General features: G+C 44.8%; 1 protein-coding gene across 1 annotated transcript; it reads left to right on the top strand.

The window, feature by feature from the left end:
• The first annotated feature begins 54452 nt into the window (after window positions 1–54452).
• LOC144828286 (uncharacterized) lies at window positions 54453–110362 on the top strand. Its single transcript, XM_078686368.1, has 5 exons — window positions 54453–54519; window positions 64846–64965; window positions 65747–65902; window positions 85115–85264; window positions 109838–110362. Exons 1-5 carry the CDS (start codon window positions 54468–54470, stop codon window positions 109960–109962), a joined length of 603 nt encoding a protein of 200 aa, XP_078542494.1. The 5' UTR covers window positions 54453–54467; the 3' UTR covers window positions 109963–110362.
• The last annotated feature ends 33591 nt before the right edge of the window (window positions 110363–143953 follow it).

Raw genomic sequence — 143953 nt, 5'->3', positions numbered from 1 at the left:
ATCCTCTCCTGATCTACTGAATTACTAACCCATTGGGAACTCTTCTCCTTATCTGTGGACCCCATGTGTGCAGTACCTAACCTTAACTTCCTCACAGATGTGTCCAAGTAGAAAGTCAATACCACCATGGGCAACACAGTGATGTGGTCCATTCCACCCCTTGGGTTTGAATTCAGTTTCCAACCCAAGGAAACTGTTCTGTACACAATGCCAGCAACCAACAAAGGCCACTGATAGCTGTCAGCATCCAGAGTCATGCCATCTAAGGGTCTCTGTCCTCTGTGGTTGATCAAAGTGGTGGGCAGTAGCCCTGGTTCCTTCCACCCTTCTTCCACTTCATCTACCACCAATTCTGGAGTGGTAATGATCCTTCAACCCTGGGTCTGTACCCTTAGACAAAACATGTGCCTGCCAAGCCAGGACATCCAGGGGAGTGTGCCTACCCCCTCAAGGGAGACACACTCTGGATGTGTCATGCAAGAGTCTGTCTGGTGCTGGTCTGTAGTCCTCTGTACCTGTGGAGCACATACCAGTGAATGACTACTCAGTACAGACCTGGTTGTTCTGCATTTGCCCCCACTAGGGACAATCCAAGCTCTAGGGCTGAGAATAGGGCACCCTTGGCCTTTGCCCATCAAAACCTTCTCTCCTATTCTTAGAAGGGAGAGGGAACCCCTTTCCCCTCTACACTATACGGGTACCTGTCTGGATCACTGGGCACCTCCCCTTACCCTTATGGGGAAAACAGGAGCCATTCCCCAATGGCTTTCCAGACATTCTGATTCTCAGCCAGAGGTCTGCCTCATTTGCACGCTCCCAGGGGTCAGTGAACTTGTAATCAACCCGTTCTTGGATTAGTGCTGGAAAACAGTGACTGAACATGTGGTCTCTAGCAACCAACAGCCCCTCAAAAGTGTTTACCTCACTACCCTTCACCCAACCATCAAGAGCCTTGCAAAGTAAACCACAAAATCCCCCAAGGACTGGCGTGGCAGTTTTTGACTACCCCTGAATCTCAACCTGCACTCTTCTGGGGTGAATTCATATATTCTGACAAAGTCTCTTTCATGGTGGAATATCTCAGCCTTGGCCCCTTCTCTGGGGCAAGTAGGGCACCTCTACCATTACCAGGTACATGCCTCCATAGGACAGCTGTCAAGCCCTCATCAGGTGTCCTGTTCAATTCTAGAGTGACATCATATGCCTCCAACCACCTATCTATGTTATCCCCCTCTTATAAGTCAGACACCGTGTCTCTGGGTGTGTGGGCCCTTCCCTCAGCACTAGACATGGGACTTTCGCTGGAAACATTCCCACCAGACAATACTAGCTGTTGGTTGGAGCTCCACGTGGCGCTGCAGAGCATTTTTTGCACTTCGCCTCGTTCTGGTACGTGGAATTCTGCAAACTCCGCCCAGGCTTAAATACAACAAGTAGAATTTGAGTTATGAATTTTGTAAGCATATCTTGAAACATAGGGGCAGATTTACAAGCCCCTTGCGCCCCTTTTGCGTCACTTTTAATACGGAAAAAATTATGCAAAAGTGGCTCAAGGGGCTTGTAAATCTGCCCCATAGTGCTTTAAATTGTAATTAGCTAACAAAGGATATCTGGTTGTGTAACACTGGGTGAAAATCAAAAGTTCAATCTGACCACGATAGAGTAGGGTCAGATATATGGACCATTCTTGGCCTGCTGAAACAGTACCTTGATTCAGTGTTGCGTAGATGCATTGTTGTTGAGCACCTCTGATCTAGCCGATGCATTGTCATCGAGCCACACAGACGGCGATGCAATGTCTTCATCGCACAGATGCTGATGCATGTTTTATTTTGCAGTAGCAGCACTTTAAACTGACTTCCAAGGGCCCAGAACTGGATTGGCACCACTTGGCAGGACAGGTCCAGGTGCTGGTGAAGATTGGAAATGAAACCTTTGATGTCCCTGAGAATTCCAACCCGAGACAATCAGACAAGCTCTTAGATTTGCACTGGTTCTGGGCTATAGAGATGCAGTTCTAGTCCTTCTCACTCTACTCCGCTTGCGAAGTTTGCAGAGTTTTCCGCATTCTGCTTTACACGGAGCTCACTGAGGTCTGGAAAACTCAGCTCCAGCACGCTATGCGGAGCAACGATTTTTTCTTCGCTCAGGCACGTCAACATCAAATTGGCGAGAACAAGTGAGGAAAATCCACCTCGCAGTGTTCCTCTGTTTCTCCTGGATGGCACATATGTGAAGGAAGGTACCCATTTGTGGGGGGCTCTACCTCATCAGGCGGGCAGGGACATCTCTTGTGGTTCCTCTTTTTCTCCTGGATGATACATCTCTAATGTTCGGGTAGAGTCTCAACTGCTGCCGCCCTGCACAGTCCTTTGATAGAGTAGGAACTTAGGCAGGTGCAGCTGGGACTATGATGCTGCAATGTAGGGTCCATGGGATAGAGCAGTGTGAGAATCAGGAAGTAGACGTGGCATCACAGTTCCAAGCCAGTGGCAACGTCCTGCACAACATGCTACTAACCCTGCATATGGGTAGTGAAGGGTGCAGCAATAGTGAATTATTTAACTGTTTTTCACCTTGGTGTTCAGAGTGACATCACTGAGAACTCGAGCTTTACTTGCCTATGACCTTAATCAGAACCGTTTGGTGAAACACATCCCCTTAATTCACTGTTGTTCAACTGTAATTTCATATTTTCGAGGGTTGGAAGGGGCCCTTTTCTGTTCTGAAGAGTTGAGTGATAGAACAGGATGCCCTGTGAGTGCCTCTAACTCCTAACTTAAGACTGAGCTATAATTATTGTTATATTTAAATATGCTTGACCTGACCCTGCAACCTGCAGACCCGGGTGACATGGTTAATTGTAAAAAAACGCATTTAATGTGAAAACTGCCTACAAGTTGTGCTGTCCAGTAATGATACAAAACTGTGTTAGTAGTAGAGAAAAGTGAAAAATTAGAACTTTTGGGTTTATTGTAGTGGCAAAGAGCTCCCCCTTTTCTGCTTACTCTGCATGCATATCCATTTCAATTGATCAAATTGTTTATTTCAAGTAAAATGGCACTCTTAAATTACTCCATTATAATTACACAGGACTCCTGGTTCCTTCCGTCATGGCAGGGACACCCCTGGCACAGGATGTACCTGGCTTCCATTTATTTATAGGCTTCCATCGCCACACTGCAGAACTTCAGTCTGTCCCTTTGAGCGAGTAATGTCCTTATAATGTACAGCAGGGGGTACTTTATTCCTTATAGAATTACTCAGGACTCTTGGTTTCTCCTTTCAGGGAAAGGGACCCCTGGCCCAGGATGTACCTGGCTTCCATCTATTGATGGGCTTCCATCTCTACACTGCATACCTTTCACCTTCTCCCTCTAGACAAGCAATGTCCAAGCCTGAAGCTTCTGGAAAGACACAGTGAACCATGCAAAGTGCCTCTGTCATTGCTTTAATTCCAACAAAGCCAAAATATGAGCGAGTCTGAACAGGATAACGGTCAGCAGTTTGAGAGGGATGGACAGGGACCACATTTTGAAATGGGGAGACACTGTTGCAGGGATTCTGCGGAGTCACAGAACTGTGCTTGGGATTATGGGACCTTAGTAGGCAGGAACTGAGTCATTCTACCACCTGAGTACCCATGAGTCCGGAACCCACTAGCTACAGTGTCTAACTTGCCATCCTACGAACTCACAGAGGAACACATGATTAGACGACCCAGAACACAACACTCCCGACTCTCTCAGGAATTGCGGTTGCAGGACACACAACTTTTCGCTCACACACTCGTACTAGTCTAAAAAATGTTCTCATGGAGTCACAAGGAAAGTTTAAATATATTTATTTCAACTATTGTGCTCTATTATGCTGTATACTTGCCACAACAAGCAGGAAAATGCCTTACACAAATACAATTAGCATAGCAAGAAGTCAATAAATCATAAATGGAGTTATCATTTTATATGACAGTTCAGCCTAACCTTCCTGCCCTTCTACAAAAGCAAAATGCATATATATCAGAAGATCTATAGGTGTAAGCAGCAGATCGCTTGCCTCAGCATACACAGATAAAAGATCTACATCTCAGACATCGTCATGATCTTTTCCCTAGAAAGGTCCCACTCCAAGTGTCCGTTACCTGTCTGTGTATACCTATATGACCAACATTATGGATTCCCAAACAACTGATGCATGTTTGTGTTTTGTCTAGGTGCAATGGCCTGACCAGAACAGAATAACAAGGTGCATTGATGTTCAACCTTGTATACGTGTTCGGACTAAATATCAGGAAAAAAACAGAGCTCAAAACAACAGCATGTTTTGTGTGAAAGTACAGTGTGGCAAACAGCAAAATATATCAGTAAGGTAACGTGTGCAAAGCAGAGGACAGTCTGCATTGTGCTCATGCTAACATAGGAAAAATGACAATGGGCTGCACGGTACTGACGACTGGGCTGAGAAAAATATTGAATAGACTAATAAAATCCAATGCATTCATGGACTGCCTCCAAAGGTGTTCACATCCGCAAAATATCATGGCTGATAGCAGCGCTGGCAGACAGCCCTGTTAGCCAATGCCAGAAGGAGGATGAAGGTCAGTAGGCAGTGGCTAAAAGGTGGCTGTCCAAAAGCTCCTTTCTGTATAAGGAGGGAGAGATTAAAGAAGGAAGGAAGGGAGAGCAGAAGATTGCTTTAGGGTAGAATTAAGGAAAGAAGATAGGAATGTAGAGAGGAAGGGAGAAGAGCTACTAAGAAAAAAAAATTCTGGTAGAAAGAAAAAAGACAAATATAATGAAAAATAGGCAGACTAAGCTGGAGATTTCACTGCGATGTAACTAAACTGCTGCCGCTGTTGCCACCTTACTCTCTTAGGGGCATATTATCAAGGACAGAGTTAAATTATCGCCGGTTTAGCGGCAGAAATCTGACGCTAAAGCGGCCCTATCTCCCTTTTGAGAGGAGGTCTGCCACTTTGTCACAAGGATGATGTCATTTGACATGTCATCAGTGATGTCATGAGTGATGTCACTGACCATGTCATGAGTGACGTAATATGTGACATCATCAGCAGTGCATTGCGGTCGCGCGAGTTATAGTTAGCTGAACTAACTATAACGGGGGAATTTCAAAGGTTTTTTATGAGTGAAATGTCCAGCTAACTATAAAATCTGTGAAACCTATGGTTTTTTCAGTGAATTTGCAAGGTTTTTTAAATGCTAATTCCTAACTATAACGTGTGTGAAACCTATGGTTTTTTCAGTGAATTTGCAAGGTTTTTTAAATGCTAATTCCTAACTATAACGTGTGTGAAACCTATGGTTTTTTCACTGAATTTGCAAGGTTTGTTACATGGGCAGTACTCATGGTGTTATAACGTGATCCACTCATAGAACCCTTGTGGTTGTGGAATTACACAGGTTTCATTTGTGTAATAGTCTGTTGGTTTATATTTGGTAGGTGCACTGCACAATTACAAATGTTTTCCCTCATAACCTCCTATAAACAGGCGATTTTCCCAATAAACTGCAGACAAATGTTGTGAGAAAAAGAAGACATATACACTCACAAATTTATTGGAAAAAAATAACCTTTATTAAAACAACACAAAAAATGGAAAAGCAAGTTCATTAGAACAAACAACAGTATAACATGAAATAAGTGGGTGGGACTCCTCTGGGAGCAGCGTACAAAACCTGCAAGACAAAAATGGAACATAAGTATGTGTGCCATGTGGAAGAGGAAAAGAAAGGTAGTCCGAATGAAAAGAAGATAGTGAGAATGGGAGGAAGAGGAAGTGGGTGGAAGGGAGAAGTGGAGGGAGAGTCAAAAGAACAGAGGGAGGATGAGACAGAGCGTCGGCCTACTGCACCCAGCCCTCAGTGTTTACCTCCCATCACCCGTTTGTCTAGGACACTGAGGTTCGCGAGAAAGAGTGTGGTCCAGTGCAAGTCCTTAACCACATCAATGCTGATGGTATTCCCCTCCTGTGCTGAGATTTGATGATTCCCATTATTCATGACGAGCTGGGCTCGTCATGAGCGTGCGAGGAGGCTACCTCATGACGAGCCCAGCTCGTCATCAGCGTCGAAGGGGTTAAAATGAAACATATGAATGAGGCTAGAGATCACATTATTGGCTGCGGGAACATCGCTTGCCTGCACCTGTGCGCCCTGATATAAACTTTGATACACACACTCTAAAATACAGACTATTATTTTTGAAACCATACACACTGCAATGCCAGATAGTATATATCACCCACTATTTCTTAGGTCTATACAATCATCCAGTCACCTATACATGCAGTTACTCATCAATATAGTACTATAATATGCACTCGTACACCTATGCATCCAGTCACACTCCACCGCTCATCCATAGAGTTACTCACACACCTAGTCAGTCATGCAAATAATTAGGCCTGTGCATCAAATTCCGTTCCGCTTGCGGAAATTGCGATAATTTGAAATGTTCGCGTTCCGCGGAGAGCGCGAAAATGCCCAAATTTCCGCGTCCGCAGTGTACAGGAATTTTTTTTCATGCCTGCGCTGTAAAAATATGTTTTCGCGCGCGCGATTGCCTTACCTGGATCCCCGCGTTCGCCAATTTTACCGATCCGGTCGCGTGCTCCACGAGATGTTGGATTGTTGGTAGCCATTTTGCGCTATCTCGCGAGAGTTCGCACCCGCGATCACGTTATTCATCTCGCGGTCATGCACCGTGAAAGTATGAGATCTCGAACCCGTCATTCTCCACCGTGAGCGAGAGCGTGAGGACGCGATCACGTCATATCGAATGCGACGAGGAGCGAGAGACCCCAAACATGTCATATACAACGCAAGCGAGAGCATGAGGACGTGAACACGTCATATCCAACGCGACAGGGAGCGAGAGAACACGAACACGTCATTTTAGACACGCCATCAACTTCCGACGGAAGTAATGTGAAGCTCATGTACAATTTTCAATTTGGAGAAGAATATCAGCTCTAGCAGCATGAACCTGTAATGATGAAATGTCCACAAGTGATGATGTAGTTCAGAGATGCTTTATTCCAAGTAACATAGAGAGACCCCACCAGGAGCATCCAGCAAGGTGCTCAGCCCAGCCAACTGTAATCTACCAGGCAGATCACCAACATTCTGATAGATACATCACATGAACATTCCATTGGTGGTAGAGAAGGATTGCATTGAGAATATCAGGATACAACATATCCTCTTTTCTTATACAGAAAACAAAAAGCTAAAAACAGCAACGGAGAACAGGAGAAAATGAAAGCAAGTAAATTGATCAAAAGCGGAGAAAGGAACAGCAAAGAGAAAACACCCATATAAAACAACAAAGAAAGAAGAATGGAAAACATATAAACCATCCTCCCTTCTTACAGAACTTTGAAAAGGAAGCAACATTGCAAGGCACTAAGAAAAGAGAAAGCACAAAAGATACCTTCAAAGCACACCCACTGGACAGAACAGGAGAGCATCGAAGTGAAAAAAAGTAAACAGAAAGACAGAGGACAGGACTATCAGTTCGATGAACAGAGAGAACGTAAACGCCACAGAACACCTGAAACCAGAAAAGAAAACTAGAGCAGTAGACTCATAGCACAAAAATTAGACAACGTTGAAAGATAGAAGCAAGAAGACGAAAGAACAAGGAAGATGAGGAACAATAAAGGTGAAACCTCATCTAAACACTATTATCTCTAAGCAAAATACAAATACGTAATGCAAAGGTAACAGTGCAAAGGTAGCAATAAAAATACAATATAACGGAACATATTTAGCAAAGAAGGCATAAAAGCACTTAAATAGAGAAAAAGCGTAAGCTAAATATGTGAATGTAAAAGCTTTACCTCTTGAGAAAGAGATGCGTTGTGCACTAAACTGGGAACAGCACCTACAGACGTTGTAAGTGTTGAGACATAAATTGTGTGAAAAAACAAACACACTGTGCACACTAGATAAGTAACTGGGTAACCAGCACATGAGTAGAAACACATGTTCCAAACATTAAACAGAATGATTGAGTAAAGACACATGCAAATGCAAAAGGACTCAGCCTATGCATAAAATCCCTGTAAAAAGGGTTGAAAAGACAGAGTATGGGTGGGAACCCATAATGATAATGCAAAGGGACTATAACCCTAGCATAACTCTTCAGAGGGAGACAAAATGCGCACACCCTACAGGGCAAAAAAACAAAAATTGGCGAGGTCCGTGTGGACAACTTATGTGGTGCTACCACATTGTGCGCTGTTGAAAGCAAATGGGACTAGGAACCATTGCAAAAACTGAGAAATAGAGCAGGTGGGACTAAAACCCACTGCAAGCAAATGGGACTGGAAACCCACCGCAAAAACTGTGAAATAGAGCAGGTGGGACGAAAACCCACTGCAAGCAAATGGGACTGGGACCCATCGCAAAACATAGAAAATAAGCAGGTGGGGCTAAAACCCACTGCAAGCAAATGGGACAAAGGAGCCATTGCAAAAACCTTGACATAGACCATATGGGACTAAAACCCACAGTGGTCAAATGAGCTAGAAACTACACACTGATGGATTATAACTAAAATTTTAAAATACCAAAATCCAACATGGCCCTGAAGATGGCAGCATGACTCCAATAATGAAAATGTCACACTAGATTTGAAAATCCATAAACAACTTCACCCGTACGATGCTTCATTATATGAAACACTGAGTCACTAGATAAAAATGTTGAAATCATTGCAGGTCTGACAAGCGTCTCCATCTAAATGTGACTAGTAGATACAAACGTGCTTGGCAGAGATGAGAGAAAACATGCAGCCAGCGATAAAATTCCAAATGCCACCGGGAAAAAAAAAAATAGTCAGATAAGTAAAAGGGAACATCCTCTCACCTCCGGTGTTAAAACAACATCCTCTGTGTTTTCCAAACGGAAATATGAAGTGGAATCATGTTCTTTCGACGTTGAAATCAAAACATGAAGACAAACTCCGGTGATAACAGAATGCACTAGCTGCAAACACACAGAACACCGTAGCTTCGGTCACAGCACAACCAAAGATGGCGGCACGTACAGTGGCGCAAAGCTGGATGGTTCACGGCACTTCCCCACACCAACAGCATCGGAAGATCCGGCAGGGAAGGCAGCACATCATAGAAACTCCATGAAAGGCAGCAGGTGAGTGCGCACAGCGAAAGGCACGCGCTACATTTTTTAATATTAAGAGGCAGTTGAAGTGACACAGTCTTAAGTGGCACGAAATTCCCTCAAAAACATTAAAAGTATTGGACATACTGAGGAAAATGAAATTTTGCCTGACCAAGATGCCCCCTGCGTATACCCTATGTTACATGTATGTGCATGTCATCCATGCATTTCCTTGTAGTGGCCTGAATCACTAGGCCTCTGCACTCATGTCCTGCATTAAAATGCCAGTCATCAAAGTCTCCCAAACGTTAAGCTAACATGAAGGCCCATGTATTTGCATTTTGCATTTTGCATTGTGCACTTTTAAATAAATATCGTACTGAACCCTTTTTTTGTGGTTGAGCCTGAAACCACTTTCTGAATTAATGTTTTCATGACTCTTGGCATACTGAGCTGCAGTTACGTCAGCAAGAAGCCTGCCAAGACAGTATTATGAATAACCGTTATCTGTTGGCTGTACAGAGTGGCCTCCCTGCCCGGTGAGGAAAAGTAAACAGAACCCGTCCGCGACAGATAGGGCCTAGCTCTCTGTCTCAGCCCCCATGCAATGAACGGAGAAATATATGCTTTTTCTCTATTTCTAGTGATGAACAACCTTTGCTTCAGATAATACATCCCCTGACTCCAGATATCAGTTGTACCAGACGTGCTTTTCGCCCTGACACAAGAGATTTCTCCGCTAGGCTGAAAGTCAGCTCTCCTCCCAGTTACACGTCAATTGCACGTCATGCTCAAATTGCACAATTAGGGCATAGTTCCAGCTGGTCATGCAAACTCCTCCTCTGTCTACCACCCACCTATGACACCTACCTATCACCTACCTATGACTCATCAAAGTACACACCCTCATGCATGCCTACATGCTCTTATCTCATTTTCTGTCTTGCTCTGCCTCAGCTCCCTATGTACAAGGAGTAAAAAGTATATAATATAATGTTTTGTTATTAAATGTTAGAAGACTCTTCCTGAACCTCAGTGGTGATGGAACATATTCTCCCATGACTCGAGTTATTGGAATAAAGCCCATTTTAACTCAGATACCACGGACTCTGCTTCTCACTTGATGCATGATAATTATTAATACCTAGAAATTATGCCAGGGTAATATTTTATTTACCACATTAATTTGGCGCCCGAATCCAGGGACAATCCCTTTCCCCACGCGCCGGAGGTGTAGGTCCAGCTTTGCCCCCTTCTACAGCCGTGACGGACTCAAAGTGCACACGTGATCGGGATTTCCCGCTACTCCCTCAGGCCCAGGAGGAGGACGGACTGCGACCAGGCATCCATGCGAGGCGGTGAAGAATGCGGATCGTCTCAACCAGAGCCCAACCCGTGAGAGAGCAAGGTCCGAGGTCTCCAGAGGTCCACCTGTTCCAAGGCGCATGCTAGAAGTCCGAGGCCTTCAAGTTTCAAGATTCTGCTTCCCGGTGAGTACCACTATGGGGAATGCATCAAGTTTCAAGACGGGTCCACTGTAAAAGGTGGAAACGGTCAAGACGGGTCCACGGTAAAACGTGGGCACGGTCAAGACGTCTCTCATTTTTTGGGACCGGTATGGTTGCACTGTATTTTCAGTGCACAAAATTGTTTTTCAAGTACATGTTTAACTCTCTGTAATGGTATCTGTTTTAGTGTTTTAATGTTACAATGTTTCTTGTGTGAATGATTGTTGATCGTTTCAGTTTTTTCTCGTGTATTGTGTTTTCATTGAGGTGAAACCACCGCAATAAGTTTCAACATGCCACTGTTTTCAAAGTTACGTCAGATAGGGACTAGAAAAGGTATACTAGAAGAGTCAGTTAACATCCCGCCTAGAGACACACCTGGTCATTACATGTATAATAAGCATGGGTTAGACGCCATTTTGTTTTTAGATTTATGGGTAGAGTACACAAAAAACCTGGAGGAAAAGTATAGATGGCCAATCTCGGGAACATGGGATCCTGAATGCATTATGAGGGTGGAGGAAGCGCTATGGAAAAGGAAGTCAAGACCCTCTCAGAAAGATGCCATTGAATTGTGGCGCAAAGAGTCACATAGGAGAACAGAGAAAGAATTGAATAAAGCAGATAGAACTAGACAAGCAGGGGAAAAAGCCAAAGAAAAGGAACTGCGGGAGGAGGGGGAACGGGTCAAAACAGAACAGACTGATAGGGAAAGAAATGCTGTCATTACTGGTATTTATCCCGTCCTGTCAGAAGAACTAGCTAAAGTGGACACTTTAGTAAGTCCCAGTAGGTCGCGAACGCCACCACCTGTACCATATAGAGTACGTAGATTAAAGCCGACAGCATCAGAAGCTTGCATTTCCTCGTATTTAGATGAGTCGGCACCGGACTACGTGAATGCAGGTTTCCCTCCGCCCCCACCGGCAGATCAGCTCCAGCAACTTCAGCAGCAGCTAGTAAAAGATGACGTAGGTCCCGGGGCAGTGGGAGGAGTGCCTACTGTAGATGTAGCCATTCCATTTTGTGTATATGATCCAGAACCAGGAAAGGGTTCAATGGTCGTAATTTCTTGTAGGCTAAGACAAGCCGTTGCATATCTAGAGACATTACCAGACATGAAAGAACACCTAGATAAAATGTACCGATTCATTAGAACGGGGGAGGGACCAGATAGTATAGCACAAGCCATGGCACAAAGAAAGGTAGGGGTTAAGAACCATATCCTACGTTTTATTATTAACTGCCTGATCAGGGAACAAGACGAAGGAGACGGAGATGTAGAACAAGGTTTGATAGAATGGAGCGAGCACATAGATGCCGGTAGACATGATAAACAGGGACAGATAGATGCCATGTACAAGAAAATACGAAAGGAAATAATAGAAAGACACAGAAAAGAGTCTGACGAGAAGGGCGAGTCATCAACGGAAGAGGTAGAGGATCATCAGGATCCGAAAGGCAAGATTAATTATGTAGGAAAAGCGCGACAGTTTGACAGACCCAAGTGCCTTGATTACCGTAAACAAGGGCCAGCTATAAAAGAAAGGTATTCCCTTGAAGCTCTATTCCAGGCTACTGAAAAAGCACTGAAACAATGGATAGGGAGTGAGCGACCTCCCACACAACACGAAATAGAGTTGGCCCGGTCAGCCACCCAGTGGGTGTCCAATTCCAATATATATAGCACTGATATAGTGGCTCAGACTTTCTTAAGCCTTCCACCGAACGAACAGCGTTTGGCTGGTATTTACATGGTCCAACACTTGATAACGTTGTATGAGAGTCAATATTCTGATCCTGGTCACTTGCATAAATTACTAGACGACATTTTACTAGACAGATGGACAGGTTTAGGTACTGAATTAATTAATGTTATCCTGGATCAACGACATAAGTACATAGATTCTCTGACTACATGCATGCCTCCAGTCTCACACCATGACAGACATAACGTACACATAGACAGACAGAACCCCCTACGAGAGGTTCATCCCGTCAAGAATGCGGCCAATGAGTTACAACGGGTGTATGTGTACACGCCCTTAACGAAACTAGAGATCTTAGAAATGAAGAAAATGTTGCCCTGTCATGATAAAGACCCTGGGGGGTTTCACCGTGAATTAAAAGACATCCTCCGCATAGGAGATTATACGTACGCTGACATTCTGAAGTTATTAAAAGTACTGTTACCTGCAGGGATTTATGAAAAGCTCAAGGAAAAAGACTGGGAAGTGGGTGAGAAAAAGTTAAGTTGGGATGCATTGGAAACAGAAGAGAAGGGCAGGCTCCCAGGAGTTGGTCTTGGAGAAAGAGCTAGAGAACTGCCTGAATTTCTGATACAAGTTTTGCCAAGATTATTGATTACTAAAAAGGAAGACTGGGATGCTATTTCAGCCTGTAAACAAAAGCAAGACGAGGACACAAGTGATTTTTATTCTAGATTTGAGAAATGTTTTACTATTAATAGTGGCCTTAAGCCTGGTAGCGAATCATATCCACATCTTTTTGTGAGCAAATAAGTTGAGAATTCCTTGCCCCAGATCAAGAATAGAGTACTGAAGGTTGAGAGTACTTGGCAAGCAAACAGCCCTTCACAAATGTTACAGATGCTACAGTGTATTGTAGTGTAGGCATGGTTATGCAGCTACATCCCCAATGGAGGCACAACGATAAAGTTCAAAACAATGATTCAGGAGTTTCGGTTGCACATTTGAAATGTTTATTTTAGATATTTTTCATTTTGTCCGTAGATATTAAGTTCATATCTAGTGCCGACTTAATGATGCATGGTAGAAAGCGGGGAACGCCTCCGATGCATTTCGGGCGGGTAGCCCTTTGTCAAGGAGCGCTGTAAGGAAGACGAAAGAGCGCTGTGAGCTCAAAAGTATATGGCAGCTTGTGGTCTAAAATGCTTAATGGTGCCGATCAATAGGGTGAACTATTAAAACGAGTGGAAGAAGGTGGGGGAGGTGAAACGTCTAGCGTCAGCGCGTGACCGGTCCGGTAGGTGGTGAAGGGTAGGGTTGTGCTGGGTTACCAGTATCGACGGTACTTACTTCGTGGGTGGGTTCGAAAACCTCTAGCGCTTCCGGTGTGGGTTCGGGCGAAATGTCTAGTTGGAATGAGGACGCGGGAAGCTTTAAAGGGATGCAGGGTGACGGGAGTAAAAGAAGGACTAAGGTTGTGATTCGAATACAGTGTGGGGGCCATCTTGGAAAGGTGTCAGAGTTTGGGCAAAGGTGAAACGCAAGCGCGAACAATGCAATAACATATGTATGAAAAACGGTACAACAATGCAAGTAAGGTATAAACATAGTAAATTACAGATGACAACTAAATTCAATCCGGTCGTTAAGACCGTGAGGCTTAAGAGTGTGCAAACGATATATCTAGTACAATTCTCTCTGGAGTAGGAATTTACGTGTGTCTGTCCCTTCTTTCTTCGAGGCTGTTTCCAAAACGATGAATCGCTATTGAGCGATAGAATGTCTGGCTTCTGCAAAATGCATGGCAACATTAGATTTCTCATATTTCAATCGAATGTTCGATTTGTGTTCATTTAGGCGTATTTTGATTTTGCGTTCAGTCTTGCCTATATATAGTTTGCCACAAGGGCATTTGAGGGCATAGATAAGGTTCGAGGTGTCACATGTGGCGTTGACTTGAAGTTTTATAGGATTACCTTGCATGGGATGTCTGATGGTGTTTCCTTTTATGATGGAATTACAATGACTGCAATTCAAGCACGGTAATGTGCCTTTGTTTACAGTGAGTTTGGGAGTCGGTTTATTTAGTATGTCTACACTTCTTGCTACTGTTATAAACAACCCTAGCTGTGCCCCGCCTAATCCCACATCTTCACAGATGCTACAGTATCATCAGAATAGGATAAGAGAAGAGCAGGATCATGAAAAGAGACGCATGAAAGAGACCAAAATGAAGGTGCTGGTTGCCCAAACGGTACCGGCAAATACAAACAAACATAACACGACACCTGTCAAAGGGAACTGTAATTACTGCAAACAACCAGGTCACTTTGTAAAGGACTGCACTATTCTGAAACACAACATAGCTACAGGCAAGACAAAAGAGCGACAGTACACTCCTAGACAGAATAACACGCCACAGAACACACAACAAACAGTAGCGAATTTTCCTCCACCACCGCCTGTTAATGCCACACCACAAATGTATCAGTACACGCAGTCTGACTATCCAGAATATCAACAGTTCTCATGAAACAGCCTCGAGAGGGAAGTAGGCTTGCCCCTTATTGAGGTTCCTGTAGATCAAGAGGGTCCATATGTACATAGTCGTGTTCTAGGTCAGGATCGAAAGTTCCTGATTGACACAGGGGCGAGCAGAACTACCATCAGTCATGACGAGGTTCCAGGGGCACCTCTCTCGGGCTCACAGAATGTATCCCTGGGATTTTCAGGAAAGCCTATTGTTAATGCAGTATCTAAACCAGTTTCCCTAGGGGTTGGTCCACTGTCACGTACCACTGACTTACTACTTACTAAGTCATGTCCAGAAAACTTACTTGGTATGAAGACATTAAAAGATCTAGGAGCAGTTATCTGCTGCTCTCCAGAAGGAGTACGCCTGTTCTTACGTGATTTTAAGGGACATTATGTACTGACTGATTTTGACCACAGACTCAAGAATGTGCCACAGATCCTATGGGCACAAGGACCGACTGACGTAGGTTACATGGACATAACGCCACACCATGTCACTCTCAAGGCAGGAGTAGTACTTCCACGTATCAGACAATACAAGTTACCACCTGATGCAGAAACAGCATTACTGAAAATAGTAGATGAACTCATTGCACGAGGAGTAGTGGTAGAGACTGACTCGAATGTATGTAACTCACCTGTCATTCCTATCCTTAAACGATCTGACCCTAGTGTACTGCCAGTGTACCGACTAATTATTGACCTACGAGAATTGAACAAATGTGTAGTACCACAATATACAGTGGTGCCAGACATTTCTTCATTATTGACTGCTATTGATTCAGAGGCTACTTACTTTACTGTTATCGACTTGAAGAACGCTTTCTTTAGTGTTCCCATCCATCCCGACAGCCAGTACCTGTTCGGATTTTCATTAAACGGTCGTAGCTTTGTATTTACAAGAGCTCCTCAAGGCTTTACAGAAAGCCCTAGTATTTACAGTCAGGCACTGAAAAGACAGCTAGACAGTATTCACATGCCTGCCAACACTACGCTACTTCAGTACGTAGACGACATCCTGATTACAGCACATTCAGAAAAAGAATGCGAAAATGCATCACTGACAGTTTTACATTTTCTGGCTGACAAAGGACACAAGGTGTCCCCTTCGAAGTTACAATTCTGTGAAAAGCAAGTGGTGTATCTTGGACACTTGCTTTCCAAGGATGGGAGACAGCTAACACAAGACCGTATACAGCTCATTGCTAACCTTTCACAGCCCAAGACACAAAAGGAAGTACGTGCCTTTATTGGCCTCACTTCATACTGTAGGCAATGGATTCTCCAGTATGCCTTTCTAGCCAAACCACTCATACAGTTAACTACACAGGAGGCAGGGGGGACTGTCCTCCCTTGGACACAAGAACACACCTTGGCATTTGAGGAATTAAAAAGAGCATTATGTCAAGCGCCAGTTTTAGCGACTCCATGTTACAGCAAACCTTTTATGCTTTTTGTAACTGAAAGAGAAGGAACAGCGTTATCTGTCCTCACACAAGATCAAGCAGGAAAACACAAGCCTTGCGCTTATTTTTCCAGTACACTGGATCCAGTGGCCCAGGCTCTGCCTGCGTGCCTGAAATCAGTTGCAGCAACAGCCCTAGCCATAAGACAAAGTGACTCTATAGTGCTGGGACACCCTCTGACAGTACAAGTACCCCATGCAGTGGAGGTTCTCTTAAACAGGACACATACACAACATTTGACTGTAGCAAGACTGACAGGATATGAACTGACATTGTTTCAACCACACATAGAGATCAGACGTTGTAATATTCTGAATCCTGCAACACTTTTGCCCTCAAGTACAGTAAATGCACCACCACATGACTGTGTGGAAGTTATGAATATAGTGACGAAACCAAGACAAGACCTGACAGATATTGCACTTCCAGACCCAGACCTAACGCTCTATGTAGATGGATCATGCATGAGAACGAGTGCAGGAGAGTTAGTAGCAGCCTATGCCGTGACCACTGCTACAGAAGTCATAGAGACACAGAAAATAGACACTCTGTCAGCACAAGCAGCAGAGCTCATCGCTCTGACACAAGCCTGCATAAGAACTAAGCACTTGAAAGTAAACATTTACACTGACTCACAATACGCTTTTGGCGTTGTTCATGATTTCGGGGTACTATGGAGGGAGAGAGGTTTCTTGACCTCCCATGGGACCAAGATTCAGCACGGCCAGCTTATCCAAGCCCTGTTAGAAGCCATACATTTACCTACAGCCATTTCTATCCTGAAATGTAAAGCTCACACCAAACTTACAGACACCATTTCCCAGGGTAATGACCTGGCAGACCGAACAGCTAAACTTACAGCCCAGACACCAACAGACACGACAAAGACAGAGGTACCATTACTGACAACATGTATGACAGTCAGGGATCCTACACATGATGTACTCGACATACAGACACATGCCACTACAGATGAGATAAAGAAGTGGACTGAACAAGGAGGGGTCCAGACTGACCAAGGTTGGATGACTAAGGGAAAAAGTACATGGTTTCTGCCTGATTCTATGGTACAAGTAATAATCAACACAGCACATAGTCCAGCACACTTGGGAGAGAAGGCAATGCTAGACAGCTTACAGAACATTTGGTTTAACAAGCACATGCGTGCAGCAGCGAAGCAGAAAGTACGAACATGTATGATATGTTGCCAGTTCAATCCAGGTAAAGGCATTCCGGTGGAACAAGGCGGATTTCATCCTCCTGACCACCCTTTTGAGGTTCTCCAGATGGATTATATCCAAATGGACAGATGTAGAGGTTACAAGTATGTCTTGGTCGTTGTGTGTGCACTATCTAGATGGACAGAAGCATATCCAGTTCCAGATTATACTGCTGTGACAACAGCCAGGCAATTAGTGCGCGAGTACTTCCCCAGGTATGGATTACCTCGGGTGGTCTATTCTGATAACGGTCAGCCATTCTCCTCTGAATTAATGAAACAAGTGTCTCTTCTGTTAGGATATACCTGGAAGTTCCATTGTGTCCGACACCCAGAAGAAGCAGGCCTTGTAGAAAGACATAATCAGACACTTAAGACAAAAATTGCCAAAATATGTGCAGAAAAAGGCGTGGATTGGATGGTGGCCTTGCCGGTTGCCCTCTTTTACATGCGAATGGTAGCTCATTCCAGAACAGGCCTATCTCCTTATGAAGTAGTCTTCGGTAGACCGCCAAATATGTGGGGTACGCCTATGCCCAGGAAGATAACTGATGTTGACAGTAACATGCTGACAGATTACCTGGCTTCCTTGATGTCTGCACTACTCTCTTGTCGTTCACAGGTTGCTGCCACCTTCCCTGACAACACCCAGGTCAAGGAACACGCCATAGTCCCAGGGGATTTTGTATGCATCCGGAATTTTGATCGTTCCAGCCCCCTCGAGCCTCGCTGGAAGACGCCGAAATTGGTACTTCTGACCACGAGGACAGCGTTGAAAGTGGAAGGACGTAAGGGGTGGATTCACCTCCACCATTGTAAACGGTTCTTTGGACAGTCTGGTACCTTTGCAAAGACTATTGACACTAAAGAAACTAAGAACAATACAGACTCTGCGCCGCCTTTGCCAGAAAAGACCCCTCAGCAAGAGTATAGGTCTAAATTAAGATCTAGTAAGTCAGACGTAGTTTAATTGTTTAAGTCCACTAGGTGGTGAATCGGTTAGACTAGATTTCTGACATGTATAAGATCACATACGAGAATAGCAAGAAGAGAGATAAGAAAGCAAAGTACTGCAAGATATTACGCAGTAGATGTATAGTTACCTTGATCATTCTTTTTGTTCTGTGCATTGTTATAATCTGTGTCAGTTTATTGCTACATGTTTTTTTCCCTATTTCCTCACATATACACTCTTCCAGTAATAGCACCGCAGAGCATACATTTAGTGACCTGCCACCTCATAAATTGTCATATCGACTTGCACTACGTAACAATACTTTTATTCGAATGTTACACCATTCTCACCAGACCAGCAATGCGACTGATTGCTGGGTATGTGGCCAACTGCCTCCTTATCAAGAAACAAAGGGAGTTCTGCCATTCTATTCTCTGCCATTTTCACACAATGGTTCATGTGGAGCATGGTTTGCTTTAATGACCTAAATAGATAGAAAGTACATTGCTTATCCAGGTGGCTGGATATACGGAAACCTGAATAAAGTAATGAATGAAGCATGTTTTCCAGACAAAGAAGGATTCCCCCAAAGGAAGGGAACTGATCTAGAAAATGAAGAGTATGAGCAGGGAAATGCATCCGTTAACTTTATAATGTTAAATGTTCAGCCCAAGCAAAATACAGGTCCACCGTTTATTTGAGTTCTACCAGCAAAAGGTGATTTATGTGTTAGTAAGAAAGGCTAAGTACATATGGGACACAGCGAGTGTAAAGTTGTAGTAGAGTTTAATGAAAAAGGACTTTCTTCTTTCAAAACATCACGCCATACCTATTTCATTTGCGGTCAGACAGCCTATGTACATCTGCCCTTAGACTGGGGTGGGACTTGTTATATAGCATTCTTATTGCCACCTGTTTTTCTGGCCCCATCCCATTATCATAGAGATTCATGACTAGAACATGTTAGACGAAAGAGGGAGACAGATTCCGCAGGGATTGATCAGACTGAAACAGCATGGGAGCAATATACAGATTTCAACAAAGGTTTCTTTTTCTTTGTTGGCCCCGTCCAAAACAGTAAACTGATACGCAAATTAACAAGGACCCTGGAAGCAGTAGTGAATGTGACTGCATCTGCCCTGGCGAACTTGACGCAGGAGCAATCTGCTATGAGACTTGTTGTCCTTCAAAATCGTCTTGTCCTCGACGTCATCCTGGCGGATAGGGGCGGAGCTTGTAGCGTGATCCGATCTAGTTGTTGCATTTTCATCCCAAATAACGCACCATCTGTGTACGCAGCGATAACAAGGCTCCACAAGATTGCTCATGTCATACATCAAGACCCAGGCACATGGACTTGGTCCAGTTGGCTCTGGGGTGTGATATCTGCTTGGGGATGGAAAGTGTTGACCTTCCTAGGAATGATCCTGCTTATGATATTTGGTTGCTGTCTCTGTCTGCAGTGTGGCCCGGCCATTTGCGGCCTGTGTGCAACTGCCTGTATTCCACATCCAAGTATACAAATGGTTAAGGACGAACAAATGATGCTGTATGATCAACTATACGGTCTCATGAATATAGATGTATCCTAAAGGGTTACGTAGGGGACAAGGAGGGAATGAGGAAAATGAAATTTTGCCTGACCAAGATGCCCCCTGCTTTACATGTATGTGCATGTCATCCATGCATTTCCTTGTAGTGGCCTGAATCACTAGGCCTCTGCACTCATGTCCTGCATTAAAATGCCAGTCATCAAAGTCTCCCAAACGTTAAGCTAACATGAAGGCCCATGTATTTGCATTTTGCATTGTGCACTTTTAAATAAATATCGTACTGAACCCTTTTTTAGTGGTTGAGCCTGAAACCACTTTCTGAATTAATGTTTTCATGACTCTTGGCATACTGAGCTGCAGTTACGTCAGCAAGAAGCCTGCCAAGACAGTATTATGAATAACAGTTATCTGTTGGCTGTACAGAGTGGCCTCCCTGCCCGGTGAGGAAAAGTAAACAGAACCCGTCCGTGACAGATAGGGCCTAGCTCTCTGTCTCAGCCCCCATGCAATGAACGGAGAAATATATGCTTTTTCTCTATTTCTAGTGATGAACAACCTTTGCTTCAGATAATACATCCCCTGACTCCAGATATCAGTTGTACCAGACGTGCTTTTCGCCCTGACACAAGAGATTTCTCCGCTAGGCTGAAAGTCAGCTCTCCTCCCAGTTACACGTCAATTGCACGTCATGCTCAAATTGCACAATTAGGGCATAGTTCCAGCTGGTCATGCAAACTCCTCCTCTGTCTACCACCCACCTATGACACCTACCTATCACCTACCTATGACTCATCAAAGTACACACCCTCATGCACGCCTACATGCTCTTATCTCATTTTCTGTCTTGCTCTGCCTCAGCTCCCTATGTACAAGGAGTAAAAAGTATATAATATAATGTTTTGTTATTAAATGTTAGAAGACTCTTCCTGAACCTCAGTGGTGATGGAACATATTCTCCCATGACTCGAGTTATTGGAATAAAGCCCATTTTAACTCAGATACCACGGACTCTGCTTCTCACTTTATGCATGATAATTATTAATACCTAGAAATTATGCCAGGGTAATATTTTATTTACCACAATACGAGAAAATCACCGCAACTGCATTTAAACTCAGACAAGCCATGGTGGTAGCCATAACAGTTAAACGGCTCTCAGTCTCACAGTGGAAAAATGTCAAAAGAAAATATTTACTGCGCAATTTAGACATCGTATAGTCTAGTTAAAACAGCAGCCACACGGTGGAAAAATGTCAAAAGAAATAATTTACTGCGTAATTTTGACATCGTGTAGTCTAGTTAAAACAGCAGGAATGTTCCTTGGTGAGACTGCAGTGAAAACACACGGTGCTTTTGGCTCTTGAAGAAATAGACAGCAGACAAGTCCAAGTAAAAGAAATCTTTCTTGTTGACAACAGAGCCCGGAAAGGGCCAAAAGCAGCACAGTGTCCTCCCTCCCACTGTCTCAAGCAGGAGTCGTCCGTGACCCAAGGCTGAAAAGAGGAGAGTCGTACATCACAAGTGGCTAGCCGCCACCACAGCTTACCACCGTCCGTGGAAGCTATTCCCTGGAGAGGGAACACCCGAAGAAGAAGCCCCAAAGATGAGTGGCTGCCCGCCATGCAGCCGAGAAGAGCAACGGAAGGTTTGCCGGAATGGTTCAAAGACCATTGAAGTTAATAGGCCCGTTGGCCTTGTTGGAACATGTGGCATGTCACTGCCCCAGAAGAAGAAGAAAAGCGGAAATGGTGTTACCCAGAAGAGATGGACACCCACAGGGGCATCAAAGACAACAAGAGGAGAAGCCCATGGACTCGTAGCAACACAACCCAAGAACACCTCCAAAGACACCAGACAGACACCAAAGCGGACTGACGGCCCTGGCGACAGCACCAAGGATAACCACACAAAAGCGGTAGCAAGTGAGAACCGAGTCTCATCCCACCACTTTCCCAGGTGAGCATCAATCGGCGTCCCTGGACATAGGCTCAAGGGAGAACCAAGAGTAAGCCGCAGCGAGCGCAGACCGAGTATCATCCCAAAGTTTCCCCAGGTGAGCGTCAACTGGCGTCCCTGGATACAGTCTCACGGGAGAGCCGAACACAAGCCACAGCAAACGCAAACCGTGTATCATCCCAACGCGCCGCTAGACGATCGTCCACCCCAGAGTGTCAGCAGTCTAAGTCAAACGGCATCCCTGCTCCTGACTGCAGATGCCATGGGTGAAGTTTGGTATCAAGTGTCTTTCCTCACACCGCCTCAAGACGGAGTCGTCGGTGATCCCAAGCCAGGCAAGAGAGGATCCACACGCTACGTTTCACGCCGTCACTGAAGCTCAACCTCAACAAGGCAGAGGAACAAGGCTACCAAGTCCCTCCTGACATCCAACTGCCAGCACGTCACCACCACCTGTCATCCTGAGTCACCACATGGCTGGCAACTGTCATCACGCCAGCCATCACCACATGCGTTAAACACCACGCCCAGAGTATCGATGGACTGGAGTCACACGCTGTTGCCACACCAGCCAAGAGAAGAGACCAGAGTCTACTTGTGAACCGGGTACACCCCTGAACCACGGTAGCGAGAGCAAGCATCGGCCTAGACACCTCCACCCTAGAGGGTTGAGCGTGCGACCAAGCAACGGCTCCTAGGTGGTCCTGCAGCTGCCCCAGTCAGCACACAAGTGGCCCCAGCGTAGCCTTCCTGCAGTCCCGCAGCAACCAAGGCAATTGGCCTCTCCAGACAGGAGAGTGAAACGAGATTTTGCCCCACCGACTGCTCAGCGATTACAGCCAAAAGGGTCCACAGAGACAAGTGATCAGGCAACACCTCCACGAACTGTCACCATGAACTCAGTCCATGCTCATGACGCATCCCATTGAACGAACTGTTTGAATTCACCACAGACCGTCACCGACGTCAACAAAAGGGAAGTCGTGCAAGACATGTCATCACAAGTGAACTCTCGCTATGCAGTGGACGTCTTCAAGCCAGCGGTCGTGTCCTGAACCGGTCAGGTTCAACTACGAGCGCCAGCCGAGAAGGTCCTGCTGCAGGCACAGTCATCAGCCTACGTCTGGCGTCTTCATGCCATCTATCTCCGAAGACTGATGGACTCTGTGGTGTTTCAGTTAGTTGTTTGTCCCCACAGGTTGGACCAACATTTTGTTTGTTCTTTAATAAAGTTGGAAAGGAATGTAGTGTCCTGCGAGACATGTTCTAGTGTCTCGACAGGCACTGGTCTAGTAGCCACACCCCCTATGGGAGTGGACACACTGCACCCCACACCCATCCACACCGGTGTCACGAGTGACGTGAGCCGGCTAATAAAGAGGCCCGGGTGCACGTGCTCGAGGCCAGTTTTTTTACAGTACAAGCACCTGTGTCTGTGTATGTTCTTCTAGTGTGCATGAGAGCCTAGGGCCCTGCACCGAACATAACACCCACCACCTCCCTAATCACCCATCCCAGCTTTTGTAGTCTCTTAAAGCTCTGCTCTCACATACTAGGATTCAGTTCTCTCCTTCTTCCTCCCTTGCTCTTCCTCACAGTGCCTTCGTGGCTATCTAACTATTTGCAAGCAACAGAACAAAGCATGCAAATAAAAAAACTAAAGTAAAAAACGTTGTCAGTTTCAAAGCCGAGAGACAACACCAAGAGCTCTAACTTTAACAAATGCAAGACCTATTGCGTTGCAAATGCTTGTTTTCTTAGTAGCCCTGCTTCCTTCCTCGCTACATTCCTACCTTCTTTCATGTCTTCTCGACTTGATTCTACCCTTATGCAATCAGCTTCTCTCCCTTCCTTCTTTAATCTCTCCCTCCTTATAAAGAAAGGAGCTTCTGGACAGCCCCTTTTATCCACTGCCTACTGACCCTCAGCCTCCTTCTGGCATTGGCTGACAGGGCTGTCTATCAGCGCTGCTATCAGCCATATTAATTTACCCATGGGAACACTTTTGCAAGCAGTCCATGAATGCATTGGATTTTATTCCTTTATTCATTATTTTTCTTCCCCACGCCCTTCAGCTCTGTCTTCCCAGATCAGCATGTGGTGAACTCGCTCATATTTTGGCTTTGTTAATATTCGTGGAATTACAACATCGACAGAGGCACTTTGCATGGTTCACTGTGTCTTTCCACAAGCTCCAGGCTTGGACATTGCTTGTCTAGAGGGACAGGTAAAAGGTATGCAGTGTAGAGATGGAAGACCATCAGTAGATGGAAGGCAGGTACATACAGTGCCAGGGGTGCCCCTGCAGTGAATGGAGGAATCCGGAGTCCTGGGTAATTATATATGGAATAAAGTACCCCCCGCTGTACATTATAAGAACAGTACTTGCCCAGAGGAAGGGTGGAACCAGGAGTCCTGCGTAATGATATAAGGAGTACAGTACCTACTGCTGTACATTATAAGGACATTGCTTGCCCAGCGGGGCAGGTGAAAGGTATGCAGTGTAGAGATGGAAGCCCATCAATAGATGGAAGGAAGGTACATCCTGTGCCAGGGGTCCCCTGGCATGAAGGGAGGAACCCAGAGTCCTGGGTAATTCTATAAGGAAAAAAAGTACCCCCTACTGTACATTATAAGTACATTACTTGCCCAGAGGGACAGCCTGAAGTTCTGCAGTGTAGATATGGAAGCCCATCAATAGATGGAAGGCAGGTACATCCTGTGCCAGGTATGTCCATGCAATGAAGGAAGGAACCAGGAGTCCTGCATAATTATACTGAGTGCCATTTTACTTGAAATTTAAAATTTGATTAATGCATGCAGAGTAAGCGGAAAAGGGGAAGCTCTTTTTCTACAACAAGAAACCCAAAGTTTTTCACTTTTCTCTACTACTAACATGGTTTGGTATCATTACTAGACAGCGCAACGTGCAGGCAGTTTTCGCATTACATGCGGTTTCTTACAATATGCACATTAACAATTAGTGATACAGGGAGACCCACAGGGCTCCCAGTCACCCCGGTCTGCAGCTTGCAGGGTCAGGTCAAGAATATTTGAATATGGTAAGAAATAAATCTGTCTTGAGTTTGGATTTAGAGAGAAGGATATATTGGGCAGTTACAGCGCAACCTGTTCTCTGCTCAGCTCTTCAAAAATAGAAAAGGGCCCTTCCAACCCTTGGCCCAACAGAGTCCCGATAGGAAAATATCGAATCATTGTTGGATGACAGTGAATTACAGGGATGTTTTTCAGCGGTTCTGAGTGGTATCTCAGGCATGTGAAGCTCGAGTTCTCTATGATGTCACTCTGAACCCCAAGGTGAAAAGATCCCAATAATTCACTATTACTGCTCCCTTCACTACCCATATGCAGGGTTAGTAGCATGTTGTGCGGCACGTTGCCACTGGCTTGGGTCTAGGATGCCTCCTTTGCTGTCTGACCCTCACATTCTCACACTGCTCTTTCCCCCAGACCCCACACTGCAGCATCCTAGTCCCAGCCGCTCCTGCCTATGTTCCTACAGTGTAAAAGAGCAGTGGCGGATGAGACTATACATCTCTGATTTGAGCAGCTCGGATGCCACCCATCACCTACATCCCCAGGATCAACACTGAAGCATCGCCTCCTTTGATGTCAACACAACCCGAAATACGGTAATGTTTCAGCGGGCCAAGGTTTGTCCCTATATCTGACTTCTGCTCCATCGCAGTCAGACTGAACTTTTGGCTTTGATCCAGTCTAGTGCAACCAGATAACCCCAGTTGACTCTTTATGCTTTTAATCACTATATTTCAAGATGTTCTTAAAAAATTCACAACTCCAGTTCTACTTATTGTATTTGTTTGTCGTTTTAGTCTTGTTTTGTTCAGTAAATTAAGCTGTATTATTCTAGCCAGGTGTAGTATCTTTTTGTGTGGTGTTTTCACTGTTTTACTGTTTTCAGTGTGGCACAACTAATTTACACATTGCCTCGTAAGTTAAGCTTTCCTGCTGTGTGCCAGGCTACCAGAGGTTGAGCACAGGTTAATCTGGGGTGTATATCTGACTTATTCTCACTAAAATTGTGGTTCCTGCTTGGACAGGGTACATTCCTCTGCTAACCAATAACCCAATTTCTAACATTGATGTTCAGTGGTGAGGAAAGGCCTTGTGTTTGTGCAGTACCACACAGCACTTTGGTGTACTCTACCAATCCACTTCTTGGATGTTTTTTCCCCCTTTTTTTCTCAATTGGTCATTTTTCAATCCCCGCTTCACCTTCATCAACTTGAGTCTCTTTTACTGTTGGTGCCCGTGAGACATTCTCAAACTGGAAGTGGATCTCATCGGTGTCATCTTACACTATGAGGGAGTTGAGGAGTTTCTGCAAGGAGAGGAGGCTGCTAGTGAAGAAATGGCGGCTAGTCTGGATTTATGGCTTACCCTACATGGATTTCAGTTCAAACGCTGGAAAGGAGAACCAACCAAAGACTCTGGGGAGAAGTCTGAGAAGGAGGACCCCTTTTCAGTTTTGGGAATGCAGAGCCCTGGTACTACCTGGATAATCCCAAACTAAAAAACCAAGAGGGCACTGGCCATGAGAAGGATGAAGAAGAGAAGAGAAAAGAAATTACTGAGCAGAGGCTCCAGAAATGAGGTGGGAGTCCACAGAGATGTCCCTTGATAGATCCACTGCAGGAAGCAGCGTCTCCTCACACAACATGTCTCCTGAGGGGGAAACATCCTTTACAACGAAACTTTTACAATGCAGTGCTGTTACAATGCAGGTTTTACAATGAAAACCATTACAACGCATTGCGCTGGGGGCGCTCTAGGATAGGGAATAGATTTAATTTACTATCCAACACCTTCCCTAGTGTCAACGGGGACTGGAGTTGGAATAGTAAATTAAACTATTCACTATCCAGCACCCCAAAGCGCTATGCGTTGTAAAGATTTGCGTTGTAAAAACTGCGTTGTAACAGCATGCGTGGTAAAAGCATGCGTTGTAACGTCATACATCCCTCCTGAGGAATTAAAAGACAGACAGGCTGAGAAGGACCTGAGGCTTCAGCTGGCCCAACTGGCTGCAAAAGAGAGAAGAGCTGAGGCTGACAAAGCCATGGTGGAGGAGAAGAGGGCTGAGGCTGAGAGAGCCCTAGCTAAGGAGAAATGTGTCATGGATCTAGCAGAGGCTGGGAGTGCCTTGGCTAGAAAAAAGATGTTGCTGGCTGTTAGACCTGACACCACTGGCGTGGGTCTCCCTTCCATTTTTGCTGTTGTCTCATGTGTTTTTCTGGTGTTAGATGCTTTGGGCACTGTGCCACAGTGTGAGAGCTCCCTACTGTAAATTGATGTATTGATTAGTGGTTCTATGATTGGATATTTGGTTTACTTGTCAGACCCTAGTACAGTGCACTGAGTGTGCCCAGGGCGTGTAAATCTAAATGCTGCTAGTGGGCTTGCAGCACTGGTTGTGCCACCCACAGAAGCGGCCTTGTAAAACATGTCTAAGGAGCCTGCGTGCAGTCTGGTACTGTCATGCTGACCACTTGCCAGTCCATAAAACTTCCCTTTTTTCATCTTAGTCCCCCCTATGGTAGGCCCAAGGGCAGGGTGCATTGTAAGTATAAGGTAGGACAAGCCCTGATGTGTGTGGTATGTCCTAATAGTGAATTACAGCCATTTTCATTTTTCACTATTGCAAGGTTACCTGTTCTCCTTAGGCTAGAATGGGCTGCTAGATTGTTACATGTTTATAATCCTAGCAGACTCAGAGAACATGATAGAAATTTGAGTTTAGCATGCCTTGACTCAGAATAATAAAATACATATTTTAGTAAAGTTAATTTTAATATTCTGTGTTTGCAAATACCACTTTTAGAAAGTAGGTATTTGCTTACCTAATCATTTGAGCCCACCTCTGCTAGGTTGTATATTCCTTGTCTGGGTTTGTGTGTGACAGGAATGGGGAATTACAGGAAACAGGCTTGGGCTGCCCGGTGGTGAATAGGGAGATCTGCATCTAAGATGGGAGGGAGGAGTTGCATCTGGGACCTGAATAGGGCTGGGCCTTCCCTCTACAATGCTGGCTCCACCCCCTGCGGTGTGTCTGATGTCTCGGCCCTGCACACTGAAAGAAGAGAAGGAAGACTGTCAACAAAGTGCTCCTAGACTGTACTTGCCTCCCACAATGCTGGCTCCACCTCCTGTGGGGCGTCTGATGTGCCTGCCCTGGGCTGTGAAAGGAAAGGAGAGGTCTGGTATATAGAGTGCTTCAGAACTGATTTGAATTGGGCACAGGCTCCTCTCTCCTAAGAGAACAAAGGATTTTGGGGTATAGGTATTGGGACCCTGAGCCCATGAAATTAGATCACTCCTGGAACTGACAAGACGAAACATCTGCTGAGGAGAAGGAACTTGAAGAAACTGAGGAGAGACTATTCCCAAGCTGAAGTGCTGCTTGGGAGATTGGCCTGCAGTGGTTGCCTGACTACCAAAGAGAGGAGAAAGGACTTCGTGGACTTTACCTTTATTTTCAACTTGTGCAAAGATCTCCAAGGGCTTGGAAGAGAGCATGCCCCCTGACCGAAGTCCCAGGACCAGTGGACTTCACCAGCCTTTGTTAAGTGCTGCTTGAAACAAATGGCTACAGAGGCAGGGAGCTGTGACCAACTCTCCCAACCGGCCCGGTGTCCTGTAGGCACAACACCAAGTAACGTCCGCCTTGAACAACGCAAGCTCTGTGCTCACCGACTCCGACCTGACGCCATCAACGAACCGTAGCCTGCACCGCGACGTGCAATGCCTCTCTACACAAAATCGAACTGGTCTGACCAACGCGGTCACTCCTGCTGACTTCGAGTCCTGTGACCGCACCGGAGTTGGGCACCGCCTCGCACGCTTGCGACGCACCACCCGACTCGCACCGCTGTCCGGACTAATCGACGCCAGGTCCCAAACTCTGGCTCATTCGCCGCACCGCGTGAGGGGTTTAACTCAATTTAAACCTGCCTTTTTTCACTCACAGTTAGTACCAGATCAGGCGGTGATTTCGGCAGTTATTGGTTACCTAAAAGGTGCCTTACATTGGAATAAAATACTTTGTGCCTATAAATAATGATGTGTATGTTAGGTTGGGCAGGTGATTTTATAATGTTCTTATAAGTTCATGAATTGTCCTATTTGAATGCTATGAATTGATCTGTGTTTAATAATAGTTCTTTATATGTTTATTTTTGAAGTTGTTATCTTTTATGATTATAATGTATAATCGAATAAAGATTAATATCATCATTAAGCTCTATTTGTCTATCAAGGTTTGGTATCTTTTTGTGTGGTGTTTTTACTGATTTACTGTTTTCAAAGTTGCACAAATACTTCACACATTGCTTCTCAAGTTAAGGTTGTCTGTTCTGTGTGAACCTACCAGTGAGGGAGCATGGGTTAGTTTAGGGTGTGTACCTGATTTACCCTGACTAGTATTGTGGTTACTGCTTGGATAGGGTACATACCTCTGCCAACCAGAAACCCAGTCTCTAATAACTAGGATGAGGGAAAGGAGCACCTGGAAGATTGGAAGGAACAGGAGAGTCTCTGGCAGGACCAGGATGACTAGGATGAGAGAGAGGAGCATGAGGAGGAAGAGGAAGACCTCCAGAAGGACCGGGATACCTAGGATGAGGCAGAGGAGCAGGAAGAGGAAGACCAGGAGAAATCAATCAGGGAATTATAAGCACTCTATTCACCTCGTAAGGGTCTCAAGGCCCTGGGGGAGGGGGGTATGCCAGGTCTTGAAGGTCTTGAAGGTGTTTAGGGAGGGGATGAGTCTGATGTTTGCATGTAGTTCTTTCCAGGTCTTGGCTTCGATGTGAGAGAATGATCTTCCGCCTGCTCTGGCTCTGTGGATGCCCTGGGTTTCTGCCAGTGCGAGGTTGGCCGATCACAGGTTTCTTCTGAGTACATGGAAGTGTATTCTGTCATTGAGGTGTTTGGGTTCGATGTTGTGTAGGAATTTGTAGGCATGAGTGAGGATCTTGAAAGTGACGCTCTTCTCCATGGAGAGCCAGTGGAGTCGCCGAAGGTGATGGCTGATGTGTTCGCACCGGGGGATACCGAGGACGAGTCTGGCCACAGTGTTCCGTATGGTTTGGAGTTTGCTGAGTAGGGACTTGTTGATGCCGGTGTAAAGTGCATTGCCATAGTCCAGTCTGCTGGTGATGAGTGCATGGGTGACAGTTTACCTCGACTCGGGGGATCTATTTGAACGTCTTGCGGAGGATGCTGAGGGTGTTGAAGCTGCTGGAGGTGACAACGTTGACTTGACGGTTCATGGTGAGGGATGAATCGAGTACGATGCCAAGGTTTTTGGCATGGTCTGTGGGGGTTGGTGGGCTTCCAAGTGTAGAAAATAGAAACCTTCCCAGGGGTCTCACTGATACACCTAGTTCTTTTAAACCAACAGAAAAGAGATTGGCACAGAAGCTGTAATATAAAGGACACATTTATTAACCTCAGCTGCGAGAGACTACATCACACAGTACCCTTAGGAACGGTATGAGGCATTCTAAGGAGTACAGAAAATAGGGACCTTATATATGCTTAGGTTACATTAGTGAGCATTAAACCATGGGGAGGTCCTGGCATGTACCAGCATGCAAAATGAGTTGTATGGGTATACAAGATTTGCTTGCTCAACAAAATGGGAGGAGAGTCCAAACTGAGCACATTAGTAAGAGTAGCCTGACATTTCTATACTAGGAGCAGGTGCATTCTACTAGCTAGAACCCTCTGAGTATGTGCAAGGCTCTGGAAGAGGGAAATAGCACATGGCGAGCACTGGCTAACTAAAATGGCTGTCAAGTACAAACTGGCTTTCAGCTCATGCTAACAGATCCCTGCAATCTTTAACAGAGAGTCATTTTAGCATGAGCTAAAGACATTCCTATGATCTAGTAGGGACATAGAAAATATTTGCACATTTATATTTATACATTTATTAATATCCTAATTAATTGCTAGGTAGGCATTTTCCATTTTAAACATTTCATTAAGCGGGTACATATATGGTATAAGCAGGAGAACAGAGGAAACAGAGCATTGGGTCATAATTAACATACAGGATAGAGTAATGACTATTATCACAAACAGAATTATCTTTTTTTTTTCATCTAGTAAAAACATTTTCAGGGCTCCTATGCATTTCAGTGACCATCCATTTCAACTTCAGAATAGCCAACAGCACATATCTAATAAAAACATTTTCATTAATATATTCATGGAAAGGGCAAAGTCACATTTTTCAATTGCTCAGAAAAACGTTTTTTCTGTAGAATAAACATGATAAGAAATACAAATATTAAGGAAATTAGACAGGTTATTACAAAAACGATCCTGGCTCCAAGGGACCAGAAGGACCACACAGGGCCATAGGAATTAAGACGAAGAGCCACAAAGGGCTGCTCCTCCTCAAAAATGGGACGCCCAAAGAGGTACATTATTGACAAACAAGAAGTCCTTGGGGAAATTGAAGCCGCTGTTCAACCAGCCAGAGGGAAGTCTTCTCCCTGTGTCAATTTGAGCCTCACAGGCAGACTCTTGTTGTTTCCACGGTGGAGCTGCAGAACTCTCAACTCAAGAATCACGGCCCAGTTTCAAGGGAAAAGTTTCTTCTTTCAGGATAGGGCAATCACCCACCAGGGCAAATGCTCTCAGTGATCCTATACATTGTCTCAGGCAGTGCACCAGTTTTCTTCACTTCAATCTAACAGGCACCAGAGACACAGCATCTGTACCCTAAACTCAAGTCCTTCCCTAAATCCTGTATTGCTCCGCTGGCGCACTGATCTTTGTAGGGGCCATACATTGCATCCAGTGTGCCCAGGTATCTCATTACCAACAAACAAAGGTGCAAACTTGTTTTCACTTTGGGACCAGGATTCAGAGGGCTGATGCTAGGATCTCTGAAGCAACCCTTGTTTCAAAAGGGGTCACCTCAAGCAAAGCCGCCTCGCTGTACTGGTCGGTCTGTGACTCTCTCAGCTGGGTATCAAAAACTTGATCCACAATTTCTCCTTTCAGATTTGTGACTCCATCTTTCACCCAAGACACTGGCAGGGGTACACAATTCATCTCAGGGCTTCCGCCTACACTGAGGTCCTAGTTACCTTCACCTTGGCTTCAAGCTGAACTGGTGCTGATTTCCCAAGCTGAATCTGATGTCCGGGCCCCTCTGGCAATGGTTGTAAGGCAGCAAATATCTATTGATGGACAGAACAAAAGGTCTTTTAGACAAGGCACGGAAACGGCCTACCAACAGAGAGGATAGTCTCAGAATATTTTCTAGTCTTGGGACGCCCAATATATTAGCACGGCATCCAAGAACCACTTCATTTATCTATGTGAGAGTAAAAAAAACAACAGCCTGGACCTATTGGCAAGTATAAAAGGAACTCTTTGGTGAACTGACAAGAGTAATACATCACCCAATTCCAAGCAGCCAAGGAAGTCTGTGTTTGTTTACTAAATTTTGAGGAAAAGAGAAAAACAATACAGACATACTCCAAAACCTTACATATGTAAATTCCTAATCTGAAGACCCTAAAAAAAAAGGAAATCTTCTACACTGTACTCATAGATTTTATATTACTTGTACAGGACTGCAGAGACTTCTAAAATGATGTCTCTTAATAAAAGCACCTACATTGTACGCTTAGGACCATGCTCTCATGTTATAGGTGCAACAGGAAAATCTGAAACTGCTAATTTAACAGGGATTACATTTTATCCAGCAGAGTATGATGTGACAAACAAAATCCTATAAAACAATATTTCCTTAAAAAATGTTTGCTAAGGATCACATGGGTATCTTCCCTGCATTCTACTTTTCATGATCCAAACTATGCAACATCAGCCCTAATACGACAGTCAGTTTTTTTACACAGACTAGCTAATGAAAAACTAGCAATGCCCTTGCAAAACTATGTAGAATGGGAATAACAGCCAACAACGGTGTTATCACCTAAGAATTGTAGAACAAAAACTACCCATATCTAGTTCCCCATAAAGGTCAAATAAGGGAACAGAAATCTAGACTACTCATCCTTTCATAATTTCATCAAACAGGATGGGCAGTAACATAGCATATTTATTTATTCATTGTATTAATGCTAATAATGTTTAAAACAGTATTACTGAATAGCCAATTAAATGTATTATGGCTATTTCACAGACAACTTAGACAGGCTAAAAAAAGTAAGACAAATAGAGAGAAAACATAAAGTTGCCTACCCTTAATTTGTAGAGGAACTAGCCTCCTTCCCCCATTTTGACAGTAGGAAACCTGAAACCGGTTTCAGTTCTGTCAACACCATCAGCCCCTACTTGCAGCAACTGCACATAAACATACTCTGAGGAGGTAAATAGCACATTTGAGCGAGCCAAGGAACATGAATAACCAACCACCATTCTCCTTAGCAAGTATACTAGTTATAACATGAGGGCACATGAAGTCAATACTAAATCCCATTGCCTCAGCCCTTGTACAGTAATCTTCAAACTAAAAGTTTTAGTGCTGTATATATGGCAAAGCTATCTGTTAATCAAAGCTCACATATACAATTATATTGCCGTTTATTTATATGAGTGCCCTGCGCTGCCATCTTGTCTTTCAAAAGGTTTCAGAGGTCAAAATGTCAAAAGCAAATCTTGCTATGGGCCCTGCTGGGATTCTAAATGTACAACTCAACCTTTAACCCTTTACCAGCTGTCCCATTTTGTGTGTAAGGCTTTCAATACGGCTTTCCCCAATTCAAAGTGATCCTAGAAACTGATAGCTGAAAAGCAAACCTATTCCCCTCCTGTGTGCCAGCAAGTTAGAGGTAAAAGAACAACTTCTTCTAGTTTTTGTATTTATTTTCAATTGTAAGCAGTGTGCGGTATACTTTTCTATCAGTATAGAGGTCAGCTATTTGTGTTATACTTAAATGTGTGCATTTACTGTAACCTAAAAGCAGTTTGAAAGCTGTTCTGAATTGCAGACCTGCATTGAAATAGGGAATTTTACCCAATTTCGACTTTAATGTTTGGGGCACTTAAAAATGAATGTCCTACAATGTTTTTGCATAATAGTCATCCCGAGAATGTTCCTTACACATTCCAGAGATGGGGCATCAGAAATATATAATGTATACCCTTATGAAAATGAGATTTGTACGCCTGGGTAAAGTGACATTTCACATGTAAGTTTCCTCATATTGAGGTACAGCACTGCTTAAATTCAATTTTAATGCTCGGAATTCACAGTATTGATAGAGCGTGCAGGTCACCCGATCAAAAATTGCACACTTGGGCCCATAAAAAACTTCAATTTATTTATATTTATTCAAACGGGCAACCTACACTCTACTACCAGCAATACCCGTTCCTTTCTATTTACGTCCAATGTACCTGACTTACCAATCCTTGTCACAGTACCTAAGACCACAATGGATCAAGGAGCTAGCTGTGAAAACAAGTAGGCAACACATACAATACAACTTTTAATAAATGGTTTACTTTTATAATAACCACAGACTCAGAATTCTTTTAATACCTTTATCTAATCATCATCATCATCTGTCATGAGCATAAAATTCACACAGATTAAACTATCTATAACTAGAATTAGAAATAGCGTATAGATATGAATAATACAGAGAATACCAATCATTTAGAAATCAGAAATAAAGGGAAGGAGAAAATAAGGAACATGGTAAATCAAAGCAGACTTTCACAATCCACTAGCAGTTTGAAAGGAAATGAAAACTTATGCAATTCGTTTGTCCAGAGTTAGCTTAAATCACTAAAGGGAAGGTAAGAAAAGGAACATAATATCAAATTCAGCTTATTCCCTAAAGGAAAAGGTAAGAAAAAGGAACATATACTATATGGAAACAATTTATCAATTGACTAAAGGTGGGGAAAAAAGTGGAACACACTAGTATCAATGGAAACCCGTGAACATTTTATTTACCCAAGGACAGGGAAAAAGAAGGAACACATGCAATTTAAGCAGCTTTGCACAATTAAGGTAGGGAAAGAGAAAGGAAATACACGATAATATATCAACACCCACACAGACTTATATTTACCTAGGATAGAGTGAAGGCCAACCCTTGCCACGGGTCAGTTGGAAAAGACGGGAAGGAACCCCAAGGACTTAGGTGCCAGTAGGCGACCAGGTGCAGCTCATGGACAGTCAGGACAGGGTAACCCCAAGATTTTGGATCAGGACCGGGTTCACCAACACCTGCAGCTTCGTTTGCAACGCCTGCGCTACTCCCTCTCTACAAGGAATCTGCCAGTAACCCCGATTGGGTTCTCGAACCTCCCAGCAAAGTGCTTCGCCAGCACTTAAGGTTTCCAAAACCCCGATTGGGTCTGTGGAAAATTCGGACAGAGTGCTCCGCAGCTCTCTGTATCAGTCACCTATAGAGTGCGTTGGGTCAGTGACAGGTCAGCTATTCGGACAAGTCGGACAAATTCTCTAGCTAAACCTCTGTACGTTTCTTACACAGCCCTTGGTACTGTTTCTACACAGCACTCTGTGTCACATCACTCTGCAATGTCCCTGCACAGCACTCTATACTGTCACATCACTCCGTGCTGTCCCTGTCACTTCACTCTGTACTGTTCTTGCACAGCCCTCTGTATTTTTCCTGCAGAGCCATATGTACTGTTCATGAACATCACTGTGTACTGTTCCTGCACAGCCCTCTGTAATGTTCCTGTACAATACTTTGTATTGTTCATGCACAACACTCTTTAGTGTTCCTGCACAGAACTCAGTACTTTTCTTGCACAGCCCTCTTTACTCTTCCTGCACAGCCCTCTGTACAGTTGATACACAGTACTGTTCCTTCACAGCACTCTACACTGTTACAGCTCTCTGTGCTGTCCCTCCCACATCAGTCTGTATTATTCTTGCACATCCCTCTGCACTGTTCCTGCACAGCCCTCTGTACTGTTCCTGCACAGCTATCTGTACTGTTCTTGCACATCCCTCTCCACTGTTCCTGCACAGCCCTCTGTACTGATCCTGCACAACCCTCTGTACTGTTCTTGCACAGCCTTCTGTACTGTTCCTGAACAGCACACTGTACTGTTCCGGAATAGCACACTTTACTGTTCCTAAAAAGTCCTCTGTACTGTTCTTGCATAGCCCTGTGTACTTTTCCTACACAACCATACGTACTGTTGCTGCACAACCCAATGTACTGTTCCTTCACAACCCTCTGTACTTTTCCTGCTCATCCGTCTTTACTTTTCTAGCACAGCCCTCTGTTTTGCTCTTGCACAGCCCTCTGAACTCTTCTTGCACAGCACTCTGTACTGTTCCTGCACAGCCCTTGGTATTGTTCCTGCACAGCCCTCTATACAGTTCTTGTACAGCCCCCTGTACTGTTTCTGCACAACCATATGTACTGTTCCTGCATAGCTCAATGTACTGTTCCCACAGCCCTCTGTGCGGTCCTTGCACTGCACTCTGTACTTTTTCTTGCACATCCCTCTGTACTGTTCCTGCACTGCCCTCTATACTGTTCCTGCACAGCCCTCTGCACTGTTCCTGCACAACCCTCTGCACTGTCCCTGCACAGCACTCTGTACTGTTCCTGAACATTTCTCTGTACTGTTCCTGCACAGACCACTCTACTGTTCTTGCACTGCACTCTGTAATGTTCATGCACAGCCCTCAGTACTGTTCCTGCACAGCTCTCTGTACTGTTCCTGCACTGCCCTCTGTACTGTTATTACACAGACCCCTGTACTGTTTCTGCACTGCCCTCAGTACTGTTCCTGCACAACACTATGTACTGTTCCTGTGCAGCTCTCTGTACTGTTCCCACATAGCCCTCTGTACTGTTTGTGCCCAGCCATCTGTACTGTTCTTGCACAGCCAGCCTCGGTACTGTTCTTGCAGAGCCATCTGTACTGTTCTTGCACTGCCCTCTGTACCATGCTTGCATATCCCTCTGTACTGTTCCTGCTCAGCCCTCTCTACTGTTCTTGCACAGCCCTCTGAACAGTTCCCGCACAGCTTACTCAACTGTTCCCACACAAGCCTCTGTACTGTTCTTGCAAAGCGCTCTACACTGTTCCTGCACAGCCCTGCACAGCACTCTGTATTGTTGCTGCACAGGTCTCTGTACTGTTCATGCACAGCCCCAAGTACTGTTCGTGCACAGCTCTCTGTACTGTTCCTTCACTGCCTTCTGTACTGTTCTTGCACAGCCCCTGCCACTATTCCTGCACTGCCCTCTGTACTGATCCTGCACAATCCTATGTACTGTTCCTGCACAGCTCTCTGTACTGTTCCCACATAGCCCTCTGTACTGTTTCTGCCCAGCCATCTGTACTGTTCTTGCACAGCCTCGGTACTGTTCTTGCACAGCCATCTGTACTGTTCTTGTACTGCCCTATGTACCATTCCTGCATATCCCTCTGTACTGTTCATGCTCAGCCCTCTGTACTGTTCCCGCACAGCTCACTGTACTGTTCCCACATAGCCCTCTGTATTGTTCTTGCACAGCCCTCTGCACTGTTCCTGCACAGCCATCTGCCCTGTCCCTGCACAGCACTCTGTACTGTTCCTGCACAGGTGTCTGTACTGTTCCTGCACAAACCACTCTACTGTTCTTGCACTGGATCTGTACTGTTCATGCACAGCCCCAAGTATTGTTCCTGCACAGCTCTCTGTACTATTCCTGCACTGTCCTCTGTACTGTTCTTGCACAACACTATGTACTGTTCCTGCACAGCTCTCTGTACTGTTCCCACATAGCCCTCTGTACTGTTTCTGCCAAGCCATCTGTACTGTTCTTGCACAGCCCTCCGTACTGTTCTTGCACAGCCTTCTGTACTGTGTTTTCACTGCCCTCTGAGTTGCTCATGCACAGCCCTTAGTACTGTTCCTGCACAGCTCTCTGAACTGTTCCTGCACTGCCCTCCGTACTGATCCAGCACAACATTTTGTACTGTACCCACACAGCTCTCTGTACTGTTTGTTCTCAGCCATCTGTACTGTTCTTGCAAAGCACTCAGTACTGTTCTTGCACAACCATCTGTACTGTTCTTGCACTGCCCTCTGTACCATTCCTGCATATCCCTCTATTCAGTTCCTGCTCAGCCCTCTCTACTGTTCTTGCACAGCCCGCTGTACTGTTCCTGCACAGCTTTCTGTACTGTTCCCACACAGCCCTCTAGATGTTTCTGCACAGCCCTCGGTACTGTTCTTGCACAGCCCTCTGTTCTGTTCTTGCAATGCCCTCTGAACTGTTTTCCTGCACAGCCCTATGTACTGTTCCTGCACCGCTCTCTGTACTGTTCTTGCACTGCACTCTGAACTGTTCCTGCACAGCCCTCAGTCCTGTTCCTGCAGAGCTCTCTGTACTGTTTCTGCACAGCCCTCTATACTGTTCTTGCACAGTCCACTGTACAGTTCCTGCATTGCCCCTGTACTGATCCTGCAGAACACTATGTACTGTTCCTGCAAAGCCCTCTGTGCACACCTTGTCCTGGACTCTCTGTACTGTTCTTGCACAGCCCTCAGTATTTTTCTTGCACAGCTCTCTGTAGTGTTCCTGCACAGCCCTCTGTACTCTTCCTGCACAGCCCTCTGCACTGTTCCTGCACAGCCCTCTGCACTAAGCATGGGCGGATTTTGCGAATTGGCAATCCGCGAACTTGCGTATTTACGGATTCGCAATCAGCAAAATCCGCAAACTCTCGCGAACTTAGCGGATTTTTTTTGGGGGGTTTCGCAAGTGTTTCTGCCGTTTCGCCAGGGTTTTTTACCAGTTCGCAAACGCGAACTTACTTGTCGGGTAGCAACGGTCGCAACCATGTTGTTTCTACGTCTGGTTCATCACAGCACCCTCTTTTTCACCACTGCCACCCTCTGTTTCACCACTGCCACCCTCTGGCTCACCCATGCCACCCGCTGTTTCATCACTGTAGATTATGGGGGGAAAAGCACACCTGCCCTGCCTCAACTGACATGAATGAATTCGGGGCTGGTTGATTAATGTGTCCCTGAATTTGAACTTCCAGTCTGGCACCTGCTTCCTTATCTGTAATTGCTTTCTGTTGCAGTCTAATTTTTTTTAGCAGGACCTTTGGCATACTTGTAGCTATTCTCTGAGCCTGCTGTGAGGGTCAGAGCAGGGTCATAGAATAGTTGCAAGTAGGCAACTGAACTCTGGAGGGGCCCCTCAGGAAGCACTAGAGGGAATTGTTACTAATGTTAAGATTGAACTTTTACCCCTGCTGAGTGCTTTCAGTTTTGCAAAAATCATTTTTCTGCATTTTCGCGCGATTTGCGGGGTGCGAATTCGTGCGAGATCGATTTCGGAAGCCGCAAATTAATGCGAATACACGATTTGTTTTTTTTGCGGCGTGTTTGTTCACGTGATTTTTTGCGTGTTCGCAAGCCGCTTGTAGCGCAACGTTTGCGAAGTTACAGTAGCGGTCGTACATGGGCGCGGCCATCTTGTTTGCGTGACGTAATTCCGTTTCTGGGCGCTATGTGTAATCTCGCAAAGTGTGCGGCTCACTAGTACATGTTCGCGTGTGATCGCGGGGAAAATCTCGCGCAAACTTACCCACGCGGTCGTCAACGGGCGCGGCCATCTTGTTTTTCATTCATTGCTATGGTTCTGGGCATGCTTTCTGTATCCTCTGTCAATCTCTGCCATCCTTTGCTTGTTTGAAGTTTTTTTTGTTCTATTTTACTTATTATCTATCCCTCTATTTTTCTAGCTCTATATTTTTGTGTTTTCTGCTACTTTGGGTTGATTTTAAACTACTTTTTTTTAACTCTTTTCTTTTCTTCTTCCCTATTCTATTTCTTCTTTATTATTTACCTTCCTTTCTGCCCAGACCATGGTAAAGGGAGCCGCAAAGCAGCCCGCGAAGGGGAAGGGTCCCGCACCCCGTGCCCGGCTCCCGTGCGGGCGTTTGAGGGGGGAGCAAGTTATAGCTCGGGAGATTTTTAGTGCAGAGGAGGTGGCCGCACTAGTCTTTCAAGTCCAGCGCCGCCTCCCCAAGACCATCATGGGAGGCCGCAAGATCGCTACCGGCTACAGGATCCGGGAGCGCCGGAAGCGGTGGGAGAAGGTGTGCCAGGCCATGTTTGAACACTCTGGGGTCCGGCGCACCTACAACCAGGCCACCCACCGCTGGACGGATCTCATGGACCGGGAACGCGACTTGCTGGACGTGCTCGGCGTCGAGATCCCCGGGCCTGGTGAGTAGTAGTAGCTATTTCTAGCTATTTCATCACTACTCTGTTTTCTTCCGCTCTGTTTGTTATTATATTGCAAATTTTTGTTTTTTACCAAGAGCAATAATGCTGCCGATTACATTGTAGGTAAATGATATTTCAAAATCTTCTGTGCATTTCAGGTGCACTGCTCTCCTTCTCAGTAGCCTTGTGTAACGGGGTGCCCCCGTATACGCTACCAGTGGTAGGAAACAACCATGAACGACTCCAGGGAGCCAGGAGCACACCCTCATTTACACCCTCTTCTCTCCCTCAGCAGATGGACTACCGAGGGTGTGCTTCCGAGACTGCATCATACACGGAGGGTGAAAGGGACTGGCCCTTTAACGCTCAGACTGAGGACGAGTGGGCGGGGACCCAGAACGACGGAACGCCGTCAAATGCGGAAGCCCAGCGAGGAGAGGTGTGCTTGTACACACGGAGTGGCGAAGAAGAGAGCGGTTGGAGGAAGAAGGAAGCGTGCTGGAGAAACGAGTTGCAGAGAGGAGAAGAGGTCCTGTCTGCGGAGGAGACGCCTGGAGGCCACCGGTCCCACGAGCCGCCCAGCCACCCACCCGGGGGAGGTGTGTGGCGCAATTGCCCAGGTGCGTAACACGATCCGGGGCTGGGTGGGATGGAAGGGCGGTCCCGTTGTAAAGTAGCGGTTCCCCTTGTCCCGGTTTCCCCTACCCTGAGCACCCCCTCCCCGCACTTGTAAATAGAGTCGGAGCACGGGTCGGAGTTCTCCTCACTCCCCTTCCCTGAGTGTTGATACAGGTTGGATACCCCCCTCTCCCCCTGCTTTTCTTTTGTTTTCTTCCGGTCCCGGGTGTGGAGACGCCACGACGGAACGAGAAGATTCCCAGCCCCGACGGAGCCAGTTCGGCTATCGGAGGTCCCGGACAGTCGAAGCCCGAGATAAGAGGAGCCCAAGAAGTCGGTCTCCATGCAGAACTACCTTACCCAGAAAGACTTGCTCTGATATATTATTTGAAGCAATAAAACCCATGGTAACTAAAACCCGCCTGTTGCCTTTCCCTTCAGTCAGCACGAACCCCGGTCCCTCCCAGGTTACACCTTGCTACTATGCTTATTTGTTTTCTATTTTGTGTTCATTTCATTGGCCTGAGAAATTATGTATGAGTGTAGTGTAAAGAACTGCGTAATGCTAGACACTAAAGGTCAGATTTTCAATTACCGGCGCATCCCTGCAAAGTAGCAGGGATGCGCCAGTAATTGTGCGCCACGCCACCACCACCCATGGTGCGCCGTATTTACAATGCGGCGCACCATGGGCCCAAAAGTCACAGAAGCCTTACGCATCTGTGCCGTAAAGGCGGCGCATTGCTGGAGTTGCGTGACAACGATGGCGCAGCTCCAGCAATGCTCTGGGGTGCCCTATCTCCCCAATGCTGCGTCAAGCTGTACGTCTGCTTCAAGCAGGCGCAGGGTTTGAGTCACGCATCATTGTCCTAAAAGTGACTGATTGACATCTTGTAGATTTCCCTCAACCACTTTTAGGATGCGTTCCTGCGTAGGAAGGCCCTCCCTTACGCCGGAACGCCCCCTGATAACGCAGGGCTTTACAACATGATGCATCTCCCGTATGCGTCATGTTGTTAATATACGCCGCACCATGGCGCCTCTTTTGTTATGCCTCTGCGTCACAAAAGTCACGCAACAATGGAGCAAAAGAGCCGCAAGGAGCTTGTAAATCTGCCCCTACAGACTCCAGTCCAGTCCTTCCTTTGTACACCTGGCCATAAGAAGAAATAGTGGTGGTGGATTGATAGTTTGAGTATTTTAATGACTGGTTAATGTAGTAGGAAACTTTTTAGTGTTGTCGCTGACCTACAATCACGATGGAGTTTGTGCTGCGGACTGCTGCCTGCCAGTCCTAGGCGAACCTTTTTAGTAGTTTGTTAAGTGAGTTGCATAACTTTCCAAGTCGACGGTCCGCAAATCAAGCAATACTAATATCGTAGTAGACCACATGAGATAGGTCAATATATCCCGTTCAATAGTAGTCCATTTGCTATTTCGCCAAAAGATTTTGTTATTGTTCTTTTGAAATGTTTGATTTGGTTGACAACAATCATCCATGTTTTTGGGTCTTTCTTTCTTTCATGTTGTACATCAGCTCCCCCCAGGGGCAAGAGGACATTGGAGGAGGCTGCTGCTGCTGAACCAGGCCAGGATCGGTCAGGCGAGGGCTCCTTTGCTGGCCCCGGTAAGTTTTAATTTTAATATAGAGTACCTATTTTTTCCTAGCGTTCCTCATTCGATTTTTTCTAAATCGTCTTTGATCTTCTTGTACACTGTATCTAAATTCTTATCCTGCCTCGACTATGACTCCCTGTGGTATTACTAGATTATTCTTATTTGTCTGTCTGTGCAGCTAACTAAGATTGAACATTTGGCAAAAGGTGTAAAACGAAACTCCCATTCTAGTCAGCAATAGCTCTATGCTCTGAGTGCAGTCCTCTGGGATTGTCCATAATGTCTTTTCAAGTCTTCTAAATGTTTATGCTTTGACAGTTACCAACAATAAAAAGGTGAATGACCACCAAGAAAGAATAAGATACTACTTTACTTTTGGTTTGGATAGGAGGACAATCCATACTACTACTGTTGCAGGGACAAATCTGTACAAACAGAACTATGGACACTAAAGTGCATTGTTTATCAATTATAATGGGCACAGGTCGACTTTCCACATACCTCAGTGATATCAGACTTTGAAGAACCCCCAATCTCCTTACTGACTAGATAGTGTGGCAGAGTCATTTAACTCCCGAATTCATCGATGATTGATCCCCAATGATGATTATCCAACGCAGGACAAGAGTACGGAGTCAGAGTCCAGAAGTGTCAGAGGCACGGGCTCATGCATTGCAAATTGCAAAACCTTTTGCTCATTCACTCATGACCAAAAACCACAGAGTCTATTTAAGTTTTAAAGCTTTATTAAAAGTAAAACTATTTATTGAAATCAAGCTTGTCATAAAACATAAACGGTTGATTAAAAATGGAAAAGTGCTTATAGTGATTTATTTCACACATTTATTTTGGGCGAGCCGAGCCCTCACCTGGTTTGAACTTTAATTTTTCTTTTTGGTGCTGAATCGTTGGTCCCTCCGTCCTAGTGATGATGATTTGTTCTTAGAAGTGAAGATTCTGTCTGTTATGAGACAAATGGTGCGTGTTAAAAAGCAAGCATTCATCAGTTGTGCCAAAAAGTGCAGCAAGACAACACCCTTCCCTGGAAAAAGGGACATTTTTACTTTAGAGTATACAGTCACAAATTATTAGCTTGTTTTCGGTATTCACATTTCTTCATTCCTAGACAAAATACTAGTGATTGGTGTATGTCTATGACATCTATCATTCTTAAATGTACTTTGTAGGTGGAACATCTGGTGCTGGGCACAGCGCGGAGGTGGAGGAGGGAAGTTCTGGGGAGGAGGCGGTGCAAGTGCCGGACCAAACTGCTGTGCGGGTTGCCACGGTAGTGGTGGGCAGTGGTAAGCTCTTATATTCCTTACTTATTGAGATTGCAGACTGCATAGTGTGCTCTCCGTGAGGTTTGTCCAGATGAGAGACATGAAGAAGAATGATTGACATATAGTTTGAATGGATGGATGCCTGGATCATGGTACTATCTGACTCTTAGATAGCATATGTGTATCTCGAGAGAGTAGACGGTCACTGGATGAACTAAGTGTTACTTTGAAGAGCATGTAACACCGCACCCGCACGTCCGTCCCAGTGTAGGAAAGGCAAGAAAAAGAAGTTGTAATTTTGTCCGAATACTACCATGAATAGTAGCAGTAGTTTGTATTGCAAGCACAGCATATATCCGGCTATTACGATGGCCGCTCACTACATCTGTTAATAAGTTTAGTAGAACTTGGTCATTCTTGTGTGGATGTATCACTGTTCACTCAATAAAAAGCAAAGCACCTAAAGTCATCCCATATGTAAGCAAATACATACCATGTGCAGTGATAGATAATCAGATTATTTATCTTCTTCATTTTCCTTTTCTAGTATCTATTCATTGGCACTGTAGGGTGAAAGTTAAATTAATTAAGCAGTAGCCCTTGTAACAGAGTATTCTCAGTGCCACCCGTAATAGAAAAGTAAGAGCATCACCACCTGCATGTACTGGACTGGTACAGTAACGCAAGTCTGTCTCACTCATCATGGCGGGCGTCTGTTTTTCTCGGGTGCAAGTTGACTGCGCTGGCATTATGCCGGCTTGCAGAAGTTAACGTACCAATTTTGCTAAACAAGAGAGAAGAAGAAGAAGAAGACTGGTGTACTGTCATAGTCGACTCTAATGGAGTGAGTCCATAGTGCTCGTAGAATTGATTCCTTAAACTCCCACTAATGTTAGAGCAAGGATGAAGAAGTGGGAGGTTAGATAGATACTGGCCACAAAAGTTATGTACTGCGCTTCCAAGTTGCTAGTTCTACTGTGACACAACTTTCTGGTGAATCATTTTGTGTTAATCTTAAGGAGCATTGGTTACAGACTATGTCTTTCTTTCTTCATATAGACGCTCCTTCCAAACCAACAAGGAAGGAGCTGGCTGAAAGGGCCCGGCAACGGAGGCTGGAGGCCACTGTCGCTGAATATCGGCGGCTGGTGGCCCAGGAGGAGGAGGACACGCAGAGTACGTCAACAACATCCACGGCGACACCTGCATCCTCCTCCGCGCTCCCTGGGTCAGCCAGTCAGCGCAGGTCTCCAGCGTTACGGAGCCGGGGTACCGCAGCCACCCGCCACCACCGAGCAGCAAAGAAATCAGCTGCCCCCCACAGCAGTTGCAAAAAAAGGATGCACCGCCTTTCCCTGAGGGTTTCCTACCTCGAGCAGGAGCTCCTCAACACCAAGACCCTGCTCGAGACCCTCCGCAAGGAGCATGCTGACCTGGCCCGAAAAGTCAACAGCAGCCAGTAGGAGGAGACTGTCCCTTGCCCCTTTTTTAAAGACTTCTGGGGGGTGGGAATTGGGAGTTGGGCTTTCTACTTTTTTGGACTTCGTTTTCAGGGACATTAGTTGGGGTCCGGGAGGGGGTGGGGGGGTTGGGTCTTGCGGGAGATCTATGTTACTGGATATATAAATATACTTTAAACTTTATCTTAGCATACGTGTTTTTTACTGCTTTTGAGGCTGGTGGGTGGGGGTTTAACAGTCCTGAAGCTTAAGTGGCATCTTGATTCAAGATGTGTAAGTACTAATGGCCCAAATGTTTTCAAAACTAAGTGCCTCTCACAGAGTAAGTGAATTCAATAGTCCTAGGACTAGTGTCAGTCTCTCGTCTCTCCTAATACTTCATTATACTACCTCCCCCCAAACGCTTATCTTACCTGTAATTTGTGTTTAGAAATAGAGCTAGGCACAGGGCTGGCTGCACGCGAAATGGCGATTAAGGTTGGCAATCCTGGGCGGATGAAATGTCATCATTGCGGTGGTACTTGTGGTGTTACACAGTGGCAGTTGCAGCATCTGGAAAAAAAAGAAAATCAAACCTTGATTGTCCTTATCGTAGCATTAGAACGGTACGATAGAGAATATAGCAGGTGACAGTACACTAGAACAGTGCCACAATGTAGCCTAACAAATGGTAAAGTATTTAAAGTATAACTACTACTTGCGTTGAATTTCTTTGACATTGGCTACTATTACAAGAAATAGTACTGAAGGTGAAGGACACAGCAGCGTAATAATTTCATTTGCCACGTCTAGGAGGAGGATGTTCTTGATGACCAATCAAGTTGATGGCGCACATGAAAATCTGTTTTCATTTGCCAATAGTGACTCGGTGTCAAGCTGAGTAAGAATATATCCTCGGGTTCCTTCACCATCCTGTTGCTATGACCTTATCCTCCCCAGCAAGTGTGTGGAATTATTGCTGTCATTTAGTCACACATCAATCAAAACCACACAGCCCGGGGGAAGAGGGTTAGGGTTTGGAAAATGGATGGGAATGGGGGTTTTTGGGAAAGTTTTGTTGAGAGAAGAAAAAAAAAGCACAGCATGGACAAACAATAATTGAAGATAAACAAATCTTTGGGTACAAAGCTAACCATGAATCTTTTAAGTGACATAAAGGAAGTGCATGCACTACTGCATGCATGGTTACTGAAAAGTAACGAGTACTTTCGACAACCGTGAATGAAAGAATGCGACAGTACAGGGCTGCAGTAATAATTATGCGTTTTCACTTGCCTATCTCTGCACTCAGAGAAACACTTCGTACATTAAATTAGGTTTGAAAAATAGCAGAAGTAAAACCTATCCAATGGCTGTAGGGATGAATTTAGAAGCAGAGATCAAAGAAATGCAGAGTCACACTCATAGAAGTTCACAGCAATAACATTACTTAAAAGATAATTAGAAAAGAACGGATACTGTATCGGTATGTTGTTGTAGTTGTCCTGTTGAATTTGGGAAGTTGTAAGATGCATCCAACCATTCCTCTTATTAGCGGGACTCCTCCATTCCATCTGACGCTCCGTCCATCAATGTTGGTGACCAGAAGACACCCTGTCCACTGCCTGCCGGATGCTGAATTGCGGCTCGCTAATGTGAAGCCTGACTTCATCCTTTTTTTCCCATTGCACAGGCTGAAACCCGGCCTGTAATTATTGATGGAAAAACAGGAAGTGATATTAGAACACCACTGACAAATAAATATAAGGTATGTATGCTGTGTAGTGCAATAAGTCACACTTTGAGATTCCTAATAGACAGTACAATATTTTTGAAAGTGCCTACTCTGTCTGAGTCTCCTTTTGAAGGATAAATAAGTATGGGCGAATTAATTTAGCGGATCCTTCCCCTCAAGCTAGGTGTACTGTAAACTGTGTTTTAGAACAAAAGTAGACCTTCCCAGCAGTGTTCCTAGACCCTTACTAAACCCAGTCGCAAAAATGTAGAAGACCCTAAGAAGACCCCCAATCAGATCTCAAAAAACGAGGCCTAGTAGAAAATGGTGACAAAACGTACTTTGAAAGTAAAGTAGGCCCAAATCCCCCCTTACCCACAGTGGATTGTAATCAAACCACTTGCAAGCAAGCAAAAGTATCCATACCCAGCATCGCTCCAAGACTCGCAAACCCCCCCACAAACAGCCCCCCACCCAAACACATGCAATACAATACTGCTAACCCTAACGAGCCCTAAGTTAAGAATAGTGGCAAACGCTTTCTTTAACTAGGCCAAATCCCCCCTTTCCCACCATGGATTTTCTTCAAACCACTTGCAACCAAAATTACACATTTCCACGAGTGCTCTAAGACCCCAGAACTCACTTGCAAAATCTAGAACACCCCGAAACACATGCAACCCTGCTGCTAGTGCTAACCCTAACAAGCCCTAAGTTAATGTGCAAAAACGCTTTTCCTCATGGATTTTCTCCAAACCACTTTTATCCGGTACTATACCTTCCCAGCAATGGCCCCAGAGCCGCCAACCCAGGCGGAAACAAGTAGAAGACCCCCAAACAGCCAAAAAGCAAAACTACAAAAATGGGGACTTAGTAATTTTCCTGGCAAATTCCCAACATCACTCCACGCGCGCTCTGCAGCTTGGCCCTAACTCCCCTTTGCCACCACGGATTTTCTTCAAACCACTTGCAATGAAAAGTATCCATACCCAGCGTTGCTCAAAGACCCCACAACCCACCCACAAACACCAGGAAGCTCCCCAAACAGGCCCCCAAAAACGCTTTAGTGAGCGAAATGTCAGAAAATGCAAAAACGTTTTCCTCATGGATTTTCTCCAAAACACTTTTATCCGGTATTAGACCTTCCAAGCAATGCCCCAAGACCCGCCAACCCACCCGCAAAAAAGCACAACACCCCCAAACAGGCAAAAAGCAAAAATAGAAAATCTCATACTTAGAATAATTTTTTGGCCTTCTTTCAATTCTGTCCAAACGCGCTGTGCAGCAAGGTCATAACTCAACTTTTCCACCATGGATGTCCTGGAAAACAAATGCAATCAAAATTAGACTGTGCCAGCGTTGCTCCCAGACCCCAAAACCCACCCACAAACACCATGAACCCCCCCAAACAGGCCACCGAAAACATGATAGTGAGCAAAAATGCAAAAACTTTTTTTGCTCCGATTTTCTCCAAAACACTTTTATCCGATACTAGACCTTCCCAGCAATGGCCCCAGAGCCGTCAACCCAGGCGGAAACAAGTAGAAGACCCCCAAACAGCCAAAAAGCAAAAGTATTAAAATGGGGACAGTCATTTTTGGGGAAATTTCCAAAATCACTCCGCGCGCGCTCTGCAGCTAGGCCCTAACTCCCCTCTGCCTCCATTGATTTTCTTCAAACCTCTTGCGATCAAAACTATCCATACCCAGCAGTGCTCCCAGACCCCGAAACCCACCCACAAACACCAGGAAGCCCCCCAAACCGACCCCCGAAAACGCTACATTGAGCGAAATGTCAGAAAAAGCTAAAACTTTTTCCTCATGGATTTTGTCCAAACCAGTTTTAGCCGGTATTAGAGCTTCCCAGCAATGGCCCCAGATCCGTCTACCCAGGCGAAAACAAGTAGAAGACCCCAAACAGCCAAAAAGCAAAAGTACAAAAATGGGGACTGTCATTTTTGGGGAAATTTCCAAAATCACTCCGCGCGCGCTCTGCAGCTAGGCCCTAACTCCCCTCTGCCTCCATGGATTTTCTTCACACCTCTTGCTATCAAAACTATCCATACCCAGCAGTGCTCCCAGACCCCGAAACCCACCCACAAACACCAGGAAGCCCCCCAAACTGGCCCCCGAAAACGCTACATTGAGCGAAATGTCAGAAAAAGCTAAAACTTTTTCCTCATGGATTTTGTCCAAACCAGTTTTATCCGGTATAAGAGCTTCCCAGCAATGGCCCCAGAGCCGTCTACCCAGGCGAAAACAAGTAGAAGACCCCCAAACAGCCAAAAAGCAAAAGTACAAAAATGGGGACTTAGTCATCTTTGAAGAAATTTCCAAAATCACTCCGCGCGCGCTCTGCAGCTAGGCCCTAACTCCCCTCTGCCTCCATGGATTTTCTTCAAACCTCTTGCTATCAAAACTATCCATACCCAGCAGTGCTCCCAGACCCCGAAACCCACCCACAAACACCAGGAAGCCGCTACATTGAGCGAAATGTCAGAAAAAGCAGAAACTTTTTCCTCATGGATTTTGTCCAAACCAGTTTTATCCAGGATTAGAGCTTCTCAAGATGACCTCTCTGGCCTCCGGTACCATAGTTGGTACCAAGCTTACCACGACTAACTCAAACCGTACAAATGGTACAAATGGCTATGTTTTCCCTTGTTGGGCTAACACTAAAGAAGTCTCAAACTGCGGACTTCAAATATCTGTGGGGAGCGGAGGAGTCAATACTGGGAATGCTGCTAATGCCAGATGAACTGGAGGATGTGTGTTGCCGAAATTTAGTACGTTGTGCACTTACAGCACCACTAATTGAGGACATGGAGGTCGAGGTGGATGGAGGTCCCTTCCGGCGAGAAAATATGGAAGCTGTAGGTGGTGGTGTTGTTGTACTAGTTAACTGCATTCCTGGTGGTCCCATTTCCAAGTCGCCATTATCATCATCATGCTCAGCAGCATTTCGGGCTAGGGTGAAAATGTCTGTGTGCTGCATGCCCGCTGAGGCTGGAGTGATGCCTATGATGACTGCGTCGTCGTCGTGAGAGTCTTCATCAGCAGGAGTATACGCCACTTCTTGTTCAGCGTCATCATCACACTCCATAACTCTGAGACTTTCGGGGACCTTCCTTTTATGCTTAGTTACCTTTGTCAGATCATGGTGTGCCTCACTCTCAGACGGCTGTGGTGGTTCCCAAGTTTCATCCATATCATCAGAAGGAAGGGGGCTTGAAGAAGAAGTAGACACCATCCTTGATCTTTTCCTTGCTGGGGATCTGGAAGACAATGAATCATCAGGAGGAGTGGCTTCCTCATGCAATACCTCGGCTTGAATGTCGATTTCCTGATGAGCCCCTACTTCGGGAGGAACAACTATTGTGGGCACTTGTGCCGCTCCATGCACCTCTGCTTGCTCCTCTCCTTGCGCCGCCTCTCCTTCCACATGTACTTGGTCTTGTACTACTTGCACATGTGGTTGTTGTTGCGGCTGTGGTTGTTGAACACTCGTCAGATGAGTTACAACAACCTGTGTTGATTGAGGGATGCTGCTACTTTCTTGCGATGAGCCAATATCACTGGTCGATGGTGATTGAACAACTATACTGGCTGCCTCTGCAGCACTCAAGGGCTTGGACCTAAGTTGGCGTGGTGGTGGTGGCACTGAGCCCAATGGAGCGGAGGTGCTGCTCCCAGCTTGGTCCCCAGCAGACCCCGCTGCTGCTGCAGGCGTACTTTTTTTTCCCCAAAAAAATGTGGCGGTCGTCACACCAGTCTCCTTGGTAAGTGGCGCCACTTGATTCTTCTGCTCCTTACTGGCAACTTTCTTGCTAGAGGAGCTACGGGCAACTTTTTTTGGGGCCATCTTCTTTAGATGTCAGAACAGCAGGCCGCAGTTGCACAAGTTTCAGAGTTGTCTGTGGCCACACATGACGTTGTGCTGCAAACACCGCAGCAGGACTTCTTCCTGGCACTGATGAAGAACGATGAGGCTGATGATTCGTCTTTCTGCACCTAAAAGCAAACGAAGCCAGAGGAACATCAGTTAAATAAATGTTGCATATGTAGCGCTTCAATTAATAGTTTGCAAGTAAGCAATTTTATTATACCCACCCCCCAAAATGGAAAGACCAATAAAATGCACCACTGACAGAGTACCCCTGGGCATAATGGATGAAAGCATGGCAGACTGGGTGCAGGCCTATGACACAACAAAGCACACTGCCTGCCTTCAAAATGGCCCCTTGCACCCCAAGCACATGGCCAGGGCCTGTCTGTACCAGCACTCAAAATGGCCCCCACCCACATGGCCAGTCCCCATCAACAGTACACCCCAAAAAAACGAAAAACACACATAAATCACCACAATCCAATGCCATCCATGCCCTCCTTGATGTTTACATGAAAGAGACCCCACAGAAAGACTCAGTCCATGCACCACTGGGTACCCCTGGGCAAAAGGCCCCAACAGCAGCCATAAAAATCGAAAAAAACACAAAAATCAGCACAATCCCATACCATCAATGATGTTTAAATTCAAGACACCCCACAGAAAGAGTAGGCCCATGCACCACTCACTACCCCTGGGCATAATGGATGAAAGCTAGGCAAAATGGGTGCAGGCCTATGACACAACAAAGCACACTGCCTGCCTTCAAAATGGCCCCTTGCACCCCAAGCACATGGCCAGGGCCTGCCTGTACCAGCACTCAAAATGGCCACCACCCACATGGCCTACAGAAAGACTAGGCCCATGCACCACTCACTACCCCTGGACATAATGGATGAAAGCTAGGCAAAATGGGTGCAGGCCTCAGAACACTGCTTGTCTTCAAAATGGCCCCTTGCACCCCAAGCACATGGCCAGGGCCTGCCTGTACCAGTACTCAAAATGGCCCCCACCCACATGGCCAGTCCCCATCAACAGTACACCCCAAAAAAACGAAAAACACACAAAAATCAGCACAATCCAATGCCATCCATGATGTTTACATTAAAGAGACCCCACAGACAGACTCAGTCCATGCACCACTCACTACCCCTGGGCAAAAGGCCCCAACAGCAGCCCCAAAAATCGAAAAACACACAAAAATCAGCGCAATCCCATGCCATCCATGCCCTCAATGATGTTTAAATTCAAGAAGACACCCCACAGAAAGACTAGGCCCATGCACCACTCACTACCCCTGGGCATAATGGATGAAAGCTAGGCAAAATGGGTGCAGGCCTCAGAAAACTGCCTGTCTTCAAAATGGCCCCTTGCACCCCAAGCACATGGCCAGGGCCTGCCTGTACCAGCACTCAAAATGGCCCCCACCCACATGGCCAGTCCCCATCAACAGTACACCACAAAAAAACGAAAAACACACAAAAATCACCACAATCCAATGCCATCTATGCCCTCCATGATGTTCACATTAAAGAGACCCCACATAAAGACTCAGTCCATGCACCACTCGCTACCCCTGGGCAAAAGGCCCCCACAGCAGCCCCAAAAATCGAAAAACACACAAAAATCAGCACAATCGCATGCCATCCATGCCCTCAATGATGTTTAAATTCAACAAAACAGTTGTATCATGCACCCATAACTAACCCTGGTCCTACTGGATACTGTGGCTACCCACAATATATTTTATTTAATGTTCTGAAAAAGTTCCAAAATTGTAGTTGCAGCAACTGTAATGCCTCAAACAAACTTACTTGTGAAAGTTGATTTCTAATCCAAAAGGGATCCAAAGAAAGTCAAAAAGGCCTCAAATCCAAATATCCAGCAGCATCCACAAAAAGTAATCCTTCCAGGTCAAGATCCAAATGAAAGTGACCAGCACATGAAGAAAGCGCTGGGAGGAGCCTGCTGGACAGGAACAGGAAGTTGGAGACTGTGGGGCACTTCCTTCCTCCCCCCCCCCAAAAATGGACTCCTTGCAAAAAAAGTGCAGGCAAATGTCAACCTTAGGAGTTATTCTGATAAAAATAATAATTTTTAGAAGGTTGATGCTGCTTGCTGGTGGATTCTTGTGCAAAATTTCAAATTTTGAAATTTTGCGAGTGCGCATCTACGTATTCGCAATTGCGAACTCTCGCGATGCGTGCTGTGCAAGGTGGCAAGCCGCGATGACGTAATCGCGGTCGCCAAACTCCCGCGGGATCCCGCAGCAAGATCCAAAATGGCGCAGCACACGCAAAATATGGAGAAAAAACAACTCTGCAAACCCTGAATGACGGTAAGTGAACGCCGCGCGCCGCAAAATTGTATCACCAAGCAAAAAAATCCGCTGCGTGCGAATTTGCGGATTTTCAGCAAATTCGCGTGAGTTCGCGGATTGCTAATTTGCCGAAAATCCGCAAAATCTGTGAGCGGAATGGATTTTACGCCCATGCTTACTCTGCACTGTCCCTGTACTGCACTCTGTACTGTTCATGCACAGCCCTCAGTACTATTCCTGCTCAGCTCTCTGTACTGTTCCTGCACTGTCCTCTGTACTGTTCTTGCAAAGCCCCCTGCACTGCTCCTGCATTGCCCTTTGTACTGATCCTGCACAACCCTATGTACTGTTCCCACATAGCCCTCTGTACTGTTCCTGCACAGCCCTCTGCACTGTCCCTGTACTGCACTCTGTACTGTTCATGCACAGCCCTCAGTACTATTCCTGCTCAGCTCTCTGTACTGTTCTTGCACAACCCTCTGTACTGTTCTTGCACAGCCATCTGTACTATTCTTGCACTGCCCTCTGTACTGTTCACACACAGCTCTATGTACTGTTCCCACATAGCCCTCTGTACTGCTTCTGACCAGCCCTCTGTACTGTTCTTGCACAGCCGTCTGTACTGTTCTTGCACTGCTCTCTGTACTGTTCCTGCAGTGCCCTTTGTACTGTTCTTGCACAGTCCCCTGTACTGTTCCTGCACTGCCCTCTGTATTGTTCCTGCATACCACTATGTACTGATCCCGCAAAGCCCTCTGTACTGTTCATGTAAATCTATCTGTACTGCTCCTGTAGAGCCCTCTGTGCGGTCCCTGCACTGCAATCTGTACTGTTCTTGCACAGCCCTCTGTACTGTTCCTGCACAGCCCTCTGCACTGTTCCTACACTGCCCTCTGCACCGTCCCTGCACAGCACTTTCTACTGTTCCTGCACAGGTCTCTGTACTGTTCTTGCACTGCCCTCTTTACTGTTCCTGCACTGCCCTCTGTACAATTTTGATTTTGCTCAATAAATCTGCCTCACATCATGTTATACATTAATTTTAATGCACTTCTCAGGGATGATGCCAGCAATCAGAGAACTGCACCCAGTCACACAGAGAGGGTTCAGCCACATAATGTGTACAGAGCTCAGGTATCATGCACCCCACCCCTTCTGAGGCAGTATAAAAGGCACGTCCTGAGCATGAGATGTGCAGAAGACCCAGGCAAGTGATCCAGCAAAAAGACTCCATCACCCTACAGCTTACTCCCTTTGCACCATGAGGGCCATCCTTGCAGCTGTGGCCATGCTCCAGGCACTGATAACTGGAGGTAAGATGAGCGCGCCCTTTTACAGTCTTAATTATTTTGAGCTCAATTAAAGGTGCTTATAGATAAGAAGAAAGTAATGATCCGAACAGAGCTTACTTTTCTCCAGAAATTAGCTGTACTTTTAAATGTCCCCAGCTGACTCTATCTACTATCATACGATTGCCTTTTGTCCTTGTCTTTCCCTGTATGTTCCATTGTTTATCTGAGGTCTAGTCAACCTATAATTGCAAGGGAATCCCCCCGCACAAGCTGAAAATCTGGTGCCTTCATAGGCACACCCCCTTGGGTTGCTCAATGGTGGGCTATATGGAGAATTATTTGCAGAGACTTGTAATTAAATTCAATGTTTATTAAAGTGTTGGAACGCCAATGAGGTCCACTTAAAAGGATACATACCAATTATTACATAACATATAATAAAAATATGTGAAAACACATTAATGACAATCAGCTCTGAGTAAAAATGTTCAACATATAGCAATTTCAAGAAATAAAGTTTGGAATTAGCAGCCTACAAATTAAGGTAAAAGAGCATATTCTGAATTGGGCAAAGAACATTTAGAAAGCAATCGGATCATGTGCAAAAATACAATCGAAATTAAAAAATGCATTTTCAGCAAAGCATTATATGCAAAATAAAATCAAACTTCTATGTAAATTGAATTTTTAAAATTTGCAAAAAAACAATGAGCTAAAACTTAACCTATCCCACTTATGCAAAACCATTTAAAATAGTAGCCAAAACAATACAAAATACATTCGAAAAGAGAAGAGATTATTAAGACTACATATTAGGGCAAAGGCTCAGAGGTAACAGCCCATTTAAATAGATATACAATTAAAATATGTAAATAAATTTATTAAAAAAATGAATAATTTTACACAAACTGCTTCATTTTTTTGGGCTAAAGAGAAAATCGCAGGCTGAAGCTACATCCTTAACACCATTTTGTAAAAACATCGACCTCAGCCAGCGACGACGACTTAAGACCAGTGTTTTAAATGAACCAGGTTCTGAATGCTCAGTTCACAAAAATTACAAATGTTCCCATTTTTTGTGTTCTGCATCTTGTTCCCTGATCTAAGTTCCAGGTTAAATGTTTCTGGGAAAGTCTTGGGGAAGTTGCCCTGGCTATTATCGTTAATCTCTCTTTAGTATTACAGAACTCAATATCTCTTTTAAAAGAGAAATCACGATATAAGGAATATTTCCCCCCCCATACCACCAAAGATTTCTTGACACATGAAACCTCTTAGTGAGTAAGGGTCACTATTTTTTAACTGATATCCTCATCAAAAAACTCTAGAAACGCCTTGGATATAGGTGCTTATCAGTCCAAATTCCAATCTAATATCAGCTAATGGAACTAGCATATTAAAAATACACAATTTACGTAAAATCTGGCCTTCAATCCGATCTAAAAAACTGCAGTCCTTTACAGGGATTGATTCAGTAGCATAGAGCAAAGTTGATGGAATTTGTGCTTTAAAAACCGTCAACAGAAGTAAAAAATGCCTTCTACTCATTGCACTATAATAAATGCGCTGACCATTAGTGTGGGACATAGCTTTACAGGACTGTGTTCGATATGAAGTTTAGTCTTCGTATTGCTCGCTATTATTTTCCCTAAATTCAAATATGAATCAACCACCTCCAGCTTTTCAAGACAAATATGCCATTTGAAATGTCTTGATTTTCTACTTCTGTTACCTTTCATGATTAAAATGTTACATTTAGAGGCACTGATATTCAAGAAATGAGCCATTGTGTAATTCTGTAATGATATCAACTTTTTATTTAGCCCTACTATATCTTCTGCATAAAGGAGACATGCAAAAGGATGATTCTGGTAAATCTGCTAAATGTAAGGAAAATAGTAGCAGGGCTAATAAACAACCTTGTTTCAAACCATTTTCATACCTGACACCAAGTTTGAGAATGTAATGCAATAATTAAGGATAGCAGGGGAGCAGGCAATCCCATATTATGTAATTTCCTCTATAGTAACGACCGGTCTACCTTATCAAAGGGAGCTGAAAAATCTACGAAGGCCTGCATTTGACCTACTTGATAACGTGCATTTCTCCTCAATTAATTTCAGCATGGTGATGTTATCCAGGGTGGAATGATTTTTTTTAAAACCTGCTTGTTCTATAGGGAGGACCTTATTCTCCATGACCAATTCCGTGAGGTGATTGAGAATACTGTGTGCAAATATTTTCCCCACTGCATCTAATAAAGCTATTTGCCAGTAATTCTAGGGCCCTTTTTGTGCAGGGGGATAAAAATACTTTCAGACCATGACGGCAGTGACTTCCCCTGGGAGTAACAGAGATTAAACAGTGGGTCTAGGTACGTGGCACACAAGAGTGGTTGCTTTTTAATTACCGTCGTAGGGATTTCATCCGGACCCATTGCTCCCGAAGATCTAATTTTTTTTATAAATCCAACTACATCATTCAATGAGTGTACATAGTTGGATAAAGGACTTTCCAAGGGGTCAGGGGAGGTGGGGATGAAGCTGGAAGAATTAGAAATTGCTGATTAGAGTTCTACCAGATGGGATTTCCAGTCATCTTCTTTAATAGGAATTGGGAGAGATTTCACTCTTGTGCCACAGCAGTCAGCGATTACTTCCCAAAATTTCCAGGAGTTATTTTTTGAGGCCACCTTTTTTAGTTGCACCCATGCGCCATCTTACTTTATTTGTTTTAAGGGACATTTTTTCCTCTGTCTTTTCCTCTTTAATAGGTTTATTACTTTGTTTAATGGAAAAGTTCATGAACTGAGCCCTCACTAATTTATTAATTTCCCTATTTAAGGTGAGCATTAGAATGAAATGAGATCTCAGTTTAGTTGGAACATGTGATGATTTACTTATGTAGCCAAAGAACCTACAGAACGGGAAAAAGCTTCCAGAGCGTTAAATTGAGGAGAATCATGCTCGGGTTTTACTAAATGCTGCTGATCTTTTATCAGAGCTTTTAAATTTGCTTTTACTTTAGCTGTTTCCTGAGTATTCCAGTGAGTTCTATCATTTCTTGTATTCAACCCTACTGTGCTGCATTTAAAATTCCAGGGATCAACTTAGCACAGGTATAATTGAATTTGAAACTGATCAACATATGATCGTTAAGATCAGTTCCCAAAACTTCCATACTTTCGAGATTACAAAAGAAATCAGAGGAAACAATTAGATAATCTATAATAGATCTCCGAGTTGGGGCCTTATGAGTATAATTTGCTGTAATATCATTTTCTAACCTCCCTTTAGCAATTATAAGATCTAAGCTTCTCAGACCTTCAAGTAATATGGCACCCCTTTTATCTCTCCTGTTTTTATTCGGAAATTGAGCAGTGGGGATTTTTAGGGCCTCATTTCTTTCAGTGTTAGATAATACCCTTATACTATTTGAGGAAACTTTAGCATTCATATCACCTACTAACATTAAAGATCTACAATCTTCCCTTTCCAAAATAGAGGAAATAAAAACACATAGGTATATTAATAGGTGGGAATAAGATGCATCAGGAGGTCAATAGACGTTTATGATCAACAGAGAATTTAAGTGATCCTGGGTATCCATAAGATTTAATTTAATTGCCTAAATTAAGTTGGAATCCAGAAAATATTCTTTATAAGACCAACTAAAATTTGTACTAAGCACAATAGCAATATCTCCTTTAGCATGTCCTCTGTTCACATGAAGCGCAGGCCGTCTCAGCACTATATATTCTTCAGTAGACCAATCCATTGCGATACAGGTCTCTTGTAGACAAATTAAATCGGCATTCAAAAAAGGAGTTTATTTTTGCTGGAGCTTAGGCCGGCTGCATTCCAAGATATTACAGACATATCCCTGCTAGGAGGAATTCCCACATTTCAATCCTAGGGATCTATTTTTATTCAGCGCGCCTGCTACCCAACTCCTTTTCCTATCTTTCTCATCTATGGAAGGATCATACCGAGTCTTTAACTCTGTGAGTAACGAGACCCTCCTGCATAGGGAGACCTGCAATATGCTCTCTCTCTTTGAGTGAGGTAGGCCACTTTTGGCGCTTTTAGAATAAGTATTATACTTCTGAATTTGAACCACTTTTTTTAAAGCTAACTCCACTTCAACAATAAGAACATCAATGCCACAACAACGTAAATTATCGCTATGTAACATTATCAAATGGGAGATAGCTTTAGATGTAAATGTTACTCTTGCTCAGCTAGGATTATTATATTTTTGAACTTGAACCAAGGCAAGGTCATTGCTTCGGATCATTTGAAGGCCAGGGATTTCAGCAAAACATCCTAACTGAAAAGATCTATTCATAAATGGTTCATGGTCAAAAATAAATGACAAATCCAGGGAGTAACGGGCAGAAGGTAGAAGATTGATTTGGGAAGTTACCTCAGAATAATTCTCAGTAGTATTGTAAATGATGTTAATATCTACAGAGGAAGCAAATAATGAGGCATTAGGGTTCAAGATACTCTGAACAGTAGGGGGAATGCTTATATCAGAAACAAATGGCTCTTGGGAAAAATTAATTGGAGCGCTTAGGTTCAAAAGAGGTGAACAAGGTCCCAATATATTGGCTTCTACTAGTCCATCTTTCTTCTTCAAAACCTTTAAGTCGGAGACTATTGATATATTACGGATTACATATGGGTCGAATGCTTTGTCTTTTTTCCCTTTTTTCCTTCTTCTTCTTCTTACTGACGATGTCAGTTTTATTCTTGGTATCTTTTTCTTTGAAAGAAGAGCAGCCAGCATTTAGGTCTTTACTATAGGATGCTCAGGAGGTTATACACCTGCTTTTAGAAAAATAGGAAAAAGTTTACTATTTTTACATAAATTACCCTTTTTTTCTTGTGCGAGAGATGTAAATACTTCCCCTGGTGCCAGACTCACAGGATTAAAAGGTTCTTGAAGAGTGGAGGAGTGTAGTTTACCAAATGTATCTTCATTTTCTTTCAATTTCAATCTGTTTTTCCTACTACAAAAAAGGCTTACCAGCCTGAACACCAAAGCCCCGCCCTTTAGCAAGATGAGGAGAGCTTATATGAGTAGGGTGAAGCTGGTTGAAGTTATCCTCCAAAATTGAAGGGGGGGGGGAAGGCCCCGTCCCAATATTAGGCTCACGTGGGGAAAGTAGGCCAACTTTACTGGGCGACAGGCTTTGCTCAGAAACTATAAACTTAGTCAGGGCCAAAAGAGAATCCAGAATTGAGTCGGAATTATTTGCTGATTTCTCCATTAGTGCTAATATAGAAGACAGCAATCTTTCCAAAAAGAGTAATGAATCCGACATGCATTTTTGACTCTGGATTATGAATTGAAGGATGAAAATGCAGGGATCAATCAGGTGTAATCGAACCCTGTGCTTGTTCTACTGGGTGTACTAATGAACAGCAGCATTTGAACTGGACGACCCTGAGAAGGAACACAAGTGTTAAAGGACAGGGAATTAGATGGAATTAGATTCCTGGACAACTCTAGATTAAGTGCGTGGATCAATTTGGAGGTCTGATTTAAATTGATATTGAGGTCAGGAAGATCAGGGAGCATAAAGTCTTCCAGTATGGCTTCTCCAACTTTTGGGACTGAATAAAATACCCCTTCAAATTGAGAGAGTTCATTTGTAAGAGAGTGGATGTTTAAGTTTGCCAGCAAAGAGTCAGTTTCCCTAATATCTAAGTGTTTCGAGATCCCTAGACCGAAATCCTCCAATTTTGGGAAACAGATTAATAGATACTACTAGTGATGATTTTCCAGGAAATACTTTAGCCTCAGCAAGTGCTTCTCGAGTAGACTCCAACATCCCTGTTGAATTTAAGCTTATTTCTTTTTTTGAAAAAAAGGAAGAGATTGTATTGAAACTTTTCAAAATATTTATTTGTTATGAGTTGTTTCTTAAAAGGTTAGCTTTAGTTTTTTTTAACACTGTTGTATATAAAGCACCCTACCAGAGCTCAGTTTCTTTCAGTCATGTCTTGGTCCTTACAGCGTCGGACCTTTAGCGGTCTGCCGATGCACCCAGAAAGGTAAAGGTATAGCTCCTATTTGCTGATGAACCATGCGCTGCTCATTCAACACCGGGCACCGATTGAGGCCGCTACTGAGAGATTGGTACGGGCAATCATAAACTATCTCAAGCTGGCCAATCGTGGCTCCCAGGGTTTCCAAAGGCTGTATCATAGGGCACCTATGCTAGACCCCTGAGGTTCACTGTCAGAATCCTCTGTCACCTCCAGGCTTCCAAACTATCTTTCTTACTCTGGGCAGTCAAGCAATTGCTCAGCTCAGCTCAGCTGAACTCTGCGTACTCCGTACTCGTCTGGTGCCATGCACCGATTCCTGCTGCGTTGTACACATTTTTTTGCGGCTCCTATCTCGCCAGATGTAACCAGAGGGAGCCAGCCAGTGGGCGTGGTAAGCTATCCCCCGCGCCGGACCGCTCACTGAGAATCCAGACTCCAATGGCCTCAGGAAGGTGGGGAACAGATCGGGGGAAGGGGAACAGGTCGGGGGCCCCAGCCCGGGTTCACCGCCTGCGGTCTTACCGGTAGTGCGGTGATGCTCTCCACTCCCCGCTCTGTTCCTCCACTCTCTACTCTCTGCTCACCAGCTCGCCAGCTCATTCACAAGAATCCTGCTGTGAACTGGGAACCGGCTGCAGGAGCAGGAACATCGCAGAAAAGCTGCCAAGAAATAACAGGCAGATGCGAGAGCCAGCCACGGCAATCTGGGGATTCAAATCACTCTGCTTTGCCTTCCTCTCCGGCTCTCAACTCGCACCCAGGGACGGGAGTACAGAAGAACTGTGAAGCACCGGCCACCGGGATGCACCGGCTACCGGGTTGTTCTACCGCCGCTGCCAAATTACGGCACTGTCGAGGCACTTGTTGTGGCTTCTGACCATGGGTCTTCTGCGGCTGCCACCGCAAGTTGCTGCACGCCTGCTCAGGCACTGCTTGAGGAAAAGCATGGACTGGAAGCAACAGGGCTACTATCCAGTGACCTGTAGTATTTAGAGGAGGGTGCCTACCTTCACCTGGGTGCTTGTCTGAGGCTCTGCTTGGCTGGACCTTGCTAAATGTTTGACTCCTGTACCCTAAGACTTGTCTCCCTGTGACAATGCAGTCAGATATGGTTTCAAACATTGAAACAGGTGCAGGATTGAGGGTAATCACCTTCAGAGCACCTGGTTTCACAGATTCTATAAGTTGATCACAAAATTATATTTTCCTGATAGCTAGTAGTGTGGACAAGCAGGGGGATAGTTCAACCAGCTATTGTATAGGCCATCTGTGCTTGCAATGTCATAACACAGGTGGAAATAAATGTTTCCCATTCTTCTTTCCACAGTCCTCTCCCAGGCAGTTCATAATTCCTAACTTCTTCCTCCATCTCAGGTGGTTTGATGCTGAGATTGTGTCAGGTTGGAAGTGGTAGGACCATTCAGCCATTGCTGATAATTCTGAATGGAGAACTATAATTGGCTCATGTTTCCCCCAGGAAGTTACGTCAAAGTGACCCAACTTCTAAGGATTTTCTTGGGGTAGAATCGTTCCTATTGTCTCATTTAGCCCAGTGGGGAAATTATAAAATCTTTTCCTGTATTTATTCTTCATAGCAAACATCCTCGTAATGATGGTCGATATTGACATGTAGTTGGGAACAAAATCTACCCCAACACGTCTAATTTGTTCCTTGACTTGAGCTCCACCAAACATGAGACTTGTGTCCCACCTCAAGGTCATAGTGTATGAAAAAGGTTATTCAAAGGCAGATGTAATATGGAGGTCCTGAGTTTAGAGTCTTTATCTGTGTGTGCTATTACTTTGAAAACCAGATGAGCTAAGAATGTGAAATGTTTCCTAGCTGCACGGTAATTGAGCTCTGAATTTTATGTCTGAAAAAGAGTTATAGGGAAACACAATCTTGCTGGTGCAACCCATTCCACAGAGCATCACATGTGTACTGCAATTTGATTTTTTATAGAACTTCTTACAAAAGTTAGTAATTTAGGGCCACATTAATTAAGCTAAGGAATAGCGATTCAATAATAGCAATTTTTAAGGAATAACTATTCCTTAGGCATTGAGGTTTCACTAAAATATTAGCGATTCCTACATATTCCTTAATTACGAATCGCAAATTGCAATTCACATGTGGTTCACACACATGCCCTAAGGGCATGTGTGTTCACCACATTGCACTTTGGAGAATGCATTTTTGTGCATTTCTCAAAGGAATCGCAACTTACCATCAATTTTTAGTTGATGGTAATCTGTGATTTCAATTTGCAAAAACACAATTTCTGAATGCATGATGCACAGCAATTAAGGAATCACAATTTGCGATTCCATAACTGCATTCACAAAATAGGTAACCACAAAAATGGCCATTACCTGTTTTGCGAATGCCTTTGGGCTTGATGCATCGCAAATAGTATTTTACCGGTCACAAACGGGCCGATTCTGTGAATTGGCCCATTTGCAACCAGTAAAATGCTTAATGCACGTGCCCCTTAAGTCTTAATTAGGATATCATGTTGAAAACAGTTTAGCAATCCTTCCTACTGGAAGCATACTCATCTAAATGCAAGTTACATGTTAGGTGTAAATGAGAAAGATTTTAACTTCACTCCAGTAGTTTAGTTAGAAAATCGGCAGCTATGATGAAACTAGCTACATTTAGTTGCTTTTTTAAGCCCAACATTTGTGACTTAGGCTTGGTCAGCAAGTTTGAATCACAGAAAAGGTCAGAAGTTCATGAAGAAAAAGAACCCAACTATAGTATATATAGTAAAGCTTTTGCTGAGTGGTCTCTCTAGATTATTCACATATCAAGGATTCCTATTTTTTCTGCTATTATGACTATGTGCATTGTGCATCAATGCCACAATATGTGTTCTTAAAACTGTGATGCAAAATGGCTTGATATCATTGACTGTACAGTAAGTAGGTTGACCCATAAAAAAAACATTGTCATTGAACTTAAATGTCATATGAAGGTTGCAGTATTTATTACATGACATGACATGTCATATAATTGTCATCTGACATAGTTTTTCTCTCCTCCAATCATTTCCATCTTTGCTTCTGAGTTTAAATGCACAGCACTCATACAGATGTGTAATATCTTTCATCTATGTCTAACCATGGATATTTTGTACAGGAAGGGTAGCTTTCCAGTACAAAACCCATGCTAGACATCACACACTGCTTTGCACTATGGTGCAAGTGCGTGCGCATGGCACAAGGTAGCCACAAGTGCTCCAGCACAGGCAGAGAGGTAAATAGCACAATAGCTCTTTAGATATGGTGCTGGTCTGCTCTCTGCCTTTTGATGATACACAGATCATCAGCTTTCGTTACTGCTCTGTTTTGGGCCACATTTTTGTTAATCTGCCCCTCTATCTTTAATTAAATCTTCTTATCTCTATTGCCCTTTTTCTTTATTTTCTGTCCTTCTCTGTCTACCCATTTCTGTGTTTATGTTGTTCTCTTTCCGTCTCAGTCTTTTATAATATTATAGTGCCTCAGCTTTTGCCCATCTCTCCCCAAGTGCATTTTGTTTTCATTTTTCTTCACTTTTCTACTCTCCAAACAGCGAGAATTGTTGCTACATTTTAAAATGTTCCATTATATTTAGTACAATTGATCACCAGGGGCCGTATCACAGAAATGCATCTGGGTGCAACACGTGTTTGTGCCCATTGTGTGTGCTCCTGGTCCCTTTAGTATTACAGAAGGGGCCTCGGATGCAAATGAGGGAATATCTCTGCCTCTGTGCCCGTGTTGTATCAAAGATGTCAGAGGCAGAAACGCAGTCCGGAGGTGACCTACAACGTTGACACTGTCAGTGCGTCCCTACATGGCAGCCCTCTAAAGGGGCTCGCAAGGACTCCCCCAGAAATCCCCTCTCAGGCGGGTGCTGTCACTCAGCACCCGCCTGCAAGGGGTTTAATAATCTCCCTTAAAAGTACAGACGCTTTGTTTTTCACATGAATGCACAGCCCCCAATACAACATGATTTTGCCGCTGCCATGGGGGCAGGGCATTCATCCTAATACAGCACATTTTCCTTGTTTGCACCAAGTCCACCTTTTTAAGGTGTGCCATTCGTAAGCAAAGAAATTTCACTGTATGTATGATACAGCCCACAAACTTTCTTGGCTTCTCTGTATTCCTAAACCATTTCAATGCAGAGTGAATGGGCCCCACTCTGTGGTTAAAGCATCTATGCTTGTTTTATACTTGTTTTTCTTCCTGTTTGAAAGTACAATTATTCTCAGATCTCTAGATTGCATTTCTTTTCCAGCAGATTGCCTACTTTGCGAGCAGTGTCTTGTTACCGGCACCACCCAATGCTCTGGTATCTTCAAGCAATGTTCTCCTGATGTTACTCACTGCATCAAAGGGCTGGAGAACAACACAATTGGTGAGTGTCACATACCTGTACCGTGACTCAATCCTCAACATACTGGCCAAATATATTTCTTAAGAGGCTATTGCAGCTGCACCACTGGCAACCACTGTCAGCACTGCCAGACACAAGTATCAACAACACCTACTACCATTACATTTCTAAAAATATGACAATTTGGAGCCAAAGCTGTAAGAAGGGCTTGAGTAAGCACCCTGGTATTATTATTTTAATAATCATGTGCTGAATTGTTAAACACTTTGCTAATGGGCTTTTTTTAAAATATAGAGTGACAGAGCCACCATGTGATGGATTGTCATTGCATACATGTGCCTCTGATATGAAATATGTGATGGTGCCAATCACCCTTCAAAATTTCCTTCCATTGCATCCACATGGCAGCAACTTGTGATTGACTAATGAGTGCTTTCTGGTATAAATTCCTCAACCTTGCCAGCAGCAGTTCTCTTCCTTGCCTGTTTTCAAAGTACTAATTTGCAAACAGCCTCTAGAAAACAAAATTGGAGGTTTTAATTGTAGAAAAGGTAATAAAGGCATGAGAGGGGCATCAGTGACAGAATTCAATTAAGTGAGCATTGTTGAGGAAGGTGCGAGATGTGACCGTTCACAAATGTTCAGGAGGAATTTTTCCCCAACATAAAATGGCGTTTGCTAAAACACACTCTACAAGTTACTTTGACACACCAAACCCTTGCTTTTTCAAGGGGCAGCTGTTTGAGCCATACTGCTTACTCATGTCTGCTCTGAAACTCACACTATGCATTTCTGCCAACAGGGGGTGATGTTATTCTAACGGCATTCAAGGACTGTCTGGATCCTTCAGAAAAAGCAGCCTGTGGTAGAGAGTCCTCCATGCAAACCTCATTTGCCTCTTTAAGAATCATCAGAACTTGCTGTGACTCTGACTTCTGCAATGGAGGTGATGTGCAAGGTATGTACGTTCATGACTCTGACATCCGTTACACAGACAATACAAAAAATACATGCAGTCTCCGACTCCGACATCAGAAACCAAGGATATTTGCAGGGTATATAAAGTCTGTAATTCCTATATCTGTAAAAGAGGCAATGTGGAGGGTACATACAGACAGTGACAACAACATCTTTAAAAGAAAGTAGGTATAGGTGCAAAGACATACAGTAGGTAGAGGCTGTGGACTGCTTAAATAACGAGGTTTGAATGAGACCAAAAATGTTGGGTGTATGGTTTATAATCCTTTATGTAGCATGTAGTTCTTGGGGGAAATTCTCCTTAGAATTTTGCTGAGTGAAAAAATGGCCTGTGGTGATCTCCTGCCATCTCCTGAAAATAATGTGTATGATTATATGCCTTGAACATATTATGGGACTAGAAGTCAGAAATCTTTTATTTGCGTAGTTATTTAAAGCCATTGCAACACAAGTATCAAAAATTCTTAAAACAGCCTTAAAAAACACTTAAAATAGGTCTTAAAATAGAAAATTCATTATGAAGAACCTCAGCAAAGCTGGATATAAAGCTTTCCTTTTTTCACTATCTGTAGTCCTGGACTCTATGTTAGAAAGCTCTAGTCCTGTTCAGCCGGTTACTGTGATTGCCCCAGGGGCTCTGCTTGCTCAACGATGTAGCACTAGTGCTAGACGTTCATGTTCAGTAAGATGACATTCAGTGTCCATCTGCTGATCAGCCTACTTCTGTAGCATTCTGCCAGTTTTGGCATTTTGTGTTCGGCCACTCTCAAGAATCTCACAAATCTGCAGTTTAGTTGCATACTTGATGGATTCAAACAGGCAAGCACCTCTTGCCTTCTGGTACCAATCCCTCCCTGCTTAAATTGGCCTTTGAGAAGCGATTGACGGGCGTGTTGCAAGTCTTCGCATAAGCAGATTACGTGAAGGATGTCACCATTGCTGGAGTTACATCGCCTGCAGGTCCCATTGCCATCCTTCCTCTGCCGTGTTGGTAAGTGCCACGGGCATGGCAGAATCCCTAGTCTGTACTTTAAAAAGCTCATTTTTATGGCTCTGGGGTACCCCTGGTTAAAGTATGTGTGTGGCATTAGTGATTTGTAGGAGTTTAAAGTCATCCATGCATGTGACCTTGTTCTCTAGTAAGGAAAGTGATTTGACATTTTTACAGACTATTTTTTTTAAGTTGCTGTGCCCAAGCTGTTTGTCCCAGATCTCGGAGAGTTTGGTGACCTCCAAAGCTGACTGGAGGTACTTTCTTGCCTCTGAAGTGTCTCTGCTTTGTATATCACTCCATAACAGAGAGTTTAGTGTGTTTGTGGTAGTGCTTCTTAATTTGTGACAGCAAATGATGTAAGCTCTTTGCCTGGCTAGATCTTGTTTCTGCAGGCCGAACTCGTCTTATTTGAGCTGGAGATGTATAAGTCGGGAGCGAGAACATTGTTCTATAGGCCTTCACCGGTATGCTGTCCAGATCCTTTGAGTCCCTTTCCTTCATCGCCTCGCTGCCATAAGTGATCGAGGGCAGCAGTTTTGTCTTGATTACCTTCAGAAGTGGGGTCATGGCCGGACTCATCAGTTTGTTTGCCAGATTTTTCATCGTCAAGGCAATCAGTGCGCCTCTCCTTCTTATTTCCTGCTTCTGGTGCGCGAAAGAGCCTTCTTTGCCAAATATGACTCCCAGGTATTACACTCGCGAGCTGGGTCAATTGTTGTGTCACCGAGCACCCAGCATTTGCATTGTTTTTTGTTGGCTTTTATAGACATTGTACGTGTCTTACTAAGATTAATTTTTAAATTATTTTCCTTGGCGTAGTTCTTCATTTCAGTAAGAAGACGTTTACGTCAGATGTAAGTGTGACTGAGTAGCACAACGTAGTCTGCATACAGAAGGTTGCTCAAGGTTTTTCCGCCTATCCTTGGGGAATGAGAATTGCAGGCATCGAGCACTTTCGATAGATCCGCCATAAAAAGATTGAACAAGGTTGGTGCAAGCACGCACCCATGTTCCAGGCTTTGGTAGTTTTTACTTTTGAGGACAGGTGAGTGCCGCTTCCTAATTTCACCTGCACCCAGGTGTCCATGTGGAAGAGCATTAGCATATTTAGAATTTGCTGTGGTAGGCCCCATTGCGCTAGTTTCCCCCAAAGTCTACCTCTCTCTATGTTATCAAATGCGGCGCTGAAGTCAATATAGCACAGATGTAAGGGAATCTTGGATGTTTTTGCTGCATCAATAATTACTGACATGGCAATAATATTTGTTGATGTTCCAGTTGTTTTTCTAAAGCCTGTCTGATTCAGCGAAATTATCTGATTTGACTCAGCCCAAAGTGTAAGCTCCTTTAATATGGTGCCGGCAAAGTATTTTGACTCGTTGTCAATAAGGGCGACCAAGTGATAGTTGTTTGGTACAGCCTTATCTCCCTTTTTGTGGATTGGGACAATCATTGAACCCTGCCAGGAGTCTGGAATTTTGTTTTATAATCTGATTTCCAAAAATAGTGGTTGCATGATGTCGGACCACTCTTTGTTCTTTGCTTCATACAGGGCAGGTGGTATGCTGTCTGGGCCCGAGGCACCTTCTTTTCTGCCTTTTGCTATCTGTTTTTTGATTAAGTCTGACTGCTGGCTCTCATCTAGAGTCAGTAGAGTGTTCCGCCCACCACCAGGAACATGAACCCCTGCTTCAGTTTCCAAATTCACCTCAGGGACACTGTGTACCACTGGAGCTACCTCACATCCTAGAACCTGCTGGTGTATGTTAACCCCCTCCAAGTCGGGAATCACATCCCTGGGTGTGTGCACTACTCCTACAGCACTGGGTAACATCATTTTGCTGCCACCATCTGAGCCGGATTCCACCTCCAACTCAGCCAAGCTTATTTTCTGGGCTACACACATTTCTTGTTGCTGGGCTGAGACACTCATGGCCGTAAGCATCTCGAGCTCCAAATCAAGCTCCCTATGCACCCTATCTCTCTCCCTGTGTTCCAGCTCTCCTGGGGACAGGCCTTTGGAAGAGACGCTACTGCCAGGCGGGAATGGTACCCCTTCCTGGCTGTAAACAATGGCCTATCCAGCTGCCCATCTGCATTCCCAACTGGCTCCACCACCAGATCAGAGGTATTTATTGCTTACATCCAGGCCCTCAGCACCTTTTTGTATTCATCCTTTTTGGCAAGGTCTTGGGTAGCAACTTTTACACTGATATCATCATTTCATCACACCTGCTATAGTGATGCTAAAGATGCGTAAATCATTGTAAAGCTTGAACTCTAATTATTTTTCATTTGTTCTGGATTCCAGAATCTTGTGTTGCAAACAATTGATCATTTAATGTATGCAAAACATCTGTTAAAAAAGGCAATTATTGCATGGGGCAACTTAGATATTCCAATGGGTTATATAGTGATATTTTCCTGTTATTACTTAAGAAACTATAGTCAAACACAAATGTGTCTACCATACAGCTTCCTATTCTGCTGACGTGGGGCAGAGTCACACAAGAACATTTCAAGGTACTGGCAATAACTTGACAGATCACTTTTACAGCAACATCCACTGCTCACTGAACACTCCATGAGGACAGACAATGCTCCCATCAGCAAAAACATCTCACATATAATGAGCAAGAGTTACAGCTCAGGAATGGATCAACTACTGAGCTTTCCACCCATTAGAAAGACACAATTTGACAATACCTCCTTCACAGTCATCCAGTCAGCCAATGATTTCCAATTCCAAATAGAATGATAGGTATTGGTGTGTTCATTAATACCACTTTCTACAAATTTGTAAGCAGATAGTCTAGGCTGCATCTAACCTCGCAGTCTCAGCAAAACAACATAAATTTGCTTAAATATTCAAAGGATTTTTTTCTATAGCGCAACTTGTCACCTATGAAAAGCATGTCAATCAAACTATGAAAAATGCTTTGAAATCTTCACTTGTAGGACATTTATATCCAACACTTCTGAAACAGTATCCTCCTCAAAGAGCATATAAACATGAAATGTGAGTGTTCTGAAGCCCAATAATCATGTAATATAATACAATATATTCTCCACGTGTTCATTACTTGCAACATAAACAATTGAGTCAAAAGGCAAAGGTGCAACTTAACCACTCTATCATGCAAAGCCTCATCAAATTAGCCAGGGTCTTTGTGAAAATCATGGAAGAAGTCAACCCAGATGCAAAGATGTACAGCAGGAAGTGCCTGTGGACTGCTTAAATAAGGAGGTTTATGGTTCATAAACGTTTAAGTAGCATGTAGTTTAATGCAATTATAATCTTTCTGGTGGAAATTCTCCTTAGAATTTTACTGAGTGGAAATATGGCCTGTCTGCATCGTCTGGCGTCTCCTGAAAATAATGTGTATGATTATATGCCTTGAACAAATTATTGCGCTAGACAGTTCTTCCACAGTGCCAGTAACTGGACTATAGAAAACAGTAGCCCCAGCAAAGACACTTAAAGAATGACTGTCTTCTTCACTTACTCTACTCTTTCAGGTGATGTCCATCTTCCCAGCGGTGATAGTGTGGTAGTGACATTCTTTAAGCTCATCAAGAGTAACTTTCCCAAAACATCAACACAATCATGGTAACCTTTCACCAATTACCTTCCTGGACTGCTTTTAGACGTTAAAGGTTCCAAATTAGCTGTTGACTTCTATAAGCGTCGTAATTCATGCATTAAGTGAGAAGTTAAAGCCAGAATATGTTCATGACAAAGACCTTTATGGATACGTTAATTTAGATATGACCAATGCAGGTCATGTGCGTTAACACCATATTGTCGTTCTCTGGGGCTTTTGTCTAACATCTAAAGATAAAAATCCTGTCTCCTACAGGATAGGCTCTTCCTTATGTCAATAGGGCCTGTAGGAAATAAAATGATGAAAGAGTCTTCGCCTATTGGTAGTCAAAGTAGACTGTCATCAAAAGAAAGGGAAAAGTATTTGGGCTTTTAGCTAGGTCCAGCGTACCTGCCCTAAACGCAATGAAACAAAGAAAGAGTATGCAGTTCCTAGGTGAAATATTAGTCACCGAAACCTACCAGGACAAGTATGTCCGGTGGAGCATGTAAAACAGGGGTCTTAAAAGAGAGGAGGAGGGGAATTTGTCCTTTCGGAACTAGAGCTCTCACACACCCAGCAAGCTAGGTGTCATGCTTCCTCATTTGAGCCTGCTCCTCGTTGGGTCGGCGCTGCAATGCCCAACAGGCACCCTTAAAGGGGCTCTTTATCGGAGATCTTTTGTTCCTAGCCATAAGGGTTCAGTGGGGATGAGGGGGCCTAGTCAGATGTAGATGTAAGTGAAGTGTTTAAAAATAGGTTAAGGATTCCTCTGCAAGACTTTATTCTGTTGGGTACCTTACCTAAATAAAACAGAAAAGGTGGGTAGTGAGTTCTAAAAACTAGGTGACAGAAACCCTACTCTACTCCATGATGGTCGACATGTTTCTCGCCTTGTGATTGTCTATATAAGATCATTGGTGATTCTTCAGGACCATGAGAAAAAGGACAATTCGTGAAAAAGAGAACTATCTACATAAAAGAGTGGTACGTGTATTTATCCTACTTGCCACTGTCAAAAGCCTAGGAGGATCCTCGTAGGTGATGGAGACAGCCTGAAATACAAAACAAATCAGAGAGCTAAAATACATACACGCACCGCAATCCTGAGTTTGTGCATCACAACTCATGGGATATAGTGCCAGTGATAATACATAGAATTAAAAAAGATTCTTTGTTCCAGTGGGGTGACCCATCCCTTGGTGCCCATCTGATTGATAAGACGTCTGTGCAGAAGGAAGAGGGAGCAGATTCAACACCATAGACTAAAGTTAAAATCCCCTGTAGACTGAACCTGCTAACACATGCTTGGGTGAAAAACTCACCTAAAGTAGTGTGTGTTCTGGCCTCGTCTGGGGCAGCGGTTTACAAGACACTCAAACAGTAGTGTCACTACAATCAGGGCAAAAAAAGAGAAGTATTGAAAACAGGATGCAAAAAGGTACTCAAGCATATGGTCTGTGAAGACCAGATGGACCCGTGCCACAAGGGTCGAGGAAACTGTGTCCAGCATCATGAGGCCAAATGGGTCTTGAAAAAGATACGGTGCAAGAGTAGGGGGATAATTGCAAAATAGAAACCTCTTGGAGCCTCAGTACTGGCCCATGTGCGAGTTCCGAAAAGCTGCGCCGGGTGTCAAAGTCCGGTTTCACCTCGAGAATCCAAGTCCGCCCGAGGTGAAACCGGCATTGTTGGTTCACACAATAGAGTCAAGGTTTGCCCCCGCTGGCCTGGCGGGCTCGTTAGGGTATTGTGACGCCAGGGAAAGAAACTCTGGTGAGGGCGTGGGAGTGGGAGCCAAAGCAATATACAGGTAACTCCTGGTCTCAGCGTTCAAAGACCTAGTCGGAACTGATCACTCGACTTACCCCTACCACTGCCCCTCAGGAAGGTAACGAGGGCTACGGAGGGAAGGTTTATGTGTACTCCATGCTCATAGGCAATGTGATTGAGGGGGAGTGGCCTTGGTAGGAGACAGCGTAGAACGCTATGTGACATGTGTGGTCGACTAGAATAATGGCAGGCATCTTGGAGTTCCGAAAGGAGGAATTCCCCTCCTCCTCTCTTTTAAGACCCCTGTTTTACATGCTCCACCGGACATACTTGTCCTGGTAGGTTTCGGTGACTAAGATTTCACCTAGGAACTGCGTACTCTGTAGTGTAGCTCCTATTTTCCCAATAGGCTCTGCGCATTGGAATAGTACCTACAGCAGTAAAGGCCTAGGCCAGACGTTAACTAGATCTACTACTGTCGATACTAGACTTAATTTTTGGGTTTGCCAGCTAAGCTCAGAGTTCGCTAGAAACTTTCTCGAATGTTCAAGGAAGGATTAACTTCCCTGATTAGACAAGAAGGGATTTAGTTTCTGACAACCATAGAACATGACAACTTTGCTCTCCCCTAATCAAGAGTCAATCTCAAGAGTCGTGTGAGCACAAGGCAATTATTTTACTCAGTCAGTACGTGCATTCTTAGTCTCATCAGAATGTAGAGAAAAGGAAGAGACGGGCGTGTTCAATAAAAGGTGTTATTTATTGATCAGTCTCTTTTCTCGTACAAGAGAAATGGATCGATATTATTGCAATACTTATAGTTAAGTAAAGTGCATACGTTAAAAGCAATAGTACAAAATAATACTGTAAAAACATTGATATGGTTTCTGAGCCATATGATGTTTAAAATGATTAAAATATATTTACATACACATATACATTTGACTAAACGCACTCAACTGGTGTTTCTAAATACGCCTACCCCGTGTACCTGACCTAAGTCTAATGCGTGGGCGGGAATAGAAAGTTACAGTTTAAGTTAAGTTTGTTTTTGCCAAGTGAATAACTAAAGAATTCTCTAGGAGGGGTTATTCAGTTCTGTACCTGGAATTTAGGATGAATGAGGAATGGTATCTCTTTCTCTGCTCTCGATATTCCAGGCTGCCTGCGAGGGCTACCCGGAAGCGCCGGTGCTGGGTCTCTCGGCTTGAGATAGCAGCGCGTCTCTCAGCGCGTCAGGAAGGCGGGGCTGCTGCCTGCGGGGTCTGCTTCTGCTCTCTGCTTCGGCAAGGGTGGCTGCTCCGTCTTGTCACCACGCGTGTGTTTTGCATAGGGCAAGGTCGGCAATATTTATACCTTAAAGGTGACGGGATTGACGTAAGGATGGACATAGGTACGTCAATAAAGATGTCATACGACTTGCTCGTTAGCACATTCTTTACTAAAGTTCTCTGTGAAATCAAAACAATGGCCGCACGGATTATCCAGGTTGTCATAGGTTTGATTTGTTATGAGAACGTCGTATGCCTTATCAGGGGCTGGAGGAATGTCGCTTGTCTAATTAGATCTCAAGCGTTATGACCTAATCAGATAACACGTTCCTGTGCCGTAGTGTGACTGCGTCAGATAACGGTATCTGCATCATGGGGGTTTTCTTGCCTCATGGGCTGACTGTTAGTTAACTAGCTAGTAAGTTTAACCAGAATAGGGTCAGGAATAGGGGGATCGATTCAGAACCTATAGAAATACACGACACCCACTCCACGCTAACTATGGTCATATCTACTAATCTATGCATAGTATAACATAGTACAACATACTATAGAGGATAGTGTATACCTTACCACCCCAAAATACATAAATGCATTTTGAAATTTTCAAATATACTGAAAAATTGCAGTCATATATATTGTATGCACTTAAGCTATGAATTAAATGCAAAAGTAAACACGCATTTTATGCATTATTGCTTGTTGGTATATGAGAAATACACATGAAATGGCTCTTAATATGGCTATACAGAAAAAAAGTCGAAACCATTTCATCACATAAAATATATTGTGAACATACCAGCGGGCAGCTAAAGTCTATATAAAGTCTATAAAGTATCTAAAAAAATAGAAATCTTAGTTCTCTAGGAATAGTTTCTTACTTTAAGCAGAAGATCAGTGTCCCGGGAAAAAATATATAGAAAAATATTTTAGGGGCTTGCTGAAAAAAGTTGCTGTCCGTGAACTGGATTGTAATTGTTCATGTGACTTTATTTTTAAAGTTGAAGGCCGAATTCAGGGAACGCCGTGTGCGAGTTTACTCAAAAGTCTCTATTTCTGTTCCGGAGAGAACATCATATCATTCAGGCTTTCGAAAAAACTGTCAACAGCTTCATGGGAAAGTTCCACTAAGTCGGAAATAGGGGTAACCATGCATTCGTGTGCATGATTGTCTCCATTGACATTCTGATTTGCATTGCTGACAGAAGGTCGTACCTGTTCGATGCTGCTTTCATCTTGAACTTCACTACTCTTCAATCGCAGTGGTGAAGATTCCAGGAATGCCGTCATCAGAATTGGCAGCCTTTGAGGGCAGCACAGTGCGTGAACCTTGGTAGGAACCAACAGTGTATCTGCATCCACCGGCGCATCCGATTGTAGCGTCAGACAGGTGTCTAACACGCATTCTTCTCCGCATAGCAGACACCTTAGTACAGGTAAAACACACCTTTGCCACATTGGTCGAAATGATAGAAACCAAGTCATGTTCAGGTCTCTAAGCCGGGAGAGTCCCAGGATTTTTGATATCCGGTCCCGGTATCCAATGGCTAGGATCGTATCTTCCATTGTCGTGAGATTTTGTTCAGTGACATGGGTTGCCATAACGAAAAATAAGGACTAGGAATAGGATTCCTGCAATTAGTCCCAGGATCAAGGGAAGTTCGCCAAAAATCGAATGGACGAAATCTGGAAAAATACCCAGTATGGCTTTGAATGGTGTTAATGCCATCGAAAATACTGTCTTAAATACCTTTGAGACCCCAGTGGTATCAGAAATATTTAAGATTTCGCTCAGGATTTCCGCGAAATGTACGGGGGAATTAGTTGATAATAATGTATGTATCTCTGCAGTCGTCCTTGCGACTTGTAGATCATACGTTTCTTTTGATGACGTGAGCCTTGTAGGCGTCTGAAGAAGCACTGTTTTCATTCTGCTTAAAGTGTCTATTCGAATAGAAGTAATTTTCAGACCGGGCCATGCCCTTGCCTCCCTGTCTGGAAAGGAGCTGGGGAACAAAGAACGTCCACAGCACTTGACCTTCGCCGTCGTAGTGACGAGATAAGGAGTCCCGGGCATAAGACTACAACATCTGCGGTCTACAATAAGAATGTAACTCCCATTATAGAGTCTTTGAAAGAATGGTTCTATTTCAGTTGCAGGTGCGCCTTGCTGGTGACATGAAAGGTTGTATGAATTCCCTTCACAGGCTCCGTGCAAACTAATACCGTTACACAGAAGCGTGCCGCTTAGTGACATAGCACAATTGTTGCCACTAAGAAACACTCTCTGTCCTTTGTTACTGACACATGCATGTGAATAGGGCAGGTTCCAAGTTGTTTTAAGGTACCCCTTTCCCAATTTCTCGTACATGCCAGCCTGTATATATTTTTGGCAGTATTGAAACCTGAAGGTTGAGATTGGAATATTTATGATTCCGTGGATTATCCATTCACTGACAGGTCGTTCTGACATTGTCATTGGTAATCTTTCTAGTTTTTCAATGCTCAAGATTGTATAATCAGCACCCTTCTGCGCCATACCGATTTGTCTATCAGTAAGGTTAAAGATTTGGAATAGTGACGTTGTGTTGATTAAACGCCAAGGCACGTAGCCTGAACGCAGATTTTGTAACGTCCAGCCAAGCTGTACAATAGAACGCAATTGTGACTGACCATGTTGTAATAACAGTAAGTCTTGCGATAATATATCGATTGCTGAAGACACAATGCTGTCCAATGAAAAAATTCTGGAGGACAGAGTCATTAACCCATTGTCCACTACAGAAAGTGATTTTTCCAAATTAATACGGTCAATTTCCCGTATTCTTTCTGCTGTCTCAATTTGAGTAACCTTCCAGGCCTCATTGTATGCTGCATATACAGAGGCTGCTATGAAACGCTTATGACGCTGTTTGCGTGGTCCCAGTATGAAATCACGCAAGTCAGCACCATCAGTAAGTAAAGTTAGGTGTTGCTTAATTTCAGGCAGTGTGGAAGTTTGTAGCCATTGAAGGCATAATTTGCCCACACTGTAGGTTGTTATTATCCCTGGGTGATGTCTTTGGGGATATCTAGGGTCTGGCCTGGTCATTTTGAAACCCTGTGTTTTATTCAGGAATCTATCTTGACAGTTATTTGTATCTGTGGGCCAGATCAACCATTGTTTCCAATCAGGATGTGTTCTGTTTTGGTTAAGTATATGGTTTATGTCTATTTCTTCATCTGTATCAGAGTTATTGCTAAACATTGTTGGCTTTGGAATAGACAGGTTATTTAAATCTTTGATTTTGGCTAAGCCAAGACAGGTAGTTTGTTGAACAGTGTCATTTAAAAATATCATTTGTTCTGGGATCATGCAGGCTCTAAACAAAGCTTCTATACCCTGTACTTGCCATTCTTTTGTACCCCAAACACTTTTCAAATCAACATTTTTGTCCCAATAATCAAATCCAAATGTATTCATTTTTTCAAAGAATGAATCTGAATATATCAATTTTGTGTTGGTTATCATGGTTTTCATCCCTGTCTTGTTTGACAATTTGTAATAAAATGTTTCAGCATTAGTTATGTTAAAACCTGAAAAATATGAATATTTGTCATAAACGGTTCTAGAGCTCCCTTTTGGAGGTGTAGCACAATGTTCCCATTGATTATAATTTAAAACATTTCTAGGTTGTGCAGATTTATGCAAGAAATGGTTACCATAATGGTTATAGCAGTACATGCTGTCATAATTTGTAGAACCCTGCAAATAATCATGTTTTGTAAATTTAGCAGACATTACTAAGTCAGACATCATATTGTTAATACTTTCAAAGTCCCAATCATCAGCAAATGAGTTTGGTTTTGCAAAGTCACTCAAGGAGATCTTGATTTGGTGTGGATATTTCAGGATCTCGACCGGACCATAAATTTCATAGTCAGTGTTGTCCCAGGCTACCCCACCAGGTATTGGAATTGCTGTGAAGTTGGCTGAAGAAAGTTCTGAAGAAAGTTCTCGTTTCTCGACGTGTGAAGATGTGTGTGGTTTGAGGACCAAGTTGATGTTCTGACTTGCTGTGTCCATTTTAGCATATTTTCCCTCAATGAAGCGTCCCAAGGTAAATACCATGATGAGCCAAAGTATGAGGATAAATGCACCAAAACCCACCCAAAATTCAATCCATGGAGAAATCAGATATGTTTCTTTTAGTTATTTCAAAAGTTCCTTCGCTTTGTCTTTAAAGGATTTTGATGATGGCTGTGTCTTTTGTTCGCTGAAACCGTCAGAGGAATCATCGAAGTTGATGAAGTAACCGGATGCAGTTCTGTCAATTGTTCCAATTGGTTCAGGATTTTTGTTTCTTGCATTTTCACTTGGTACTTCTGTATAGATTGGTGTGTCTCTGCTAAATGTCTTTATTTGGGTTTTCAGAGGTCTTAGTTCTATTGCATTGTTGCATAGTCCTTGTTGTTCTTCTGTAGGCGTTTCGAATGTGATGAGCCTCTTTGATAGGACCTCTGTACTGGTAGCAAACCTTGGTGTTCTGCTACTTATTGGGAGTCCACTTGGCCTACCGTTGGTTATCGGCCACATGTTGTGGTTTTACCAGGTCGATGGATACAACTCGGTTCTCCTTTTTTCCCAGCAAGTGGCGGTAGTACAACTGATCTTGTCCCGTTGACAGACAATACAGGAACTGCTTTTCTGTAAGAAGGCCCAAATTCCTTCTTTACCGCGATCTTCTCCCTGACTAGATCCCCGACTTTTGGAATCCAGACAGGTCTTGCTGGGACAGGTGGTGAATCTTCAGTGGTCGTTTGCTGTTCTTTCAACTCTATGTTGCTCAGGTCTTTTCTTGTTTTGTTTAAGTCCTGCAAAATAGCCAAACGGTCTTTGACATCAAAGCTTTTTTCTGTTACCACTGAAGTCTGACTATCAAGGTCAGAGATCAACATCCTAGTTCCGAATAATAATTCGTACGGACTGAATCCCTTCAGAGAATTTCTTGGCAAGTTATTTAGACTACGTTGGACACTTATTAGATGTTTGACCCACCCAGCTCCCGAACCTAATATCCTTTCTATTATAGATTGCTTTCTGTCTTGGTTTTTTCTTTACACCATCCCATACCCTCAGGAAGGAAGTGAGAAGATTCCCGCTGGGCTGTGCTCATTTGGCCATTCTTTCCCCCCCCCAGGCTGGATTGCCTGAGAAAAAGAAAAAAATGGTCGAACGTAGCATGCTCTTAGCGTATATGCCATTTAGACTCGCAAATCTTGTATAACAGTCCGGACGTCAGCCGAGTGCTGTGGATCTACATTATAAGTGGGAACTAGCCTGTATATGTTAATCGCAAGCCATTCTTTTTAGTGGTGATGTTATCTGCCTTGATACGACGAGGTATTAAACTGCTTCTCTCCCCACTGCGATCTCTGTTGCAGTTTGGGCAGTTTTTTACAAACATGGTGTAGTGCAGGCTCATGCCTGGCCACCAGTACCGTGATTGTAATTCTTCCAGAGAATCTTTTAATTTAAGGTGTCTGAGACCCTCGCCCATGTGTGCGTCTGCGATTAACAAGTTTCTCCTGTCCATGTTTGGAATCACTCTATCCCCCACTCCAGGGATTCGAGCAAAAGGAATGGAGTTTGCATCTATGATGTATGTGTAATTGAGTGGATAGTTGATCGGTAACGCCGAGCAGTCGCCTTTTGATGAAGTTTTTACTGCCAGCAATGTTTCGCCGTCAATGTATTTTAATGTACGCTTTTTCGATCTACGGGAGCCGGTTTACTGGCTGCCGCTGCGGCTGTTTCAGCCAATGAATTCCCTACAACGTGAACGCCATCACGTTGATGACTCAGTGAGTGTGTCACGTGAGTCTTTGGTAGTTCTTTTTTCAAAAGAGCTACTTGTTCCCAGAGCAGTCTCTGTTTTATTGGTGCATCTGTGTCATCTTTGTAACCGTTCTGAATCCATGTCTGCAAATCCTTGTTATATGCTTTGACGCAGTAATATGAATCTGACACTATAAGTGTCGGGAATTCGCGATCCGCATTATCTAGCGCCATTTTCAAAGCTAATATTTCAGTTTGTAGTTCTGAATTAGTTTCTACTGAGTGTGATTTTGTTAATAGAGGTCTTAGTTTACCTCCGTGCCACACTTCTTTTGTAATCTCACATGTGGGATTGTATGCATGTTCTCCCCAAACGGAGGGTTGAGCATGTCCGTCTGTATAGATTACACAGGCGTAATGTCGTAGAGGCAGAATGTCGATTGGCAGAGGATACGTTTTTTCATATTTTAGATTTTTTAATTCTTCTAGTTCTTAAAAGACTGTCAACCAGGCAATACTTGATAATTCATATCCTCCGTACTGGATTTTCAGATGGGCAATTCTGGATTTTTTGAAGTTGAATTTGTAACCCTCTGCAGCGAAACCAAGTATTATGGTGTTCACTCTTTTCAAGTGAGTCTCCAAGTCATCATCTGTTAAGTAAATGTCATCGACATAAGATAATGCTTCATCATCATATAGTTGTAGTAATTCTGTTACTCTCGCTGAGAATACCCCCGGGCTGTTCTTGTACCCCTGGGCTAACCGACAGAATTGTTTTTGAGTGCCATTTACTGAGAATGCAGTTAAATATCTGCTCTCTGGTGCTATGTTTTGACAAAAGAATCCATTGGAGATGTCCAAGGTTGTTTTGTATTTTTTGCGCACTATGTTATTCATTAGTGCAGCACTGTGTGAGTTTTGCACTGCAAAAGTTTTGCAACATGTGTTAAGGTGTCGGTAATCCAAAACTAGACGGTACGAATTGTCTGGTTTGGAGACCGGAAACAAAGGATTGTTCATTTGTGAGGTGCAAGTTTCAATCACCCCCTGGTATTCTAGCTGATCTAGTATTTCATTTACTTGTTTTTTAGCTTCTTGCTTAATTGGGTACTGCCTTTGTGCAGTTGGTTGTGATTTTAACTGGACTTTGTGAGGAGGAGAATCCTCATCCCATCCTACATGATTTTTATATAAAGCAGGTGCTAAGGCCACTGCCCACTTCCTAGCAAGTGTATATTTTTTATGAATCGGTATTTGATTCGAGAAGGCAGGCATAATTACTTCTTCGCCATGAGGGCACTCCCTGACAAACTCTGGTGGCCAGTCTTTTTCAGCTAAAAGGATGTCATAACCCTTTGAGAGGTTATCCCAAAATAGTCCCCTTATTTTCCTAGTCTTATCTCCCTCTATACGTAATGTTATCTCGTATATTTTGTGGGGCTTGCTAACTCTGGTATCTGCAGTTTCCACTTGAAGGTATTCATTCGTGTCCACTGTCTCCAGATGATCCATAAGGACTTTGCGAGCTATGCTCACCTCTGCTGCGCTGTCTAGCATTGTCTGAGCCCATTCTCCGTTTTTCAGTTGTGTCCTCAGTATTCTCGGCATTGTTAACTACCTTGATACTGGCTACCTTCTTTTTTGGAAATTGTGATTTCTTTTTCAGTTGAGCAGGTTCCTTGTCTTTGGACTTGGCGTGCTCTTCTGATCGTCCTCTTCTTTCCGATTTCTGCGAGGAATTCTGAAAAGATTGAGAGGGACGTGTATCAATGTCTTGATATCTATCAGGTTTTTTAATATTATCCCTATTTCTAAGGTTATATCTATTCCCAGAGGGTTCACTCTGAAGTGACCTTTGTCTCGGGTTTGGAGATTTCTCTCTTCGCCTAGGAGACCTTCCTCTGGACTGGAATTTCTTTTCTTTTGGATTGGATTGTTTGTTTCCATCCCAGTTCTTTTTTGGTGAATTATTATTATTATTAAAAAACATTTTTTCTGGACTTGTAGTCAGTTGCGGTTTTACTGGTATTCCACCTAGACTATCTCTGCCTAGTTCTTCATAGGATTTTTCTATGATTCTGGCAATTTCAGCTGGTTGGTCTGCTATATCTGTCTCTTTTAACCTCTGGCGGATCGCCACGTTTGCTGCTTCACCCTTTATGTTGGCTAGTAATATAGCCGAGACCTGCTTGAAGTCTTTTAGTAATTTCATACCAAGAGTTAAAGCAGGTTCTGGACCATATTCATCTTGAATTTGTTTTAGCACATCTGGTATTACCGAAATGGATGGAACACCGTGCGTTTTTGTGTAGATGGAAGCAAAGACTGTACCCCAAGTGTCACAGTCCTCAATGTGTGGTGCGATTCCCATTGGGAGACATATAGTCAGAATTCTGTGTTTTTCTAATGGGGTGGTGTCAGGAAACACCGCCTCTATTTGGGTAATTTTCTGTGCCAACCAGAATGGTATCTGTTCCCGTTTAGCTGGAACTTTACCTAGGCAGGATTGGATGTTCTGTGGTGTAATTTTATTTGTGTTCCCCTGGTGAGGGGTCAGCTGTGGAAGTTTAATCGCTGGCTGAATTGTTGAAGTCCGCATTACATACTGAACTAATTGTCTGTGAATTTTTAGTAGTTGTTTTAGCTGTATTAACAGCTCTGCTGCAGGCATTCTTTCGATGTCTGGATATGGTGTGTATCCGGCTAAGACCGGCCACGTTGCTCCTGGTCTTCCTAAAGGACCGAGCCTTGTAATGTGATTATTATGTTTTAGGGCGCCATCAAATAAGAGCAAATGCTCTTGGAATTTGAGTGGTACTTCCACCTCCTCGAAAGGAGTGTACTCATTAGGAGGTTCCTCTACTTTGTAATAGTGGAAGTACTTTGTTATAGTATTAGCTGCTGGAAAATGTATCCATGTATAGTATACCTCTGTCTGCCGATATTCGTGTGCCTCGATTACGAATATGACTGTGCCACCTCTAGGTGTCAGTCCATTTTCTATAAGTTTTAAGGTTATGGATCTTCTTTTGGCGACCGGAATGAGTATTATATCCGCGTCTGCTGCTTGCATGGTAGCATCAGCATCTGCTATTTCAGTAGCTAATCTAGTAACCTCTCGTTCTTCATCGCTGTCCATTTTGCTGACAGGATGGTATTATGTTTATTTGCAGATCAGGTTTCTTTATGGAAACAGAGATTAGATGCACAATATTTTGGAACTGTTTTATCCTTCAACGTTGACTAGACCAAGAACCATACATAGGAGTTCCCTCCTGCGAGGTTTTGGAGGATATTATAACCTTTCACCCACTCCAGACGTCTTTGGAGTATTTGGGAAAAGGGGTCTGAGTGAGAAAGCACGACTGAGTTACTCTAAATGTCTTACGTTAGTTTTATCGCCCTTTCAAAACACGTTGGGCGCCATGTAGTGTAGCTCCTATTTTCCCAATAGGCTCTGCGCATTGGAATAGTACCTACAGCAGTAAAGGCCTAGGCCAGACGTTAACTAGGTCTACTACTGTCGATACTAGACTTAATTTTTGGGTTTGCCAGCTAAGCTCAGAGTTCGCTAGAAACTTTCTCGAATGTTCAAGGAAGGATTAACTTCCCTGATTAGACAAGAAGGGATTTAGTTTCTGACAACCATAGAACATGACAACTTTGCTCTCCCCTAATCAAGAGTCAATCTCAAGAGTCGTGTGAGCACAAGGCAATTATTTTACTCAGTCAGTACGTGCATTCTTAGTCTCATCAGAATGTAGAGAAAAGGAAGAGACGGGCGTGTTCAATAAAAGGTGTTATTTATTGATCAGTCTCTTTTCTCGTACAAGAGAAATGGATCGATATTATTGCAATACTTATAGTTAAGTAAAGTGCATACGTTAAAAGCAATAGTACAAAATAATACTGTAAAAACATTGATATGGTTTCTGAGCCATATGATGTTTAAAATGATTAAAATATATTTACATACACATATACATTTGACTAAACGCACTCAACTGGTGTTTCTAAATACGCCTACCCCGTGTACCTGACCTAAGTCTAATGCGTGGGCGGGAATAGAAAGTTACAGTTTAAGTTAAGTTTGTTTTTGCCAAGTGAATAACTAAAGAATTCTCTAGGAGGGGTTATTCAGTTCTGTACCTGGAATTTAGGATGAATGAGGAATGGTATCTCTTTCTCTGCTCTCGATATTCCAGGCTGCCTGCGAGGGCTACCCGGAAGCGCCGGTGCTGGGTCTCTCGGCTTGAGATAGCAGCGCGTCTCTCAGCGCGTCAGGAAGGCGGGGCTGCTGCCTGCGGGGTCTGCTTCTGCTCTCTGCTTCGGCAAGTATGGCTGCTCCGTCTTGTCACCACGCGTGTGTTTTGCATAGGGCAAGGTCGGCAATATTTATACCTTAAAGGTGCCGGGATTGACGTAAGGATGGACATAGGTACGTCAATAAAGATGTCATACGACTTGCTCGTTAGCACATTCTTTACTAAAGTTCTCTGTGAAATCAAAACAATGGCCGCACGGATTATCCAGGTTGTCATAGGTTTGATTTGTTATGAGAACGTCGTATGCCTTATCAGGGGCTGGAGGAATGTCGCTTGTCTAATTAGATCTCAAGCGTTATGACCTAATCAGATAACACGTTCCTGTGCTGTAGTGTGACTGCGTCAGATAACGGTATCTGCATCATGGGGGTTTTCTTGCCTCATGGGCTGACTGTTAGTTAACTAGCTAGTAAGTTTAACCAGAATAGGGTCAGGAATAGGGGGATCGATTCAGAACCTATAGAAATACACGACAACTCTTTCTTTGCTTCATTGACTCGAAATACACTATCATGCTGTCCACGAGAACAGACACTGTCCCTCTCAGCATACATTTTTTTTTATTCTGCCTCCATAGGCGTACTGTTGCCGTTTTCATCCTGGTGATTGTTCTCAGGGTGATCTTGAAGAATAGGAATCTGCTCAATCTAAAACCTCCTCTGATATCAGCTTCTCAACAGCTTCTGAATGTTTTTGAGCAGCTGCCAGTATGGACAGTGTGGGCTTCAGATTCTGCCTTGAAACAGAGGCTAGAGAAGAAGTCAAAACACAACCTGCTGCACCTCCTCTTGCCACTTTGTCTCTTTTCCATGATACACCTGTCTCTCTATGGGCAGGTGGGCTTTTCATAAAGCTACCTGCTCATAGTATCTAAGACATCAACAGGAAATTGGACATACCAAAATAATTGGCTTACTTACCTGTAACATTATTACTTTTTGAAGATGAAATCAAGACTCCTGCTGTGTGTCCATTGTGGTGCCTGCAATGATGTGCTGCCTAAAATCTGGAGCCTATGTTCCCCTTAATTTAAAAAATCTCTGTATGCTGCGGCCTGGGGCATAAACACATTCAATATATTGGCATTGACACTATTTAATTAAACCTCAAGGGTTCCTTGCACCCTGATGCATGGCTGACATATGCCCTCACATCTCCCAGACATGGATAATAGAATGGTTCAGGTCTAGTGAGTTACTCAAAGCACACTAAATTCTGCAGCGATTAATTGGAAAATGTTATTCTAGGCAAGCATTTAGTCAAAAAATCTGTGCCTCATGAGATAAAACTAACATTTGTTTTATTTTTATACAATGTGGGGTGTTTAATGTTTTTGCTGTTAGGTTGGGGGAACTTAGCCTCAACTTGGCACACCTTCTATGAACAGAATTATGCCTCTTATTTCCTGTTCTGTGTTATTATAGTGCCTGCTGTAGACGAGAACCCCAATGGATATAAATGTGAGGATTGTTTCACCACCGAGTCTGCGGACACCTGCAAAGCAGCTGGAGAAGTTCAGTGCACTGGGGAGCACAACACCTGTGCCACCGTCACTGGAACTGGCGCCAGACCTGGTGAGCTACATGCTTTTCTAATCATGAGTTATAGATCCCACTGCACTCATCTTCTTGCTTTTTGGTTCTTTCTTTCAAACTAAGGGGCTGATTATGAAGTCTGTGGTACCCACACCGATTTGAGGTCGGTGTCGATCTCACTGTCATCTCTAACTGTTGTCAGATTGTCGCATTAGGATGTGGTCAGTCCAAACATTGGACGGGGGACTGATCAACGCTTCCAACCGGCTCAAGGAGCCCATCGGGCAGTCCGTCCTATCGCATTCCCCCAAATGGAGACGTGCCTTCTTAGGCCCTGCGATGGGTTTTATGATCATTCTCTCTGCCGGCCATTTCACGTCACGTTCTTCCAATGTGAAAAATGGCAGCCAGAAAGGCATTTTTGGGGCCCCTCTCCTCGTGACCCTCTGCGATGGGCCCTAAATATCCCTGAAATCTGCTGGTAGGCATAGCATGGCACCTACCAAGGGGTGCAGTGATGTTTATAAACGTGCCTCTTTGCATTGGGGCTTGCCTCAATATAAATAGACATAATGCCAACCTCTTCCACAGCGGTTGGATCCTAATTTGGTAGGTGAGACCACTGACTTCTTGTCAGTTAGTCCAGTTATAACAACGATGCGGTCGGACGCTCGTCTGACCACCATCATAATCCCACCCTAAATGCTGTTCACACGAATTAGTTGTAATTATTTATATAAAATCCAAAAATGGTTATAACAAACATAAAGTAGAAATCATCACTCATTGACCAAATATACCCTGATGATGTGGTATTTGTATAGTGCAAACACAGACAAAAAGGCACAAAGGTGCTCACATGGTCCAATGCAAAGTAAACTAAGGCAAAGCTTCAGAGCGTCCAGTCTTAATTAAAAAAAAAACAGTGTGTAGTATCCTGCGTTTGCTAATGTTATGTGTTGTACTCCTCCTGCTCTGTCAGTGTTTGTGCAGCAGGCCCAATTTAATGTTTGTGTCATGATGTGCCTCCGAATGTTGGGACTCTGAGAGGTGAAGTGGAGCATGGCCTGAGCAGCATACAGGCTGGTCCTGGTGGGGCTCTGATCTACAACATTAACTACTTGATGTTCTGAACGTCACTACTTGTTATCTTTATGAATAAAACATCCTGAATTACAACCTACCTGCGTGGACCTCCTCAATACATTTTATGGCGACGAGTTGGCGAAGAACTTACGTGGAACAAGCATATATAAGGTGCCAGAAGAACACAGGTGGACCTGGAGATGGTGCAATCTACAGAAACTACGGTGGCTACTACAAAAATGTACAAAAGCGGAGGTATCCACAGGAGAGGAAACATTCAAGGTGGAGACAGTGACAGTTTCTACAGTCTTTTTCAAAGTCATAGACACTTTGCCTGGTTTCAATATGGCCATGAGAGGTGTCCAGGATGCTGTTGTGGTATTCACCAGTGAAGTTTGAACAAACTTTATCTACACTGTGACTCTGGTTTTATTGTGATGGGGTGAGAGACGGAATTGTGTGATGGTTTCACTATTAGTATGTTTAAAAGTCAATGCTTGTCTATACATGATTTTTTTCAATCCACAATGTATTGTACTATTTTAGGAGTTGATATGTACACCTTATTCTTCCCTACATAGAGAGGCTAATGGGTTCTTGCCCCATTTGCTCTTAACATACTTGCCTACATGGACTACATAATGTGATTTGGGACTCTCGGTACACACCTTCTGGGGTACATTGGTCATACCACAGGTGTACATTTCACACTTTATTTTTTCCTTCACAGGGATGGGAATGGGAACTAGCACCATTTGCCCATATACTCTTGTTTAGGAATCGGTGCAAGCCCCATTTTCCCACATATTCTCGCCTACATGGGCTACACACGGTTCTCCCCCTTACACAGGGCACCGTTCCATGGGTCTCAGTCCCATTTACATGTACACAGGGCACAGTTCCATGGGTTATAGTCCTATTTACATTTACATTGCTACCCTCACTCAAGGTACGTCTTATGGGTTTTAGGCCCATTTCTACTCTGCAATGCATTTTACCTCTACGCTGGGGTTGTCCTTTCACAGGCTTTCACATTATGGGTCACAGTCCCATTCACAGTGCTCCTCACACTCTTGCATAGGAATAGGCAACGGTCATGGCTTCAGTCCTATTGGCTGATATTGTCTTCCTACATTGAGTTTCATTGCTGTTTTGTTTTACGCAATGTTACGCTCATACTCTGATTTGTTTTGTCGTTTTGAAAATGGAGAGAGGACTAGTGACACTGTATGCATTTACATTGCTTCTTCTCTGTTTTCTCTTATGTTCAGCTTTCCTCATGATGTCATGCATAATTATCATCCTAGGCTTCTGGATTTACATTGCTTGTTTTCGTCCTTTGTCTCCAGCCTTCCCTCATTCCTATTTTCATTCAATTTCTTCTCAGTTCTGGAGGAGATCCGTTATTCCCACTTCTTTGTGTTTGTGTAGGCTAGTGTCCAGTTTGCGTCATGCCTTGTTCTTCCTTCCTTGCTTGCCTGGCCAGTGGGTGCATTCGGGGGTAGTCTTTGGTGCGTCTATATCTAGCTGTTCTCTTGTTTGTTACTTCGCATTATTTCTCCTTCCTTCTCTAGTCTAACTCCTTGTTGGAGGTTATGCAGCATTTCCATTTGTGTAGATTCACTCTTTGCTTCTTTCATCTATCTCTGCACTCTCTCCTGCTTGGTACTTCTGTGTTTCCGTATTTATTTAGTTGTCGGTGAGTTTGGGTCTTTCCCACTGGTGCAATCTTGCTCTTTGCTTCCTCTTCATCTTCTTCGACCTGACTGTTCGCTCTGCCTTGCTCACACTTTTCCTCAATGTTCTCTCTGTTACCCCTCTGTTCCTTCCTAGCTATCTGTCCTTTGGTCACGCTCGTTAGATTTTTCATATCTTACATTGTTCTTCTCTTGGAAGACAAAGGGGTATGTAGTATCCTGCATTTGGTAATGTTATGTATTTTACTCCTCCTGCTCTGTCAGTGTTTGAGCAGCAGGCCCACTAGAATGTTGGTGTCATGATGAGCCTCGGAATGTTGGGACTCAGAGAGGTGAAGTGGAGTGTGGCCTGAGCAGCAGGCAGGCTGCTCCTGGTGGGGCTCTGATCTACAACATTAACTACTTGATGTTCTGAACTTTGCTACTTGTTATCTTCATGAATAAACCATCCTGAAATACAAGCTACCTGTGTGGACCTCTTCACTGCACAGTGCTATCCTTACAAAAAGTGACTAAACCCAGGAGAAATATTCGGTTTCTTACATGGGTGAGACAACATGTGTTCTAAAATAATGCCCACCCACTGAAAGGTCCCTTTGTAGCATGCTTTATCATTGGGTTCTTCCCACCCCGCTGCGGGACTCGGCATGCTACGACCTACGGAGATGTGGGAGCACTTATTAGTTGAGTGATTTTATGTGTTTGATGTGAGCGTGGAATGGTCAGGATAATAAGTGAGTTAAACAATAACTGGCTTTGTGGAAAACTAAACTTTATTACTCCCTACAGCTGGTATTATTAAAAGTGGGGACATGGAAGAAGAAATGCTGTAATGGGGAGTTTCCTCGCGGGTCTAAATGTTTTGTAACCTTCCCCTAAGCATCTCTTCAGGACGAGGATATTGATCCCATGTGCCACTCTGACTGTTCCCTAGTGTGCTCAGCCTGATCAATGTCGAAAGCTAATCTGCAGCTAGGCTAGTATACATTAATTCAATACCTACGTGGTATTCTCCCAAAAAAACGATCTGAAAGGATAGAGTAACATAGTTATTAATCGTAGTATATACGCTAATATACTAGAAACACCCCATCACCACACTCTTGAAATGTCAAATAGTGATATATTTTTCACTCTATGCACGACAGTTCAATGTAAGTCTCACGTGAGTGTCTGGATGCCCTTTTTGTTGTTCTGTTCAAGAGGTACATGACAATACAATCAAATAACAAGAAACACACACTCTAAATGAGCTTTTATTTTACATAGGTCATGCCGCTTTTTAATGCATAAGTGCTGTGTACCAGTAGTTATATATATAGGAGAGAAAACACGATGTGACAATTTCTTAACATTTTATAAAAAACTGATAGGTAACGTACACTTAGGTTGCCTTATTAGGGCCCCATGAGCTTCAACACGAGAGGGGAGGAGCGCTTGTAGTCAAACACTATGGGTAGAGGAAGGATTACGTCAAGGTTAAAAAAATACATATATAGAAATTGGTAGTATATTTGGAAATGCTGCCCGGAGTATCAGCTATGCCATACTGACTTCATCAATTCAGAAAAGGGGGTGGTGATGGACAGAGCATCTGAATTAAACAGAACACTCATACCCAGTCAAAAGATCAGGGCTTGATCCATCACCGTTTTTTAGCTTACTGCACCATCCCAGTTCAGAACCTGGCTACATGCAAATTAGTCTGTCCCTGGCCCAGTGCATCATGGGAACAGAGCAGACCAAACTACCAAGCCAATTCTTTACTGGAAAGGAAACAAGCTTCCGGGGACCGGTTTCTGGCATTGCAGCCGTCTTCGGCCCGGCTTGCTTGAATCCTGATGGTGCAGTGAAGTTGGCTTGGTAGTTTGGTCTGCCCTGTTCCCATGATGCACTGGGCCAGGGTCAGACTAATTTGCATGTAGCCAGGTTCTGAACTGGGATGGTGCAGTGAGCTAAAAAACGATGATGGATCAAGCCCTGATCTTTTGACTGGGTAGGAGTGTTCTGCTTAATTCAGATACTCTGTCCATCACCACCCCCTTTTGAATCGTTTTGGCCACCACAAGTGTGGAAGGGTATGCTCAGATGTGAGTCCCTTGCTCACTGCACCATCAGGATTCAAGCAAGCCGGGCCGAAGATGGCTGTAATGCCAGAAACCGGTCCCCGGAAGCTTGTTTCCTTTCCAGTAAAGAATTGGCTTGGTAGTTTGGTCTGCCCTGTTCCCATGATGCACTGGGCCAGGGTCAGACTAATTTGCATGTAGCCAGGTTCTGAACTGGGATGGTGCAGTGAGCTAAAAAACGGTGATGGATCAAGCCCTGATCTTTTGACTGGGTAGGAGTGTTCTGCTTAATTCAGATACTCTGTCCATCACCACCCCCTTTTGAATCGTTTTGGCCACCACAAGTGTGGAAGGGTATGCTCAGATGTGAGTCCCTTGCTCACTGCACCATCAGGATTCAAGCAAGCTGGGCCGAAGACGGCTGTACTGCCAGAAACCGGTCCCCGGGATGCTTGTTTCCTTTCCAGTAAAGAATTGGCTTGGTAGTTTGGTCTGCCCTGTTCCCATGATGCACTGGGCCAGGGTCAGACTAATTTGCATGTAGCCAGGTTCTGAACTGGGATGGTGCAGTGAGCTAAAAAACGGTGATGGATCAAGCCCTGATCTTTTGACTGGGTAGGAGTGTTCTGCCTAATTCAGATACTCTGTCCATCACCACCCCCTTTTGAATCATTTTGGCCACCACAAGTGTGGAAGGGTATGCTCAGATGTGAGTCCCTTGCTCACTGCACCATCAGGATTCAAGCAAGCCGGGCCGAAGACGGCTGTAATGCCAGAAACCGGTCCCCGGAAGCTTGTTTCCTTTCCAGTAAAGAATTGGCTTGGTAGTTTGGTCTGCCCTGTTCCCATGATGCACTGGGCCAGGGTCAGACTAGTTTGCATGTAGCCAGGTTCTGAACTGGGATGGTGCAGTGAGCTAAAAAACGGTGATGGATCAAGCCCTGATCTTTTGACTGGGTAGGAGTGTTCTGCTTAATTCAGATACTCTGTCCATCACCACCCCCTTTTGAATCATTTTGGCCACCACAAGTGTGGAAGGGTATGCTCAGATGTGAGTCCCTTGCTCACTGCACCATCAGGATTCAAGCAAGCCTGGCCGAAGACGGCTGTAATGCCAGAAACCGGTCCCCGGAAGCTTGTTTCCTTTCCAGTAAAGAATTGGCTTGGTAGTTTGGTCTGCCCTGTTCCCATGATGCACTGGGCCAGGGTCAGACTAATTTGCATGTAGCCAGGTTCTGAACTGGGATGGTGCAGTGAGCTAAAAAACGGTGATGGATCAAGCCCTGATCTTTTGACTGGGTAGGAGTGTTCTGCCTAATTCAGATACTCTGTCCATCACCACCCCCTTTTGAATCATTTTGGCCACCACAAGTGTGGAAGGGTATGCTCAGATGTGAGTCCCTTGCTCACTGCACCATCAGGATTCAAGCAAGCCGGGCCGAAGACGGCTGTAATGCCAGAAACCGGTCCCCGGAAGCTTGTTTCCTTTCCAGTAAAGAATTGGCTTGGTAGTTTGGTCTGCCCTGTTCCCATGATGCACTGGGCCAGGGTCAGACTAATTTGCATGTAGCCAGGTTCTGAACTGGGATGGTGCAGTGAGCTAAAAAACGGTGATGGATCAAGCCCTGATCTTTTGACTGGGTAGGAGTGTTCTGCTTAATTCAGATACTCTGTCCATCACCGCCCCCTTTTGAATCATTTTGGCCACCACAAGTGTGGAAGGGTATGCTCAGATGTGAGTCCCTTGCTCACTGCACCATCAGGATTCAAGCAAGCCTGGCCGAAGACGGCTGTAATGCCAGAAACCGGTCCCCGGAAGCTTGTTTCCTTTCCAGTAAAGAATTGGCTTGGTAGTTTGGTCTGCCCTGTTCCCATGATGCACTGGGCCAGGGTCAGACTAATTTGCATGTAGCCAGGTTCTGAACTGGGATGGTGCAGTGAGCTAAAAAACGGTGATGGATCAAGCCCTGATCTTTTGACTGGGTAGGAGTGTTCTGCTTAATTCAGATACTCTGTCCATCACCACCCCCTTTTGAATCGTTTTGGCCACTACAAGTGTGGAAGGGTATGCTCAGATGTGAGTCCCTTGCTCACTGCACCATCAGGATTCAAGCAAGCCGGGCCGAAGACGGCTGTAATGCCAGAAACCGGTCCTCGGAAGCTTGTTTCCTTTCCAGTAAAGAATTGGCTTGGTAGTTTGGTCTGCCCTGTTCCCATGATGCACTGGGCCAGGGTCAGACTAATTTGCATGTAGCCAGGTTCTGAACTGGGATGGTGCAGTGAGCTAAAAAACGGTGATGGATCAAGCCCTGATCTTTTGACTGGGTAGGAGTGTTCTGCTTAATTCAGATACTCTGTCCATCACCACCCCCTTTTGAATCATACTGACTTCATCAAAGCAGCTCTCTCACCCAAAACACTGCCTGCCTGTGGCTATGATGAAAAAGGAGTGTGTGCTGAATGCCTGTTTTTTGTTTAGTTAATTCTACAATCAGTGTGCGTGTGGACGCTAGAATCCTAACCCCAAAGATGGCCGCCTGCCTTGGGGATGACTATCTTCCTGGCACGTGAGGAGCTGAGGCTGTGCAGTTAGAACGCTGAATTCACAAATTGGCTGCCTCAATATGGCACAACTTCCTGGTTTGCTTGTTTTGTTACAAATAGGAGTTTGCAGATGCACTTAGACAGGTCTGGTAAGACCAACTCTTTGGGAATTAGATAATGAGGCAAAATTATTTAACAAAGTAGCACTTGATCAATATTATTTTCAAATAAACACGTGCCATGCAGAGCCATTTGACGTTAAGGGAAGGATACATATACTGGTGTTTTGACTAATGATGACCAAATTCCTAATTTTAAAAGAACCTGGGCTGTGCAGCTAGAACGCTGATTTTACAAAATGGCCACCCCAATATGGCTGCGCTTCCTGTTTGGTTGTTGTTCACAAGTATGAGTTCGCGGATGTACTTAGATAAGGCTGCTTAACCCAAATCAGTGGAAAATGAAAATTGAAATCAAAATACAGGGAATTAATAGAGTAAGAGAAGAACAGGTTTTTAAAAAAAACCACATAGATAGTAATAGCATGAGATCAGTATTACATTCAGAATATGGCTCTTAAGAGGAACTACTAGGTGGGTGATGGTTATTTTAGAACACATGTTGTCTCTCCCAAATACTTTTCCGGGGTTTAGTCACTTTGTGTAAGGATAGCACTCTTTTTTTAAATTAAGAGTGGACTCTCATTGTTTTTTCATATGTTACAGAGAAGGGTGAATCCAAAACTTATTGCACCTCTTTACTCCCTCCTTTAGAGCTACAACAGTGTTTGGGAAACCGAGTGTAAGACACCTGGAAAATGTGTGTCTAGTTATATCCATTCTACACCCAGACAGCTTGCAGCTGGCACAACAAAAGTGTCAACAGGCTCATTTATCAGATGGGTCTTCATTGTATCTGAGGCACGGAGACCATCCATTAGAATGTATAAAGGGCATCTGAAAGCAAACCAGGTGTAGTCGTTATCATAATTGAATGATTTCAGCAAAGAACCCTTCCAGTGCACTATTTGAAGGTTATAGCTATTTGACAAAAATATGAACCATTTCCCCAAGTATTATCCCCCCCCCACACACACACAAGTGCATTGTTCAGAACTGGCAGAATTTTTTCAGAATGATATTCATCATTTTATAATCTTTTACCCAGATAGTGAAATCTGAAAAAAGACTTGGTCAAGGTGCTCCTGTATTTATTTGCTGGTGAAATATTTGACTTATCACAGAGAAGGAAGTACAATGTAATAATTCTGTGATCAATTTATGTTGTCAAGTCAGGCTCTCCTCTCCAGTACTGGTAAAGATGGGAGTGCAGCAAAAAGTTACACCTAACCATTGGAGGTGTAATGGCAAGACATATCTATTTTTCCTCATTTCTTCCTCTTTCTATGTGTGCCGTGTTGCAGCACACATAGGAAAAGGACTATGCCTCCCAGGATTGTTTTTGGTACATGGTGCAAGGGCACCTGATTTGACTCCAGGATGCCAAAAGACTGCCAGCCCATGGAAGGGGCAGGAATGCACAGTTTTACCTTACATACAGCACATGTGTCCCCTTATCCTGTCAATCAGTGCGGTACAGCAAGGTGACTTGCTGAGCTGCACTGCGTTACAAACTCATATGTATTGTGGGGCTCACTGGAATTGTAAGTCAGTTAAGCTGCTCTGGTTGTAGACCGGTCAAGTCTCACTCTGGGCTCTATTGATTTTCTACTCCGATATTTCCAATAAATCTGTGATAAGGGACAGAAGGGCTGGAGGGGAGATATCCAGGTTGGTGATCATCTTCATTTGGAATGAATCCCACCTGGAAATGATGGATCAGGGCGTAGATAACCTGTTTCAGGTGGGTAGTAAGATTCTTGCAAGTATCTTGATGTCAGAGTTCAGGATGTTATGTTCTGTTATGTTGAATACTCTTATAACGCGCACCAGCTACTCTAAAGAGTGTCCCAGCGCATATCCAAGAGGAGTCACTGAACTACACCACCATCATTTACGGAAACAGGTGAGTTTTAAAAGTTTCTTGAGGGCTAACGGATCTTGAGTATTGTCCAATGGAAACGGAAGGTCATTCCAAGCCTGGGCAGCCTAAACAGCCAAGTAACAGCCGCCTAACTTGTGGCGGATGAAGCGGGGCACCCTAGCTAGAAGGAGAGCTAAAGAACGCAGTTGTCTCATTGGGACATAAAAGGAGAACCGCTTCTGTAAGTAGGCGGGCCCACAACCATAGAGGGCGCAATGAGCAATGACCAGGGATTTAAATTTGACCCGATCTACCACAGGAAGCCAGTGGAGTACACGGAGATGTTCACACATGCTGCTCTGCTTAGCAATTCCCAAGTCTATTCACAGAGTATCCAGGGATGCCTATATACAATGCATTAGTGAGTCCAAGCGAGAGAGGATCAAAGGCACGGATAACTGTGTTTTTAGCAGGCCTGGGGAGGAGAGGTAAAAAACTCCTGAGTGTTTTAAGAAGGCCAAAACAACTGCCAGAGAGCTTTTTCACCTGAGCAGAAAAGGAGAGGTTATCCACAAACCACACTCTTAGGTTTTTTGTAGATTTTCCATCAGATATTTTTGGAGGGAACCCAGGAGGCCAGGTTGGTTTCTCTGAAACCTAGAGGAAAATTACTGTGGAGTAGGCTCTCTGACTTATCTTCGTTACATTTTAGTTGGGCCGCCGTAAGCCACTCAAAAACGAAGGATAAACTGTGCTGAACAAAGGATACAGAGTCCTCATCCTTTTCCCAGGTAAAGATAAGCTGTTGTCAGCGTGGGCTATCACCTTAGCCCCCAAAGACTTGGCTCAATAGACCAGCGAAGTAACATAGATGTTAAAAAGAAGGGGGCTAAGGGAAGATCCTTGTGGGACACCAGTGGTGACCGGCTGCGGAGTTGAAGTGGCCGGTGGCAGCCAAACCTGTTGAGCCCGCTCTTCACGGAAGGACCTGAGCCGGCCCCAGACAGCGCCTGAGACACCAATCTCAGTGAGTCGGGCGAGCAGCAGGGAGTGCGGGACCATATCAAATGCTGCCGACAGGTCGAGCATTACCAATGCTGCTCTCCCACCGGCATCTAAACAGTCGTGAATGGCTTTGGAAAGCTCCACCAGCGCTGTCTCGGTGCTGTAGGAGGAGTGAAACCCAGACTGCGCTGGATGCAGAACATCAGACCCTTCAACGAACTCCGTAAGTTGTCTGGTCACCACCTTCTCACAGACTTCAGCTAAAATGGCCAGGAGGGAGCTAGGGCGATAGTTCCATGGGGTCAGGGGATCAAGAGTAGGCTTCTTCGAAAGGAGAAGGATTTTCGCCTGTTTCCAGGCCTCCGGAACACAAGCCTCACAAAGGGAGGCATTTATGATTGAATTAGCTTTGGGGGTTAATAATCTCTACAACTGCGGCAAGTAAACTCACCGCACAGTGGTCCGCAAACTAACCTAATTTCAAGCCCTTTAAGATTTTAAGAGAGATAGACAGATCCACAGAAGAAAAGGCCCGCAGAGCATGCCTGGGGGCAACAGGCAGGATGGCAGGAGGCACAGGCACAGAAGGAGGACCAGGGCAGGGAGTGAAGGCCGCCTGAATTGTGCATATTTTATCCATGAAGAAATTGGATAGAGTGTTACACCAGCCCTGTGTGACTGGAAGAGAGCACACTTGTGCTGCAGGGGTTGTAAAACTCTGAACTATAGAGAAAATCTCCTTGAACTTGTTATGTGCCTGCTCAATGTGGGCTGTAAAGTACTGCTTCTTAGTCTGCGTTATTGTAGTATTGTAGATTTTTTGCCTGCCCATGAGAGTTGCCTCAGCCAGGGGACAGTACTCACTGAGGCGCCAAGCACATTCAAGTTTTTTAAACTCCTGCTTAAGCACAGACAGGTCCAGGGTAAACCAGGGTTTAGAAGGCGATTCACTGGAGAACCTGTATGAAGTCGGTATGGCAAGTATGCTCATGGAATTGGATTAGAGAAGCCCCCCCAGACTCCCCTCAAGATCCGGGGTAAGTGCAGGTCTAGAAGCCACCACAAGCGTGGAAAGTTTGGAAGGTCCTATTTTTTTTAAGGCTGTTTTCCGGTAGCAGGGGCTCAGAGCGCAGGCCGAGGCTCGCTCCCAGGAAAAGTAGGTAAGAGAGTGGTCTGACCAGGCGACTGGAAGAGGATTTTTAGCCGTGATAGTGAAATTGGAACAAATTGGGTTGAGAATATGACCTCCTTGATGTGTAGGGTGGGTGACCCATTGAGACAGTTGGGCAAGCTGGAGACTGTCAACAAAAGCAAGTGAGTCAGTCGAATCAGCCTGGTCAAGGTGAGTATTCAAATCCCCCAATACCAAGTGTTGTGGAAATCGAAGAGCCCTGGAGGTCACTGCATCACCCCATGATTGCAAAAAGGACCTCGCAGGGCCCGGGGGCCGATAGAACAGAGAGCCACCCAACAAAGAATGGGGAGACAACCTGATGCTGAAATCCAGACCTTTGCAGTCACCTCAGGCATGAATGTCACTCGTAATAAGGTACCATTTGTCCCTATATATGATCGCCACTCCACCCCACCTCCCCACCAGACGATCTTCCCTGGCGATTTTGAAGCCGTTAGGGGTGGCCAGAGCAACAAATGGATCAGAAGTGTTATCCAACCAAGTTTCTGTAATAAACATTAAGTTAACTGGTCTGTCAGAGAGGAGCTCAAATACATCAGAAGGGTGCTTTTTTAAGGAGGGCACATTAATCAGAGCCGTAGAAATCGACCGCTGTCTGGAGGACCTAGACAAAGAAGCATGGGATTGCAAAGATAAGAGAGAGTCTAAACATAAACAGAAGCCACATATAGCCAGATATTGTCCTGGGCAGGCCACAAGTCAAGCTGAAAATGTGAGTGACATGCTGGTAAGCGAAGAGCCCATAATTCCTTCCTAGAATAACACACCCTCTCCAGGGAGCCAGTATACCAACGGAAGAGTGGCTGGCCCTGGCCACTTCCGGGACGCTTCCGGGTGCAGACGGGCTTGCCTTAGGAGTGCCTTAGGCACATCAGAGGCGCGTCCACACAGCTTGCATATTTATGGGCTGGCAGCCAGAAAAAAGCACTGCCTAAAAATGCCGTCTCTCAGTAGTTGATTGGCAAAGCAGGAAGTGAGGAAAGCCCCCTTGTAAGATTAAAATTCTCCACATTAACCAGAACACACAGTAATTTAAAATGTCAGTTTCATAAAAGCAGCATAGCAAAATAACACAGTGCAAAGTTAAAATTCAGAGCAGCAGAAGTTATGTGCAAAATCGGCAACAACGAAGTTAAAGTGCAATCATTTGTTCAGAGAAACCCTCAAGGCCAATGGATGGAGATCAGGCAATAGCTGCTATGGAGCAAAAGGGTCCTTATCCGGTTATCACTGCACTATTAGAAATCTACAAGAGAGACCTAGTGCTATTAGCCTTTCAGGAACACCATATGGAGGCAGTTACAGTTTCCACCCTAAAGCACAGATATAATACTCCCTCTGAAAAACATCCCCTCCCGGTACCTTGTTATATGTGATGGCTTGCAGGGATTCCTCCTGGCACTCTCACTCTCTTCGCCCCCTTCATTAAGGCAAGGTAGAGCCAGAGAGTCATGAAAGGGGTGTACCCTCTCTTCATTGTTATTGAATTCAGATATGTACAGTTTTCTATAGTAGATCCTGAAGGAGTTGAGAATATTCTGAGGTACATGGGTAAAGTAATCTGTGTACTCTCTGACTGCCAGGGTGGGACTGCGGCTTACCGCTGTCTAAGTAAGGAAGCCCAGAGCCTACCTGCTTTCTCCCCTTGCTCGTAAGGGAGGTTGTTCAGTTTGTAGAACATGTCCTCTACCTGAGATATGCATAGGGAGTTAAGTTCAGTTCTGGCATTCTTTAGCAAATGCCTATGGCCCACGTATGGAGTGTGGAGGTGAATGTCACGCACAAGAGATTACCATCACTGCTCCCTAAGTTTGTCCTTGAGTGTAGCATCTCTCATTAGTTGACCCTACACAGGGTCAACTACCTGCCTACAGAAGTTGTACCAACTCTTAATTATATGCAAGGTAAGTGGTCATATGAGATTTTAGGTGGGTCTTATCCTGCCATCCTTTGAAGCATTGGAGGTTGAGACACCAGGGTTTTCACTTGGGTTTCTGGAGATTCCAAACAATAATTTGGCAAACAGATGCATGCATTTTTATAACAATGTTTTATGTTACATGTAGCAGGGTAGTCAGAGCACTAGAATATGGCCTGGAATTCTATTTACAGTCTATCCATAATGATGTTGTATTATTATGAGCTGGTAATTTTAACATTCAGGCTTGCCCTTTACAGAAACACATGTTCATGGATAAACTAATCAGGGTGGGATGAGCTTTGTTAATGTTTATCTTAGTGAATATGGAGATGCATAGAACTCCTTTATTTCAAAGCATGATTTACAATTATTAAAGTGTGGACCAGACATTAATGGGAAGGGATTCCATTGTTTACTGGAAGAAACGCCTCCACAGTCATCTATCATGTATTGGCTTCTGACTCTATAATACATTTGTGTGGCATCCCTAGCATTGAACTAGTCTGTTTTAAGTGACCATGACCCGGTATTATTACATTTTCCACATACCACAACAAATAGTAACAGACAATTCCTTCTAAATGTAATCTATATATATATAAAAACAAAAGTATGTCTGTCTGTCTGTCTGTTAGTCCTCTATGCATTACTACACCATTCATCCGATCGCCATGAAACCTTAGGAAGTTGTAAAGTACACTCCTGCGAAGGTTTCTGGCATAAAATATTTTTTTTAAATCGGCCCCCAGGGCCCTCATAATCTTTCGAATACTGATGTACGCACCAGACGGAAAAACAACAAATCGTGTATCCACAAGCACTCGAATAAATAAATAGAATTAAAACACCATTCATCTGATCGCCATGAAACTTTGGGAAGTTGTTGAGTATTCTCCCGCAAAAGTTTCTGGTATTTTTTTTTTTAAATATCGGCCCTCCAGGGCCCTCATAATCTTTTGAATACTGATGTACGCACAAGACGGAAAAACAAAAAATCGTGTATCAACAAGCACTCGAATAAATAAATAGAATTAAAACAGCATTCATCCGATCGCCAGGAAACTTTGGGAAGTTGTTGAGTACGCTCCCGCAAAGGTTTCTGGCATACATTTTTTTTAAATATCTGCCCCCCAGGGCCCTCATAATCTTTTGAATACTGTAGGCACCAGACGGAAATGATGTACGCAACAGACGGAAAACAAAAAATCGTGTATCTCGAATAAATAAATAGATTTGAAACGACACTTTGGAATGTTTTCCATATTAAAATGAATAAGTTTCAATAAAAATGACACAATGCAAATTGAATGTTATCATAACGAGTTTCCTTGAATTTCCTTTCTTCGGAGATCGCAGCAACGCGTGACGGGTAAGCGAGTTACTATATATAGGATGATGTGACTCCTAATTAGCTGATGGATAGCTTTAATCAGTTTAACAGTTCTCTTAAGTTACTTCTGACCCCTTCAAAATGTGGTAATGGAGGAAGTAATAGGGGATTGTTCTATCATGCTTGAATTCAGGCCTCCAAGTGTCTGTAAAGACGCTCTAAGAATTTCACTCCGGATATTATGATTTTTTAAGTCTTTTCACTTACAGTACAAATATACTCTTTCCCAAAAGAATAAAACACTCCAGTACGAGGCGTGGTTAAAACAGAGCTTGCGTTCAGGAACTAATAATAATAATAAATTATTTTGCGATACGTTCAATGCTCGATTTAAAAAGATATATGTATATTATTCCTGAGTTCTGTTCTTTTGTTTCCTGTGAGGCCAGGGTTGCAAATCTTTCTGGAATTTGTAAACAGAATAATCCGGCAAATGGTTTAGAAGGTCGAGGGGTTATACATAGATCGAAACCCCTTCCTTTTGTCTCTTCATGCTAGTGCTGGGGGGCAGTAGATGCTTTTAAATCTCATGCCAAATTATGGGGTCCTATTGTTTCAAGAGTATTTATTGTAGCTCTTGCACGTTTATTATTCTATCAAGGGTGATAAATTAGGCCCTAAAAACGATTGTCCTATTTCGCTCCTGGACACTTCTGTAAAATGTTGTACAGGATCTCACTGAAGTGATTGCAGGAATGCTCACAGGAATATTCTATTTTATCACCAGCCCATCTTTTCTTCAGAAAAGGCCTAGGAACTATCGGGTAATGTGTCAATATGGACATATTGATACGGAAATATCCCAAAGCTGAATTATGCATCTTTGTTTTGCAGATCTAACTTGTACATTTGATTTAGGTAACCATACCATCCTTTCGTAATTATTATTCTCCTTTGGCGCTTCTAGGCTGAATGTGGGTTTCCTTACAAGTCTTTGTGTGATTTTATCCAGAAAAGTTCAGTTTGGCTGCATGGTTAATGCTTGCCCACTTTCAAAGTGGGGCAGCACATTCGTCAAGGCTTTGTTTAGACATCTTTACTGTTTTCTCTTTGTATCAATGGGGTGGATAAGACTTTGCAGTCATTACAAGTTGATGCTACTTATATGGCTGGGCGTCCTATACCAGTGTTGTTATATGCTGATGACGCAGTCTTTCTGTCTAGGACTCCTGTTGGTCTGCAGAAATTGAGTGCCGTTGGAGAGTTTATATCTTCTAAAAATATGGTGATCAACAAATCTGAAACTTTCACAATGATCTGTGGCAAAAACCAAAACAATGTAGATAATTTTTACTGATAATATCCCGATTGTTAACGTAAATTATTTTTGCTACTTTGAGGTTCTATTTATAGGTAATGGCTCTTGGGCACACCAGATATTAAATGCCAAAGACAAAATTAGCAGAAACTTTAATGGGATTTTTAGGTACTCATCTAAGCTAGGTAGCCGACACATTTGAGAAATGGAGGAGATATATAATGCTAGAGGGGTAGCTTCTGCTTCCTATGGGACTGGCCTATGGCTTTGCTCCTAGTACAGCACTGTAAGTTGAAGAAATAGTTTTGTTTTTGTAAATGATTATTATTCCTCCCTGTGGTCAAAAATCAGGAGGTTGGTCTATAGTACTTGGAAGACATACTCTTGTCAAGGCCTTTGTTATTATGGTTTTCTATATGGGTAAAAGAGGGAACTGTAAAATGTAAGTAATAAATAAAGCTGGCAAGACTCCAAGTAAAGTGAGCATCTATCTTCATTATCATCCAACTTACTATTCTTTATGATCACCACTCTGTTGAGATTCCAGATGCGCGAATTCTCGGTTTCGATAGCATTGGTCAATACGTTATTCACTCTGTGGGTTTTTTGAAACAAAGTGGAAGTTTCCCTTCCAACGGGAGCTCTGATCACCACTAAATCACCCACTTTGACAGAAGTTTCCTTCACTGCTTTTCTTAGATCATAGTTCCTTTTACATGCCTTTGTTATTTCATTCTCTTTGACCTCCCAATCACTAACAGGGGATTTTACATCTCTTTTAGATTCTGTGTCTTTAATCCAGAAAGGAGCAACTAAAGTATCAGCACATCTTCCTTTAATTAATTCAAAAGGAGTTCGACCAGTTGTGGCATGGGGCGTCACTCTGTAAATTTCAACTTTCCTGATGACTTCCTTTTTCCAATCTAAATTATTTTGTTTGGCAAAGTCAACTGTCTCCTTTAAAACACTGTTGAAGCGTTCCACGATATCATTGCTCTCTGGATGATATAGAGCACACTTCTTGTGTTTGATGGACCACTTCAAGAAAAACTCCTCAATTTCACTGGAGACCAATTGTGAACCATTATCGGTCCATTATGAACCTGGCAACCCTTCTCTTCCAAACACCTCCTTAAGGAAGTCTATCACATCCATGGTATCTATGCACCTGCTGATTTTTACTTCTTGCCACCTGGAAAGAAGATCGATTAACACTGACAAAACTCTCACAACCATTTCCACAAATTGGCCCTAAAATATCAAAGGCCAACTCTTCCCATTGTTTATTTGGCCTTTCCCCTATTATCATGGGTTGGAACCTAGGTTTCTGACACTTTTCACTTTTACAACAAGGTATGTATTTCCCTCAATAGGCTTTCTACCTGCAAGTCCATTCCTGCCCACCAATAAGTAAGTCTTAATCGTACCTTAGTCTTACACATCCCATCTCAAGAAGTTCTTCACGAAGTAAAGCGGGTGGAATTATTCTGGTTCCCCTAAAAATAAGGCCTTCACTCTCAGCTAATTCATCCTTCACAAGCCAATATTTTTCACAGTTCCCTTTAACCTTCTTGACCCATCCATTCTTGAGTAAACAGGTTAACTCAAGAAACTCCTTATCTTTTGCACATTCTTCTCGCCATTTATTTCCCTTTATTCCACCAACCTCAATGGTACAAACCTACTCATTGATATAATATTCCTCAGCTTCTCCTTTATCATCACTTTGTACCACTAATCTTGACAAGGTGTCAGCAACACTATTCCTAGCACTATGTAAATACTCAACTTTAAAATTCTAACCCTGAAGACCTACAACCCATTTGGAAATCCTTCCCGAGATTGCGTCAATACCTTTTTTGTTAAATACTTGACAGAGTGGCTTGTGATCCATCTGTAACTCAAATTTCACACCCCACGGCAAGTTCATGAGCTTCTTTATGGCCCAGTGGACAGCCAGCAGTTCTCTTTCGATCACAGAATACCTCAATTCTGCACCTCTGAGCCCATGTGATAAGAACAAAATGACATTCTCTGTATCACCATCCTTTTATTGCAAAACACCCCCCAAACCTTTCATGCTGGCATCAGTAATGAGGATGGTTCTATTAGTGGGATCAAAACTTTTTAACTTGGGATTGTTCTTGAGCATTTCCTTAACTGCCAAAAATTCCTTTTCACACTCATCCGACCATACAAAATTGACACCCTTGCATCACAATTTCCGCATGTTCACACTTATCCCTGCAAAGTTCTTCATGAATTTGTTATAATATTCTGACATTCCAAAAAATGTCATTAGTTCCTCCTTGTTGGATGGTGATGCAAGGTCCTGAATGGCATTTACAAGTGCAGCTTTAGGCTGAACACCTTGACCTGTAATTGGGTGTCCCAGATAATCTATAGATGACTTTTTGAAATTGCATTCATCAATCGTTACAGTTAAATTGTATTACCTAAACTTACTGAAGGCTTCCCTGAGTATCAAATCATGTTCCTCATCATTTCTTTCATAAATTAACACATCATATTGATACATTTTTACCCCATGACCTCCTTTCAATACCTTTTCCAAGGCTCTCTGCAGACCAAATGGTCTTATATCGGCTTTGAGTAGTATTACAGTTTTAACAAGTTTACCCATGCAGAATTGTCTCGAAATTATGGTAATATTTGCCCCTAAATTAAACAAAACGTTGGTAAACTCTCCTTCCACTTTTATTATATCCAAAGGGCCTTTCTTACGATTATCTGATATTTGAGAAACAACTTGTCCTCAATGGCAATCAGACTCATTCTTACTACCACTACTGCTGTTGTCTGCATGAACAGCAAGAACCATCCCTTTGTTCTTCTTGACATTCCAAACCGAAGTAAAGTGTCCAACTTTTTTGCATATGGTACAAGTCGACTTAAGACGAGGGCATTTTTGATCATTAGCCAAATGCTTTTCACTCCCACACCTGTAACACATGAGTCTTATATCTCTCATGTTCTTTCTTTGTTCCTTTCCCCAACTACTTTTCTTAAATTAATTTGCTTTTGAATTGACTTTTACTAATTGAATAGCATTGTCTGTGTTCTCACGTTTAGTAATAATATTCACACATTTCAAAGAATGTTCAATCTGTTTAGCAATGGATGTTACCTCCTCAAGTATGGGTTCATTTTTTGCCATAGGTCACTTCTGACCTTTTCAACGTTGCAACCCAGCATTAATTGGTCCCTTATTCTTTCTTCAACAAGAGCACCAAATCTGCATGAGGACGCTAGTTTCCTAAGCGCAGTAACATAGTTTTCCACAGACTCTCCCTCATTTTGTGCCCTTCTACCAAAATGATACCGTTCAAGAATGGTACTCACTTTAGGTAAACAGTGTCTGTCAAGTTTCAAGATGCAAATATCATATTCATTTAGGGTCTGATCATCTATATCGGGCAGACGGTCAAACACCTCTTGTCCCTCAGATCTGAGGCAATGGAGGAGAACAGCTGTCTGCCTCTCAGCACTAAGATTAGTACTACAAACTTTTGCATAACTCTCAAAAACCTTTTTCCACTTTTGCCATTTGATCGGGGGATCTCCAGGCACGGATAGGAAAAAGGGGGGGCTGCTACATTTTGCATACTGCAAAATTTTCTAGACAAACGTGTTTAAACAGTTACGTGAATAAAAGCAATTAATAATATGAAGGAAAATTCACAATATACACCTAATGTGGAAAAAGCAATAAAATTGACATTCAAAGTAAGCTTGTTAGCAAAATCATGAACTAGAATAAATACTACAAACTTTGCTAATCCGAAGAAATGAGTATAACACAACTAAAGAATGAATAAATTGCAATGGTGTAGATGTTGTGCTGTAAAATAAAAATGTTAGTGCAAGTTCATATAATTAAATACCACTAGATGGGACTGTGGCATCAGAAATAATAAGGTTACTTGTTCAATTTCACAGTGAAGATCGTGCAAATTGCAGTGAAGAAAACACTGAGACCGGAGGGCTTGTGAGGGAAACTTCAAGAAACTTATCATTCCTAAGCCACACATGTAAGACATTTTGTGGGCACAACTTTTAAATGAGTCGTCTTGGCAAATATATTGTTATACTAAACGTGAGGAAAAACAAAATGGCGTTTATGCCACATTACACACGCAACAACGTTGCGTTGAGATACGCGATGACAGAGAGCGAGGCTTGCTGAAGGAGATCAGAAGATGGAACGAGCTGATGACCCCGTTGCATGGAATCTTTGGGTGTCTTGGGTACAGGTAAGCAAACAAATTCTGGCGGTTGAGATTTAATAAACGCCAATCCTAGAAGGTTGCTTGTAGGTTTTCAAAAGATGCAGAGCTGCCTCTTTTGTAGACGGGCTGACCAAACTTAATTATTATTATTTTTTTATATTGATGGACACGCGGAAGCAGCAAAATGCACAGCGTCACTTGGTGAGTGCCACAGTCGGGATGAGAAACAGTCAATATTACACACTAATACTGATGCTGTTGTAGGGCACTCAAACTCACATTGCCGCCTGCTAACTGCCACTGTATAGCCACACACAGTAATCAAAAAGTGCAGCTCATGAAGAGTTTCACGCAGGAGGGTGCAGAATGCATTTGTTTGAAGGCAAAGTCAATACACAAATTCAGAAGTGATTGATGGCAGAGTCAAATAAAGAAGTTCTCACATCTGAAAGAGGGCTGTTACAGTTACAAACGCTGAGATATCAGAAAACATAACTATAATACACTGATCCTGTAAAAATCAATGACCATGAATTATCAGCGCTGCTTGGAGTTAAGTTTAGGAGATGTGAATGATAATCCACTAATTTTCCAAGAGTAAATGTCCATGGATTATCACCACTAAGATAATGTCATATATCTTGTAGCTCATAGAGTAAAGGTACAAGTCCTAGAGCCCGCACCGAAATCTCCCAACCTCCATACTTTTAAAGAATATGACATAAGGTGAGTAGTGCGGCAAATTCTCCCAACTTAAACTTCACACAGTGACCTTAACACCATGAATTAACTGGTAAAGGTATATGTGGGATGAGCTTTAGTGATATTTCATAGTCCAGAAGAAGAAGAGTTCTCACTTTAGAAGACAAGTACCAGTCTTAGAGGCCCATTAGGATGTCGGGCGAATCACCACCGCCATGCGGGTGTTGGCGATCCACCCTACATCCTTGTCCACCCGCCACCCATTTCCCCTCGCCAAATTACTATAGCGGGGGGGAACGCGGCGGACGGAAACATCATCAGCTGCTTTCCCGATTTGGTCACCTTGCAGCCGGGGTGGAAAAGGGTTCACATGGTGGCGGTGTCTATCAGACATCGCCAGCCATATTACGATGGGCTGTGGGAGATGACTACGGAAAGGCAGGCGGTCTTTACTATGGGAACCCCCTGCCGCACCCATGGTGAAGGCGAAGTGGGGGGTGCACATGGGGTGTACCTGTGGTACGCCCCTGAATTTGCATACACAATGCGGCGGGCACCACGCGGTGCCTGCCGCTTTGTGTATGCAAATGCAAGCCATGCATTTTTAACATTGCGCGGTCGGTGCTTTGAGCACCGCCCGCGCAATGTTAAAAATGCGGGATGCGCCCGCCACTGTGGCGGATGCATCCTAATTCCCCCCATGGGACCCCTGCCCTTATGGCGGGTGGTCCCAATCCCCGGGAGGAAGGCGGGGGGGCAAAGTCTGCCTGCCATCCTAATGACCTCCTTAGTCATGAGTCCACAGCAGTTTTTCCAAATATATTATCCTTGACTGCTTAAATCAGGATCATGTATCACATATCCCTTGGCTAGCATATATTTATATTTTTTCCAGTTTGTTGTTTCAATTGCCCATACTGTCAGACCCCACCCAAGTACTGTCACTCACTAAGAAGACTATCGAAGGAACATTTTTTCAGCATAGAGAAGGATGGAGAATGGACACTGAAAATATGAAATCTATGGTTGCTTTTTATATGTCACTCGATTTAGAAGAGGGTTGCAAAATATATTTATCTTGTGTTACTGACATGCGGTACCCTTTTCTTTTGACTAGACCTGGGCGGTTAATTTCCCTCTGTTGGCGGAGTTTGCAGAGTTTTCTGCATTCTGCGCTCTGTTGATCCCATGGAGTTGTGAAAAAGTTGGCGAGGCAGTAACGGCCAATGTTAGACCGCCTCCAAGAGAGATTTCTCAATGCAAGTAGCCGGAGATGGTCACGACTGCTCACGTTCAGAAACCATCCGCGTTGAGGAAGCTGCCACTCGAGGAGAAAATCTCTTCGAACTGCAGAAAGAAGCAGTGTCCTCTTGAGCAGTGCATTATGCCGTTTATGATGGGACAACTAATGCACTCCGCCGTTTGCTGAAATTTGCCTAGTGCAGCATAGTTTTTAGCCACTTTGCAGTTCCGAGTAGCAGAAATCTGCGAACTATGACCAGCCCCCTTTTGACAAGTCTCAGGTTTGGTGCAGTGCATCACTTGCTGGTTTCTTCTTAACATGAAGTCCTGCCCCTCGGATATACTTTTTTGCTCGTGTGATAGTCGGAGTAAACAGAGCACGTTGCCGTTTTTGCTGTTTTGCTACTTTTTCTAAGCTATAGGCATTTGTATCTTAAACCCCGAATTGTTGCAAAGAACATTAGATCTTATATTGTCACTATGATGCATTAAATTAGCCTTTGGTGTGTTTTACTGTTGCTCTTTTTATACTAATGGCCATTAATTTGAGGAAAATTGTTATGTATTAGCAAACTCCCAGATTTTTATTAGATATAATAAAACATTTCATACAGTGTTTAGCGTATACTTTATGTAATTTTATGGATGTTATTGAACTAGCTGAATAAAGTTGATGAATTGAATCAAATTGTATAGCTCACCTCTAGTAGACAGTGCTGGAGCCAAAAGGCCCAGACCTTCAGAGTGCAACTCTGAGAACACCACAGGGCATCGTTGATGAGCCGTGGAGACAGTGGTCGCGCCTGCCACAATCAGCATTATGTCATCTCATTGGGCGACACTGGCAGCAGTTGCAGATGCCGCGCAGGCAGTGGAAAGCAGAGCGGGTGCAGAGAAGGGGCAGTAGTGAGCTCCAGAGCTTCAAGGTCTGAGGGCCACATTGGCTGAGGAGGGCATGGGAGCCAGTGATATGACTCAAAGCTTGCCTGGATATCTGTGAGGCATGTTCCCTCCAGGAGAGTCAGCCATCTTGGATGGGTATAGGAAGAAAGGCCCTGCTGTTGCCAGAGTTATCTGGACCCATACAAAGTAGGGCCATCTAGGTCTGTGGCAAAACTCTGTCCCACCTAATCAATATTAATTCAAAGGATTGCTGCTCATATCATTTTTAATTGCCCTACCTAATGGTGGAAGAGATGAGAAGATGCAGAAGTAGAAGACAAACAATGTGACACTTTCAGTTCCTGCAATTCATACCTTTTGGGTGTGATTAAATGTCCATCCTACAATATCTCCTAAGGGAACACATCACACAAGAACAATACCCTCTGAAATAATGAAATGCCCTGGAATGCAGTAAAAGGCAGGTGATCAAAATGGTTATATTCCACTTTCCCAACAACAGCGGTTCACTCTTGGCATGTCCTGGGCTCTGTGTGAGCACAAAAAGCTACAAACTCACCATGGCAGGGTCTGTAATTCACCTCTAGTGACAAACACAACAGACAGCCGGCAACAGTACCAAGAGCATGCCAATACCTACATGGCGGACATGTGTGTGTGTCTCAGCTATTGTTGAGGACGGGATCTACCAAACAATCCATAAATATAGGGCACACTGTGGAAGTGGTGTAGGGTGGCATAGTCCAGTCAGTCTCCTCCAGATTTCCTGTTAGAAGCACAGGAGTGCATTGTTGCTGCTGTATCCCCTGCAGAAAGGAAGATGGATCATATGTATGCCCTGACTGCACAACACTGGAAGCACAAGGATGCATTTTCTTGGTGAACTCCGACTGATGGACAGATCACCAAGATGAAGTAGTATTTTGAGTATTATGCCAGATTACTCATGTGCACCAGGAGAGGTAGCATATAGAGATAAAAAATTAAAACAAAAAAACTGTATTTTTTGTTATGAATGTGGTACAGATAATTACAACATTTGCAGAAAAATAACTGAGCATTTCTGGGCATTGTTAATCAGTTGAATACACATGTAAAGTGTTCAACATTTATAGTAAAAGAAAAGGTTGAACAAGTATTCTAAAAAGCAGTACAAAAATAAGAAGGTTCCTTAGATAATCTCCATAAAACGATCCGGGTGATTGCCCTGAAATCTTGTCTAGGTTGCCTTTAAAAATTACCATAGTCTCTATTAAATGCTAATCTCTGGTTTTGGATACTTTGAAACTGGAATTCTTTCCTAAATAGAGAAATAACTAATGTAACAGCATTCCTAATGAGTGATTAGTGTCTGTTTGTTTTTTCTACAGGTAAAGCTGTGAAACAGTATATTTCGAAGGGATGTGTTTCTCAAGATTTCTGTCAATTATTCTACATGGTTGAAACACAAACCCACACTTATGATTTACAGTGCTCCCCTGCCAGGAAGCTGTGAGACCATTGGTCACACCTCTGATGCAGTGATACCCCAGCTTAGTTGTTGTCAGTAGTTGTTACAAGTACCTGGCATGCAGAGTCTGGACTTGTGAAGTGTAACACTGTAAAAAAGAAGCAGATGAACTCATGTCAGCCTCCCTGGGATTACATGTGGGCAATGTGCTTGTTATTTTTTGGGCTGTTTACAGACCACCAACCTCCATATATTGCCATCTTTGGTTCCTGGGTGTTTGAGATGGTTTCATCTGCTACATACATTGAGTGACTCAAGCCCAGGCCCTTCAAACACCCATGGAAATAGGTTTGTGATCAGAGAAGGTGCCCCTCCAGATAAGCTACTAATAATGACTTCATCTGTACCCATGGAGGAAACTGAAATCTAGTGTCACCTCTCTATTGTAACCAACATCACTCCAATTATTATCGTACAGTCAATGTGTATCTTTCCAATATATATAAATGCAGATTACATATCAAGTCCCTGTGTTCACATGTGATACACAACGAGTGTAACACATTGCTGCATGCTCAAACACTGTCTGACTTTGAATTTCTGACTTCTTCAGTTGTATCACTTCCTTTCCACTACCAAGGGTTGTTTAATTATGAACACATCTGTGCCTGAACCAGAAAGAAAAAGGTGCCACCTCCCATATCCCATATGAGATGCAGCTGGAAATTGTGGATCAACAACTGGGGCCTGACCTTGAGTTCATCCTTCTTCCTTTCCACATTGAAGGCCATCAGTGACCACTCTCGGGAGACTCCCAACTATCTAACCAGTGTCTATCAGTGGGACCCTACCAGGTGCCCCCAGCCATTCCTGCCTTGCTTCTATTACTTGGCCTTAGAGGTGAACACCTCTTTGAATATCAGACCATGTAAAATATCTACCACGTTGTGCTGATGATGTGGAAACAGAAGAATGCGGAATAATGTGCTTATATCCGCAATTGTAAAAAGGTCTGTAATCCTGAAATTGGTCAGCTTTATGCGGTAGCAAAACCCATAGCATGAAAATATATGCCTGGTATGAAATTTAAATTGAAAAAATGAATAAACTTTAGTTTCTACTGCTGCAGCTATATGAGTCTGTGTTTTTTTATCGATAGCTGTTGGTTGAGTGTTTGATGGGAGAGGTGCTGTAAATGGAATACTGGTAAATAGACACCTATATAGAGCAGTTCATGTCAAAGAGAGGATGAAACATTAATGCTATGAATGAAATGCCCCCAATAGAATATATGGCGTGGTCATTATCTCCCAGAAAAAAAAGTGTCTTACTTAGCCTTGATGAGTGAAGATGAAAAATTGATTACACTAACCAAGGCTATCTATTTCTCACAAAAAATTGTTAATGCATCAGATAAATCTAAAGAGATTTTTTTCCACAGTAGACCAACTCTCGAAGCCGGGTAGAGTTGCGTCAAAACCAGCTCCCTCACAAATGTTATGCAACTCTCTTAATTTATACTTTCTAGAGAAAATAGCCACTATCAAGGCCAGTATCTCTTCTGTGGCCTGAATAATGCAGGATTCTAATATCGACCTGAGTCAACATTGTCTTGCCCAAATCCCCCTGATCGCAGAGGAAACCTTCTTGATTTTACTAAATAAAGTCAGCTCAGGCTCCCCCTTGGATTGCTGTCCTCCCTACATTCTTCGAGAAGCTTTTACTACATGTCCCCACCACCCACGCACATTTCTGAATAATTCGCTTGAGCTTGGCATTGTCCCGGACTCCTTTAAAAGGGCAGAAATTATTTGAATCTTAAAAAAAACAGTTGCTGATTCTTCGGCTCCTTGTAACTATCGTCCGATCTCTTTGTTGCCCCATCTGGGAAAAGTTTTAGAGGCACATGTAGCTAATTGCCTTAGCTCCTTTGTTGAGCATTTTCAAATTCTGGATCCTCATCAAGCAGGTTTTCGACCCGCTCACCCAACTGAGTCAGTCATTCTCTCTGTGATGGACGAGCTCAGAGGAGGGGCAGACACAGGTATCTCCCAGGCCCTGATACTTTTGGATCGTTCTGCAGCGTTTGACATGGCCGATCATAGTATTCCAGTCGACATTTGGTTGTTTAACATCAATTCTTCTGTTTCGTCCAAGTCCAATGTCTAAGACACGATGGTCTTCATCAGTGACTGGATGAACAACAACCTGTTGAAGCTGAACCCGGAGAAAACTGAACTAATTCTTTCGGGTGGTCCGGCAAATCCTTGGCATTCCATCTTCTGGCCCCCGAAATTAGGCAAACCACCTGTGCCAGCTGCTTCTTATAAAAGCTTGGGGATCATCATAAGTATTGATCCGTCCATGAAAGCCCAGATCAGCTCGGTTGTATCTGCCGGCTTCTTTCAGCTGCCTAGAATAAAAAGATCAGTAGATTTCTGAGCAGGGAAGCTATGATCTGGGTCACTCTAGCACTAGTGATCTCACTACTGGATTATGCAAATGTATTGTACGCCGGCATTCTGGCATACCAACTGAAGCGCCTCCAGCTTGTTCAGAACCAGGCGGCAAGGCTGATTTCTCATCAGCCTAAATGGCATTATGTTAGCCCACTAATGATGGAAGGGATGTGCGTTTAAGATGGGTTGCACCATCTTTAAAGCATTACATGGTAACGGCCTGGCTTTCATCTCGGCTCGCTTACGTCGCTATATTCCAACCCGAGACCTTAGATCCTCCTACCTGAATTTATTGAAAGTTCCATCTGCCAAACAGAAGAAGTATGGCGGACTAAGGTACGCAGTTTTTAGCACCACAATTTTGGAATTCTCTCCCGGCTGAGCTAAGGTCTCTTACTTCCTTGGCTCAGTTCAGGAAACAGTTAAAGAACTGGCTGTTTATTGAAGCATATTCTGATTAAGTGCCTTCTCTGTCCACTGCCTCGATCTTTATTCCAACGCCATGAAACCATTGGTGTACGTGCACTTAATAAGTATTTTTAACATAACAATAGAATGAAGACCCGGAGGCTTATATACTAGACCTCTGATAGAACCCTCAGTGACATATAACCATGGCAGATGCTGTGACTGCCATCACTGTGAAATTCAATGGTGGATGGGTTGGACCAAAGTGAAGTTCAGGACTGTGGGCCCGATTCACAGAATTAACTTAATACAAAAACCTAAACTTACTTCATTGGTATTCGCAGAACGTACTTACTACTTTTGGTATTCACAGAATGAATTTACGACTACAAACTTTACATCTGTACTGTTGCGGAGATTCCGGCCCGAAGGTGGGGATTCCAGCCCGGAGGTGGAGACTCTAGCCCAAAGGTGGCGATTCCGGCCCGGAGGTGGACGCAAAGTTAGTAGTTGTAAATCCATTCTGTGAATACCAAAAGTAGTAAGTATGTTCTGTGAATGCCAAAAGTAGTAAGTTTAGGATCTTGTCTTAAGTTAGTTCTGTGAATCAGGCCCAGTATCTCAAGTAAATTGTGGAAGTCTGGGTCTACCGTTAGCTGATTAGGCTTTAACATTTTGAAGCTGCTCCCAGAATTAAGCAATTAAAACCCACTTTAAAGCCCTTTATCATGGTTGGGGATAAAACAAGACATTTACTAGGTCTGATGTTGACCTATGACAAAAAAAAAACTTCCTTGCAGAAAAAGAGGCCCCTTATGTAGAGAAGTCTTACCCACCTGCGGCACACATTGGTTATAGTGGAGAATCAGAAAGCAAATGAAGACGAAAATATTTATATTCCCTTTACTACAATAAAATTATCAAAATAAATGCTTCCCAGATCAGGAATCCAACGACCTGGAAGACTTAAGGTGCTCTTTTCAATTTCAAATTAACATTGCTTCTGGATTTTTGGGAGGGGAGGGTGCTGCTGCTGACCCTGTGTGGCCCTGAACACAAAGACAATGCCCCTGCAGTGCTCCTAGCCCCCTTTGCACCACCACAGTTCAAGTTAGAATATTTTTATATAACACTGCAGACGATTCTGGGATGCCCCTATGCTCTCAGGTCTTTTGTAAGAAAGTGTATTAGTAACTGGGGTAAGGAATAATGACATGAGCTCAAACCCCTGGTAGGGATGTACGTTGTTACAACACATACTTTTACTACGCAGGTTTTACAACGCAAGTCGTTACAACGTGCTGGATAGTGAATAGTTTAATTTACTATTCCAACTCCAGTCCCCGTGGATAGTAGGGAAGGTGTTGGATAGTAAGTTAAACTATTACCTATCCTAGAGCGCCCCCCAGCGCAATTCGTTGTAATGACTTGCGTTGAAAAACCTGCGTTGTAAAGGCACTGCGTGGTAAAAGTTGTGTCGTAAAGGATGTTTCCCCCCTGGTAGCAATGACACAGAACAGACAGGGTAAATCTAGGGAAATGCATAAATTATATATGCAGTACTGAAACAGTAATAAAGTCAAAAATACCAAACAATATGAAACCCAAATAGAATTCAAAAAAATTAAGTACATTTTTAAAAGAAAAATGTCAACAAAATGACCAAAATCAAATAAAGAGAATCAGAGGAATGAAACTTCAAAAGCTTAAGTACAATTTAGTGGCAATAATATTCTACTTTATTGCTCACCAAATGGATCTTGAGGTTGAGTACAAAATGGAAACCACAGTCTGTCAGCGGGGCAAGGCATCACACTTTATCAGGAAATGTCTCACTTAAGTTGGAGAGGAACAAAACAAGAAAGGTCGAATTAAGTTGGTGATTTTGTAGTTAAAACTCTAATCAGGAAAAATGTAAATGTTACATTTAGAGAATTTGTTGTATGGTATCTTTGGTAAATCAGTGCAGGCCAGATTTCTACATTAGGATAATGGAGCATATTCATCATAGTTTTTTCTTGCCCTTGTGCAACGCAATTGGCTGAAAGTGCAATCCATAACCTAGTATGACAGTTGCCATGGTACATTTGCACCTTGCGTGCCTCAATGTTTTTTTTTTTAATTGAATTTGTTTATTGTACAGTTAATAAAAACTCACAATATTACACAATAGATAAAAAGTCGTTGACTGTATAAAAAGGCTTTTACAAAGAAGGTGTTGCACATTGATAAAATCACAAGGAGTCTATAGTAAATTAATGAGTCTTTCGCGGCCTTAATACTTGTAGTTCTTATGGTGTAAGGCTGTTGGAGAAGTCACTGTTCTCCTAATATGATTAGTTGTTTCACCCAGCTGTATTTTCGTTTAGTTTTGTGAGTTATTTCATATTTTATTATAATTGCTTTGGCTTTAGTCTTTGTGGGCCTTATAGTTTTAAGGGCCATTTGGGAAGACAACTATTCTCCTGGTACGGTTGGGTTTTCGCACCCAAGTGTTATTTCATTTAGTTTTTTGGCCACTATTTCAAAGTATTTGACTGTTCTACAGTTTAACTGAGTCTCTTCGGGGTTGAAATAAAGCATCACTGCTTGCCTGCAGGTTTTTACGCCCTTCTGGTTCCATAGGGGCCGAAGCATGGAACGCCTTACATCCACAAGAGCTTTACAAATACAAATGATGTGTATAAGGTCCTCCTTCGCAGATTGGCAAAGGCGTCATGCGTTTGATGGGTTAGGCATTTTCCATGGTGCCAGGTGACGTGCCTCATTGTGGCATGGTAAATGTGGAGGAACACTGCCTTGCATTATTCTGCCCCAAGGAGCAGTTCTTTGGGTGGATCAGGGCTATTCCCACACATCCACTCATGGATCTCTGTGCAATCCAGATTGCGTCAAAATGCTCAGTGCCCCCAGGAGAGGCGTAGCAAGGAGAAATAACTTTATATCTCCTTGTTTCTTCCTCCTTCTATTTGTGTTATATTTCGCAGCACACTTAGAAAGAGGAAACACCATCAGAGGGTTGTGTTTTGTGCAAGAAAATGTCCCTTCCTGCACAAAAACAATCCTGATTACAATGCAGGTCAAACCTGCACCATGGTGCAAGGCAGCACTTTGTGTGCAAGCACAGGCAGAGAGCAGGAATATGTAGTATAATGTGAAATACGGCGCTTTCCTGCCCACTCCCTTCATGCAGTGCAGCAGGTGGCTTGCTGTCTTGCATTGTGTGAACGCATTTTTGGGAGGGATAACTCTTGTGGCAGGCATGGCATGCTGAATTCTAATGAACTTATTATGACTATGGTTCCACTGAATAGGATTTACTTCTGCAAAAAAGGTCCAAGCCGTACAAATCGGTTTCTTTAGCCACGAAGCGTGTGTTGAATTCACTGCAGTTATTGGCCTCTGTCATCCAGAAGTCCCTTTTTTTCCTTCAACTATTCACATAGGAGTGCATGATGAAGCATTAGAGAGTGGTTTCCTCTCGCCAACAATGCATGAGACAATTATTACATTACTGCTCAAACCGGGCAAGTCTCCCCAGAAATGTCAATCCTAAAGGCCACTCTCAGTATTAAACATGATTATAAAATTCTTGCCAAAATACTGGCTATTCGATTGGCATTTCTCGTTGACACCAGGCTATGCCTTATTCAGGCTGGTTTTATACTAGGTTCGTCTATGACACTGAATGTACGCGCACTTTTTGCCCGCTGTTATATGATGAGTACTATTGAACTCACTGTTTTCAGTGAAATTCAATATATTCTGAGAACAGCAAAATAAAGTAAATAACATATTGTACAACTTATTATGTATTGTGAAATATATATTATAACTCAATGTTTTCTTCTCTTCCACAGATATTATATTTATAAAAAATATATTATTAACTTTTCATTACTTATAAGGTAAGTATGACAAACAAAAAATACTTCTTCATCACTCTCTTATTTCTCTTTCTGTTTTCCACTTTCTTCACTCTGTCCCTTAGTCTCCTTCCTTTACTCATCTTATTCCCCTTCCCTCACTCTCCTTACTCCCCTTCATTCACCATTACACGCTTTCTCTCACCATCAGCACCCTTCCCTCACCCTCACTTACGTTCTCCTGCTCCCTCTTTCCTCTCTGTGACCCTCACTTCTCTTTAAACATGTCACCCAGCAACTCTTTGACACCTCTTACAAAAAGAGGTACTATATGACTTTTTTGTTGCATTGGCACAGCATTTTACTTTAACATAATTTTGTGGACATACTCCTTCCAGCCTCCTAAGGTATTTCAAAAAATCTTCTCTCAAGTATCACTCAAGTTGACATCCTCCATAACCATTATTTGGTTGATTGCTCTGGGATTTTTTATTATATTGTGGTCAAAATGATACATCCACCCTAAACATTTTCGCATCCTAAAGTGCATGTTCCCATCCATGTTTCCCAAGATATCAGTGGGTTCCCCTTGATATCCTCCATGATTGATATCCTTAGCCGACAATGTCAAGTTACTCCATTGCACCTCGAACATTTTCATGGGAATGGTGGTATACATCGAACGCTAATCCACCATGAGCTCCACCTCTTTCTCACACATTCTCTTCCACAGTGCCTTCACTCACAACTAGTATTCTATCTCTATAATTATTGTTCCTTGCCTCCATCTATCACCTCCTTAGGGGAGGAGTTCTTTGCTGCCCATACAATGAGCTGGTTACGAACTAACTCATCTGTTATAGCGCTAAAACGTCATATGATCGAAAACTCTCTGAGTCATGTTACAATTCGACTATTGATTCATGTTCTTCCTGAGGGTGAGTAAACTTATAATGTACCAGGACCAAATTGAGTTATTTTGCTAACCTTCCCTCAAAAGAGTATAATTGAACCTGTAAAGGTTTGACAAAGGCTTTCTTCCTCCATCACTACCCTTCTTTTGCTCTATCCCTCACTCTCGTCTCACTCCCCCCTCACTCTCTTTCCTTCACACCATCCCTCACTCACTTTCAGTCACTCCCCTTCTCTTATTCCCTCACTTCCTTTTGCTCACTCTCCTTCCTTTATTCCCTCCCTCCCTCACTGTAATGTAATGTAATAGTGTCTTGTATAGCGCGGTTTGCACTCTAAGGAGCATCTTGGCGCTGTAGAAGGCAGAAACAGGGGAGTAACCTGGCTGGTGCAGAGGGGAATTGTCTTGTTAGATTAGGGACTTACACATGGTGCTGGATAGATTATATATCCAGGTTTTTAGGGCCTTTCCTCCATCCGTCACTATAACTGCCTCACTCCCTCACAGTCCTTCACTCTCCCTCTCTTCCTCTCTCACTCTCTCTCTCCCTCACCCTTCCTGTCTTTCCCTTTCTGTTTCCTTCACTCCTACTTTACCCCTCAGTCCCCTTTCCTCTCTCTTAATCTCCTTCCTTCTCTCTCATTCCCCTTTCGTCACCCTCATACCCCTTCTCTCACTCTTACTGCCTTTCACTCACCCTCAGTACTTTTCCCTCACTCACCTTCCCTCACTCCCCTTCCTTCACTCCTCTTTCCTCCCTCACTCCATCTCAATTACTCCCCTTTGTTTATTCCTTCCCTCACATTTTTATCATCCATTTTTCTCTCCCTGTCTCCCTTTGTCTCACTCACTCTAACTGCCTCACTCCTTCTCAGTTCCTTGCTCTCCCTTACCCTTAAACTCCTTTACTCTCTCTTTCTATCACTCCTCCTCTCTTCCTCACTCACTTTCCCTCTCTCTTAATTTTCTTCCTTCTCCCTCATTCATCTTCCCTCACCCTCATACTCCTTCCCTAACTGTCACTACCCTTCACTCACCGTCACTCCCCTTCTCTTACCTTCACTCACTTTACCCTGCTCTACTTCACCCTCTCCGTCTCTTACTTCCCTTCCCTGTCTCCATCCCCTGCTCCCCTTTTCTCTCTCCCCCTCCCTCACTTTCCTTTCCTTACTGCCCTTCCCTTACTCTTTCACTCCCCTTACCTCACTCCCCTACCCTTAGCCCCCTTGTTTCAGTCATTCTTTGACTCCCCTTTCCTCACTCACCATACTACCTTTTCCTCACTCATTCCCTCAGTCCCTTCCTCCCCTTCACTCAGTCATTTCAGTCATTCATTTATACACTACACATCCATTCAAAAAAAGTATGACACAGTATATAGGAGATATAGCTCTTCTTTGAGAAGTGAAGTAAGTTCTTACAAGAACTGTTTTTTGTGTTTTTTTGTTTTAATTTTTTTTGTTTTTTGAACAATTTTATATATTTTGGGGGTTTTTTTGTAACAAAAAACAAACAGGTAACGAAAAACTGTTCAACAGGAACAAAAATAATAAAAGAAAAAAATTAAGTGCAGGGGCATGTGTGCTGCCTAATCTTCAGCACAATTAATTCTATGCTCTGCTCTCCGTAACAGAGGATTTCATTACAAAAGTTGCATCTTATGTGGACGTTCTTATGTTACACGTTCGATGTTGCTGAAGGATTCCAACTGACATTTTTACCTATGCTGACACCTTCCTGCTTCCCTGATTGTACAAGGGTTTCCCGTTATGATACCTTAGGTTAGGTTTAATTTAAATAACTTTAGATTTATTTGTGCATAGATCAGGGGAGGAAATCTTGGACATTTCTCTTTCTTTGCATTGCTGCAACTGAATTTCTTGTATGCTACATTTTATTCATATTCATTCCTTAAATTTTATTCGGACGCCGACGTGGCCATAAAAGTCCCATCACACAATGAAAGATCTTGTGAACACCAAGTGATCAGTGCATTTTAATTTCATTTTAAAATCAGATTACAAATAACAGCATCAAAATTAAAGACACATCTTCACCCAGACCCTCGAGCAAAATGCAGGACCCAAAAATGAACAACCACGAAAACAAGTTTCAACATCCGGTAGCTCCATTAAACATTGATATGCTAACCTGCACTGTCTGTAATTTGTGGCCTTTGAAAGAGGAAACAGACGTGGCTTAGTAAATCTAATGTACTAACCACAAAAGACAATAAAGTGCAGCATAGATTGAACAGAGTGATCATTACAAGGACACAACTGGAGCTCAAACGTGTGCTGAAATACCACTTATTAACCCGTTGCATGCTGATGACGGACCCGCTCCGTCATCAGCTGCGGTGGCGCTGTGCTGATGACGAAGCGGTTCCATCATGGCCCGCTCGCCGCTCCTGTGCGGCGCGGATTCCGCGCCTGCGCTGGGCGTTCTATTGAGTGGGCGGGGCCATGACGGAACCGCTCTGTCATGAGCACAGCTCAACCGCGGTTGGTGACGGAGCGGTTCCGTCACCAGCATGCGGCCGCCGTGCGGCCGCCCCGCCCCCTTAGCACTGCGGTGGAATAGCCACCGCAGTGAAGGGGTTAAATGAAATAAGGCAACCCAAGGTTATCCTATAGGAGAGATAGGCCCTGCAGTCCCTATCAAGACATGTAACATGTAGAAATGCATGTTCCTTCCTTCAAAGTACACCGCACCCTGCTCTAAGGGCTGTTTAGGGACTACCACATCAGTGACTTATGTGCGTTAAAAAGGAAGGTTTAGAGCTGGGCTTTGCCAGGTCAAAATGGTAGTTTAAAACTGAACACACAGGCGGCAGTGCCAGGTCTGAGACATGTTTAAAGTGTGTTGCAGAAGCAGAGCTTCAGACCCACTCGTAGCATTTTAATTTGCAGGTCGGGGTACATGTAATAACAGTTCACAAGGCACTTACAAGTAAATTAAATGTGCCCATTGGGTGTAAGCCAAATTCACCATGCTTAAAGGGGCGAGTACAAGCACTTTAGCACTGGCTAGATGTAGTAAAGTGTGCACAGTCCTAAGGCTCACAACAATAACTCAGCAAGAGTAGAGGGAGTGAGGCACAAAGGGGCAAATTATCTACAAACTGCGATAAATATCGCAAAATGTCTTAGCTCGTTTTTCATTATCACCCTCTATTGCTGAATTACATCCCTGTGATAACGGCGTATTAGCAAGCTTTGCTAACAGTCAAAGTACAATCCAGCGACACACTGTGATAATCCTCATTAGTGTGTGAAATCCTGCGATGATTTACAGCGCGAATGAAATGCTTGTTAACAGGGGACTGTGTACCTAACCACACAATCCACCTCTCAATGGCAATACTGCTGTCAGGTTTTTTTCAGGCGTTGGAATCATGCGATAATGGGGGCTTAGTGCGCCTTTTGTCATTGCTTCGCTGTTCAGGGGCAGCGTTGTTGATACAGCGATGTTGGTTTTGCGAGCATTTCCCATGGTGTCTTAGGAGTGAACACCTACTTTGCATCTCATTAGCGATATCTATCGCTGTCATGAGTTGCGTTAAGAAATTGGCTGCAAACATGCGCTAACGCATGTTAGCGCCGCCTTGTTAATAGAGCGATAAGAATATCGTTGCTTTAGCGGCAAAAAGTGCAGCTACAGCTGTGATTCTGCCTTTGATAATATGCCCCAATGTTTGGGGGAAGACCACCCTCAGACTGACAGGTCTAACAGTAATTAAGCTAAACATAGCACTGAACGGGGCGATCAGAATTTCATAGATGGTTCACACCTGAATACGTCTTGGAACCAGGTGTTCCTCTGCCCATATTTCACCAGCTGTACCCTCGAGGTTGGCAGATTCGCCAGGCTGTGTAGAGAGCTTGATGGGCCTTCTATGGAGAAACAGCTGCCCAATGACTGATTTTTTCTCCATAAAACAAAAGCTTTATTACAAGCCAAGTCAAGTCAAAGAAGTCTTTATTCGATATTTCATCATAAAAGACATGCTACACAACATGCTACATAACCAATAATATATCAAAATTACAGATAAAAGGTACAGATAAAAGAATGTGAGCAGTGTGTTAGGACAATAAATTAATATACATTTAAGAACAAGCTAAGAGTAGTATTAAATCACAGGCGTCAAGACTTTGTTAACATAATAAAAATCCAGTTATAAAAACAGTTAAAAAAAGACCATATCATTCATTGGCACAACAGACTACTGTTCCAACTAGCAGTTTACGCAGCAGTCGAAAGAGACTTGATCAGCCTTGCCCGTAGGATCCATGCCCAGCCCAGAAATTTCGCAACCCCAATTACAACCAGTGACGATGTATCTGTTCTTAAAATTCTACTGGCTGTTTTCGCTGAACGTGTGCCCAGTGTTCTACATACTGGGCGTAACCACTTTTGTCTTGGTGCGTGGTACAAAGGGCAGACAAAAAGAAAATGATCAACTGTTTCGCCCAACCCTAAACACAGTGGGCAGTGGCCAAACCCACCATGGCCCCAAGACCTGGTTAGGCCCCTAAGCGGAAGTGACCCTACTCTAAGTTGATGGAATAACTTACGGTCCATAGGCCTAGTGATAACATCTCAATAGTTTTCCAGCTGGCTGGCATCCTTCACTAACACAAAGGATGCCGTCAGAGAACCATCTGTCATTATGGAATGCCTTTTACAAACAATCCACTCCCAATACAAGCTTCTCAACACTTTTTTCGTGGGAAAAGTAGCTGTGTCCGGGTTAGACCACAATTCCCCCAACCCCATGTCATATAGGGTAGTTCTTAGGTCTCTCAACCAGCCTATCTTGTGGGAGCCCTGAAGGTCCTTAACTTCCAGACAGGCTTTTGCATAAAGCGAGAGTTCTGGCGTAATCCACAGGCGCCGCCAGAACGCTATGGGTCTATATCTTGCTATATCCTCCACTGGTTGACGCCCTAAATCATAAAGAAGGGGTATACTTGCATTTAAAACATACTAAATAAATCTACATGTAACTCAAATTGGGATACCTAAAAAAACATAAAATACATGAAGACTATTACTGGTTGATCTGAGTCACTTGGTTTTCAGAGGACTTTTTTTTGTTTATCAAAAGGTGAACCATTGATGGAAGAGGAACTTGTTGTGTAGACACATCCTTAAGACGCTGCCCTGCTGCTGGCCAAAGGCACCTGGCTTCTCGGCAAGACAAGACATGCTGGGTGAGGCAGGCACCACACTGCTCAGCATTCAAGCACTGATTGGCCCAGTTGTATCTCACACATGTACACATACATGTATTTATTTGTGGCTCCTTGTATACTGCTTTTCAATCTATTTGTAACGCTTTTTAGAGCTTTCTGGAGAAGCTAATCTAGACCCCCTGACTCCAAGGACCCAGTCAATGTGCCAAACAATCAGACTTCAACAAATACACAACCCACTGAGCAATGTTGTGAACAAAATGGGTTTCTAGTCACGCTCAATCCCATGAGACTAGACAGGGACAATTAGTGGAGCCCCAAACGCTCTTCCATTCATGAATAACACACTCAAAGATCACTAGAGGATGACACATGCATTTTAAAATGTTTATTTTAAAGTCATTATCTCGGGCAGAAGGAATGAATTGTAACCGAGCAGAAGATAAAGTTTATGAACAGAAGCTATTTTTGGTTTTATTTTTTTCTATCTTTGGTAATATATTTCACAGCGCCAACATCCTCATTTGCTACTCTTAGGCGCTGTGCTAGCAAACTGATAAATAAAGAGCCTATTTTGAGGAGTTTCAAAGGTGGTAAACAGTTGCATACCTAACTCAGAACAATAGGCCTTATGTTCCCGATAAACAGCAAGCCTGCTATTTGTGCCAGATCTCAGCAGTGGAGATCAAATAACAAACACAGCCCCCTGGGCAGCCAGTGAGGGCCTCTCACTGCACAGCCACCTTCCATTAAAGGGGCTGTGGGAACAGTGCTGCCCTGTCTTGACAGCTCTGGGGTGAAGTCCTTTCCAGCTTCTAACTCTCTGCATTCTTTTATCCTTCTTAACCGCTTCCGCGCTACCGCGTTTTCCCGCTGTGCGCTGACTTTTGAAAAATGCGCGGTTTGTGACAAAGCCAGCTTGTCATCCGCGTAGCGCAGGTAACGCCCATGACGAGCTGGCTTTGTCATTAGCGCGGAAGGGGTTAATCAGAGGTCTGTATGAAGTAGAACATTTTCCTTTCAGCTATTGAGAATTGTTAGGCTGTGCCCTTTTTTAAAGACAAAAAAGTAACCCACGGGGGGCGTGTCCAAGATGGCGGCGTGACCGGTCGCTGGTCTCCGAGGCTCGCTGCCCAATCCCGCCTAAACGCACCTATTTGCACAGCCTGATCTCCCCACAGTACGGGAAACTACCGGTGAGGACAGCGGAACACGCTGGTGACCCCGCAGCCCTGATCGTCCGGCTTGCAAGCTGTCGGAGGAGCTCTAGAGGCGGACAGCGCAGGCTCGCGGCCGAGTGTTGGCGGCTTGGGCCGCGGGACTGGAATTGACTGTGCGCTTGATTGCGGCCTCTACCTTCTTCAGCGACGAGGCAGCCTGAACACCTGGGGGTTTGCCGAGGGGAGCTCACGCAGGGACCCCCGGGGCTGCGATCCGGACCGGCGCACTCTCTTGCTACCGCGACCCGGCCGGTGCCGAAGCGCGGGCCGGCCCGGGGTCGCGAAAATCGAGGCCCCAGCTTGGGGCCTACTGCACCACCGACCACGGACCTCGGCGTAACCCTGCTGGCGCACTCACTCGGCGCTGGACCGGAGTCCGCCGTCCCGGAGCTGCTGTGTCCCCGTGGACTGGGCGGAGTTGTGGAACCCCAGAGAGCTACCCTGTATCAACTACACGAGAGCTGTGAGGAGAGTGGGAGCGAGCGCCATAGCGAGGGTTCGGGGGGCACGATCGGGCTCCCGGCGTGAGAGCCAACCAGGAGCCTAAAAGTCCGATTGCAGACATTGATTCACTCGCACCACCTGCCCTGTGCCCGTTGCTCACTGCCTGCTGCCCAGACTGTGAGGGCGGTGGACGGTACGCCTCTGCCCGCCAAGGAGCTGACAATAGAGGCATCGCTGCCCCCGCGAGCCACCCGGCGGTCGTGAAAACTGAGACCCCGGCTTTGGGCCTTCTACCCTACCTTTGGCGGCCTTTGTCGCGCTCCCACCGGAGCACCCTTACAGCACACAAGCGGGCTCCACCAATGGCACCCTTTTCAGCATTGACCGCCACTTGCAGATCAGACCCCGGAGAGGCCCTGGGTCGAACTGACTTCTTCCTGGGCTCGGCGGAGGAGGAAAGCACTGCGGTCACTCTGAGATTCTCCCGAGGCCCGGAGAACTGCCTGAGAGGCCTTGCGCAGCACCGGAGGGCCGCGAAGAGCCGCCCCTGAGGTGACGGACTTAGAAGGTGAGGAGAGCGGGGTGGGCACCGCCGACAACGCTCGGGGGGCACAATCGAGCTCCCAGTGTGGGCCGGACCGGTCACTTACACCTGAGAAGCGGGTCTGCACACACACCTGCGGGATCATTGGAGGCCCGCGCTCTGCTGCCCCCGCCAAGACACGCCACCTACTGAGCTGGTTCGGCTCTGCGGACGGTGACCTCGTGGACATTGACGACCTCACAGGGGGCTGGCCCGGGGATTGCACGGCTCCTTTGCCCCGCCACATCGGCCATCGGTGCTCGCCCCCGGTCCCTGGCGTCCATTGCTTATCATTCTAAGGGGCCCGCCTCACCATGGCGGGACTGAGAGGGAAAAAGGGGAACCAGACACTTCCCGAACTGCTGGCGAAGTCCCAAGCCAAACCGGGCAAGGACCCACCCTCCCCGGCGGCCTCGAAAAGCTCACCAGCGCCAGAGGAAGACCAAATACCCATCACCAGATCCTTCCTTGAGACGCTATTTAACTCCCTCAGGGAAGACTTCAAGACCTTGAAGCAGGAAGTGGCGGGCGAGGTCCGAGAGCTCCGACGAGACGTGGAAGACCTTGGGGAGCGGGTGGTTGCCATAGAAGAAGCGGACCACACCAGAAGCGGCGAAATCGAACTACTCCAACAGGAGGTCCTGCGACTCACTGACCAACAACTAGACCTTCAGGCCCACGCAGAAGACCTTGAAAACCGTTCCCGTCGCAACAATATACGGGTCCGGGGGGTCCCTCAGAAAACAGAGGGGACTGAATTCACGGGGTATCTGCAAGACCTGCTCAGAAACATTCTGGGGGAGTAAGCGGACTTTGTCATCCGTATTGACAGAGCACACAGAGTTGGGCTGCCCAGACGCGCTGCTGCCCCGCCTCCGGACATCTTAGCCTTCCTCCCCGATTTCCCACTAAAAGAACGGATTCTCCGAGAGGCTCGGCGGGCACAGCCCCTTCAATTTCAGGGTCACTCCATAGCCTTATTTCAAGATCTGTCGGCCATCAACCTGCAGAAACGTAAAGACTTCAGGAGAGCCAGGGATTACCTGCGGCAACAGGAAGTCCCCTATTCTTGGGGGCACTCTTTCAGACTTATATTCAAATGGAACGGCAAGCTACACCAGCTGCGATCGCTCAAAGACACTTGTACCCTTCTGGGTCTCGACCAGGACGATGATGAACCCACAGTGAAAGCATCGCAGGGGTCGTCCGGAGGGGGATGGCAGCTTGTGGGCCGCAGGCGGTCCCCTCAACACCGCTTGAAACCGGATGCCTCTGTCATCCTACAGGAACGAGCTACGGCGCTGGCGGAGGTGGCCAAAGATACCTCTTCCCCTGAGTGATGTGTCCTTTTATTCAGGAGATCATCTGCAGCACACACCTCCCCGTGAGGTGGGGGGGACTCAGGTGGGGGGCCGACAGAGCCGCTGTCGGATATGACCCACATACGAAACTTTACCACGGTCCTGAGTGAACTGCCAGAACTGGGACTATACCTTCTTTTGTTGGGAATGGGGGAGGGGAGGGGGGTGGGATCCAGGAGGGGGACCGCAGTTGGGGTGTGGGGTTGGTCCTGTGGAGGGGGGGAGAGTTGGGAGGTGCGGGCGGGGCAGGGAGGGGAGTGAGGGAGGGGACCAGTATGCCAAGGGACGTCAACAGTTCTCAAGAGCTGACTATTGCTTACCACGCACAACGGCGGGTTGTGTTGCCAGGCCCTCTCACCTTCGTGTTACTCCATGATGGCTGATGCGCTTAAGGTATTATCTCTCAATGTAAAAGGCCTCAACAATCCAATAAAAAGAAGGGCTGTCATTTCATACCTGGAGCACTCGGGGGCAGACATCTGCTTATTGCAGGAAACTCACCTCCTGCCTAAAGATTGGCACAGGATGCGATCCAGGGCCTTACCTCAGCAATTTTTTTGCTCACTTCCATCTAAAAAAGCTTGGGTGGCCGTTCTCGTGTCCCGGCGTTTCAGGGGTAGGGTAGGGGCCAAAGCCGGAGAAATTAAAGGACGCCTCCTGGCTTATACCTTCCTCATGGGGAATAGAACACTGACGATAGGCTCCATCTACGCTCCAAACACGGGCCAGGAACCATTTTTAAAAACGGCAATCTCGGAAGCACTACAGCCACCTAACTCTCAGCTGCTCATTGGGGGAGACCTCAACTTAGTTATGGACACGAACAAAGATAGATCTGGGCACCGCTACGGGGACACGGGAGCACTATCTGAGGCGGGCGGGTCGTGGCTGCGGGAGAGGGGTCTGCTGGATCTCTGGAGGGCGGCGCACCCCAACACAGCGCACTTCACCTTCTATTCACATGTGCACCACACATATGCGCGTTTAGATCACTTCCTAGGCTCCTCGGAGCTCATCACCCACGTCACTGACATTTCCATTGTCCCGGCGGCCCTTTCGGACCACGACACGGTGGAACTGACACTCAGTATGCCTAGAACCTCACGCACCCCGGGTTCATGGCAGCTTAACTAATCCCTTTTGCAAAGACCGGCCGTTACTAAACAAATCCATAAATGCATTTCAGATTAACTCACCACTAATGATACCTCCGCAACTTCGGTGTCGGCCCTTTGGGGAGCCCTGAAGGCAGTAGTCAGGGGGGAGCTGATCGCAATTGCAGCTGCTGACGCCAAAATCCGCAAAGGCAAGAGAGACAACCTCACGGCACAGGTAGCTGAACTAGAAAGGGTTCATAGCCGCACCTGCGCTCCGAGAATCTGGCGTCAGCTGAAAGCCGCCAGGGCCCAACTGGCCAGCCTTGACACTGACAGAGCGGAATTCGCCGCCCTCAGACTCTGCCATACATACTATGTAGGAGGCAACCGCACAGGGCGCCTCCTAGCCAGTGCCCTGAAAGCCAAGACTCAACGCTCAAAAATCACCACTCTCCTGGATGACTCCGGTGAGGCCCTTACCGAAGAAACGCAGGTTGCGGACGCCTTTCGCTCATTCTACGCCTCCCTGTATGGCGAGGATAAGGTATCGCCTGCCGCCATTGACGCATATTTGCAGTCGGCCGAAATCACACCGTTGTCTCAAGCGAATGCGGAGACCTTGGACACTCCTATCTGCCTGGACGAGGTCCTGGCCGCTATCTCCCGCCTGCGCCCACTCAAATCGCCGGGACCTGATGGCTTTTCATCAGGTTTTTACAAACTCTTTGGACAGATACTCGCACCGGTACTCACGAGATTATTTAATTCGTTCGAGGGTCCGAGCTCCATACCCCCAGATATGCTTGCGGCAGAGATAGTAGTGCTGTCCAAACCGGGCAAAAGCCCGACACATTGCTCTGCGTTTCGCCCCATCTCATTACTTAACTTAGATCTGAAACTGTTCACGGGGATATTGGCGGCCCGTCTGGGCCCTTGTCTACCGGGAATCCTAGAACCGGATCAATCGGGCTTTGTCCCAAACCGCCAATGTGGCGATAATACTAAAAGGCTACTGCATCTCGTGGATAAGACTCACTTCCAAAACTCGGACTCGGCGTTCTTGGCTATTGACGCGGAGAAAGCGTTCGACCGGGTCGATTGGACCTATTTGCAGAAGGTCCTGCAGCGTTACCAGCTAGGCGACCGCTTTCAAGCTTGGATCGCAAGCTGCTACTACCGCCCTAGAGCTCGGGTCCGGCTAGGAAGCCTTAAATCGGACCCCTTCGAGATACAGCGAGGCACACATCAGGGGTGCCCTCTTTCACCCCTCCTATTCGCTTTATACGTGGAACCCCTTGCGCAGAAAATCCGAGACAACCCTTGCATCAGCGGCATCACCTTCGGCCGTGAACCTCACGTGGTGGGGCTTTACGCCGACGATATCATCGCCGCCCTCGACTGACCACCCAATCTATACCTGCTTTCTTGGAGGAACTGGATAGCTTTGGGGCGGTGTCTGGCTTCAAAATCAACCGGGGGAAATCCTTGATTTTGCCTCTGGGCAGCAATGCCCACCATCGCACCCCGACGCCTGACTTTGGTTGTGATTTACAATCGTCCGCACAGCTCCCATACTTGGGAATTACTCTCACCTCCTCCACGGACTCGACAGTGACCCTTAACTATAAAACACTTGCCTCTCAGATTCGGGCCGACCTTACACGTTGATCGAGACAACCCCTCTCCTTGCTAGGCCGCATAGCGACCGTAAAGATGTCTGCCTTACCTAAGATTTTGTATGTCTTCCAGACTCTCCCGGTATTGCCGCCACCTGATGCGCTTGCAGACTTGCAGACCACTTTCCACCAGTTTATTTGGGAAAAGAAACGCACGCGGCTGCACAAACAAGTGGCGCACAGAGGTGTAGACGACGGGGGTCTCGGAATTCCTAACCTCTTGCAATATTTCCAAGCCTCACAACTCCGCTTCTTGGTGGAATGGTATAGGCCGGAATCCGAGAAGAGATGGTTATTTCAGGACAGAGCAATGGCCCAAACATCACTATGGAAGATCCCATTCCTTGCTCGCCAACACAGACCACGTTATCTCCTTCGCTCCCCCATCACGCGCACCATTATGAGGACCTGGGACATGGTGGCGATCAAGAGAGGCCTAACGACTTTCCCCTCCCCACTCACTCCACTCCTAGACAATCCGGAATTCCCTCCTGGCACTGATCCTCGCGCCTTTCCCCAATGGCGTGGTACGGATTGCCGTTCTGCCGGCCATCTCTTTGACTTGGAGGGCTTTCTCCCCCTCACCGATATTGTACCAAGCTATGGAGTGACCAAGCCTCACATGTTCCAATACTTCCAACTCCGCCATTGGCTCTTGAGCCCGGAATGTGCTCCCCTAGTTAGTCGGCAAATGACACAGTTCGAGAAGTGGCTGGTAACAAAAGATTCAGATCGGCACCTTATTTCCGACCTTTACAAGATGCTTTCACCCGCGGCCGGCCCGGGCAAGACGGCAGGACAGAAATGCTGGGAATCGGAACTTGGCAGGACACTATCGCCCAAAGAGTGGGGGTTTGTATACTACAGGACTGCACACACCACCCGCAATGCTAGCGCCAGAGAAGCGGCGGTAAAACTGGCCATATACTGGCACCTTACTCCGGTTAGACTCAATCAAAGCAACCCACTTCGAAGTGCGTTGTGTTGGAGGGGCTGCGGTGAAAGGGGCACGCTGACTCATCTCCTGTGGGACTGCCGCGCCCTTCAGGAGTACTGGAAGGCAGTTCTGGATGATATCGATTCCACCTTTGACACTGAAATTCCGCGCTTCCCTGCGTACATAATCCTGGGTCTACCCAACGCGCTTACATTTCCTCTGAGATCCCCTAGCGTTAAACAGATGGGCATTGCCATGCAAGCAGCGTCACAACATATCCTATCACTCTGGGGATCTACCGCCACACCCACTCACACTGGATGGTTGCATAAACTATGGTTCACGTTGGGCATGGAGCGTATCCACGCCACACTCACACACACAGCAGACACATTTCAGAAGGTTTGGCAACCACTTCTGTCCCTCTTGTCCAAAGAATTTCATGAAATTACATGCCCAAAATATCTCCGCATTCTACGACTTACAGGACCACCACAAGATCCCCCGTAAACTCGAAAGCCCAGAAACGTATAGCTCTGAAAATGTCATCATTGAGGTTCCAGACAAACGGCATACTGGTCGTGGTGGGGGGAGGGGGAGCTGTTGGGAAGGGGGTGGGGGGTTTGGTTCTTCTTCGTGCTCTGGTCAGTTGACTTTACTATATGGCACTTTCATCATAGTGTCGGCACTGCATTCCTGGGTTGGCATATTTTCCTTGCTTACTTGATGACTCTTAGAGAAGACGTGCCTGTCTGTCTCGCTCACTATATATGCCTGCTGTATGCCTACTGCTTTGTCTTGCCTGATTTTTTTGCTCTTAAAACCAATAAAAAAAATTGAAATTAAAAAAGTAACCCACAATCACTAATCATCTAGAAATCCTGTTTGTTAATAAAGGACAACCATGATACTCCAAGCAGAAATGATTTAATAACATGAATACTTTCATCTAAGCTTGATTACCACATTGGCATAAACATTTCCAGAACAAAACAGCATGGTAAGAATGTGCATGTGCAAACAGAAAGGTATTCACTTCTTAATTACATGAATGACATACATCACATCCCAAAGAGAGAGATCCATAAAGTGGAAAAAACAAGAGTGTTTGCAACACAGAGAAGGGTTCCAGAGGGTTTTCCAACATACATGTATGAAATAATATCCTTTGAGTAAAGTAAATATATTTGCATCATATTACAGACAACCCATGTGTGCAAACAAGGTAGAAACAGATGTGCAACACAGGACATTAGGTGAGATTTTGCAAGGAGTGGTGGCTCCAAGAGATAGGAGAGTTTGAGAGCAGAGCTAGTTTAGGTAGAAAGAGAGTTCGCCTCATTGTCTCGCATGGCAGACTGACCAGTCCACTACAATGGAGTCCAGATATTCCCTGTGGTGAGGAGTGCATGCACTGGGGTCTGTGGTATTCAGGGAGTCTGACAAGTACAGAGACAGTAAAGTCAATGAAAGTCCTTCCACCCACAGGCAGGCCTGGGAGCCTCACTGCTGCTGGGCCTGAGGGGTTGAGAGGTTCATAAACCTCACACTGCACACCATGCACTCATAAACCTCACACTGCACACCATGCACTTATAAACCTCACACTGCATACCATGCACTCATAAACCTCACACTGCACACCATGCACTCATACACCGAAGACTGCACAACATGCACTCATACACCGAAGACTGCACACCATGCACTCATAAACCTCACACTGCACACCATACACTCATAAACCTCACACTGCATACCATGCACTCATAAACCTCACACTGCACACCATGCACTCATAAACCTCACACTGCATACCATGCACTCATACACCTCACACTGCACACCATGCACTCATACACCTCACACTGCACACCATGCACTCATAAACCTCACACTGCATACCATGCACTCATACACCTCACACTGCACACCATGCACTCATAAACCTCACACTGCACACCATGCACTCATACACCTCACACTGCACACCATGCACTCATAAACCTCACACTGCATACCATGCACTCATACACCTCACACTGCACACCATGCACTCATAAACCTCACACTGCACACCATGCACTCATACACCTCACACTGCACACCATGCACTCATAAACCTCACACTGCATACCATGCACTCATAAACCTCACACTGCACACCATGCACTCAGAGGGAGAAGACGCCAATGTTATGAGGTCTGTTCTCACTAGGAAGATGAAATATGATACAATGGTTATGTGGTGTGGGAGTCTTGGTGCACTGTCATCATTGGCTCAGGCACGCTCACTGCACACCAGAAACTGTCCCTGGAGTGAGTGGGATCAGAGAACCCCTGGTTAAAGCTGGTCAGATGGCATGGTGGGTTAAAGACCGGGCTTGGGTGAAGGTGACCATTATCAGCGACACTGGAATTTAGTGATTCTGCAGCTGTGATGTTTTCTGTATAATTATGAAGTTGCCACACAGTTCACAAAATGTTGTTACTAGATCAAACGGGTCAAAAGTTACAAAAAATGTGGTAACATGTCTTCCTGTGCAGTGTGAAATCCTTTCCAAAGGCTGAGTGGTAATGTTTCAATTGTTTTTACTGCATTTGTGTGTCAAAAAGGGGAAACATTTGCCCAGATAGTGTTACCATGTGTATAAATGACAAAATAATGAAAAATACTATCTCAAAATATGCTTCATTAGGACATGATTGCATGATTTGCCTTTCTTGTTGCATAATTTAATCAACTCCACCGCATAATTTAGTCATCCCCTAATGTATAATCCCAGTGGGTCTGCCCAGAGACGGACATGGACCCCAAAGCCGTCCTGGCAACTTTGTCAGACCAGCCCCTGGCAAAGCAATGTTTGGCCACAGGGGGCTGGAAACGCTTGCTTGCTCCCTTCGTTACTGGGGGCCAATATTGCAGCACCACGTGAAACCCACCCCTTGTAACACAAGTGGCCTCCACTGTTGCAAAACCGGCCCCCTAGTAACAAAACTGGCCCCCACCCTTCCAGCCTCCAGGGAACTGCCTGATAACCGGTACGGTCAGACCGGCCTCTTTACTATTTCACAACTTCCGCCCAGGGGTGGATTTACGATGATTTCCAGCTTCTCTCCCAGAGCCCTGTGTAGGATTAGCATTCACCCCAATAACACAAGGAGCCAGGCTAGAGTTTCTCAGGTTATTTATTTCCCCGGAGCGCCGGGACTCGCGTGACTCTCTCTGAGCCGGCCGGCGCCACACAAAATGGCCGCCTTCCGGTTCCTGTTGTGGCTTTCGGGTTCCGGCGCCAGTGGGCAACAACTAGACCGTCACCACATATCTCCCCCCTTTATGCAACTGACGAAATTGAAATAGGAATAAACAATCTTACTTAATGTCCATATCAAAGTCCTTGAACCTCTTGGGAGTTCTCACGATTCTTCCTGCTCTCGTCCTCACCATTCCTTCTGCCTTCTCGTCTCCTCGTGCATCAAGAATGGCTGACATGCCACGTGTCTCTGTTCCTTCCCCTTTTTCATCGTCTCTCTCTTCGTCGTATCTTTTCCTTTTTGTACTACCTCCTCTCTCTCCCTGTTGCTCCCGTCGTAAGTGTTCTCTTTCTCCTCCACGTGCTGTGCCCCTCCTTCTACCTGCTCTTGTCACCTTCCACTACATTCCTTGCTCACCATCTCTTCATTCCCTTCCACGTCTTCATCTGCTCCTGCTCCCCACTTCAGGATTTTGCTACATTTAGCCATTCTGTCCTGCGACCACACCTTGCCATCACTGAGTAATGCTGATCTGGCATATGGTTGTAAGACCTGCATGGGCGGTGTGAACTTGCTCTCTCCTTTTCTCCTCATGGTCGCTACCTTCACTCTCACCCAGTCACCTTTCTCTAGTGACACTCCTTGCACATTACGTCTCTTGTTGAAATGTTCAGTGTACGTCTCTTGTGCTTTCTCCAGATTCCTCCTTACTATTGCCGGTGACCATTTGCTCTGCACCACCATTTGCCTCCATGCGATGTTGTCCTTGGTGAACGTCTCTCTACCCCTTAATACCTTAAAGGGGCTGTAGCCTGTTCTGCCTGGCGTGATGCGGTAGGCCCATAGCATCTTGGGTAATTCCTTCTCCCAATCTTGTCCATCGTTTATGGCTGCTTGGACTGTTCCCATTATAACTCGATTCAAACGTTCCACCAGTCCGTTTCCAGCTGGGTGGTATATGGGAGTGTGCTTGATCTCTATCGCATTCCTGGACATGAAGGCCTCCCATCTGGCTGAGACGAACTGTGGCCCATTGTCGCACGTTATGATCTTATGGATACCTTCCTTTATAAATATGGCGTTCAAGAATATTATCACCGCATCGGAGTCCACTGTGTCCTTCACTTCTACCTCCGGCCACTTGGAGTACCTGTCCATTAATACTATAGAATACTTCTGTATTCCTTCAATGTTCAGGATCGGTCCAATAATGTCGATGAACACCATTTCCCATGGTCCTCCCGGCACGGGGAACTTTCCTAACTGTGGCCTCAGCATAGTCTGGGATTTGTCCGCTTTGGAGCAGGAGTCACATTGTCTCACGTACCTTTCCACCTGGGCATCAATTGCTGGCCACCAGTACGCCTGTCTGGCTAGGGCTTTAGTCTTCGTGATCCCCTGGTGTCCTTCATGTAACAACGCCATCAAGTGTTCTATGAGACCCCGGGGGGGATGACTTTGTCTCCCCTGAGCAGGAACCGGGGATCCTCCCCAAGTGACAGCTTATCTCTCACCTCCCAGTACCTCCACAAGTCCTCTTTTGGGTGCCTCTTCTCCAGGCCACCCATGAATGACATATCCTTTGATCGCCTCCAAGTCCTCGTCTAGTCTGTAGGCTTCTGCCCATTCCTGCGCACTGATCACTTGCTCCATGTCCTGTATGGTCGCCACCATTTAGCCTTCCCATGCCGGTGTCTCCTGTTCATCTGCTCCTTCCTTGGCCGCCACCCTACTCAGGAAGTCTGCTACTTTGTTCTGAGGCCCCGGTATGTACTCCACCTCGTACACGAAGTCTAATAGTCTTAGTGTCATTTTTGCTATTCTCGGGGTGGCGTGCGCATGCCCATTAGATGTCAGGACCTTTATCAGGGGTTTATGGTCCGTGCGGACCAAGAACTGGGCTCCCCACAGGTATTGTCTGAAGCGTTCCATCGCCCACACCACGGCTAGCATCTCCTTTTCGATGACACTGAACTTCTCCTCGTTTGGTGACAGAGATTTGGATGCGAAGCTGACTGTTGATAGTTCTCCCTTGTCAGACCTTTGCATTAACACTGCCCCCAGGCCCCGGTCGCTGGCATCGGTGGTAAGTATGGATTCTGCAGCCGGGTCAAATCCTTCAAGTGGTATGGCTTCGCCCATTTCCCGCTTTAAGGTCTCAAATTCCTCCTGCTCTTCCTTAGTCCACTTGAACCCATTTCTCTCCTTCAGCAATTGGCGTAGGCAGTGCGTCTTGGTGGCAAAGTTGGGGATGAATTTACTATAGAACTTGGCCATGCCCAGGAACGACCTGACGTCTTCCTTTTTTCCTGGGGCCGGTGCGTTCTTTGTCGCTTCCATGTTGGCTCTCTTTGGCTCTATCCCCTTCTCGCTAACTTCGTGACCCAGGTAGGTAACTGAGGGGACACCAAATTTGCACTTTGTCCATTCCGCGGTGAGTCCGTTTTCTTGTAATGTGCGTAGCACGGTGTGTAGTTTCTCATTGTGCTCCTGTTTGAATTTTCCCATTACGAGGATATCATCTTGGAAGAATTGAACTCCTTCCACTCTTTGAAAGAGTCTGTGCATCAGCTTTTGAAACACCGCGGCAGCAGATGCCAATCCAAACGGCATTCTCACGAATTTGTAACACACAAAAGGTGTTATGAAGGATGTAAGATGGTTGCTGGAGGGATGGTGGTAGGCCGATGACAGGTCCACCGTCGAGAACCACTTAACCCCTTTTGTCTTGGCCAGCATCTCATTTATGCGTGGGAGTGGACATTTGTCTATTAGAATGTTTTTGTTAAGCTCCCTGAGGTCTACACACAGCCTCACTTTCCCGTTGGGCTTTTGAGCTACAACTAAGGGCGATAACCACTCCGCTCTCTCTATGGCCTGTATCACCCCGCTTTTCTCCAATCTGTCAAGTTCTTCTTGCACTGCCTCTCTGCAACGGAATGGTATGTTTCGGACCTTGTGGATGACAGGTTTCGCTCCTTCTTTCAACCCTATCATGTGCTTAAACTTGGTCAATTCTCCTATCTGTCCACTGAACACCTTTGGATATTCTCTGTGCCAAGCCTCATCTTCCTGTTCTCCTTCCATTTTCATCAGAAGCACTTTTTCTAAGCCTCCTGGATTCAGCTGGATCCCCAGGGCGCCTTGATCCTTCCAGCTGAGTACTGATGGTCCCTTTTCAGCTACATACAGTTTGCAGTTGGCTTGACGTCCCTTGAATTCGAACAGCAATGGGCAAAAGCCCAGCATGGGTATTCTCTGTCCAGTGTAAGTGACTGGTCTCACGTCCATGGGACGCAGTTCCTCCTTTACTTTAGTCATGAACTTCTCTTCCCATACCTGTCTTTGAACACTCGTGATGGGGGCTCCTGAGTCTGCTATTATTTCAATCGGTACTCCTTCCATGTGCATGTTGAGTCTTGGTTTGTCCGTCTCTTTGCATCCCACATCCAGGACTTGGGCGTCAATGTAGAGGAGTTCCTCAAGGTCTTCTTCCTCCGCCTGTGTGTCTTCTTCTTCCAGGCCTCCTTGGTCTATGTATTTGACTGTGGCTCCCTTGGATTTCCGACTACACACTTTCTCATAATGACCAAATACGCCGCAGAACGCACACTTTGCCCTGAACGCTGGGCATACCTTGTTGTTGCCCAGGTGCGATGCGCTTCCACATCTGTAGCAGCTTGGTCTTCCTCCTCTACCTGTCTTCGGGTTTTCTCCCCCTGTTTGTTGGCTTCTTCTGGTTTCTGGGCCCCTGGGTGGTTCTTGTTGCCTGGGTTTGTCCCCTTTGTTGTGCATCATGACTCTGCAGACCGTTTGCGTGCCTCCACTGTCCTTCCTGGCTGCCTGTGCACATCGTTTGGACATCTCTGCCTTCTTCACCAAGGCCCATACCTCCTTCAGGGGAGCGTCACCGTTTACCCACAGTTTTTCCTGAATGTGCGTGCTCGTCGTGTGCATAATGATTTGATCCCTTACCAACTCGTCGTGGAGGGTACCAAATTTACACGTCAGTGCTAACTTCTGCAGCGCCGCCACATATTCATCAACCGTCTCTCCACTTCCTTGTTTCCTCTGGAAAAAATTGTGTCTGTCAATAGCCACGCAAACTACAGGCCTGTAGTGCGCATCCAGGTCCTCTATGGCATGTCTGAATACATCCGTATCAGTCGCGTCCCTTGGACCTTTGACTATGGTGTCAAACACTCTCAGCCCCTCTGGGCCCAGATTGTGTAATAGTGTCTTTCTTCTCCTCGGGTTCGTGTAAGCGACTTCACTTTCATCTTCTAAGGCCTCCAAATTATTTAGGAAGTATCGCTTCCAATCTTCCCAAGGCATCGTGGGTTCTCCTCTTTTTGGAAGGAAAGTCACCATGTGGGTGAGGGAAGTGGATGGTGTCGCCATCCTTCCATTGCCCCTCGGGCCTGCCTGGGCGGGAACAGCGTGGTTGGGCGGGCTGCCTGGTGCTTGTCTGGTGTCTCCGTCCCCCTCGCTGTTCTCCCTGCTGCCTGCGCCACCTGTAGCTCCCTCTGTTGCTGGGTTCGCTCGTGGTCTACCCCTGTCTGCTTTGCTTGTCCCCTCACCTTGCTCCTGCTGATCCGCCAGCATGCCATGGCTGTGGGGTGGTTAGGTGCTGGGTTGTGCTTTCTTCCCTTTACCGCTCATGGTGCTGGATTTGTCACGTTGTCCCAGCTCTGCGCGTTGTGAGCCCTCTTCCCGCGCTTACCACCTGGGCGGGTAGTGTCCCCGTTCTCATTGACAGCGTGGTGAGTACTCCTCCTGTATTGTGGAGGGTTGTGGGTACTGTCGTTCAGTAGGGCCGATGAACCGTCACTCGCCCTCTGCCCCGCTCCGGGACTGGCGCCTGATGCTCTGTGCTGGCGTGTTCCTTTGGGTTCGTTAATTATATTTTTTTTGTTTGTCCGATATATTTATTTCTGGCTCTGGTCCCGCCTCGTCGCCATTGTAGGATTAGCATTCACCCCAATAACACAAGGAGCCAGGCTAGAGTTTCTCAGGTTATTTATTTCCCCGGAGCGCCGGGACTCGCGTGACTCTCTCTGAGCCGGCCGGCGCCACACAAAATGGCCACCTTCCGGATCCTGTTGTGGCTTTCCGGTTCCGGCGCCAGTGGGCAACAACTCCAGAAACTGTCCCTGGAGTGAGTGGGATCAGAGAACCCCTGGTTAAAGCTGGTCAGATGGCATGGTGGGTTAAAGACCGGGCTTGTGTGAAGGTGACCATTATCAGTGACACTGGAATTTAGTGATTCTGCAGCTGTGACGTTTTCTGTATAATTATGAAGTTGCCACATAGTTCACAAAATGTTGTTTCTAGATCAAACGGGTCAAAAGTTACAAAAAATGTGGTAACATGTCTTCCTGTGCAGTGTGAAATCCTTTGCAAAGGCTGAGTGGTAATGTTTCAATTGTTTTTACTGCATTTGTGTGTCAAAAAGGGGAAACATTTGCCCAGATAGTGTTACCATGTGTATAAATGACTATGCTATCTCAAAATATGCTTCATTAGGACATGATTGCATGATTTGCCTTTATTGTTGCATAATTTAATCAACTCTACCGCATAATTTAGTCATCCCCTACTGTATAATCCCAGTGGGTCTGCCCAGAGATGGACATGGACCCCAAAGCCGCCCTGGCAACTTTGTCAGACCAGCCCCTGGCAAAGCAATGTCTGGCCACAGGGGGCTGGATACGCTTGCTTGCTCCCTTCGTTACTAAGGGCCAATATTGCAGCACCACTGGAAACCAATCCCTTGTAACACAAGTGGCCTTCACTGTTGCAAAACCGGCCTGAGTAACAAAACTGGTCCCCACCCTTCCAGCCTCCAGGGAACCGCCTGATATCCGGTACGGTCAGACCGGCCTCTTTACTATTTCACAACTTCCGCCCAGGGGTGGATTTACGATGATTTCCAGCTTCTCTCCCAGAACCCTGGAGCCTCCTGATCTTACCTCAGCCTGAGATAGCTGCCCCCATTCCCTTCCATCATTTTGTCTATCACCTGCATGAGCCCCCCCACCTGCCCCTCCCGCTCTGCCTCACTCGCTCGGTTGTTGAGGACACAAACCCGCCCCGCAGCGCTGCACCAGCTCTTTAAGAGCCTCGTCCCCGGAGTCATACAGATAGGTTTCTACAGTTTCACCATCCAGCTCCTTGATCCGTGTAAACACGAGCACCGTGAACTTTAGCGCCTCCTCCCCGAAGAGGCGCGGGATGCTCCGCGCCGCCTCCCGTTCCACCCTGGAGAACAGCCAGGGCTGGAACATGACGAGGAGGGCGTGAGGACCGGGGGCGGAGATCTGTGCGCACTGTTCCATGTGTGCCAAGAGATCCTTCACAGGGACCCTGAGGGAGAGGAGGCGCGGGGTGTCCACCACCACCAGGGTCCGGCCCCCCCACACCTCCTCCCCCCTCTGGCACCGTCTGGTCCCGAGCCCTCCTGTGTCTCCGGTCTCAAACTCCTCTCTCCTCCCCAGGATGGTGTTCCCGGTGCTGCTCTTCCCGACTCTGGCGTTGCCGACGAGGACCAGCCGCAGCTCGTCTCTGCCTCTCCCTGTGTAGGAACCATCAAAGGAACAGAGCGGGATCGGGCGGCGTACCGGCAGTTCAACCTTTTCACCTGCTCCCCGCCTCTGTCGACTTCCACGGCGGGCATCTGTGGAAGGAACATTCACAAGTGAGTGCAAGGACTGCTGCAAAGCTGATAGTACACACCTCCTTCACAAGTGAGTGCAAGGACTGCTGCAGAGCTGATAGTACACACCTCATTCACAAGTGAGTGCAAGGACTGGTGGAGACACAGATGTCAGCCACTGACAGAAAAACGAATCCTCATCCTCTCCCCTGGAGCCCCCTCTAGTGGCAGAAGGAAGAACCTGTTGGAAGTGCAGCCCCCGCGTGTCTGGAGCTTCACAGCACTCACTGACCCTGAACTAAAGGCTCTTGACCCCCCCTGCCCACCACTGACCTCAAAGGGCCCCGCAGTGATGACCTCTGTGTCTCACCCTGAGACCTTCACACGGCCCTGGATACATGCACTATGTCACTATATACAGTGCTTTAAATGGGAAAAATACGTGCAGGTACTCATTAAAATGAGCTACATGTGTAGTGAGGGGGCAGGGCTAGGGGCGGGGCTAAAGAGAAGACATGATGATACTTCATGACTTATATATTACTTCCAGCACACACCAAAACACATGAGAAATATGTTTATATAAACAAAACAAGTTAACTCATTACACAAAATGAAAGAGAAATGCTATATGTTAACATTTCCTTTTTAGGTCTCACCTCCGCAGCGCGCATGCGCTACAAAGGAAAGAGACCTTCAGCCATCGGTAGAGCTTTCCCGGCAAAAATGTGCTTGCGTTGCATTGGTTCCAATGGCAACGCGTGCACGTCTGGCTATTCACTCGCGGGAGCGAGCAGCTGGCGCCAAATGTTATCAATTATTGGGGCGCCAGCCCCTTGCTCCCGCGAGGGAATCGCACTGGCCCCCTCCTCTCTCCCCTCCCCCTGTTGCCATCAAAGGCAGCACGCATGTGTGCTACCAAAAATTTTGAAATATTTTCAAACATGTGTAAACTGTAGAAGTTAAGCGGAGAAGTTTGATGTGCTTCTTTAGGGAACGGGGCTGGAGAATGTTTGAGCCCCCCAATCTGTACTGGGCTAAATTCAACATACAAATTGACTTCCATTTTACACGCTCATACATGTAATAAATATACATGAGCTTGGAAAACAGTAATTTGCACACACAAAAAAGTTGCATCATGCCTATTCCTCCCCCCATGAACTCCTCTTGCGTTAACTAGATGCCACAGTACCTGCCGCACCCTTAGTTCCAGCCCCACTGCTCCCGCACCCCTACTTGCAGCGCTATGCTTCCAGTGCTATGCAGCACAGACTCGTATGTACTCTGCCCTGCAGTCACCCATGCAGACGCGCCATTCTCTCCTCGGCTCTAGGCCACCACCTCCTTCCTGTATCTCAGTGAAGAACAGAAACCCGAGCGGGGTGAGAACCTCCGCCGGGCCAGAAGCAGCGCACCTTGAGGGGGCCGCTCCGGCCCCTGCGTGCTCACTCGCCATGGCACGGCTGGTGTGGCCGGCGGCCCTGCTGCTGCTTCTGGCCTCCACCGAAACAGGTAAGGCAGACAGACCAATGAGTGTTGTTAGCGTTGCCAGGCCCTGAGCGAGCCTCTGTGCAGCTGTGCACAAATCCGCGATAGCCCAGCGGGTTCATGCACCTTTTGTATTCATGCTTGTGGTCGGTAGCTAGCCTGGGGGCCGTAACGTGGAATGCAGGACTTGGCCTTTCAGCCTCCCAAAGCTGAAGAACAGATTTGATGAATTAGAACCCTTGCTGACAGGTTAAGCGCTAAGAGGCAAATCAGTTAGTCACAAGTGCTATATAATCGTGTTTGCTTAGATCTGAGCTGATACATTCCATTCTACTCTGTGTGCGCCCAGCACTTGAGCTAGGTCGTCCATTCCTCCCCCTCCTGCCGCCCTCTATAGCTCGGCAGAGTCCACTGCCCTTTAAGGTGGGTGTAAGTTGTTGCAGTCCTCCGTGTGCTTCGGTACAGGGCTGTTTGGATCCACGAAGGGCATTTTGATGCAGCGCTCACTGCCCTCCTGTCGTGTTTCCCCAAATAATATCAGCTAAATATTCTTCCTGTTTTAGAAGCCTGACAAGTTGGAGCGGTGCCGATTGGTCCACCAGTGAGGTAAATAAATACGTTTCTTGTGAGGCTATGGCAAACCCAGTGTTTCCATGTTCAGCGTAGAGTCTCAGTATGTGGACGCCACGTGCGGGGACACGTTCACGCCGGCCCCGCCAGGGCCTTCATTCCGCCAGGGAGCAGTGGGGCCAGTGTGGCACTGGGCTCTGTTATATCTCGTGCTGGGCTCCGAGGGCTCCCGACACCTGGCCTGCAGGGTCTCTGCTGCCCCTGGTGTAACTGAAATGAGGGCGTGCTTGTGGGTGGGCTCCAAAGACAACGGACATCAGGTCAGCATGTTGTCACTCAGCGTCGGATTGGGAAGTCGGGCATTGGCTGAAGGCCAGTGCCTAAAGGTGACATGTGGGCCAGTTTTTAAAGGGCCTCTGCTTCTTTCCTGCCCTCCCAGGCCATGCACTTCAGGCTATGGTGGGCGGGGCCAAAGGGTTAAGTGTGACAATCTGCCTCAATGGTGACCAGGTGTTACTCTATTTGTGGGTCATTCCTACTCTGCTCCCCAGTGTGGCCGCGAAGCAGTGTCTTGGCCCTGACCCCTCCTCTGCCAGGCCATCACATTCAGGCAATGGTGGGTGGGGGGGGGTGAGAGTATGCCTAACATAACATGTGTATTTGTAAAGCGCACGTTCATCCCCAAACGGGCATCTAGGCACTAAATAACAGATGTTTATTGTTACCAAACTCAATTCAACATACACAAAATAATAACACTCACTGCCACATAATTGCATGCCACATAATTACAGTCTACTAAATGCAACATACACCCCACATAATACCACTCAGTGCCACATAATTACATGCCACATAATTACACTATACTCAATGCAATATAAATACACTCCACATAACAACACTCAGTACCACATAATTACACACCACATAATTACACTATACTAAATGCACCATAAATACACTCCACATAATACCACTAAGTACCACATAATCATACATCACAATTACACTCTACTCAATGCAACATACATAAACTCCACATAATACCACTAAGTAAACTACACATCACATAATTAGACTACACTCAATGCAACATAAATACACTCCACATAATACCCATCAGTGCCACATAATTACACTCAACATAATTACACTCTCCTCAATACAAAATGCCACTCACTGCTACATAATTGCATGCCACATAATTACACTGTACAAAATGCAACATACACCCCACATAATATCAATCAGTACCACATAATTACATACCACATAATTACACTCTACTCAACGCAACATAAATACAAACCACATAATATCACTCAGTGCCACATAATACCACACCACATAATTACACCCTACTCAATACAATATAAATACACGACACATAACACATAACACCACTCAAAACCACAAAATTACACTACATAACTACATTCTACTAAATGCAACATGCACTTCACATAATACCACTCACTGCCACATAATTACATGCCGCATAATTAAACTCTACTCAATGCACCATAAATACACTCCACATAATGCCACTCAGTGCCACATAATTACACTCCACATAATTACTCTCCTCAATGCAAAACTAAATACCACTCAGTACCACATAATTACATGCCACATAATTACACTCTACTAAATGCAACATACAACCCACATACTTACACTCAGTACCACATAATTACATACCACATAATTACACTCTACTCAATACAACATACATACAATCCACATAATATCACTCCGTGCCACATAATAACACGCCACATAATTACACTCTACTCAATACAATATCAGTACACCCCACTTAACAACACTCAAAACCACATATTTACACCACTTAATCACACTATAATAAATGCAACATACACTCCACATAATACCAC

The sequence above is a fragment of the Lissotriton helveticus genome, chromosome 4_1 (genome assembly GCF_964261635.1).
Source record: "Lissotriton helveticus chromosome 4_1, aLisHel1.1, whole genome shotgun sequence".
Lineage (NCBI taxonomy): Eukaryota > Metazoa > Chordata > Amphibia > Caudata > Salamandridae > Lissotriton > Lissotriton helveticus.
This window is presented reverse-complemented; position numbering and strand designations above follow the sequence as displayed.

Bases quoted from the DNA above. Each gene is read 5' to 3' on its own strand.
- LOC144828286 (XM_078686368.1), top strand. From the start codon at position 54,468: ATGAGGGCCATCCTTGCAGCTGTGGCCATGCTCCAGGCACTGATAACT. The intron at 65,903-85,114 runs GTATGTACGTTC...GTGTTATTATAG, and splicing joins CAATGGAGGTGATGTGCAAG to TGCCTGCTGTAGACGAGAAC. The intron at 85,265-109,837 runs GTGAGCTACATG...TTTTTTCTACAG, and splicing joins TGGAACTGGCGCCAGACCTG to GTAAAGCTGTGAAACAGTAT.